General features: G+C 45.2%; 2 protein-coding genes, 2 long non-coding RNA genes and 1 pseudogene across 11 annotated transcripts; 4 read left to right on the top strand and 1 right to left on the bottom strand.

Moving 5' to 3' along the window:
* The first annotated feature begins 41,597 nt into the window (after positions 1-41,597).
* LOC109442808 (ferritin light chain-like) lies at positions 41,598-42,860 on the top strand (annotated as a pseudogene).
* An 8,719-nt stretch (positions 42,861-51,579) lies between these two features.
* BDH1 (3-hydroxybutyrate dehydrogenase 1) lies at positions 51,580-86,970 on the bottom strand. 5 transcript variants are annotated; one of them, XM_019723504.3, is made up of 7 exons: positions 86,747-86,970; positions 71,635-71,761; positions 68,563-68,635; positions 67,749-67,859; positions 61,808-61,949; positions 55,089-55,241; positions 51,580-53,736 (listed from the first exon to the last, which is right to left on the bottom strand). In XM_019723504.3, exons 2-7 carry the CDS (start codon positions 71,715-71,717, stop codon positions 53,267-53,269), a joined length of 1,032 nt encoding a protein of 343 aa, XP_019579063.2. In that variant the 5' UTR covers positions 71,718-71,761; positions 86,747-86,970; the 3' UTR covers positions 51,580-53,266. The 5 variants fall into 5 exon arrangements, with proteins under 5 accessions (XP_019579063.2, XP_074185892.1, XP_019579055.2 ...); XM_074329791.2 differs by lacking the exon at positions 86,747-86,970 and adding an exon at positions 82,839-82,923; XM_019723496.3 differs by lacking the exon at positions 86,747-86,970 and adding an exon at positions 82,470-82,695.
* A 222-nt stretch (positions 86,971-87,192) lies between these two features.
* On the top strand, positions 87,193-125,980 carry LOC141571048 (uncharacterized). 2 transcript variants are annotated; one of them, XR_012495542.2, is made up of 3 exons: positions 87,193-87,375; positions 118,050-118,140; positions 125,008-125,980. It is a non-coding gene; the product is annotated as an uncharacterized LOC141571048 (long non-coding RNA). The 2 variants fall into 2 exon arrangements; XR_012495541.2 differs by lacking the exon at positions 87,193-87,375 and adding an exon at positions 104,031-104,271.
* A 1,359-nt stretch (positions 125,981-127,339) lies between these two features.
* APOD (apolipoprotein D) lies at positions 127,340-142,630 on the top strand. 3 transcript variants are annotated; one of them, XM_019723470.3, is made up of 6 exons: positions 127,340-127,494; positions 129,573-129,615; positions 130,738-130,887; positions 135,846-135,967; positions 139,199-139,287; positions 142,140-142,630. In XM_019723470.3, the coding sequence occupies exons 3-6, from the start codon at positions 130,765-130,767 to the stop codon at positions 142,373-142,375; spliced, it is 570 nt and encodes a 189-aa protein (XP_019579029.2). In that variant the 5' UTR covers positions 127,340-127,494; positions 129,573-129,615; positions 130,738-130,764; the 3' UTR covers positions 142,376-142,630. The 3 variants fall into 3 exon arrangements, with proteins under 3 accessions (XP_019579029.2, XP_019579045.2, XP_019579038.2); XM_019723486.3 differs by lacking the exon at positions 129,573-129,615 and having other exon boundaries at positions 127,352-127,494; XM_019723479.3 differs by lacking the exon at positions 127,340-127,494 and having other exon boundaries at positions 129,559-129,615.
* Positions 130,896-134,985, top strand: LOC141571049 (uncharacterized). The gene is made up of 2 exons (XR_012495543.2): positions 130,896-131,091; positions 134,656-134,985. It is a non-coding gene; the product is annotated as an uncharacterized LOC141571049 (long non-coding RNA).
* Positions 142,631-144,179: the final 1,549 nt, after the last annotated feature.

The following is a 144,179-nucleotide window of genomic DNA, read 5'->3' as shown; positions in this document are numbered from 1 at the left end:
GAAGGGGAGAGCTTCTTTTATCAGTGGAATGGAGGAGGGGCAATTCACAAGCCCATTCGAGACTCAGAGAAATCAAGTAACTGCCCAAAGCCACAGTGCCTGATAGTGGCAGAGCTGAGACATAAACTCAAAATGTTTGCCTCAAAGCCTATTCTTTTTTATTTTTCCTAGGTTTTGGGGATTTTTAGGGGTGGGGGGGTGGGAGGAAAGGGGAGATAATTCACATACCTTAAAATTCACCATTTTAAAAGCATACAATTCACCATTTTAAAAATGAAAAGCCTATTTTAATCATCAGACCAGGTGTTCTCAACTTTGGTGTGATCAGGTCTCAGTTGCGAAGTATTGGTTAGCAATTTGTTGCTATTAATGGTTGGATTACCAAAACTATTAAACAATTTACTTTAAAAAAAATAGAAATCAGAATCAATTAACGGTTGCTCCTCTAATAATGGTATCTTCATTTCCTTGTCTGCTAATGTACGCTTAGTTGTAGCCATCAAAACTCCTCCTGAAGAGGGTGTTGTCACCTGTTTTGAGTGTTTCCAAGGACGAAATGGTGGAATCCTGCTACAGCTTGTCATAAATAAAGTTTTCTGCCTTGTAAGACACTCCAAGAAAGACATGGAGTATTCTAAGAATATTACTAGAAATAACAAATCTGTTTAGCAACATGGCAGATCATAAGATTAAAATTTAATCAGTATCATTTCTAGATTCCAGTGATGAAGCCTAGAAAGAAATATAATAAAAAGAGAGAGACAGAGAGAGAGAGAGACAGAGAGAGAGAGCGAGCGCGCTCATGCCCTAAAGAAGCTAAAACATTTAGAATCTTGGAATTAACCTAAAAGGATATGCAAAATCTATTCAAAGAAACTTTCAAACCTCTAATAGGAAAAAAATTATTTATTGAATAAATAGATCTGGCTGGGAAGGTTTTACGTGGTAAATGGTACAAAAGCCTATGCAATCTTGGGCTACATTAATACTCTGCTTTGGAAAGAAGACGATGATAATCCTGCTCTCCCCTGAGCTGCTCAGACCACACTCTTAGGGAAATCGAAACAAACTAGAACATGTCATGGCGAGGGGACAGGGGAAGCTGTTTGTATGTGGCCAGGCTGGCAACAGGTCTGGAAACCATGTCACACAAGGAACTAACTGAACAGATAAATCTGGATGTTAGAGAACTGGGGGCATTTCTGCTGGGTAAGAGAAGATTTAGGGGTGGGTTGAAAGGTTGTGGCACAGAAGTATTAGACTTGCTCTATGAGGCAACAGTGAGTGTAAATTATAGGAAGAGAGATGTTGGCTTAGACAAAGCAGCAGCTTTTGAAAGTTAGAACTGTCATTGATCTAAATTAACCTTGTGAAGAAGGCAGAGTGATTAATTCTATCATCCCTAACAAAGAGATAAGAAAAAGGTCCAAAAAGCAAAAAGACTGGCCCGTAATTACCGAGAAGGGGCGCATGAGACTGTGGGGCTCCCCAGTGCTATGCCCACTGCCCCAGGCTGCTTCTGAACCCAGCATTGGGCTTGAAGAGATGCACCAAACAGGTGTGAACAGCCAGTGGTAAGGAAGTCACAGGAAAGCTACCAACGTCAAAGCAGGACAAACAACTCTGAGCGTCCTGTGGAGAGAAGGATCAGGCCAGGAGCAGGGATTTCCCAGAGGAAAGTAACGACTTCTGACAAGAAACAGGGATCTGTCAGGAGAGCACTAATTTCTGACAGGAGACCAGAGATTTTTGACAGGAGAACAATGGTTTATGACAGGAAAACAGGGATTTCTGGCAGAAAATGTTGACTTCTGACACGATATTAGTGGATTTCTGACAAGAGGACAAGGATTTCTGAAAAGTGTGGTGATGTCTCCCAGGACAGTGACGTTTTTAAAGAAGAGTGGTAATTTCTGGCACAATAGTGATTTCTGACAGAACAGTGACTGCTGATCAGAACACATAGGAGAGTAGTGATTTCTGACAGGACATTAGTGCCCATTACATAGGAGAGGAGTGATTTCTGACAGGAGGTCTTTGACAGGAATGAAGGTTTCTATCTGGAAGGACAAAAAGCAGCATCACAGAAGAAAGTGGAAAACAACAGACAGAATCAGACTCCCTCCGGAAATAGCTGTTGGTTCTGGGTATGGAGGGACGTTATCAGTAATAAGAACAAGGTGGGAAAGGGAGGCTCCACTGGGCAAGATCTTGAGTTCAGTATCTCATTTGGCAGAGGAGGGTTGAGTGGGTTAGAAGGAGAATATCTAGGAGATTTACATCATAGATGTGAGCATAAATGACTAGGAAATGCATAGGCATCAAGAGACTTCGAGGAAGTAGAAGAAAGGGAAATCTGGTGCTTTTTCAATCCCCCAAACTCAGATATAATAAAGGCTTGCCTTTGATTTAGGAGCTTCTAATGAAAGCTTTTGCCTTTGTAATTAATTACATATTTTTGGCAAGGGGCAGGATAGGAAAGACATGCTCTCTCTAAAGCTATATCCCTAAAGTTACCTAGGAACCAAATCCTAGCATGCGTGGAGAGAAATCAGCATTTGGAAGAGAGGAAAATGAATTAAAGGAGGAGGAGGCATCAATAAAAAGCTTCTGACAGAAGCGGTAGGCTGGCAAAATCCTGATCAGAAGGAAAAGTGATGCCCTTTGTCCCAGAAACTTAACCTGAGTTAGTTGCAGGATCCTTTTCCTGAAGGCAGTTAACGTTTACTGTGAGCAAAGCCCAGCAGTGTGCAACTGAAGCAGGATATGTCTCAGAGGGAAGGAACGCTTTTTCTTTCAGACTGAGCTCTCATTGACCCCAGCTCCAGGCACCACGTCTACCACGTGACTGGATTCCTGTGGGCACTGAGCGCTAGGAGAATTCTAATTGTGCAGATCCCCAGAACAGCTGCAGCAGCCCCAGCCAGGAGCTCCAGACTTGTACTTCCGACTGCATGTGGGGCTCTGCACAGTTCTTCACACTCAGCCCTGCAGGCCTGAGGCAGAGCTGAACGCACAAGTCTTCCTGCAGTTAACTGCCCTGTCTCCCCACAGACCCACTTTTTACTCTCTCTGGGGGTCCCCATCGCTTTCTTCCTATAGGCCCAGGGAGCATGGTCTTTTCTTTCCAGCTGCCACTACCTCTCCTCCCTCCTGGAGTTGTTTCAACCCCAGACTGGATTCAGAGGAGGACACGGAATTCCCCAGCTTCTCCCCACCCCCGTGCCTCTGACTGGCCCTCAAGCCAGTTTATTGCTGCAAATGCCAACTGGGAAACACACAAGGCAGTGATAAAATTACAGAAGAGAAAACAGATTTGTGATTTTTTTAATCTCAAAAAAATTGCATTTCTGAAGAGAATGGTGATTTTTCTCAGGAGATGCTATGTGACTGGTCCTCTCTCGCTTTTATAACCACTGTAACAGATCTCTTCAGGGAATGCCCTTTCCTCCTCCTTCACTCTGGCCTGAAGAGGCCAGTGAAACTTCTCTGTCCTCAGCAGTGATTCTAATTCCTTCATTGCCCAGGGCGCTGCTCACCCATAACTTCTCAGGGAGTGTCAATGTGAACCGTAAGTGAACCGTTCAGATCCCCTTCTGTGAAGACTCACAAGTCTGACTTTGGGCAAGTTGCTTAACCTTAGTTACCTCACCTATAATATGGGTATAAAAATGCCTAGGCATCTGCACAATTCACACGATTCTTGAAGTGATTAAATGAGATTATTAAAGTAATGAAGCATCTGGCACCCAGTAGACTTAATCAATGTGGTCCCCTTACTTCCTCTCATTGGAGAAGAGCAGTACTCCTGAAGAAAGGGCCGCAGCAGAAAAGGCTATGCAGTTCAAGCCCTTCTAAAAGCACCCAGGTGAGCTGGGTGGAAACTGAAATACTGTGGGTGCTTCACATGCAGTGTCAGGTGCTCTGGGTGGGCTTCTGTGCACAAAGCCTCTGTCTCTCCTGCACAGTCACCATAAGTATCTGCCAGCACCCAGCCCACCCTGTTGGGGGAAAAAAGAATGGTACTTTTTGTGCAAACATTTCCATTATCTCCTTCCCCACAGTAAGACCAGGTTCCTCTCCTCTCCTTGTCCTGGGAAGCCTTGGCAAAGTGGAGAGAGTTGCCATTGTGATGAGTTCCCCTTTCTCATCAGAGGGGTCTTCTTGAGTGGGGACTAGCCTGCCTGCTTTTGGGGTCTGACAACCACTCCTCCTCCGAGCTGGCCTTCCATTGGGGTAATTTGCAGGGTCTCAAACTCAGAACCTCTACCTTTATATCCCAGGGCCCCCAAAGAGGCTCTTTTTAATACTATGGCTAAAGAGCCAAGCCGGGTATTTTTATTTTCTCTAGCAGGAAAATACTAACAGTTGACGTTCCAGGCCCCAGCCATCCTGAGATACTGTGGCCTCAGCTGTCGCTCACCCGAGAAGGGACTTCCTGTGCAGCGCTGCCTTGATTGTTACCCCTTTCTGTCTTCATTTCTGTCTCACATAATTGGTAAGACACAAGACAGGGTTATATCTCCAAGAATTAACCTGTGTATTTCCCTTTCACTCTGCTCTCTCACCCAAGGGCACCCCAGCTCACACTGACCAGAAACACATACTCACAGAAACCGCAGAGGACTTAAACACAAAGTCTCAGAGTGTGCTTGCAGAACCAGATTTTCCTCTCTCAAAGACTGGACAAAACCGGGCTTGGAGAAGCAGGGAGAGGCAGCTGGGCACAGACAAGAGGAGTAAAAGAGTATTGCATCCTTGAAGTGATGGGAAATGGGCGGAGTAAGAAGGGAGCTGAGGAGGGCACAGGTGTTAAGGCTCAGCGTGGACCCCCACCCACCACCAGTGCTAGGCGCTTGTCAGGCCTGGGATGTCAAATGGTGGCTTTGGGAACCAGGAGTCGGGATGAGGTCAAGAGGCAAAACCTCACTCCTAGACAGAACCCCGTGGAAATTTCTCTAGAAGTAGGAGGACTAGAGAACACTACACTGCTGAGGGGTTTGATTGTGGTGAAAAGACTCTCCTCAAATGAAGGAATTTCCAATAGAGAAATCATGTACAAAAAGCCTCAATCTATCAGTACAAAACTAATTGAATTTCTCAGGTAACTGGAAAATCTTTTTGTACTATTTTTAGGAAGAAGAGATAATAAGGAATCAAAAACAAATCAAGGATTTACTTTTTAAAACAACAAAATAGCAGCAGCTTCCAGGGACTCCCCTGGCCAGAGCAATCCATCTTATTGCACTTTCTACAATAGGACAATTGGTGTTCAGAAGGATGACCCTCGAATCACCAGGTCATCCAATGAAAAGTTTTGGGTTACTCAGCTGCCAGAATCCCTATTTCCTTTGCATTATAGTGAAGTAGAGCCTGACTATATTTCTAAATTAACTATAAACTCTTTGAAATTGATTTTTCAAAAGTTCTGTCATCCTTTGGGAAAAGGTGACACTGTATATAAATTGAATGCATTGTGCATTCAGGAATGAGTTGGTCTTTGAGAAGAACTTCATATAGTTATATCCTGTAGACATTTGACTGGAATGGTTCGTGCTAATGGTTCTCAGCTCGGGAAAGGAGGACACTTGCACCCCAGGGAATATTTGGCAATATCTGCAGACATTTTTGGTTGCTTAATTGAGGGTGGGGGTGGGGTGCTACTGGCATCTAGTAGGGAGAGGCCAGGGACGCTGCTCAACATACAACGGTGCACAAAATACCCTCAACGACAGAGAAGTATCAGAGCCAAAATGTCAATAGTACTGAGGCTGAGAAATCATAGCTCATGGTGATACAAAAAGAAGATATACTCCTGGTGAGGTCCAGTAGGGTGCCTGCCCCAAACTACTCACAGGCCCCAGGAACAGGCTCATAGGCCTGCCCTGTCAGCCATAACTTGGGACCGGTCTCACCTTACCCAAACTCTTAGAATGGTTATATGATCTAAAGCTAGGACATTCATCCACAATGAAATATAACAATCAGGTTGTCTGGCTGTTCTCTGCTGGCCAAAAGGTCACTCAGTTTAGCCTGGAGTTGGCTGTTCCACCGTGACCAGAGGCTGAGTCTGTAGGTCAGTGCACATCTTCCTTGGGTAGGACTGGGCGGTGCTGCCACTACTCTCCTGTGGGGCTATCGCTCTGCCTTCCATTGGCAACCGTCTTCTTGTGACCCACACCTGGTTTCTTTGGAAGTGCTATAGTCATCAGTAAAGTCTGACTTCAACCTGGGGCCAGAGTCCACTTAAGATGACTGTATTACTTGGCTGTGATCCACTCATTATGTTTACATTTTATAGTTTAACAAAGGATTTCCCTGACCTGAGAACAGAGGGAATTATCTGGAGAAGCCAGCTAATCTGTGAGTGCCTGGAGGTTGAATAACTAACATAGTTTGTTCTAGTCTAGTACCAGTAATTGTCAAAAGTATTAATATGATGTAGCAATTAATAAAATATATGCAATTTAAAGAGTGATCATAAGTCATAATAGCTTTTTGTTAACATGCATTTTCTGAATCGGCAAATACTAGAAGTATAAATATTATCATGTGGGAATGGGTCTGGGAATATTTTGATGACAAAAAGAGGGACTTATACTGGAAAAAGTTGGGAACCAATCAATCTCAGAAGGTTGATTTCCCATATTTCTTAGCTCTTGAGCAGGGAGGCACAGACCCTAGGTTGCCCTCCACCCCCACCCCACCACCCCACCCCATAGAATCTGCTTGCTTACTCTGTCTATAGGGACAGACTGGGGAACAGTCTTAACCCCTTGCATTTGCATGCTTTACAATTTTTCAAACATTTTCACATCCATTATCTCACTGGCTCTTCCAACTGCCAGTGAGGAAGATAGAACAGTGGCTATCACGTCTATTTTATGGATGAAGGCAGGGTGTGAGGACCTGATTTGTCTCAGGATCTACAGCCGGCAGAGAGAGCTGGGCCTGCGCCCCATCCCCAGAGCTCCTTCCACTCACCTTGCATTGGTAACTGACCCCTCTGGGGGGCTCCAACTCACCAAATACCAAACTCACTCCATAGTGACTAGTGGAGGAAGAGATCCAACAAGTATTTAAGAGCTTTGAAGAACTAGTCATTTGACATACATCTGAATCCCAGTTAGTTTATGAGAATTGCACAAAGGTAAAGAAAACAGAAAGTAATGAAAGAACCCAGGTTCAGTTGCCATGGAAACCCATGCTTACCTTAGGGTTCATATTTGGTACAGTTTCCTGAAATGCCCTTTGAGGGTTCCAGGTGATTTTGTGGAATCTCTGAACCTCACTTTCTAAATCTGAAAAGCGAAAAAATATTGAGCCAGATTAGATATTTCTGGGTTATTTTATCTTTGACAATCTATTAGTCTAAATCTGTGATTCTATCGGTAAAATCAAAGAACTCTCTAAGATAAGTGAATGTTTTGTTACTTTTATTTGAGACATTCGTCTATTCATTCATCCATTTATTTAGTTATTCAACATTAATCAAGTGTAAGGCACTGGGCTCTGTACAGAGCACATACTTGAAAACAGAAAAAAAAATTGAATACAAACTTGTGCAGCTAACCTCTGTAAGGAAATCAAGAACAAGTACAAAAAAAGTCATTATAATTGGCTTACAATTGTTGCTTTAAACCACTTTTGATGAAAAGTTAAGAGCTCTTCTATTGGAATGTAAAATATTCAGACTAAAAAAAATTCCTGCAAGTGACTCAGAAATTCTCTGAATTCTAACAAGGCACTCAAATGGCTATAGTGTTTAGAGAAAACCAGTAATGGAACTCTTTACCTTCAGTTCTTTGTGATGAGAATCTAAAATCTCATCATAAAAACTTCAAAACAGGTCCCAGGGCAACTATCTCAAGGGCACGAAAAAAATATTTGCTAGAGTCTCATATTGACTGCTGACTGCTGACCCACTAAGGGACTTTCTTCCTGTCACCCAAACATTTTTATGCATTAAAATTCCATCATTCATACAACATCTTTTTATTTGATCAAAAAGTAACTACGTTTTATTTGTAAGGGGGAGATGGGATTGATTTGGCAAATGGAAAGAAACCATGGAGCTATTTCTTGATGGATATTTTCACTTTCACTGTTACGTGGAAGATGACAAAATGGGGCAGGAAATTACAAAAGTCTATGACACAAAGAAGGAAATTACTTGTGTGGTATCTGTGTAGAAAGGACACACTGAGGAGGTGCTGTAGACAGATTGAGTGAGGGATACGGCAAGCTTTTTAGGTTTCTTTCTGAGCATCACTGCCCATGCCAATACCAGGTGCCACGCCCCAAGCAGGGGTATTAAGATAGGTAACATGCCTTCAAGATGCATGTAGTCCATTCAAGGGCGACTCAGCGAAATAAACAACTGGACGGTTCCAGCCCAGTGTTATCGGGACTATCATGGGCCAGTACTGGGATTGCAGATGTACACTCAGCGCTCTCACATCCAGGCTGGGGGTCTGTAGGTGCTGCCTGGACAGAGGTCTCTTTAATGTGCTTTCCAGAACTGACGTTTCACATATGGCTCTGAAGAGAAAAACAAGCACGGAATCACAAGGTGTGATAGGAAATCCTTCAGAGGAAAACACAGGATATGAAAATCCTGTCAAACCCTCTAATACCTTTATTCAAAGGCACTTAAAAAGAGGAGACAGGCAGACACGGACGCTCTGGGGTTGGCAGCACCTTCCTCCCAGGTTCGCTCGGGTTGTTAAGGAATCTCCAGGGACATCCACTCTTCCCATTAGTAGTGAACTGGGCCAGAGGATGCACCACAGCTGCACTAATATCTGCTATATTGGATTACAAAGCTGAGTAATTGCCATTTGAGTTTCAAGTAATGGTGAGGGCATTCGTCTGTGTTTTCGTTCATTTGTGCAGCAATTAATTTGTACCTAAATTAACAATAAAAATGGTTATGTGATCCAATAATGTAGTAATGATAGCAGGAAAAAAACCACCTCATCTGTTTCACCATACTAGCAAGACCAAATCATTCTTTTTCCCTCCCACTGTTGTTTGTCTCTCTGGAGAAGGTTATTTTCTGGCAGGCAGAGTGGGAACCGGGAGTGCATACTGGCGCCTATCAGGGGTCCTGCCTCAAAGGCCCTGGACAGGAAAATGGGATTTGTGTGATGCAAAGTGTTGTTGACTTGAAATGGTACAGGGAGGTCACTACTGCAGCCTGCTCCCCAGTAAGGCCAGGAAACAGGCCCTCTGGCCAAAGACTGACACACACGAACTCAAAGACGTTAGCACGCAATAGCAAACGGGCTCATGGGCAGCATATGGCTAGCAGACACATTTTGTTTGGCAAGAAAAGGTTTGTAAGTCTTTAGATTTGTTTCCAAAGTTTAAAAATTAGGTTATTTAACATGAACATTCAGATCTCCAATTCTCGTGAAAAGTCGGAAAATTGTGTGCACTACATCTACATTTTTGCCTGGAGCAAAGTGGCCACTGTCCCCTTGAGTCAGGCAGTGCTTTCCACCCCTGTTCTCCTATACTGGGCCTGCCTCTCTCGTTATTAACTCACCCGGCTCTGGTAGGATTTAAGTGTGACCCCTGTTTTAGCATTTGCTTCATCGCTTATGGAAGTAAACGGCTTTGGTTGGTCTCTATGTCAGCTTCACCTTTGTAACTCTCTGGAGCATTTTAGTTTTTCAGAGTTTGAATGTCTTGGGCATGGCGAGTGTTCCCTGACCAAAGGTCCTTTGGTTTTAGCACTGAACCTATTGCCATAGAACCATAGTCCTATCCAAAGGGAAGTTGCTTTGGAGAGCAGCTTATCTACCTGCCTCACTTAGGAACTGAGGCTCATAGAGGCGCGCCGGGTGTGTTAAAAAATCACACAGCAACTTAAGATAGAGCCAAGACTAGAACGAGTTCTAGTACTTTTCCTACTACATTTCAGCCCCTCCTAGGTGCTCATTTATGATACTGCATGTCCCAAAGCAAGAATATAATTTCCCACGTCAGTATATAGTATTTCTACCTTGGAAAAGTTTGGCAGTATAGGAGGCCTGGTGGGCAGGGTGATCTGTTCTCTAAGATGGCCCATGGTGATGAGATGCAGTATTTAAATCTTAGTTTCTGATTCAGTCTGTTGACTTCTGAGAGCCCTGAACCGGGAGTGAGGCCAAGTGAGATCAAGTCCCAGCTCTCCCTCTTACCAGCTGTGTGACCTTGGGCAAATTTCCTCACCTCTCTGAGTCAGAATTTTCCAAGCGTAAGACAGGAACACCTGCCTCACAGGATGTTGTGATGACCATGGGATATAACACATACGAAAGTTCTCAGAAAAATGTAAAAAGTTAGATAAGTGACTATTACAGGCTGTTGAGCTTTGATATCAAAGAATCTCAGAATTCCTTCATGTTATAGGGGAGGCAATAGAAGCTCAGAGAACAGGATCATCCAGCCAGCTACAGCACTATTCAGATTAGCAAGTAGGTCTCATGTCCTCCCTGCCACTGCCACAGTGGGCCTCGTGGATCTCAGTTAAAGCCGTGTAGGCCCAAACATGTGGACAGCAAAGGAAGTATCAGCTGCCCATGGGGTGAAATGGAAATGCTTTAACCTCCCCTGAATAGGGTTTGTGAAAGCAGCGTCCTAACCTCAGAAACAGGATCATTAAAGGACTCTCATTCCAAGAGCAGAGGCAGAGAAGGAGGAAGAAGACGTTGGTACCCTCCCTTTTTAGCGTCCCCAGGCTGGGACTCTGGGTAGCACCCACTGTCAAAGTAAGAGACTCTGTGACCCTGGAGAGAAGAGCCCCACTCTCGCTGGTGGCTGAGTCCCTGTCCGTGAGCATGGACCTGGGAACCATTATACTGTGCAAATGACACTGTTTTTGCAAATTTGTGGGAACTGCCAGCTCTCTCAGTTTAACTAGATCTCTGCAGTGACACCCAGGCATGTTCTGCATTAAATTAGAGCTGGTAATTTCAGAGGGAAACAGCTCTGAAATGGCATGAAAGACAAAAATCTGTTCTTTGAAAAATGACACCATATGTGCCTGCATTGCTGCAGTTAGAGTAAAAGTCTTTTCCTCCCTTTGTTACTCATCAAGCCACAAATGTTAATGTCAGATTTGCAGCAGAACCATATACTAATGGAACCCAAATTAGCTCTAAAATTAGCTCTTAACAAGAAACTGGAGGCTAACTCAAGGCAACCAGATTTCTCCGTGAGAGATGGGAAGCATTTTAGCAAAAGCGGCCACATATTGATATTCTCAAGCCTCAAACAAGATCACTCTGCGCTCTGAGTGAATTGCCAAGGAAGAATTGTGTGCAGCCTGCTGTCTGCCTATGTGTCAGGAACTAGCAGCTCAACCTTCAGTTTTTAAGAAAAGCTTCCCCAAAACAAAGAAGCTATTGAGTCTGGAGTGTGGGTGAAGAGAGAGGAGTTCAGGAGGTCAGATCTGGGTTGGGGACAGATCCTGGGAGTGGCAGTGTCATGGATTTTAGAGCCTGCTCCATTAGCACTGTTTATCTAACACCTTCAGAGAACCCAGAGACTACAGAAAAACCAGTGTTGGAAAATACTCATATGGATGAACAATATTTAGCAGCTGAAATTGATAATTTTGAGTTATCTTCCACCATCCTGAAAAACTATGGACTGAAAATTTTTCTGAAGAACATCCTATCAGAAGTAACATTTCTGAGATATTAATAGAGTGATCAACTTCATTAACAGGCCCCAGTTCGGCCAAGTTTTTGCTGCCTCTGGCTCCTCAATGGCCCCAGGTTGGAATTTGAAAGTCAATGGGCCTGCATTTTGAAAGCCATATTGATTTTGGAGTATACTCTAGGTTTGTGGACCAGGGCTGGGGGCAGAAGAGGGTGCAGGGGGTAGAATAGGTGGTTAGAATCACTGAAACGTACCCAAGAAAAAACCAAAAGAACTAAGAAACCAAAATAAAGATACAGGGCAGCAGGAAGATGGTATTAGTTTAGGGGTGGGGTGGTTTGAATTAGGCACCCTCCCATCAGGAAAAATGAATCCAATTCTATGAATGAGGCACCTACGTTTCCATCCACTCCCAGAAGTAATGAACTTCGGTTTGGCCAAGGAGCACCTCTGAACCTGACATCTGGCGCATGAGAATTCAATTCAGCTTCACATCCTAGTAATGCATCCAGCACTGTTGGTTGAGTATTGGGGTGGTTGGGCTAAGTCCTCCTTTCAGCCTCACAGATTTCAGTCTATTGGAATGATAAGATGGGTACACAGATAGCCAAAATATAAGTGAGAGCTCTGAGGAAGGGCCCAAGCTTGGGGCTGCAGATGAAGAAGCAATTAGTTCTGTGTCGTATCTGGGGGAGGGGGCATTCTGCATAGAAGTAGCATCTAAACCGGGCTTAGAAGAATGGGTAGATATTATTCACAGGACTTTTAGACCATCAGAGGCCAAAAATCTAAGTCTGTTTGTGAAGAGAAAAGATGGCTTGGCTTGGGTTCTAATCCTAGCTCAGCATTAAAAATTGCTGTGTATCTTTGACTAATTCGTTTAACTTCTCTGCATTTAACTTCACTGGCAGTTAAACCAGATGGTGTATATGAATGTGCTTTGTAAAAGATAAAATACTGCACAAATGCTAGTTATTAGAAATGATACATGTGCTGCCTTACAGGGTTGTTACGAGACTTCTTTGAAAATGCTATTCAAAAGAAAGTTATTACATAAAGTTCTAGAATCTTCTGGCTCCAGAAAGAACTGCTGATATAATAAAGGTTTATTGAATTATTAACAACTGAAGGAAAAATTGAAGCCCAGAACACACTATATTATGTTAACTAGAATTATAACTGGCAGAAACATATTTCTTACTAAATAAAAAGAGAGCCTTTTCAGTGAGACAAATATCAAGTTCTCTAATGATGCTTATAAATCAGTTTTTAAGATAAAGAACTTGCTATCACAACTGCTCATTTGTCCTGGCTCTGCTTGGCAGGACAAATCTCATAAACTCACAACCTTTTGTGTTGGTACAAATAGATCCATCTTCTCCAATTATCTCTATAGTTTAGAATCTGTAGAGCAAATGTACCAACACTGGTGAGCATGGGCTTGCATTTTGTCCTTTTCTAAATCTGCCAAGAACTTCATGAGGTGGTTTCTGATAAACTTCACTCACCAATAAAACAAGCTCCCCATTTGAATATATCTCTCAAACTAAAAAAAGAGAGATTCCCAATTAAAAACGACAGATCACAAAACTTGACTACATAAATAGGAAGTATTTTAATTAGCTAGGGCTGCCTAACAAAGTGCCACAGACTGGAGGGCTTAAAGAACAGAAATGTATCTTCTCATAGTTCTGGAGGCTAGAAGTCCAAGGTCAAAGTGTTGACAAGTTTGATTTAATTCTGAGGCCTCTCTCCTTGGCTTGTAGATGGCCATCTTCTCCCTGGGTCTTCACATGGTCCTTCTGTGTCCAAATTTCCTCTTCTAATAAGGACACCAGTCATATTGGATTAGGGCCCATCCATATGACCTCATTTTACCTTAATTATCTCTTTAAAGGTCTTATCTACAAATACAGTCACATTCTGAGGTACTAGGGGTTAGGACTTCAACATATGGATTTGGGGGTAGGGGGACATGATTCATCCTCTAAGAGGAAGGCACTCAGTACCTCATGCAACCTCTGAAAAAACAAAAAGCCCAGCGATAACCTCCACGAGACCAGTGGAAGACACCTTCTCCTGCACAAATCGCACATATCTGTGATACATGTTTTGCCCACCATAGGGCTGTGTGTGGCCCATGCAAGGGTATAAATGGCACAATGCAGTACCTCTCAGTTACAACAGCTCCAGGGGAATGCGTTGTGGAGATGAGGTGGGGCTTGTCTGTCACCGTCAAGGTCAGCTGTACTGGCATCTGAACAGCAGCTGCAGAAGCAATGGGAATGGAAAGAGGAGGAGGGGAGCCATGCAGCTTTTCCAAGAACCATGTTGGTTCTCCTTCCTCTGACAATTTTTTTTTCCTTAAGGAATTTCTCTTAGCCAGTTAGGAAATCAGGGAGCAGTCCTGCGTCCCTGAGGATTGGATCCCTTTTCCCCACCCCCAAGCCGAATAGACAGTCACCTCCAGGTGATGGGGCAGACTAAATGGAAAACACTGTCTCATTAGCAACAGGTTCTGCCCTTACAGATTTCCAAAAAATTCTGCAAAGAAAAACAAGTGTGTGCAAACACTACTCCACCCCACCCTGCAGATGGGGGGCCTGGGCCCTGCAGTCCGGAAGCTTCCTGATTTTCCTGTGGGAACAGTGGGTGTACTTTAAGGCACGCTCCAGAATGCCTGTAATTTTCCACCTGTGGACCTCCCTGACAGATACAAGCCTAAACAGGAGTGACAAAGGGAATCAGCACAGCTCCCAGTCTAATGAAATGGGATTACCTAGAGACACTTGGAACTAAACCAGTCCCAACAATGACCAGAATGATTGAATGCCTCTTGTGTGCCAGGCATTTACACGGGTGATATCATTTAATCCCCTCACTCTGAGGGTAGAAATCATTACCTTCATTTTACGGAGGAGGAGGACCGAGTTCAGCGAGGTTAAACAATTAATTTACTTCCCCAAGATCAATAATTGTAAATGACAGTGCTAGGGTTTGAACCAAAGCAGGGGCAGCTGTTCACAGTACCACGCTCTCTCCCGCTGTGCCCTGGTCGCTGGTAACAGAATGCCACGGGCCCTGTGTGCTGCCCAGACCTCAGGGCCATGGTCCATGGAGTCAGCACAAAATGGTCCTCCTTTTCACCTCCACCAAGTGTAGCCTCACATGGCCATTCGGGGCCCTGCTCAGGAAAGCACACAGAAGGCCCTCTACGAAGGGGTACTGGACTCAAGTATCTTTAAGTCATAAGAGAAGCCACACTAGGTCACTGGGGCGAATGCCAGCACTCTGATTCTGGACAAAGTTACTGGAAGGCCCAGGAGAGCCCTCGCTGGGTTAGTGGAGTGCTGGCCCGTCAGCTACAGATAAGTGCTCAGCTCTAGTCCTGCAGGGTGAGGGATAAAGGGAACAGAAGTAGATTTCCAAACCCTGAAGCAATGGCCCTCTGTGATCTATGCTGCCCCTCTTCTTCCCCATTTACAATGTGGGAGCTTAATCCAGAGCTTTACAATGATTTCTAGCCTGAAATAGCACTTTAATCGAGAAGACAGAAAGTGGAGAATGGTTACGCCTAACACTGTCACTGTGTTTTCTTGGACAAATCGTTCCCCGATCACATGCTTTGTTTCTCTGGCTGCCAAACTGGGCCAATAATGCTGACCACCTCTTTTCCTGAGGGGAAAGAAGAAAGTGTTTACATTGAGCAAAGTTTGGAGCTCCTGGAGAAAAGTTTTAGATAAACACTGTACCCTTCAAATGGAATCTGGGCTTGTTTTTACTTTCACTGCCAAACGTAAAGTACGTAGCATTTCAAATGTGTCCTATGGAACTTTAAAAGCCTTTTTTGATTTCTTGAGTGCTTTGAGAAAGGAGGTACTAATGTGTTTTAGAAACCTATGTATTTTCTCTTTTGAAATTTGGAATCTCTGCATAGGTAAGGGAAAATCAGGTAAGAAATCAACCTAGTCGTTCATTTTTAGTAACACACACAGACCCTCCTTCTTGGCAGGTGTCCATCAAAAGTTTGTAGAAACGCTGTCAATCTAGGGGAAATCCTGCCTCAGTCTCTCATCCTCATGGAGAGCAAGTATCTATTTTTCCTTTTTCTTAATTGAAACTAGTTTCTTCCCCAAAGTCCTTTCTAAATAGCTATTGATTTTCCCTGGCTGGAATAGGCCATTAATAATGCTGGGTCCTCAGGAGCCCCTTTAATGCCCGTCTTTGTTTGGGGTTATATTTGCTTGCTGAGGTCAGAGGTGAGCAGCCCAAAAGGGGATTTCAGGATAATTCACAACACAGCCACAATCCAACTTGGGTCAGAGGTTGGGGGCGTGAGCTTGCCTGAGGCCCACCCTGGCCCCAGCACCTCCACCTACAGCCAGGTCCAACCCGTGTCCAGTGCCTACTCTCAGTTCTTTGCCAGCAGTCAGGCACTGGCCACAGAGCTAACTGGTAACTGAGGTGAGACCTGCTAATGAGATGAAGGACTCTCCCTGAACCAGATACCTCTTAGACATCTCCAGAAACTCTACTGGCCATTTGTTTCAACCCCAGTCTTCACTGCACTGACCAATTGTGTGGGCTCCAACAACCTTCATGGGGGCCTGACCCCGCAGTACCTCACCGCCAGGCCACGGCGTTCACCTTCAGCCCCGGAGCTCCCCTCTCGATCCTGACACATAAATTGCCTCATGGCCTGCCTGGTGTTCTTGCAAGTGCAACGTGGAGGAGTGGAAGTATTCACACTCCGTGGGCCAATCTCCGGTAGGAGATGGGAGCCCACTGGTACATTCTTCTCTCTTCCTCCTATTGAATGTGGTTGTTATATGGCCTCTCAGAAGATGGTCTCATGAAATGAGCATTTGTAGTTTACACAAGTTGTGGCCAGCTTTAAAACAAGCCCTTCTCTTGGCTTGCCTTCAGCCACACTCCCCTCTTCCCTTGCTCCTGGCTCCTTAAGATTGCACTTCTAATAAAGCAGATATATTTAAGCATTTACCTCAGGCTCTGCTTTCTGAGGAAGCCAGGGTAGATAGTTCTTCATGGGGACGTGAGCATTTTAAAGGGGGCATCTTGAAGGAGGAGCTAGTAAGACTCAAAGCAAAGCATTCTAATGATGGAATCATGGACAGTATGGTTGAGCGAGGATACATGTCGATCCAGATTTCAAAAAGAGAGAGAGTGCGTATTAGGGTGGGAAGGTGAAAAGGTTTCCCGGACTCAGTTCCAATGTGTATATGGAAGCTTCCCCTCACCCATAAGTAATTCTCGGACAACAGGAAAGTATCAGAAAATTCAACTCAATTCTGACACTGTCAACACAGAGATAGCACTAGATTTCACAGGTTGAGGGTTTAATCCTACAAGATTGCCACCCCCTCACACCACCAACATCAGATGCCAGTGTCAAGCCCATGTTTTCACCTATGCTTCTGACCAACAGGCTACAAATCAGAGGTTCCAACAACCCCTCCAACTCAGAATACCAATCACAAGTCCAGGTTTTTGTTACCTGTACTTCTGACCAACTGGCTATAAATCAGAGGTTCCCACGACCCCCGCCTTGGGTTTGATTAATTTGCTAGAATGGCTCACAGAACTCAGGAAACCTGTTTATTCACTAGATAACTGATTTATTACAAAGGATATTGAAGGATACAAATCAATAGCCAGATGAAGGGATACATAGGGCAAAGTCCTACACAAATGTGCTTGGAGCTTAGGGAAGCATTCTGGTTCCCCAATGTGGACGATCTCCAGAAAAAAAAGAACATCTCCAGGTTCCCCTGGGTTTTTATCGAGGCTTCATTACATAGTCATGACTGACTAGGTCATTGGCCATTGACTAAATCTCCAGCCCCTCTTCCCTCCCTGGAGATCAGGGGGTAGGACTGAAAGTTCCAAATTTCTTATTTCAAGTTGGTTCTCCTAGTAACCAGTCCTCACCCTTGGGGGTGGGACAAAATTTACCTCATTAACATATCAAGGAAACCTTGATCACTCTCAATTTAGGAAATTCCAAGGATTTGGGGAGCTCTGTGCCAGAAACAGGGACTAAGACCAAATATATATTTCTTATTATAAATCACAATATCACAGAGGGGAATAACGCTCTCTTTTGCTGCCGTATCACCTCATGCCAACTAGTCTCCTCTATCTTCTGCCCTTGCCTTGACCCAAGCTTCCCTCTGCCTGGCTGTGCTGTGACATGCTTTTTTCCCCCACTCATATATTCTGCTTCCCAAGGTGTTTCATCCCAGAGAAAACACCTGCTTCCTCTGAAGGAGGTTGCCTGAATTATAAATGAGCAGCCTCCAACAGAGAAACATGTGCTCAAGAGAGAGGAAAGAGAGAAACAGGTAAACAAGTGGGTCAGAATGTTTCTCTGAGCATCTCAGGATGATACAAACTTCTCTTTCCCTTGTGCCCCTGATTTGAACCCTGAAACCCTCCGCATTGTCTGCAATCATCTTGAGCACCACTTTTTTCATGTGCTCTGGGCTTCTCTACCTCTGTTCCTTGCCTCACCCTCTTTCCTCTACTCTTATGTGCCCTCTTTCTCCCTTATATCTACATGTTCAAATTTTATGTGTTCTTCAGTACTCAGAACAAAATGCTAGCTCCTCCAGGAAGCCTTATGGATTCCCCAGTTGGACTTGATCTCTCAGTTCTCAATTCTTTCCCTTCTTAACTTTCTTACCTGATTCTAAGCATCCTATTTGTGGGCTCTGGCTGATTCTCCTCTGTAAGTTGGTTAGGAAATAATGAGGAAAGGCAGGAAGGAAGGAGACTCTGTGGACCCAGACGGGTGTCTCCTGAGTCTGGGATACACAGGGTCAGTGGCCAATTTTCTTGGCTTTCTCTGTTGTGTACATTTCTGGTGCTGCTAATGACAAGTGGCCGCAGAGAATCTCAAATTTGCTGCTCTCAGGTGAGGCGTTGCCCGAGGTAATTCTCTCTTGCTGTCTGCCTTCACCGTTCTGAAAAGCCTGTGTGTATTCAAAGCCCGTTACTGACCCCAGCTTGTGGACTTTGTGGAGAAGCGTTGCATAAGGACATGACAGAGGTTATGACTAGATCCCAAGCTCCCAGTCAGTGGGGAGAGAGGCTGTGCTGGGGGGTGGGAAGACCCCAACCTTGCTTCCTTCTTGGTCCTCCTCCCCAACTAACTCCCCTAACCTTTTACCTTGTTGTCCCCTTTGAGTCTGGTCTACTCTCCTTTCCTTAACACTCTCTGAGGTTTAAGTCCATGGGGACTAGGTCCATTGTCTTGCACATTTAGATAATGCTCTTTTGCACATAGGGAGCCCTCAAACATATATACTGGGTTAGTAAAGATGAACGATTTTCTTAATCCAAATTGCTTGAAGAGTAAGGAGACATGGGTGAAGCGTAATGGGGATCCAAGTGGCCTTTTAGACCTGCTGAATCCTCTGCTTGATGTGGCCCAGGCACTCTGTTGCCAGATAAAATATAAGATACTCCCCCCACTCCCAAGCATAGGACAGGAAGATGAACAATCACTCTCTGTTTCATAGCTGGGGAACCTGAGGTCCAGGGGGTTCAGTGACTTGCTGACAGTCCTGGGAACAGAGCTGGGGGAGCCCAAACAAGCCCAAGGTCTTAGGCTCCGGGTGCAATGCTCCTCCTCCCTGTGCAGCCGCCTTTTTCTAAGGCCTCTGGGCTCCAAGTTAATTAGGCAGCAAAGAAGTCTTTGGAGGAAGCTGAAAGTGAGAGGAAGTACCCTGGAGGGAGTGTGGGGAGAGCAAATCAGAATGGCATGTTTTAATTGATCTTTGATTGTCCCAACAACTGCCAGCTCCCAGGGCAAGCATCTGCTATTTCTGAGTCAGCAGCCTTGGGTGAGACTCGGCCTGCCCTGTGTGTAGGCATTACTGGCTTTTTACATTTTCCCCCAAGCTCTCTGTGCAGGAAGTGGGTCTGGGCAAAGCAAAAGGTTTCTTCTGTTTTTCTTAATTAGCCAAGGAACTTGGAGCCTGGAGCCCTGGGAATACTGTCCAGGGTCACCTACTGCTTCCCCCCACCCTTCCACTCAGTTTATCTTAGAAGCCCTAAGAGACCCAAGTCTGAAGCTAGACGCAGCTCCAAAGATGCTGCAAGAAGCTTTTGAAACACAAAATACTTTGTGAAGAAGTTTGAAAACTTCTGTGTTACTTAGCAAGTTTCTTAGTATTCGCAGTTACTCAGGGCCACCCAGGGTGCATAGCCTCAGCTGTAACCCTGGAGAAAAAGAAGGCTGCCAGTGGGAAGACAAAAACTTCTCCAACCCCACTGGGGGCCTTGGGACAGGGAGAAGGACTCTGGATTTGGGGGCCCTCTTGTCACTGAACTCACATAGCCAATGGTTTGCTTGCATTTCTACAAAGATGTTTTAACATTTGACAGGCATCTCAAACTTAACAGAACTTTCTGTTCTCTCCCTTTTACCCTCAATATGTGCCTCCCTTAATCTTCCCCATTTCAATAACTAACTTCACCGTCTACCCCAAAATAAATGGTCTTAGCTTAAACCAAAAGTCTAGATTCATCCTACATGCCTCAATTTCTCACCTCTCCACAGCAAGATCTCTTGGTTCCATCATCACAAGATAACTTGAATCTGTCCATTTCAGCTCCACTGCCACCATTCTTTTCCAAGCCACCAACATCCATTCGAACAGCTCATTTAGGTCTGTCTACAGCCACTCTGGCTGCATGACAATCCCTTTCCCCAGACATTATCCCAAGGCCCTACGTGGTCAGGTGGGTTCTAGCCTACCTCCCCCACATGGGATTCTCCTCTTTTAAGCAAAAACTAAAATGTCACATGACCTGGTTTAACCCCTTCACTACCTGAATCTGCCATTTTCATATTTATTCATCCATGTTTATTGTCATGGCTTCTTCATAAATATGTAAGTGCTATGAGGGCATACTCCTTGTCTTAGTCTCTGCTAAATCCCCAGTACACCAATGTATTAGTTTCCCAGTGCTGCCATAATAAAGTACCACAAAATAAGTGGTTCAAAACAACAGAAATTTATTCTCTCACTGTTCTGGAGGCTGGACATCCAAACCCAAGATCTCGGCAGGGCCATGCTTCCTCCAAATCCTCTAGGAGAGGATCCTTCCTTGCCTATTCCAGCTTCCGGTAGCCCTAGGCCTTCCTTGGCTGTGACAGCATAACTCCAACCTCTGTCTCCATTTTCACGTGGTGGTCTTCCTTTTGTGTCTGTGCCTGTTTCCTCTTCTCATAAGGACATAAATCATATGGGAGGAGGGCAAAGCTACTCAACTATGGAGTGTGGTAAGACCCACCCTACTCCAATACGACCTCATCTTAACTTGATTATATTTGCAAAGACCCTATTTCCAAATAAGGTCACATTCACAGATACCAGGGGTTAGGACTTTGGCATATCTTTTTTTTTTTTTGGTGTGGGGGGGGGACATAGTTCAACTTATAACATGCTGGCATAGTAGATTCTCAAAAAATATTTTGGAAATGAATGAATATTTTCAACTGGAGTCAGTAGACTACAGTGAACTAACTGGCAGAGCAGCAAATCCAAGGGCCTCAGGGCCCCTGCAAGTCAATGGAAGCCGGCACCTGGATCAAGGCAAAGCAATGCACTGAAAAGAGAACATTCAGATCAACCAGTTACTTGGTATCACACAAGTTTTAAAATTCTTAAAACTGAATTTTAATTTTTTCTCACTGATTTCAGTAAGCTGGCCAAGAAGGCAGCCTGCAGTTTATAAATGCCTCACATATATCCTGTCTTTGGCTCCTCTCAGAGGAGTGGGCGAGGTAATGGCTGAAAGGGCAGAAGCTCTGAAGGAAGATGTGACTTGCCCAGGAATTGGCAGGGCAGGGATGCAGGCCCAGGACAGTGGGACTCCTTGGCCCGTAGCCCTGAAGGCAGCCACTGTGTTGCTTTCAGAGGCCCTGGTCAAGGCCCATCAGACCCAGTGTTTGTGCGGAGCTACGTGATAAACACTTGAGAATAAGGCTGGGGACAAGATGAGAGGAACTTTGTTTGGCTTTAAAAGAAAGGACTTGGGTATTCAGATATGAGACAGATTCTGTATATCAATCCCATAAAAAAAAAAAAAAGGACTACTTTTGAGTAATATCGTTTGAGATCATAGCTTCATAGTATTTTAGAGCTGGAAGCACTGTGTTAGGTCTGGCAAGAGCCCTTGTCCTCAAGAAGGATGCAATCTCAGAAGTGGGGATTAAGCCCCAAATGTCTCTTAGAATATCTTAATAATGTCACCAAAGTTTCCAGAATTGAGATTGTGAGTCTCTCAAGCTATGACCCTTAAGGAAAGTTTTATGGGGGAGGAGAGATCCTTTTGACCTCGGTCTAGAAGGAAAAAAATGTGAGTTTCACAGGCAGAAATGCATTCTGAGAAGAGGGAAGAACTTGAGCAAAGGAAACTACAAAGGACAGGGTGCGTTAGTAACATGGGAAACAGTGGTGAACATGGTGAAAAGTGAGTTGGGACAAATCTCTCATTCTTCACGAGGACACGTCAGTGGGAATACCACTGGCTTGGGATTCCAGCCCCAGCTCAGGTATCCATATCAATTCCCTGAAGGACCTATCCCTGGACCTCTGGGCCTGTTTCTTCATTTATAAATAGGGTTTTCCAAAGATGCTGAGTGAAGCTTCAAGTCTACAGAGATGCTGCTTTGATAGGCTTTCATGTTGAGCTGCCTGGTGAGACTTTATTTAAAGAATGACTTTTGTGCTTTAAAAGTGTTTAAGAGCCACTGGTCTCAGTAAATGAGTTCCCTCGAACTGTATAATTCTATTTCTTTCTGCTGCAGGCTTGAGAGCTCCTCTGGTTTGTTATTCAAATGAGGCATGACTCATTTAGGATTTACCGCGTCCCTCTGAATTGTCTATGACTATATTAAATCATTTGACCTGTTTCTAGTGGAAAATCCATTTTTATTTATTTCCTTAGGAGAAAGAGCCTGGTACGGCTAAAAGAGTCTTAGGAAGCAAGTCAGCAGATCTGGCTGGCTCCATGCTATAATAACAAATATCATTCATAAATATGTATAAATAAAAAAATGAATATTTGTTGAATAAAGGCAACTGGCGGCACCATTTTAAGCAAGTTCCTTGACTCTCTGATGCTTGTTTTTGCCATCTTCAAAATGCCTGCCTGGCCCGCCTCAGAGCACTTTTATAAAGATCAGATAAGAGAACACGCTTGAAAGGTTTTTACAAACTGTGAAGTGCTCCACAGTATAATGTTCCAGGGGGACCTGGGGGAGTCAGGGCTTGAGACAGCGGCTCTCCTGGGTGACGGTGGAGGGGTGGTTTGACTCTGAGACCTCAGGAAGTGACTGTTTTTCCCTGACAAGCCTTTCTCAGCTTGGTTGTATGAAAGAACAAGCAAAAATAAATTAAAAATTAAAAAATAAAATACATGTGCTTCTCATTTTAGATGTTTCGCCTCACTCCAAGTCCCAGCTATGCTTCTCAGCCAAAAGGTAACTGAAACTAATACTTGTGATGAAAACCAGGAGAGGCCTCGAGGACGGAGGCTTGACCAAGACAAACCGCGGGGAAGACAGAGGCAAAATGTCTTGTCTGGCTTCCAAAGGTATTTATCAGTCCTTTGCATTATTTGTGAGCTCAAGATGGGGCTTTTGAAGTTATTTTTGAGTCCCTAATTAAAGCTACATCGTTAGGCAATTGAATGAGCACAATTTCTGTGCCAGTTTAAGGCAGCGCTGATTCTGCCACTGAATGTATGTACTGACAATTCATCTATTTACCAACATCTCACCAATGACGTTGCCTCAGTTTAGCCCAAACCACCATCCCCACAAGTTTCTTTGGCCCCACTTTCCTGGAGCTACTTCTCAGATGATTCAAATATGCTTGTCTTCTCAATCAAGGGGTTGAAACATCAAGAGATTGCAGTCTTGCCTGGGCTGTCAAAATGGAAGGCCAGAAAGAATGCCTTCACCCAGACACACTCCGTGGCTCCCCATCCTGTGGGACCTACATTTCTTGGCCTGGCCGAAGGTGTCTCCAGTCTGGCCCCATTCTGGATGCAGTAAAGTCTACTGGCAAAAGTCCTGAGCTGGAGAGAAGAGACAGACTTCAATTCTTGTCTGTCTCTGCTCCTGACAGCAAATGTGCTTTAGCATGTCACTTCTGCTCTCTGTGCCTCAGTTTCCCCACTGGTCCAAGAAGGAGGTTGAACTAGCCCAGCTGTGAAGCTCCATTAATTCTCAGGAGGGGGGAACTAATACTGGGGTAAGAGGGAAGCTGAGAAGACAGAGGAGTTCTGCTTTTAGCAGGTTGACACATTCTGAGTAATGTTTCCTGAGAAGGATTCTGCTACTAAAAAAAAAAATGCTGGAAAAAGACTGGCCTTTACTCCATGACTCTCAGTCTGTCCCAACAACTTTCCTTCTCTCCACTCCTGCAAGAAGGCCTATGTATTTTTGCTGCAGTGACTATTCAAAACCCCCATCCCAATGTGTAATACATGGGCTCCAATTCTAGTCTTAACTTCTCCAAGAAGCCAACTTGCCTGCAAGGCTCTCTGTTTCTTCTGAACAACCTGCTGGGTGTACGTGAGTCATGCCTGCCTTGGAGTGTCCCACGCTGGGTGTCTCAATGTGCCTCACTTCCACAACAAGATCTTAAGACTCCTGGGGACAGGGACCAAGCTCTGGGTCCAGCTCCAATCCTGGGACACAAGGGATACCCAGCAAGTGTCTGGATGTTGCAGAAGGTGACATCACTGATAAGGCCCTGAGGTTGGAGGCTGCTTAGAAGAGTCATTCCTGACTCTGGGCTCCCCCCCACCCCTAAAGTGGGGGCAGTGAAAGGACACAGATGATGTGGATTCCCAGGACTGGCAGAAATTGGAGCAAGTCTGAGACAATGCAGAGCCAGCCAGCCCGGCTCACTCCCTTAATACCTTCCCACTCCCCACCCCCACCATGCTTTGGGTGAGGCTGCTGCCTGCCACCCTATAAACAGACTCTGCAGCTGCACTACATTTCCTCAGGGACTTGCTCCAGGTCCCTCTCCCCCTCTCCGTTCTGAGCCTACCTCTCTCCTGTAATGACACCAAACCTGCCTCTAATCCTATAGAGCCCAACACTGCCGGTAATCTATGTCTGCTCCTGACTGTGGGTGAGCTTGAGCAAGTCGCTTCTGCTTTCTGGACTTCAGTTTCCTAGGTCTTGCCTCACTGATTTTCCAGAATCCTGCCACCCCTTTGTACAGATGCTACGCTCCATCCTGCTTCTACCTGGGGGCCTCAGCTCCAGCCCTGGGCCCTGCCCGGCCGCAGACATCAGCCTAAGTTGATACCCAAGGCTCAGCCTCTCCAGCAGGGGAGTTGGGGTAAAGATACTCTTGACTCTTCTCTAGTTGTTCACATCACAGACGAGGGAACACCCCCACCAGGTCTCTGCTGTGGGACAGCAGATGCCTTGGGGTCTGTAGGTAGCAGTACCACCTTCTGGGCAAAAGCAATAGCCAGCCTGACCTGGTGAGAGCATTGCCTGGAGCTGGCAATACTGAGAGGCTGATGGGCAGCGTCCAGGTGGTCCAGCTCTGCCACTGCTACCTGTGTAACCTTGGGCACGTCCCTCTCCCTCCTTCCTTCCCTTTCTCCCTTTCAGAAACATTTATTGAGCATCTTCTATGGACCAAGCCTTCTGATAGGCTTTGAGGTTTCAAAAACATAGTCCTGACTGTAGAGAACCTTGTAATTTAATTGTGGAAGCAGAAATGTGAACCAATAGCTATAATATTTTCCTCCCTGGCCTCAGTTTCTTTATCTGTAAAATGAAGCCATTCCAGCCCAGAAACTCTGTGATCCTCTCAATTCAAATGCAGCTCTGTGATGAGCTCATCACATTAGACCATCTGTTCCCACCAGTTTCATGAAGTGGTAGGCTCTGGTCAGCAGGCAATCCACAGGAAGAGTGAGTAATAAATGGTGACTTGCATTGCACTGAGGGCAGTCTGCAGTGTAGCTTGCTGTAGCCAACAGATTTCTGTGGTCTGGTTCTTGCTCTCCAATTTCCATTCTCTCAGCTACTTCAGCCAGCAAACTACCCTAAAACTGCCAAAGATTATTTCCAGCATGTCCAGGGGATCCAAGAGAGAGCCTATGAAAGACAGATTATACTGTGGGGGTGTCTGAGCCAGCACCAGTGTTAAGCTCCCTCTGACTGTGGGTCCAGGCTCACTGCAAGCCCACCTGGTCCACATCCTTCCCTTCCTTGGCTAGGGACCGAGGAATACGAAATACATGTCTGGATGAGTAAGAGGCTGTCAGATTGAAACTGTTCCACAGGATTTCTGCATTAGTTGGCCCAGGGTAGCGCTTAACTAATGTTCTTGTGGCTGGTGGAAGAGCTCAGATGTTAGTTGGAGAATTCCTTGCTTTTATATCCACATCTTTCTCTTACACACCCACCCCATACAAACCATCCTCCCTCCTCTCTGACTCTCAAATTGAAACCCAATGAAGGGTGAAGAAGATACCCAGGTTATTGGATACACCCGAAATGTCTTCATAATCCAACAGGTGGCCTTCAGCCCAGGTGAGCACCAGTAGAATAACGAGCTCCTCTTGGGAACCAGTGTCATTCTATGAATTCTATATTTATGCATCAGTCTTGGTCACTTTTGTCTTCTATTTCTCCACTTATCTCATCTGATATCTTCTAAAATTTGGTTTTTAAGGTCGTTGCCTTACATGTGCAATCTCTGCAGAGAAAGTGTTCCTAGCCAGTCCCAGCTCCCATAAGCTGGTAGTTCTAGTTCCCTGGCCAAAGAGGGCACACCTTTCAGGTACACAGAAATGCAGGGGGTGCCAGAGCACTTCACACTGTATTGTTTGGCTGGAGTATCTGGCTAGAGACAGGGACACGACCAGGTAAACTTCAAGGGTAGTTATGGAGCTATTGAAAGTCTTTTGATGACAAATGGATCTAGAGAATTCCATCACTAAATGTGCAGTGTGGCTGCTGCCCATTCTGTCCAAGAGGAAACCATACTAGCTTCTTCCCTGGGAGCTTCCAGAGATGAGAGGGTACGTGGAAGCTGGTGGGACAGAGTTACCTTCACCCTGCATACCAGCTGAATATCAGCCCTGGTTACAAGGAGTCGACAAAGTCTCCAGAAGAAGCTTCCAGAGTGTTCACTGCTGCACCTGACAATATCAAAGCATCCAGCTTGACCAATGGAATATCTCAGGATGGGATTTGTTTGGCTCTACTTTTAGCTCTGGAAACGACTCTTGTCTTCACCTGCACTGTTGTTTTGCAGGACAGCTTTTGATTAGGCATAGAACAATATATTGCCATTTCTTCCTGAAATTGCTGGATGGACACGGAGGCTGATAATGAAGCACTGTGCCAAGACACTCTGAGGTGCTGCAGGGGTCACAGCTGCTGCAAGAGTCACTCGTAGAGGAAGCCCAGGCCTGCCTGGGAAGCAGGAAGGGTAGCATTTAGGGCCCAGGACTGATGGGTCCTGGGCCATGGCAGACAGAAGCAGATGGGATGAGGTCCACCGGATGGTGTGTCATTCTGGGGGTGAGCTGGACAGCGCCACAGGCACACAAAACTGCCAGGAAGAGCACTGTTCTCTCATCTGGTGGGTTTACAAATCCTTTTCTTTTGCCATTTTTTAAGAGAAACCTCTTCTGAATTCTACCTATGGTTTTAGTTCAATTGTATCCATGCTTTCTTTTCAAAATAGGGCACATTACATAGTTATTGAATTGTCAAGCTTTTGTCAACATCATCATTATCAAAATAGGATCCAGGTGTTCAGCTGAGCAGATCCCTGCACAAAGCAATTTAAAGGAATAAACATTTCCTTCTCATCTTTGGGAACTTAGCTGAGAAGCGAAAAACAAAACTGGTGTGAAAATGTAAAATGTAAATGTAAAAAGACATGCAGACATGTACCAGGTACACAAAATCTGAGCACACAACGCCAGTCAGGGAGAAAAGGGAGGGGGCCCAACCCTCAGTCAGACCTGTGTTTATCTGACGGCCATCAGTTTGGGCTGGTGGAGAGAGAAGAGTGTGTTTGAAAGGTCATTTCAAACTCTTGAGTCAAAATGACCCAGACTCGGAGCCCTTGAGGACAAACACCCTGCCTCATTTATGTTTGAATTCTCACCAACCAACACAGGGCCCAACGCTTCGCCTGCGGTTGGACTATAAGAACTGTCCTTTCATTGTTATCTTCTCTGTTGTGAAGAGCCCTGTATCACCTACTAACTATCCCTCCAGGTGAGGCTGTCACAACGAGGGATGGTGCTCACAGGCACCTTCAACTTGCTAATTTTATGGGAAGAACCCCATATCACAGTTCTGGAAGCTCTTCTCCCCAGAATTCTATCAGCTGGAACAACTATTTATGAACTCCATTATTAAAAGATAACAATTGCCAGTACAATGAAATAGAGGCCATGGAAAATGGAAATTTAGTACTCTGATTAAATCATTAAATATATTATAGGGCAGAACGGGTTTTTATATCCCTCTAACCCTGACTTTGTCTATTTGGGCTGCTATAACAAAAAATCACAGACTGGGTAGCTTCTAAAGTACAGAAAGCTATTGCTCACAGTTCTGGAGGCTGAAAGTCCAAGACCGGGATACCGGCATGGTCTGGTGACCCACACATGGCAGAAGGAGCTAGGGAGCTCTGTGGCATCTTTCTTATACGAGCACTAATCCCATTCATAAGGACTCCAGCCTCATGATCTAATCACCTCCCAAAGGCCCCACCTACCAATGTATAACCTTTGGGGGTTAGGATTTCAACATATGAATTTAGGGGGCACACAAACATGCAGACCATAACAGGCCCCCACCCGACGCCTCCGCCTTTTCCTGGGGCCTGACAAACTGAAGCTAGGCCAACTCGAGGGGGAAGGAGAGCAGAGATGCCCTATGCACATCAATACTCAGGGGATAGGTCAAAGAGGCCAGCTTGGCCAGGAGCAAGCTCAGCTCTCCTTACAGAACCCAATGACTGTTTCTCCCACCAGCCCCTACCCCAGTCCCAGCCCAGGCAGAGCAGAACCCCAGGTGGCCAAATGCCTACCCTGTCTTGGAGGCTGAGGATGCAAGGCAGGATTTGAGAGTGGGAGTGTGGAATGAGAAAATCTGAAGGGGCAGGATTTGGGGGGGGGAGAGGGTGCTGAAAGAGGAGAAGGCCAAATTCCAGAGGACCTCCCGCCTAGCTTGAAGGACCTAAGGCCCAGGGATTCCCCAACTGAAGGACAAGAGCCACTTCCGACCCCCGACCTCACAGCTTCTGACTGCTTTGGAAGATACAACTCGCACTTGAAGGGCTGTTTTGTACACTCTTGTGGACTCCATGGTACATGGATAGGCTAAGAATAAAGTTGTATCAGAAACTGAAGACTGATTTTCTCTTTCACTCCTTAGGGAGAAGCTCTGGATTTGTTTCATATGTATTTTTTCCCCCTTTCTCCCCTAAAATAAAGGGAATGAAGTTGCCATCAGTTTTCTAAAGTTGGCCTCCAACTCTCTCCACTGTTCCTGTGTCTGATGAGTTCCCGATGGTCTCAGGGACCTCACCACCCAAGCAGGGTGGAGCTTCCTAAATGGACCTTTGTGAATGGATCTGCGTGCAGGCTGGGTCAGAGACATGTACAGCACGCCAGGCATCAGCCTGGGAATTTACTCCCATCCTTCCTCTGCCCGCAGCACAACACCCACAGACCTCGACCTTTCCCACTTGGAGCTGAAGGTGCCCCAAGACCACTAGTGCAGATTTACTCTGTTGGCCCATGTGGAGAGAGGGGAAGAGGCTCGGGTCAGAGGGAATGCCTAAGGAGTCATCACGCAGAACAAAAAAGCGGAATTTGAGCAGTTGCCTCTGATGGTCAGGTTCAGAGAAAAAGTGTTCCTGGACTCATGAGTTAGGTGGACAGGCAAGCAAGAGGAGAGCCCATGGCCAGTGGAGATCACAGTCCTGGAAATTCTGCTTCCTGCACCCTGGGGCAGGCGCCAGGCTAGCTGGAGGGGCCTGGGCTGGAAAAAATATACCTGAGAAACAGTCCAACAAATTCCAAGGAGAGGTGAGATTGGAGCCAGGGGAGCTTATGAGAAGCAGTTCCTTTTGCAAATGGGGTGAGCCGCTAACCTGGACCGGGGTGGGGAGTGGGCAACTACATGATATCAATTTGGCTAGTAAATTCCACTTTACAAAGCATGGTCACAACAACAAACAAGCCAAGCATAGGACAACAGTCTTGGGAAGCCATGCCATCACACTGCACCTATTTTACAGATGAGGACACTGAGAGGCGTAGTAGCACATGCCCACAGCTATGTTCCTCAAAGGGGAGAGGACCACTAAGACGCTACAGGGTGAACGTGTGTATTTACTTCAGCAGGCATGCCTCTGTTGTTCTGAGTCTTTAAAAATATAACTAAAGCCATCAAACCTGTGGTTTCAAGGATACTGTTGCTTAGGAGGAGGCTATGCTTCAAAAGTGAGTTTATTTAAAGTTCACTTAAATAAAGCATTAAATAAATAATATTACATATGGTACTTGGTTTTGATTTTAAAAAATGTGAAGGTGTGGGACCAAATCCTGACGGTGATGAGGATGATGACAGCAACCGTTTTATAACACTTACTATGTGCCAAAGCCTTTACAATATTAAATCATTTATGCTCGTGACAGCTCCATGGGGTCCACACAAGTACCATCCTCATTTTACATAAAGGTCTGGGGAGACCATGGAAGGCGCAGGGTAGAGGACTGCATCTAGGGGTTCAAACCATGGAGCTAGGCTCCCCGTGCAGCTGTGAAAGTGCCTGGCTAGGGGCCATGGTGCAAGGGGGGGTTGAGTGAGCCTGCTGGGGTGGGGAGGGGGCGGTGCCCTTCCCACTTCTCTTGCATAATGATAAGAGACTGGATTTCACAAGTGCGTTACTTCCTGATGCAAATAAGGACAAGCCAGTGAAGCGGACAGCGAGGTGATTTCATTACCAGCTCCAGCGTGGCCTGTTTTCTGCATCAGGCGGTGGATAAGTTGCATCGTTAATGTGAGGGCCTCGGGCAGAATGCTGGCTAACTCAGTTTCAGGCTCTCCTTCCTGCTTGCCTGCTAAACAATTCCAGATGATACTGGCAGGATTTGTGAGGCTTTACTAGACAGATAATCTCTGTGTTATAGGGGAGGGATGTCTGGAAAATGCCTGAAGAGAGGAAAAAAGAGAAGCTCTGAGTTCAAAGGCTGGCAGGACCAGCATGATTGGAGAGAGGAAAGCAGAGGCTAACAGGTCACAAGAATCCCTCAGCTGGAGCATAAAAAACAGCTGTGCTTCTTAACTTTTCACATGATGGTTAAAAATCTTCCAGCACACCCTGCAGTTCAGCACAGTGTTTAAGAGCAAAAGCTTTGGAATCCCAGATTCACCTCTCATTAGCCAGGTGGCCTTGCCTCTGGTCACTTAACCTCTCTGGGCCTCAGTTTTTCCATCTGTAAAGGGAGAATATTAAAAGTGCTTCTCCCAGAGGGTACTGGCTACGGTGAAGATTAAGTAAGGCAGTGTTGCCACAATCGAGGACATGCGTGTTAAGTGCTCAGTCATGGTAGTTCTTACTGTTATCATTATCCCCCAAGATGGGTGCAGGCTCACCACCGCTCTGAGGAAACTGGCTCAGATTTAAAGTCCAGGCTGATCTACTAAAGCTAAGAAAATTTTAGAAATATTCATTTCCATGTAGTTAATGCTCCCAAGATAATACAAAAGAGGCATCTGGGCAAGTGTGCTGATTTTAGCGGAACATTGTATCCAAAGTTAAGAAATCATAATGGCCAGGAAAGAGATCCAAAGTTGAATCTCTCCTCCCAAACCTACTCTTCCTTCAGTATTCCCTATCTCAGTAAATATACCTCTAAGTGATCAGGCTGGCGGCCCGGGTCAAGAAAATGACACGCCTCTTCCTTTTCCAGGTCAGAACCACGGTTTGGGGCTGACCAAACTGGTTACGCCACCCTAAACTGCACGCGCCTCCCAGACTGCAGGCTTCTACCACAGGGGCGAACAGGCTCACTGCATCGCTAGAGAACAAACTGGATCATACCTGTCTGTGGCAGGGAGAGCTGACCAGAAAATCCAGAAGGCTCTGAGCCACACTGGCCCAGTTCCTCTTCCCTAACACACCAATCACATAAGGAGCGAGCGGGGACAGAGCTCGGGAGTGTTACTCTCGTAGGAATGTCTCCATTTGGAAACATGTGGAGTGAGGAACAAGCGTCCCTCTAATACCTTTTACCTGGTTGTACAAGTCAGGAACCTCAGCGTCAATCTGAGACACGTGGTCCCCTCGCCATGTTCCCACCCCACATCCTGCTCATCACCAAGTCCTGCCAATTTCACTTCCTAACTATGTCTTGAATCTGCCCTCTTTTCCATTCTACGGCCACTACTCAGTAGCCTAAGACTCTTATCTCTCACCTGGATCTCTCACCTCATCCGCTTTTGCTGTCTCCAATCTGTTCTCCATACTGCAGGCCCCAACTCCTTACATTTTTTTTTCTAAGTTCCTTGTTGCTCTTTGGTGAAAACTAAAATCCATAATGTGGGTCCAATGCTCTGCTGGTCTAGCCCATGCCTTGGGCAGCATGACTGTCCCCCTCACAGTAGGTCTTCCAGCCACCCTGCTTTCTTTGACTTCTCGGAAGAGATAAGCGTCACTCTGCTTCAGAATTCTTTCCTGTGCTGCTCCCTCTGCCTAGAATGCCCTTCCTTCCTTTCGATTCTTCCAGCTAACTCTTGCTCATCCTTTACATCTTAACTCAAATGCCACCTTCCCAGGGAAGCATCCCAGACCAGATCGGGTCCCCCTACTGAAGTAGTCAAGGTTTTTGTGAGCTTTTCCTTCATTTTTATTTTATGACAGTTGATAATAAGATAGTGTATGATTTTTGATTAATACCTGTTTCCCCCACTGTACTCTAAGCTCCATGAGGATAGGGGATCCTGTCCTTCAGTACCCGGCACAGTCAATGGCACATAACAGATGCCCAGTCAATATTTGTTGATTGGTTGGATGAGGGAGAAAATTGACTGGAGAAAAGGGCATGATCCCAGTGAATGGTTTTGGAGACCAAATTCCCTTCTGGGAAAGCAGAGCAGCCTGGGGAGACATGGGGTAGGGTGTTTGTGTATGAGTGGAGGTGAGGGGCACAAGCATTGGTGTAGAATCAGAGGCAAGAAGCTAGCAGCTCCACTGGCTGTATGTGGAAAACATGACTATAGCAGCACAGGGATACAGCAACGGAGAGGATTCCTGGTAGCATCCTTCTCAGATGAAATGCACACAGGATTTGAAAGTTGGCTAGAAGAACAGAAAATGCAGTTATTGGCAACAACCAAAGCAAAAACCACCAACAATATTATTCTGGGGTATAGACTCGTTTAGGTTGCTGCATCTACAGGTGAGTGGAGAATTTGTCGTTTTGTGAAATGCATAGCATCTAAATCCCCTCTTTAGTTTTGGGGAATCCCCAGGGCGAGAGTCCTTCTGGGAGGCAGCCGGATTTATTTCTGTTTCCCAAACCTGGTGTTCTAGCCTTCCTGGCGAGTCTCAATATTTCCCAACACCCTTGAATAAATTCCTTTCCTGCTTACATCAGCCATAATTAATTTCTGTTGTTTTCAGCCAAGAACCATAACTGGTAGAGTCTGGGGACAGGATGGCAGTGGCATCTGGCTTTTCTGTGCAGCCAAGGATGCGAGTGCCAAGCATGCAGACACTCCAGGAGTGGTGGCACGGCTTTGGCACCTGGAAGTTAGGGGCTTCTCGGGAACAGGGAGGAAAGGTGGCCATTTTGAAACAGATAGTCTTTGGATAGAGTCAGAATTCCTACAAATCTGTGAGTAGAGGCCACATCAGAGAAATCATCCGACTGCTGGGATACGTCCATGGTGTAGGTCACCTAATACACCCAGATTGGCGGCCTGGGAAAAACCTCGATAGGTGGAGGCCCAGAGAACCCACGGTTGGCTCATGGCCTGGAGGAAATGTAAAAGCCTGCCTCTCCTGGGCCTTCTTATACGTGTACTTTTCCTGAAGAGAACGCACTCTGGTAATCTGTTCAAGATATTTTCTACTTCTAGGACCCTGGGTGTACTATAAAGAATAAAACATGGGGGGACATAAGCAGCGAGTCAGAGTGCACTTGCCACGCTTCCTGCTGCCTTGAAGAATAGGCTGTCAGAGCAGGAAAGGGCCTGGGGACCATCCAGTCTCTGCACTCGGGCATCAGTGGGCCTCGGAGTCACCCAGGGAACTAGTCAACAATGTGGGTTCCCACAAGGTTCCCACCCCCACGGCTGATTCTCTAGGCCTAGGTTAAGCCCCAAGATCAAACTTTTGTCCACATTTTCCCAGGCATCCTAACATGAAATGCTTGAGAACACTGATTCTAGTCCTTTATCCCATCTTACAGAAGAAGAACTGAGACTCAAAAAGAAACGTTCTCCTGACCAAGTCCCCCAGAGAATCAGTGGTTGAGTGGGACACCACGCCCCAGCCTCCTGCCGCGCATTCTCCGAGGCTGCCGGGGGCGAGGAGAGGGCACAGAAAATATTTATTTCACAAGTCAATTGCGTGATTTTTGTCCCCTAACAGGGCCCTCCCTTACTGATGGTAAGAACGGCAGCTTGTCACGGGGAAATGCCAGAAATAAGGATGGATACCCTACTCTTATCTTTGTTAGAGAAACTTCTGTAGCCTTAGCTGATTAGGAAGCATTAAAGGAAAGCCAGGATTGACACAGCAAGGCCCTCAGCCTGACACAGTAGCAGCCAGTTCCAGTTCTGGGCCTTTCAATGCCATGTGTGACTTTAGACAAGTTACTCCCCTTCCCTGAGTCTCCGTTTTAACCAGGTTATACAATGGGGGTAAATCTGCTATCCACCCTGCCTACCTCCCAGGCCTCTAGTGTAAATATGCTTTGTAAACCCCAAGTGCTGCCCAAGTAGGAGGGATTACAGACACCAGCGATGAGACTAGAATACTGATTTCCACCAAGGGTCCCTTGAGGATGTGCTGGGCCTGTCTTAGATACAGTAGAGGAAGCAAAGAAGCTGCCAGCACTGCTCAGGGGAGATTCTCAGAGCCTTATGGACCGGCTGGCAGGGAGAGCCCTTCTGCTCACACAGCGCTACTAAGTCAGGGAACTTGTCATGAATGACGACCTCTCTCCTTGCCAGGTGCATATGTGTTGGGGATTCCAGGAGTCACAGGATCAGGGTCCTTCTGCCTCTGACCTGGTCCTGCCAGGACCCTCTGTCCACCTCCTAAAGTGTCCTAGCTCAGGAGCCCTAAGAAGTGTTCAGAAGGCCCCAGGGGACCAAGAGAAGTCATACCCCATGCTTTCCTGCCTCGGCCTGCTTTGACTGTTAGAGCAGGTTCGAGGGGTTGGCTTAGCTCAGCCAGAGTGTACCTTCCCTTCTTACCACATCATACCTCTCAGAACCATTTCCCCAGCTGGCAGGAGTCCAGTTCACCTGAAGTTATCAGGATGCCAGGATTCTTACACCATTCTGCCCAAAACTTGCTTTGTCACCTTGCTTGATCCCTTCATCTCTTTGAGCCTGTTTTCTCTTTTGTGAAGTGGGGGAAATAATTCTCTCCTCCCTCCATTATAGGTTTGATGTGTCCAATGAGAGCCCACCAAGGGAGGGCTTTGCTATTATCATTGTCTTGTAAGTGAAGAAGACAGAAGATGCCTGGACGAGGAGGGAGAAAGGTGGGCATAGAAAGACTTGCAACCCCAGGAGGCAGGAGCGCTCAGAAGAATCATTTAATTCCTGTCCCTACTTGGTGCTGTCCCAAGACAGCACCTTGTGATGCCAAGAGAAGACATGCCAGACTCAGGGAACCTGTGCTAATTAAGCTGAAAGAAAAGTTTTCAGTTAGAGCCCTAAACAGACGATTCCAGGACACAGGTGAAAGGTCATCTAGGCCAGTGATTTTCAAACTTTTTTTTAGCAGAACCCTTTCTTTAAGATAAAGCAAACCCCTCTTCAGCTACTTCTGAAGAATCACTGAGACTCCAGGAAGCACTACTCACTTATTGCGCAGATGGGAAAAATGAAGCTTAAAGGGGGGATGGAATGTTGCCAATGCCACAATAAACCAGTGGTTAAAACAAACAAATTTAAAAAAACAAACAAACAAAAAAAAAAAACCCACCCTTCAATGGAGGTCTCTAACCCTCAGCATAGGAGTCTCCAGCTCAGTGCAGCATCAAAGAAAAATGCAATTTCCTTCATTTCCAGGCTATTTACACATCCTGAGGAAGGAGGCTCAGAAAGGGGGTATCAGGTAGTAAATGGGGGCCATGTATTGACCCAGTTGTAATAAATAAATCTTACAGGGGAGCAGGGTCTCTTATCTCCTTTGAAAACAAGAATGTTTGGCAGGATGGTTCTGAGGGCTGAGCTCCTTGCTGAAATAAAGCAGAAGCCACTGGACAAAAGGAAATTCCATTCAGCTGCCATGGTTCTGGCTTCTCCATTGCTCCTCAGAGAGCTAGCTGCCAGCCTTTGCCCATGGCCAACTGAAGATCAACCCAACCACGTAAGGGCCCCGGGTGTCTCCCACCGATGGCCATGGGGTACTTGCCTGAGCCATGAGCTAGAGAGTGACTTTTGGTGGTCCTCCTGGGTTGGCTTCCTGCCATGGGAAGCTGACAGCCCAGGGTGGGGAGTAGGCAGAGTCTTATCCACAGTTACTCCACCATGTTGATATGGGTGAGATGCTTGAATGGAGAGGACGGACAGGACTGAAGGCCCCGTGCTAAGAGAGTTAGAGACTTAAGCCAGGTTCCACTGTCGCTTGTACCGAGCTGGGGGAGGGGGTCACCCTCTTATTTGTCTATCCCAGCAGTCCAGCAGAGGAGGGAGGAACGCACTCCAGATGCTCAGCTGGGAAGCAGGGAAGGTGGGGGGATTGGGAAGTGTCAGGAGGAGATGCTTGGAGCTGGCGGGGCTCCCCAGGCAACCAGGAAGTGCTGCTTCCTGCACCAGGCAAGTCGCCACTGCCGCCCACTCTGGAGCAGCTGAGAGGTCCAGCCAGATGGAGGACAGGGCTGAGGACAGGCACTCCCCAGGGACGGAAGGGATCCAGGGAGGCCACCGGGAGTCCTTTGTCCGTGCACACCACCCGCCCAGGAAAGACAAGTGGCTGATGTGGGTCTGCCTGAAGGACATCACTGCCTCCAGTTCTCTGTTCTAGGGATGACTATTGCCACTAGGGTGAAGCAGAATTGCTTTCTGAAAGCAGTGAGGTCCAGCAAAAGGCCCCTGGGCCCCAGCTCTCTAGGTGAATATTTGCTCACCTAGAAAACAGATGCGCCATTTTGGAGGATTGATCATCACGCAGGAGAACTCGCAGACGTGTTCTGATCAAACCCGCATTCCAACGTCGGAGGGCACATCCTTTCTGTTCAGGGCCTCCCCAGCCCCAGCCACTCCTTGCCATGAGAGACTCTCAAAATGTTCCAAATGGAGGGCCCTTTAGAGACCAGAGAGTTTTGTGGCTTTCACACTGTTCTACAGCTAAAGAGAGGCCTCCATCGTACTGCAAGGGAGGCCCCGGGGTGAGAGCTTAGACTCCACCCTCATTCCGCCCAAGGCCCCCACTTTCATCTTTACTGCATTGAAACCTCATTCAAACAAGAGACTGTGATACTAAACACAAACTTGAGGTCCTCTTTCAAGTCTATTGTTCTCCTTTCCGCTTTGTTGTGCATTACCCTGAGCAACTTAAAAACCTGTGTCCCACATATCAGTGAAATCTTATAGATGATGTAATACAGAATTGTACACCTGAAATCTATGTAATTTTACTAACAATTGTCACCCCAATAAATTTAATAAAATAAAATAAAATAAAAACACACAAAAAACCTGCGTCCCAGGTTCCTCATCTATAACCAGAAGAGTAATAGTACCGTCTCCATAGGGTTGTTGTATGAAGTGAATTAGTGTATGGAATGCACTTAGCACATGTTGTGCCTGAGTCACAATAAAAAATGTATGTCAGGGATGGTTGTTATTATTATCATTATTATTATTTTAAGATGATAAGGGTGAGCCCCAGAGAGTAGAAGGGACTTCCCCAAGTGACGAGGGAACTTGGTAGCAGAGAGGCAGGTAGCATCAATGTTTCCTGACTGTTTAGTGGAGTCCTTTATGTCTTAAACATTTTAAGGTTGTCTCTGTGGAAATCTTTGAAGATAAAATCCCATTTGGGGGAGGGCACACAATATAAGGAGCCTCTGGCACAACCTCTGTGATCCTCAGAAGAGGAGGAGGGGGAGTGAGGGTGTAAGAGGAAGAAGAGGGGAGAAGGAGGAGAGAGAGGACAGAGGAGAGTGGAGGAGGACGAGGTGGAAGGAAAACAGTCTTAAGCCCTCTTAGCCACTAAACAGGAGATGGTGTCTTAGCTCAGGCTGTTATAACAAGATACCACAACCTGGGTGGCTTATAAACAACAGAAACTTATTTCTCACAGTTCTGGAGGCTGGAAGTCCAAGATCAAGGCACCAGCGTGCTGAGGGCCCTCTTCCTGGTTCGTAACTGGCACCTTTCCTCACATGCGGGAAGGGACTAGGGAGCCCCCCTGGAGCCTCTTCTCTAAGGGCACCATTCCTGAGGACTACACCTTCATTACTTAAGCACCTCCCAAAGACCCCACCTCCTAATCCCATCATGGTTAGGGGGTAGGATTTCAACATATGGATTTGCGGGGGACACAAATATTCAGACCATAGCATACGAGAATGATCTCACTGGGGATGTTCTTGAGGGGACATCTTAAGTAGGTAGAGGAAATAGACCTCAAAAATATTTGAAGGGGCCGGCCCGGTGGCTCAGGCGGTTAGAGCTCCGTGCTCCTAACTCCGAAGGCTGCCAGTTCGATTCCCACATGGGCCAGTGGGCTCTCAACCACAAGGTTGTCAGTTCAAGCCCTCGAGTCCCGCAAGGGATGGTGGGCAGCGCCCTCTGCAACTAAGATTGAACACGGCACCTGGAGCTGAGCTGCCTCCCGGATGGCTCAGTTGTTTGGAGCGCGTCCTCTCAACCACAAGGTTGCCGTTTTGGACTCCCACAAGGGATGGTGGGCTGCGCCCCCTGCAACTAGCAACGGCAACTGGACCTGGAGCTGAGCTGTGCCTTCCACAACTAAGATTGAAAGGACAACAACTTGACTTGGGAAAAGTCCTGGAAGTACACACTGTTCCCCAATAAAGTCCTGTTCCCCTTCCCCAATAAAATCTTTAAAAAAGAAAAAAAATATTTGAAGTCTAAGAATTTTGTTTGGGGGATAAGGAATATAGTTTGGGTTGCGCAGGGTCTCAACCTGATTTACAATCAATTTCAGTGCAGTGACAGCCGCGTGAATCTCTCCTATCAATCTAAGCTGAGCCATGGTCCGCAGTGGCCCAGGTGAGGTCAGGAAGGCTGCAACCAGCTTGGGAAGATCCCTCCTCATTGTCTGAGGAACAGTCACTGCTTGTGCTCAGCTGTTAAAGAGAGTGAATCCTGTCACTTTCTGACTGACTGGGCAAGGTATTTAAACCAAAGGTTTAGTTTAATCATCTATAAAATTGGGATTGCAGATCTTGCCTCATAGTATTACTGGGAGGGTCAAATGGGATAATACACATACTAGCATGTAGAAAGTGCTCAATAAATGTTTGTGACTGTTAGTATTAAATGTAGCTTCTTTCCCCCATGTGTGTGCAATGGCTTCCCCATCTTCTGTCCAGCTGGGGCCTACATTCGTTAGGATTTGGTTTGCCTATAAAGAAATAATCCCCAAATAGTGGTAATATAGAAAAGACAGAAGTTTATTTCTTCTCACATAAAATCTGGATGGGTGGTCAAGGGTAGAAAGTAGTTCTCCAGTGTTTGGGATCCAGACACTATCTTATAATGTCATACGTGGCTTTGACCTCATGATACAAGATGGCAGCATTCAAGTTCTAGGCAGTGAATGAAAGGATGAAGGAACCAAAGGGTGCTTATAAGCTATCTCTTAAGAAAGGTTCCTGAAAGCTGTTGTACTACATTGTCGGCTTATATGCTATTGGCCAGAACATTGTCACATGATCACCTCTAGCTGCAAGAGGAGCTGGGAAATGTAGTCTTTATTATGGACAGCCATGTATCCAGCTAAACATTGGTGGATATATTCCTACAGAAGGGCAGAATGGATATCAGAGACCCATAGCAATCTTTGCCCAAAGCCTCTGGCTTGTCCAGGCCAGCTAGGTAGGTGGGGACCAGATACCTGAGCACTGAAAAACAGGGACGGGAGCGTGCTGCTTCTCCTCATACTCCCATGGGCTCAGTGTGGATCTGAGAATGTGGAACTAGAACTAGAACTCAGGCCTCCTGCCATGGATCAAAGAAAGTCCTGTCCTGCTTCCCCGGACCCTCCCCAGCCTCAACTCTAAAGGCAAGAAGGATACGAGAGAGTCAGCTGACTGCCCCCTTGTGGCCAAAGACAGGACAATGAGCAAAGCAGAAGTTCGAGGGGCAGAGTGGCACAGTGAGCAGGGGCTTGGCACAGCATGATGGCACTGCCCACAGCAGGATGCACACTTGAAAAATCATGGGGAGGCTGGGCCACTAACCAGTGCCACAATCCAAATGTCAAACTGGACAGACAAATCTGCACTGGGAGCTTCCACCCTTCTTTCCCAATAATAACAACACTCCAGCAGGCTACCTGGCTTCTGCCAGGGACTCAGGAACACCTGCCCCCAACTACTAGGGAAGGAAAAGTTCACTAGTAACTCTCTATCCGGGTGCTTCTGAAACAAGCGATCAGACCCCTTCTGCTTCAGGAGTTTCCCTGCTGATAGCTACAAAGGAACAGGCAAGTCCACTGTCACAGATGCACCAGCTCTCCCCTCATGTGCGTGCAGTGGAAGAGCATAGACTAGGGGTAGGACACCAGCTTCTAGCCCAAAATCTGTCACCGATTCAGCTGAGGCATCCCTTCTTCTTTCACTGTCCCTTTCCTGGCTCTGCCTTAGTCACCTCTTCACACACTCACATAAGGTTCTTGAACCTACTCCAGACTCACTGGTTCTATTTTTTAAGCAGTTCCCCCAGGAGATTCATGTGCAGTTAGTTTGGGGACCAAGAAGCTGAATGGCTTTTGAGGTCCAGCTTGGAGTGATCTGTTTCTGAGGGTCGGGTCTGTCTGAACAGTACCGTCTGAGATCTCACCCCATCCCCTCCTACCATCCTTATCCCAGGGGCCAGAGGTCTTCAAGTCTCTCAAAAATATTGCACTTTCCCTTCAAGAATTCTGTCCTTGTTGGGTGCTGGCCCTGTCGCATGTTGTTTCCTTCAGTGTGAAATGCCCTGCCAAGTGCCCTGCCTCCTGTTTCTACCTGTCAAAATGCTCTTCACTTGTCAAGGCTCCACTGAAACACGACCTCTTTCAGGAGGCATCTGGAATCTGCCTCATGAGAAATCCCTCCTTCCTTCCCTGGGCTTCCACAAATAGTTGTACATCCACTGTAGCACAGGCTGTCCCCAAGAGATGGTTAGCTTCCATAGATTGGTGCACAACCCACCTGCCCTGCATGGCTGGCAACCCCTCAAAGCTGGGAATCAAATCTTCCTGCAGCCTGATTATAGACAGCACTTAATCCTCAATCCTTGGAAGCCGAAGGAGAAACGTCAGGAAGGAAGGCGGGCCTGGCAAAGACACAACTGAGAGGTAATGAGAAGAGCCCAAACACAGACAGCAGGGCGGGAGGAAATGGCCCACCCTGTCCCCTAAGTGGAATGAGTAGTCTTATCTCCTGGACAGTTTCAAGGGATTGTGCTTCAGAAAAATACCCACTTCTCTGCCTGGGATGCACTTCTTGTCTGGCCTTTCAGGCTTAAGCTCTTCTGGCCAATAATTCCTTAATTCACCTTGCGTCCTCTTCAGGCAAAGAGGTGATGGAAGGCTGTAGAGTTTGCTCTGCATTTATCAGTCAGAAAGGGGCACCGGGAAGAAGAAATTACCTCCTCTGTCACAGAGCCCTGTAAGGAGCAGGGCAAGCGGAGGCAGGCTCTGGATGCTGTGGTTCAATCTCAAGTGTTTCTCAATTTCTGTTTCTGCCTCTGGAACACCCTTGGACTAAAGTATTTCAGAAAGGTCAGGTGGGGTGGGAATGGGAGAGTTATTTAGGCCCTGTTATGCTGACTGGCCAGGTTGCCTCCTGAGTCCCTTTCTTTGCGCGAGGTACTGAGGTACTAGGCTAGGAACTTACACACTCACCTAATCTACATTATACGTGTGATTATCTTCGTTTCAGACGAAGGACCTTGGCAGTCCCCTGGACCCGTCTCTTGCTTCAACAGTGTTTGGGTGGAACAGACCCAGGGACGCCCCTTCTTCCAGCCTCTGACCACCTTCCAGACTCTTCCAGTTGCAACCTTCAGAACCTTCTCAGCCAGCCTCGGCCTCTGAGACCAGCCAACACTGTTTTTTGAGCTTGACTCTTCATTGCCAAGCAACCATGTGCTCCCAAGTTTGTCAGAATTATTCCACCAAAGTGGAGGCCACTGTCAACCACCTGGTCAACCTGCCCTGTGGGCCTCCTCCACCTACCTCTCTCTAGGATTCTGTTTCAACCTCAGTGAGGTGGCTCTGGAGGGCATGGGCCACTTCTTCCATGAATAGGCTGAGGAGAAGTGCGAGGGCACCAAGATGCAAAACCAGTGTGGCAGCTGCACCCTCTTCCAGGACCTGCAGAAGCCTTCCCAAGATGAGTGGGGTAAAACTCAGGAAGCCACAGAAGCTGCCACAGTCACGGAGAAGAACCTGAACCAGGCCCTTTGGGATCTGTATGCCCTGGGTTCTGTCTGCACAGATCCCCACCTCAGTGACTTCTTGAAGAGCCACTTCCTAGGTAAGGAGGTGAAACTCAACAAGAAGACGGGCGACCACCTGACTAACCTCTGCAGGCTGGTCGGCCCCAGGCTGGGCTGGGCAAGTATCTCTTTGAAAGTCTCCCCCTCAAGCATGATTAGGAGCCTTTGGAGCCCAGAGGCCTTTGAGGGGCCCCCCTGGTGTTGGGCTTCTGCCCGAGCCTCTCCCTGCAACCACTAGGCAGCCTTCTAACCATCCTGGAGCCGTCTCCCATGCCATGGACTAAATTGAAACAATAAAGCGTTTTGCAGGGGGGAAAAAGGGGGGTGGGGGACTGAGGCTGAAAGAGACTAGATTACTTGACAGCATTATACAATCAGATTCAAAGTCAGGTCTATACGGCTCCAAAACTTGTGTTCTTTCTACCCAACCCAGAACGAAATTTCCAGCAAGCCCTGTGTCTTTCCCATTCCTCCAACGTCTCTGAGGTCCTTCCATCTCTAACAGGGCCTCCTCAGTGGGCTCCCTCCCCCAGGGACTGACCATTCAGGGGCCTCTAGGTTTGCCCCTTCTTTCGCTGCTGCAGGAAAATAAGAGATCCAAAGGCATCTTTTGTGTCCTATCATATTCTTTTTTGTACACCTAACCTCACAGAAAATAAACCCCAAAGCTGAAAACTCTAATTTGTGACATTCCTCGTGGTGGCATCCACTCTCCCATGACAGCACTCAGCCTGAGAATCTGGTCAGGTTCTACCTTCAGCCTCCAGACCACATTCCCCGCCCCATGTGTCACAGAAGCCCTCACCCGGTCATTCTGTAAGTAAGCTTGGCCACCTCGTGTTGTTGGCATCTGGGCAAGGCCCAGCAGTGCTTTTCCAGGGACACTCACTTTTTACTTTTCCTTTGACAAATTCAGGGGAGTCCCCAAGTAGGGAAAGCCCCTCCCCATTCATAACCCCTCACATCTGCTTCAACCTGGGGCTCCAAGGCTGGGCAAGGATGAAGATAAAGTAGGTGTATAGATTGTAAATAGCTGTACTTTTATCCGTCTGGTAGAATAAAGCATTTCACTTTCTCCCACAAATTATCACACCTGTCACCCTGAGTTAAAGTTTCTGGCTTCCTGGCCTAGACAGTGAGCTCTGGGAGGGCAGTGGGCTGCCTGTCATTGGACACCCCACGTCCAGTATAGTCTCTAAAAAAGAGACTCAAATAATAAAAGGGATAGAAGGAGAGGGAGCAGATGGTACTAAATATGGCTGCACATCTGAATAGGGGACCCTAAGGGCACTTGGATTATTATCAGCAGTGGCCCCTCCACTCCCATTGAAGCCTCCTGAGACCACACCGTGCCTTCTGCCACTTTCTTCCATTGGAACAAGTCTGTTGATCCTGCCAACCTGCAGGGAAGTTCACGGTGCCCTTCATAATGTCACAGAACGTTCACCAGTCCCTAGTGGCCTGCTGCTCTTTACCCTGTTTCCTTGAAAGTGTCCTTGAGTCTCCATAAAGTGTGTGTTTTCTCATCTAGCACCATGTTCTTTGCTTCTTATGGCAAGTCCCACACCACTTTATACACCTTTGGCCAGCACACAACATAAGTAGGAGAGAGAGAGGCCCCAGCAGAGTAAACAACTCAGTAATAGAACACACAGCCGATGGCCCAGCAGACGCTCACTGGCTAAGAGTGGCCCAGACAGGCGGTGGCCAGTAGAGGAGAGTGCCCAGTGCAGTCCTCCAAGTTCACTCTCGTTGTCTGCGAGCAGAGTTTAGCATCACTGACACCCTGGGAACGAAGGGCAATTCATCCTGCAACAGAGGGCAGGGAGGTGCGCTGCCGCTGCCGCTGAGAAGGGCACTGCTGTTTCTGAAGGAGCCCAGTGTGGTTATTCAGGGAGCTGTAATTAAGCTCATCTATAATTTGATAAGTGGAAGCAGCCTCACATTTTATAGAGTAATTAAGTCTCACCGAGAGAGCAGCACAGTGTTTCTGGGCCCCAGCATCCCCTGAGGTTGGTCACATTTACACTCTCTCCTCTAACACATGTCCCATCCATGCTGAGGCCAGGACAGTCCTCGGTCACAGGCCTGGAATACTTCCTAGCCCTGCTCTCTCTACCCCAGGCCCTCCATTAGTGCCCAGGCCATCGGTAAATCCCACAGACACAACAGACACACCTGTAGTGAAACACAGGAAAGCCTCAACCTCCCATCAGTGCTGCTCTCTGCAAAACTGTCGCCTAGGAGAAAGTTGAGTTTAGTGTTTCCCACCCATCACTCCTTCACAGACTACATGGCCAGCCTCTGACTGAGCAGAATCCAGCCCAGCTCAAGGTCCCTGATCAGGAGACGGTGGTCGCCTGGGGGTAAAGGAAGAAGCCCCAGGGTTGAAAGCCAGACATGGGTTTCTATCTTGGCTGTCCCACTTTCTGGCTCTGTGATCTCAGGCAAATTGCTTCACCTTCCTGAGGCTCAGGTGCCTTATCTGTAAAATGGGAATATGGGCCTGCCTAACTCATAAGCTGTTTATGAGGATCAGATGAAAGGCAGGTGTGAACACACTTATTTGTGAAGGGGCATATGTATGTGAGAAGTGGTGAGCATCTCCCCAAATGTATTAAAGCCTGTCTCAAAGTTCTTGGCTGCTTGAGGGGACACAGGTGGCCATTCAACCTGGTGTGTGTCATCAATAATGAGGGTTGGGACAACCACAGCTGAAACTTTCTGTTCAGACAGTATGGAGTATGGAAACCTTGTCAAAAGAGGGACCTGGACTCTTGAACTTGACTCAGCCATTTCCAAATATCCAATGGGTTAGTTGACTAAATTTAAATTGTTCTGTGTGGGAGGAGATCCAAGATGGTGGAGTAAACACTGTGCCTGGTTCCTTTCATGAACACATTAAAATTACAACTAAGTTATAGAACAATCAACCTGGAGACCATCTGAAGTCTAGCTGAACAGAAGTTTTATAACTAAGGATGTAAAGAAGTCACGCCTAGTCTGATATGAGGGGCAGAGATGTAGAATGGGCCCCAAACCTGCATGTGGTGGGTGAGAATCAGGAGGGATATCTCGACCACAGAGGTTCCCCACAGAGGAACTAGGGACCCCAGCCCCACACTGACTTCCCCAGCCCAGAGTATTGGTGCCGAGAAGAGGAGCCCCCACAAAATTTGGCTGTGAAAAACAGTGGGAATTTCAACAGTCCAGGTGAGACAGAAAGGCTGCAGGAAACCCAGGCATCCTCTTAAATGGCCCACACACAGACTCATTTGCTTGCAGGCACTCACCTGGGACTCCAACGGAGGGACGGTGACTCGGGGATGTTGGAGACATATGCAGGGCAGACTGAGGTGTGTGGCTTCAGAGTAAGAGCTGGAGGACCATTGCCATTTTCCCTGTGTGGGGTCCTGCTCCCGTGTAGCTGGCTGTGGGTGTCATCTTTCCTGCGTTGAGCCCGCCCCCTACACTTATGGCCAAATCTGAATCTGATTGGCCTGGTGAGCTCCACTGCTCCACTCTGCTCACTCACTGAGACCACACCCCACCCAACTTCCTCAACACCAGAGGCACTTTCTCATGAGCAGCCAGCCCCACCCGCATTGCATTCTTCTTGGAAAACTGTCAGAATCTGTGGGCCCCAGGTGAGCGGCAACTGACCTCAGTGTGAGACTTTTGCTGAGTAGCTCCAGGCTCAGCACTGGCACCAAATCAGAATTTACATTAAACTGGTGACCACAGTTCTTCCCACTGTAGTGACTACCTGAGATTCTGCCTCACCCAACTTGCATACCAAACAAGGTTTTATCAGCAGCAGGACCTTACGTGAGCCAGCAGGTGCAGCCAGCCTCAGGGTGTCCTGGCTTTTTACACCGCTACCCCAGGCCCAGTACTGGTGATAGACATCCTCAGTTCGCAGCATGGCGTCTCCCACACACCTCTAGGTTTAGAACAGGCAGAGAACAGCTGTGGATCTTTTTGTAGCTCCTACCAGGTAGTCCCCAGCCAATCACAGGCAGTGAGTGACCTGGGCCTACACTGGAGTCCCTCACAAGAGGTGTGAGAATCAACATACTTGGAAGTTGGCTTCAGACCACAGCAGAGCACGGTCCAATTAGCCCCACAAGTGGCACACACAAAGGGTGGTCTCAACAGGCACCAGAGACTGCTGGGGCGAATGCCACTCAGTGGGGAAAGTTCCCACACAGCAGCCCATAAGCTGTGGATATGGCCAAATGCCACAGCGAGTCAGCCTAGGGTCAATACCACCCACTGATGTGCCAGTAACAATCAAGGCTTAACTATAACAGGGGGGCACACGAGGGACACTCCTGAAGAACCCAGAGCCGTGGATCAGGGAGACTGTGCCAGGACCCCACAGGTCATCTACTACTTAGGCCGCCTGGCAAGACTGGGAGATATAACAAACCTACCTAATACATGGAAACAAACACAGAGAGGCAGCCAAAATGGGAAACCAAGAAATACATCCCAAATGAAAGAAAAGGAGAAAACTCCAGGAAAAAAAACTAAATGAAATGGAAGCAGGCAACCTATCAGATACAGAGTTCAAAACAATGGTTATAAGGATGCTCAAGGAACTTAGTGAGAACTTCAACAAAGAGATAGCAAGCATAAAAAAGGGACACAGAAACCATGAAAAGAATCAGTCAGAAGCGAAGGATACAATAACTGAAATGAAGAATGCACTAGAAGGAATCACCAGCAAACTAGATGAAGCAGAGGATCGAATGAATACTTTGAAAGAAAAGGTGGCAGAAAACACTGAACTGGAACAGCGAAAAGAAAAAAGAATTTAAAAAAAAATGAGGATAGTTTAATGGACCTCGGGGACAACATCAAGCGTAACAACATTCTCATCATAGAGGCACCAAAAGGAGAAGAGAGAGCAAGGGATTGAGAACCTATTTGAAGCAATAATGACTGAAAGCTTTCCTAACCTAGTGAAGGAAATAGACATACAAGTCCAGGAAAGCACAAAGAGTCCCAAACAAGATGAACCCAAACAGGCCCACACCAAGACACATTATAATTAAAATGACAAAGGTTAAAGACAAAGAGAGAATCCTAAAAGCAGCAAGAGAAAGGCAACTAGTAACTTATAAGAGAGCTCCCATAAGGTTGTCAGATGATTTCTCAACAGGAAATTTGCAGGCCAGAAGGAACACATACAAAATATTCAACGTGATGAAAAGAACGACCTACAACCAAGGTTACTCTACCCAGCAAGGCTATCATTTAAAATTGAAGGACAGATAAAGAGCTTCCCAGACAAGGAAAAGCTAAGAGTTCATCACCACCAAACCAGTATTACAAAGATTGTTAGAGGGACTTCAAGATGAAAAAAAAAGAAAGAAAAAAGATCAAAATTATGAATAATAAAATGGCAATAGCTACATATCTATCAACAATTACCTTCAATGTAAATGGATTAAATGGTCCAATCAAAAGACATAAGAGGGCTGAATGGACAAGAAAACAAAACGCTTGCATATGCTTCCTACAAGAGACTCATTTCAGATTGAAAGACATACACAGATGAAAAGTAAAGGAATGGAAAAAGATATTTCATGAAAATGGAAAAAAAAAATCTGTGGTAGCAATACATATACCAGATAAAATAGACTTTAAAACAAAGGCTATAACAAGAGACAAAAAAGGACCCAGTAATCCCACTTCTGAGTAGTTATCCAAAGAAACCCAAAGTGCTACTTCGAGGGGACATACTCATCCATATATTCATTGCAGCATTGTTTACAATAGTCAAGATGTGGAGGCAGCCTGAATGTCCGTCGAAAGAAGAATTAATAAAGAGGAGGCAGTACATATATACAGTGGAATATTGCTCGGCCAGAGAAGGGAATAGGTTCTTGCCATCTGCAGCGCCATGGATAGACCTGGAGGGTATTGTGCTGAGGGGAGTATGTCAGACAGAGAAAGACAGATGCAATGTGATTTCGCTTATATGTGAAACTAAAGAACAAAACAAACAAACAAAACAAAAACAGACTCATAGATACAGAGAACATTTTGATGGTTGCCAAATGGGAAGGGAGTTGGGGGTGTGGGTGAAAAAAGGGGAGGGGATTAAGAAATACAAATTGGTTGTTATGCAGTAGTTATGGGGATGTAGGGCATAGCACAAGGAATATAGTCAATAATATTGTAATAACTATATATGGTGTCAGATGGGTACTAGATTTATTGGGGTGATAGATGGGAGTGGTTTGGGGGTAGGATGAAAAAGGTGAAGTATTAAGGAGTACAAACTAGTAGTTACAAAATAGTCATGGGGATGTAAAGTAAAGCATAGGGAATATCGTCAATAATATGGTAATAACTATGTATAGTGCCAGGTGGGTACTAGACTAGTCAGGGGGGGTCACTTCTTAAATTATATAAATGTCTAACCACTGTGCTATACACCTGAAATTAATATAAAATAATATTGAAAAATATAAATAACAGAAAAAAAATAAATTGTTCTGTGTGGTTCTGGGTCACAGCCAAGCGCCAAAAGAGTTAAGTTAGAAGTGGTAGATTTCAGCTCAGTCTTTGGATAAATTTTCCCTCACTAAGGAAATGCCCTCTTGGGAAGTAATGAGTTCTCTGTCACTGCAGGGCTTCAAGGCCTGGTCAGCTCCCAGGAAGCTGAGTGTCAGGCTTGATGTTGGCATGAGTTCCCTTTCCTTCTCTGAGGTTCTGGGGGTCCTGGCATCCTCTCCCAGCCCTAATCCCCAGCCCCGGTCACTGGTCCCTGGCCCAGCTGATGCTCAGCCCGTACCTCTGAAGTCACCTCTTGGACAGCTCCTTCTTCAGTGCCTACACACACCGGGAAGGCCTTATGATGCTCTGGGTTTGTTTGGCCTGCACCGGAGCACAGAGCCTCACAGCCCTCCTTGTTCCGTCTTCTCACTGAGGGATTCTCGAGCTCACACATATATAATCCTCAAGCCCTTCGAGGCCAGCTCTCTCTGTTCAAGGTTTGGGTTTCGGTGTTCCTAGAGCATGCCCTCAGAAATGCCCCTGATGGGGGTGGTGTTAGCCCAGTCAAGGCAGATTTCCTACTGGAGGGCCACTGGTGGGTGCCCCAGCACACTCTCTAGTGGCACCCAGAGCCGAAACGGGGAGGGAAGCAGGAGCTGGCTCACGTGCAGCACTCTCTGGTCGCCACTGTGCACACGCTCACAGACTTTTCTCACTGTTACATAACTGAGGCATTTTTCCCTCCTCATTTTATATCCTGGTGCCATCTGCCCTGCTTTTCATGCATCACTAACTCCGGCCTGGAGGTTAGATCTGGCTTGGCTGCCCGGCTGTATCCCTCACTGACAAGTCTTGGGGTAGTCTATTTCCTTACGTGTAAAATGAAGTACTAACCCCACCCTGCCTACTTGCCAGGACCGCTTTGAGAATCAGGGGAGAGGAAGGGGTGAACTGACTGTGTAATGTGCCCAGAGTATACAGATGTGCCTGGTTGTTGCCTGGCAGCCTGAGCCTGGTGCCACCGGAGCCAGGGAGCCTGGGCTAGCTCATAGCTGCACCTGTACCAGAAGACATTTGCACAGCTTTGCAGAGCCGGGCCCTGTCTGAAATACAGGAACTGAACAGGCCTCACAAACAGGGAGTCTTTGGTAGACCCCCTGCTATGGGCAGCAGAGGCACAGCCCCAGCAGTTTGCGGCAGGCAGGGCCAGGCTGGCCTGTCACCTGCTCACAGGCCTCTTGGCCCCAAGTGGCATGTTAAGCGCTGCATGTGCTCTATAACAAGGCACTGCCAGGAGCATCTTGCAAAAGAGCCCTCACCCAGCCTCCAGCCATCACAGGAGGGTTGGTGCCAGCTAAAGGCAGTAGACCATAGGTCCCACACGCAGAAGTACTACCTGGCTAAGTCCCAGGTGCAAGCTGAGCCTCGCCTGACCCCCTCCCAGCCCTAGGCTTTGCCAGCACGCTGCCCCTCCTCCTGCCTGAGGCACTGAGGGCCTGGACCTCAAGCCGCCTGCTGAAGGTCACATCACAGGGTGGTAGAGCGGCACTGGCAGCAGGTGCTGGACTCTCTCCCTACCTCACAGGCCCTGGAGAAGATCAAATGAGATCAGGAATGCTTGGTTCCTGGCCCTGGGCCCTACTGATGAGTCCCTGCTGCTTGGGAGATAGGAACATGCATCAGGGGGCCAGGCTGGCACTGCAGGAAGCATCCTGAAGCCTCACTGACCAGCAAATCATTCCCAGGGACGGATATTGGAGACAGTGCTCCTACCCATGGCAGGGCCCGTGGATGCCATTTGTTCCCAGCAGGACTAGATAGTGAGAGCCGGGTGGCAGCCTCTGGGAGGCCTCCCCTCCCCTAACCCCCAGAAGAAGGAGCAGCTCTCTGTGGACAGAGAAGCAGTGAGGGTCTATGTGCCTGGTGACCCTGACTCACCTAGTTCCCAGGGCTGTTGGGGCCACAGGGTGAGGTGATGGTGAACAGCAGCACTCAGGAGACTTCCACACTGGCACTGGGTCTGCCCAGACCTACTGTGATGCTAGACGAGTCACTTCCCCTCTTGGGTCTCAGTTATGTCATCTATAAAATGGGAAAAACAACCTCTGTTCTGCCCACCTCAGCTGGCTCTTGTAAGGACCAAAACTAGACTCTGTACCCTGGGCGGCTCTCAGCTGCCAGAAAGTGAATGGTAAATGTGAGGTTTTAATTAGCGTTGACACTGTCTGGAGGGGAGATACTCTGGGCTTTTCAATTATGGGGATAAAAATGAAAAAATCAGGGCAGCCTGTAGGACAGCCTAGCAACCCTGTCTTACATCTGGAGACCGCAGCAGACTTGGGTGCAGCTTCTCCGGTGTTTAATTTACTACTGGTTCTGGTCCAGAGTGTGTGGCCATCTCCCCTTCTTGCGTGTTCCCAGCTATCCATGCACACATGTAACAATTGTTGCATTCATTTTCATTTAATAAAATTAAGCACGACAACAAAATCTCCCAAGATGTAAAAATGTGATTCTGAAAGGCAAGCTCTGTGATACAAAAGGATCTTATTGTTATGTAAACACGATGGCCATCAAATGTCCTTCTCTGGCCCCTGGGGGGCGGGGCGTTTCAGCCCTGCCTGCGAAGGGAGCTGGTACAGTGCACCCCTTACTGAAGAGAGGAAACAAAGGCCAAAAAGATAGGATAAATTTACTCTTTGTGAGATCCCCGCCCCCTTTTCCTTGGCACTGCCTGAGCCCCGTGGCCAGTTCCAGCGGCCCAGTTTCCTACTGTATGCCTTCTAGCACCAGGCTCCATGTTTAAGCCAGGCAGCTACTAGAGCAGCAGAAACGCTGTTTCTAAAGGGCCTTGTGTCTTAGTGCCCAGACGGTTTCCAAGGTGGGGAATCACGAACCCTTTGAGAGACCTCAGGCTTGGGCGGAAGCTCGCAGTCAGCTCCGGCTGCGGCGGCAGGGCGCCCTCTAGCGGCAGCCTGGCCCTTCCAGGGAGGGACAGAAGTGCTACATAGTTGGATCTGTGGGGCTGGCACTCAGGACCCTGTCCTCGGCCTGCAGCCACCTGGAGGAGAGATTTTGGTCCTGGGCAATTTCAAGGACGGCAGCCTTCAAATCCAAACCCAAGAAGTGGTGATACAGACTCTGCCTATCAGTGACCTGGCTTCTTAATTAAAAATAAGGCCACAGCAGGAATGCAAGCCACCAATGAAGGTGAGCCATCAACGAGGGCTATCATGAGCCCGACAGAACAGAAGGGGTGGGGTTGGGGGTGTGGGGGTGTGCCTTTGCACCACAGCTCTTGCCAAGGATGCCCCATTAACAAGCGTCCCGCCTCAGGCAAAACTAAGCAGACACAAATCACCCTTTTAGCCAAAGGGCACCTCCACAAATCTGTCCTAAGTCTTAAGAGAGGTTGGAGAAATCTCAAATGGAAATATGCAGAATGCCCCACCCCCATCCACAGGTCAGTTCTGAATTGCCGGCTGAGGTCACACACACCAGCACCATGGATATGCAAAGAGTTGCTCAGGGTACAGAAGGCTCAGGCAATGTCACAGAGCTCTGAGGGGTCTCCAGAGCAGCCCTGGAATACAAAACATAAAGTGTTTCTACAGCAGTGGCAGGCACACACGACTTGGACCATTTATAAGCAATAAAAGGATTATTCACGTATCCTCTTTGGGCTGCAAATTCTTTGTGCACAAGAGAAAAAAAAAATCTTTACTCATGAAGCTGGATTAAGGATCAAAGGAGATAAATTTTTTGAATTGATGTTTTGGCTTAAAATGTAAAGGATTTGGATTCTATTTTATAATAAATCTGTTTTTAATATAGAGATGTTTCCTCAAAATCTTTGTATGAAATCAATTCCAGAAAGACAGCTGCACCATGTTTGCCCTGAGGTGTCGGGGCCCTGTGCACCACCCCGCACCCCGAATGAGGAGGCCAGAGCCACTCACTGTGCACACAGGTTGGGCTGGGCTGCTCCCTCTGCTTAACGCTAAAACTGGTAGTGGGTCTCCCCTGGGATGGTAGATAATCCACAAGTGGGTTATCAAGAGGTGACCTCCTTCCTCCCTCACCCCTCTTCCCGCCCACCAGGGCTCCCCACAGAGGCCAGCTGGAAACTCTTCACTGTATGTAGAGCCTGTCGGAGATTGCTCCGGGCAGATGAGTCATGACCTGCATTCGCAGCCACCAGTAGTAATCCATGGGGTGGTAGCGGGTATAGGGGGTGGCGGCCATCAGGGCGTGGGTGACAGCATTGATGACAGGGGACGTGTCCGTGGAGCCACTGTTGCAGTAGGTCTCCATGGTGGCGATCTTCTCATCAAAGTACTTCCTGCCATAGTCCTTGCGCACCACCTCAGGCAGCTCGTCCCACATCTTGTTGGCGATGGCCTGGATGCGCTCGGGGGTGTAGAGGCTGGTGGCAGCGATGAAGTTGCCAGGTTCCACCACACTGACCTTCACGCCCAGAGGGTGCATCTCGTAGCGCAGGCAATCAGAGAAAGCCTCCACCCCAAACTTGGTGATGCAGTACGGGGAGCGGGCTGGGTTGGCCATGCGGCCCAGCATGCTGCTGATGTTAACAACGCGGCCTATGGAGGAAGAGAGCAAGGTCCTGCTCAGGAGGCTCTGTCTGGTGGGGCACAGGGCCTGGGGCCTCAGAAGCCTGGCTAGAACCTGGCCTCCTCGCCCCGGACCTGTTTTACTTCCTGCCAGACTGGGGCCCAGCCTTCTGAACAACCCAGGGTCAACAAGCCTTCTCATTGGTAGTCAAGGCCAGCTCGGGCCCACCCATCAGCATCAGCGTCCCCAGTATTTCCTGGGTAAGCAGTTGTGCCAGGCAGGACAGGGGAGGAAGAAGGAGTGAGAAGCAGGCCTGCACACCAGGAGGACACGGTTTAATGCACAGCACACAACTAAGCTGTGTCTCGTCTACATTCTCCCACTGCATTTTCACCCCAAACTGTAGTCATCTGGCAGTGCCCTGTCTGCAAGCGGGCAGGGGTAGGGCAGAGTTCTGAACTTGACTTCAGGGCTAGAACATGTGGGCAGGGTCTGGGGCACTGGGAGAGAGTGGTGACTACAGAGGCTCTCCCACAGGCCCAGCCTGGGCGTGCTAGGAGCTACCATAGCTTCTCCCAGCCCTGGGGGTGGTGGGTAGATGGGAAGCCCATCCAGACAGCCAGGCAGACCAGAGACCTGCTCGCCCTGGTTGTGCACCCAGAAAGTGAAGGCACAGCCACATCCTGGGCACTGTGGGCACCTTTCAGAAACCTCTAAGTTGCTGAAGGGTTGAGGTTTTCTTCTCAAGTCCTGCAATGTTCTCTGGGTTCATCGTGTCATTTCTGGGACCTTGGGAGAGATCATATGAATCTTCCCCTTTTTGCCATAATTGTTTGCTGTTTTAGGGAGAAAAGTGTGCGTCAGTGACTACTTAGGTGGTTTGCATGTATTTGGCTACCTAACATGGTTTGGGTCTTTGTCTGTTTTCCAAATTTCTGATCTTGATTATTCCTGTTTCTTTTCAATGTACTGCCACAATGATCTCATTTTTTAGCTATGCAGAGTAACCCATAGAACGGATATCGCAAAATTGACTTAACCACACCCCTACAGATACCATGATGTGTACACAGAGCTCTGTGCACAAGGGTGGTTATTTCTGTAGATTCAATTCCCAGAGTAGGAACCTTTGCTGCACAGATGGCTGACCTCTTACCTGCTTTACTTTCTGCAAACCATACGTCCGTTTCCGCCCCGTGGGCCACCGCACCCCCACTCACCAGCACCCACAGGCCCCGCATGGCCCCGGGAAGTCATGTGCTCAGCCTCCCTGAACTGTGGCCATGGATGTTGGCTCTACTGAGACTTATTTCCATTCTGAGCAAAAACAAAAAGGTGGGGCAGGTGGAGGGGGCAGGAGGAAGGCCCCTTTCCAACTCACCTTTGGCCCTTCGGATGAGGGGGAGAAAGGATTTTGTTGTCCGCACTGTGCCCCAGAGGTTCACTTCTGCCACCTCCTTGTAGGTCTCCATGCTGGTGAACTCCACCTCCCCAAATGTTGAGATGCCCGCGTTGTTAACCAAGCCCCACATGCCTGGACAGGAGGGGACAGAATGGAAGTCACCATGTGGGCTCTATCACCCATCAGCCTGCAGGCCGCTCCCCTCCCTACTTTCACCCCTTTTCCCCAGGACTTGCCAGCTTCTTACCCAAGGAGTTGCCAAGAATAATAGGTGACTGAGAGGCCTAAAGTGCTGGCTGTGACCTTCCCTTAAGTCTAGACTGTCCAGTCCTTATCTTCATTCTGCCTTAATCGAGTGTCTGGGTCCATCATGACCCAGCCCTGCCAGTGCCCCCGCCTGGAGTTCCCCCTCACCTTACTCACTTCCACTCTATTCCAGCCAGTCTCACAGCACCCAGGCACCTGTGTATTCATCCCTGCCTCTGACCCTTCACTTGCTTTCTCCTTCTTACCAGAAGCCAAGAGAATCTCAGGAGTTTTTCAGGCCAAGACCTCTCTGGAGGACCAGAGAGGGGACCCAGTGCCCAAAGGCACACAGCAAGTTAGAGGCTCAGCCAAGCCTCAATCTCAGGTTGGACCCCCGTGCCTGTCCTGCTCCACCCTGAGACCCACCTAACAATACTCTTCTCTGAACCATGCATTGCTGCGTGATAAGCCCCTGTGACCCTGTTCATCAATATCCCATGTGTGTGTGGAGATATACATATATATACCTGGTCTTTGCAAATAGAGAACACCTCTCAGCCTTGTATGGTCCCCCGGGGCTGAGTACGGGATTGGAGCAAATGTACACTCTCCAAGTGCACTTGGGTTGACTGTTTCCAGCAAGACCAGCAAAGGGACAGCTGGCTTTATAGACACAGAATGTTGGTGCTGGAAGGCTCCTTAGAGTCCACTTAGTCTGAGAACTAATCTCACAACTAGGGATACGGAGGCCCTTAGGGGAAAGGACCGGCTTCATTGTGCCCAGGAAGTCAGAGGCAGAGCTAAAAGGGGAAATGACAATGAAGAGGCAGCCATGTTTCGCAGAGCCCTTTTTGAGTTGTTTTTTGGGGTGCAAGGACTGGATGGGCTGGAGCCTCAGAACAGAGTTGGGCCCTGCCTCTTCCCTCAGGGTTTAGTCTCCTGTGGCCTTGAAAGCCCTGTGCTCCTTCCCAAATCGCAGCCTCAGGGCAGGGCTGCCCTCCTGGGGGCTGTCCCCCTGCCTGTGGGAACTCTGGTCCTGCTTGCTTTCTGAGTTAATCATGGAGTTTGTGTAAATGACACAGTACCGTGTTTCCCCGAAAATAAGACCTAGCCGGACCATTGGCTCTAATGTGTCTTTTGGAGCAAAAATTAATATAAGACCCGGTCTTATTTTAGTATAAGACCGGGTCTTATAATATAATGTAATATAATATAATATAATATAATATAATATAATATAATATAATATAATATATAATATACTGGGTATAATATAATATAATACTGGTCTAATATAATATAATATAATACCAGGTCTTATATTAATTTTTGCTCCAAAAGACGCATTAGAGCTGATGGTCTGGCTAGGTCTTATTTTCGGGGAAACACGATAATTGGTTTCTAGCTGCTTCCCTTCCATGATACCCACATTAAAGCTTTGTCAACTGACCTCTGGTGCCTTCTCCTTCAATTATGGAAAATTAGGATATTTATTAGGGAAAGGTAATAGCTGGTTAACAAAGTGCTCGTGAAGCTCTCCCACTCCCCAAGCTGAAGCCTCAGCTCTCAGCTCACTGGTGACCTTGCACTGATGCAGACACTACAACCCGCCACAGCTGCCGCCCCCTCCCCTTCCCCACTGCTGCAGACTTCCCGCAGCCATGCCCCTCTCTTCTTCCCAGACGGCCTCTCGCCACTTGCCAAGGCTGACACTTCACCCTCCCCCTTCCAGATGGTAAGCCATCGATCCTCTCTCTTATGCAACTTCAACTCTTTCATTGCCCCGTCTCCTTCCCTTCGACGTTATGCACATGAGGTGCTTAATAAAGACTTGCTGGGTGAATACAAACACCATGTGTCCATATCCTAAAGAATCTTCTCTTAACCATGCTCCCCACCCATGCTACTGTGTGCTCCCCTTCCCTGTGCAGCCAGGCTTCTGAGAACACAAGCTCCGCTTTCCAGTTTCCCATTTCCCTGTCACTCTGGGTCCCAGCCCTAGCGGGGCTCCAGGGTATCTAGAGAGCCACGTGCTAAGGACACCGCCCGTCTTCTCTCTCCTCAACTTCCCCAAATCTGAGCACCACTCTTGTCTCCTGCCACTCACTCCTCCCCTGGCATTATTAATACCCAAGCATTTCCTCCACTCTCCCTGCCACCTTTTTTCTACCTGCCCCACTAGATACAGGTGTCCCCCAATGTCCACCTTCTTTCAAATCACACTCAGTGCTTAGGCAGCCTCATTTTCCTTATGTTCATGGGACTTTCCAGGTGTTTTGTGCTTGATTCATATGGGACAGTATCACACAACTTAAAATACATGCTTTTTCCATTTACAAATTAATTACATCTGACACTGACATCCACAAACGTTTAATTGAACTTGGCCTATGAAAACACACTGCCCCTGGATGATAGCTTGGCGGATTTGGTAAGTAGTAAATGGGTGACAGTTGTGTTCCTGCAGCAGCCCCACCTGTGTGAGGGTTTCCATGTACCCCTCGCAGTCATGACTCTCTCCTAACCCCAGTCTCCTCCTGAAGGTCACTTTTACCTGCAGGTCCCACAGTTCCCCAACGCCCCCTAACCACACCAACACACCAACACATCAAGTTCCCAGCTGCCCAACCCTGCCCTCCTCTGTGTTAACAGTTTTGCTTTCAGTGTTGACTCCCCAGCTCCTTCCCTTCTCTCCCTTCTAATGAGTTCTGTTGACGTTACTGATAAAGATCAAAAGGACACCGCCAGGCCCTGAACCAAAGATTTTGCATCTATTAATTCACCTGATCCTCACAACCAACCTATAAAGTAGATATTAAATTGTCCCATATCTGGATGAGGCTCAGAGAGGTTAAGTGCCTTGCTCAATGTCACCCAGCTAACAAGCAGACAGGATGGAATTTGGACCCAGGTCTGTGTGAGGACAAAGGCCTCATGCTAACCCTGTGCTGCTGTTGTCTTTCTTTGCGATATCTCTAGAATTGGTGTTTTCTTTCCTGTTTCCACAGCATTAGTTTGGGTCCTCGTTACCTCCCTCCTGTATTGCTAGACATACTCTCCCGGGTCTCCCTGCCTCAGGCTGTCTCCTCCGCCTCCATCCTTAGCCAGAGTCTCCTCAGTCAGTTACGTGCTGCCCAACGGTTCCCTTCCTTAGAGGGGTATGTGAAGCCACCTTTTCCAGGTTTCTCACCCACTCCTGCTCAGGTACTCTGCCTTCTGGAAGCCTGGACAGCCTGCCACTCCTCTAACATGGCAGCCCCTCTTGCCTCTGCATTTTTGGTCTCTGCTCACGCCCCCACCCCTCCTCCTGAGAGCAGCCTTTTGTTGAAATACTACCCATGCTCCTTCAGCAGTTAGATCCAGGGGAGCATTGCACGGCTGTCAAAGCACCTTTCCCACTTCACAGATGGGCAAGCTGAGGCCCACATAATCCAAAGGTCACGATTCTAGTAAAAGGTGAAGCTCAAAGGGAATCCAGTCTTCTCATTCCCAGCCTGAGGGTGTCCCAGATACGTAGTAGGGTCTTCCCTGCTCATGGCATAATGTCCCCAGTGCTATAATGGCTCCTCACAGGTCCTGCCATAAAGCCACCAACTTCCATTTGGTCGTGTCCAACTGCAAATTCCTCCTCTGGTGCTCAGTACACTACCAACTACACAGCAAGTACTCAGTAAATGTTTACTGACTGTGAGGGAAGTGGTTCCAAGCTCAGACCAAGGCCCACAGTCTGTCAGTTGGCCACTCACTCGGCCTTTCCTTGGGGTAGAAGTGGGGAGAGCTGGTTACAGACCCCAGGTGTACAGTCCACTGGGGAGAAAAGGGCTGGTGGCAGATGGCTCACCTGCTCTAATCAGACAATCCTCTTCATCTCACACCCTGTGGCTGGTTCCCCTGGCTTTGGCAGCAACTGCTCCACAGAACCAGGGTGAAACGGCACCAAACTTGTGATAAAAATGTACCCTGCAATTCTCTCCTGGGAGCTTCCTGCCTGGGAATTGAGTGAGAAGCGGCCATCCACTTAGAAATGGTCGGAAAGCTCTGGGAGGGCGCCAGCTGGAGTTCAAAGACAGCATAGGCAGAGAAGGGCAGAATTCCAGCTGCTTTACCAGGCAAAGACAGCCCAGGGAAGGGGCAGGACCTCAGGGAGGAAGGCAGGGGGAAGGCAGGGGGAGACCTGCACAACCACATATCAAACAGATTTATTTTCTTTTGCAGACCTAAAAACCTTCAGATATTTTTCCCCAAAATGAAGTATTGGTTAACTAAGGTCATGGGGAGCGGTTTATCAACCCTCGCCAGAATACATCATGAGAAAAAAGCATCAGGAAAAGGTTAACGTATCAAGGGTGGTACTGGGCTGGGGTTTGAGCACCGTCCAAGGGCAGGGGCGTTGAGTACCTTCCCCTAGTGCCTCGGGGTTCACTCCGCCTTGCCAGTTAGGCTAACAGGTCAGACCAGTCCAGGGAACGGAGCGGTTCTGCCCTGGTGGCAGAGTACAAGAACCAGGGAGCCAAGCAGCCCCAGCCCTGTTGCAGCCCCATTCTGTGCTCAGAACTACAATGATGATTCCTTTCCACTGGCATTTTAAATCCCCCCAAACCCACAGGCTGTAATGAAGTGGCTTTATGGTGCTGACTGCAGCTGTTTTCCTGCCTAGTAGTTTATGAAGGCAGCATCCCAGCTGCCAGGGCAGGCCCCGGGGTGGAGGGGGATTTAGCACCAGGAAGGGGGTGAAGCAGGCTGGTAATCATCCCAGTGGGACCCATCCTGACTTTTCTTCATGGAACAAGAGCCCTGGTCTGCCTGTTAATTACTAAACAGATGTTCCGGAATTCACAGGCCTGGGAATGGCCTGCTGTGGGGGAGGGGGTGGCAGTGGGCTGAGAAGGTGACTCCTTAGTGACAGGCTGGCAGCCAGGGCAACAGCTTCTCTGATAGCTGCACAGCATAGAAGCTTCTATGGTGGCCGCTGAGGATGACAGCATCTCTACCTGATACACGCTCAGCAGAGGGCCCAGCACAGTCCCCGGCCACCCCACCCACTTCCCTCCTGCCTACCAGCCACTGAAGTCGCCACTCAGGAAAGCTGCCCGCACCCCATTCTGTGGGACAGCAGAGCTGCATGAGGCACACACACCCTTTCTGCCTGGGCTGGCAGGAAGCTCAAAGGTAAATGCCAGAGATGCAGTGGGTGGACTGGACTGGCTTCCCGGGCCAGGCAGCACCATCACACTGTGTTCTGCTTGAATGGCATCCCCGCCCCTCTGTTGTACAACAGAGGCCCTCCCACCAAGGACACTGGAGTCCTTACATCATGGGGAATTCTGTAGCATGTGACCCTGTTGGCTACCGTCCCCCAAACTTTCTGTCCCTTTAGCTTCTGGGGCAGTGCACCTAACTTCCTGACAGTTATCTCTTCCCCTTCTCTGGGCCCTAATTGCTCATGTTTCCCAGGAGTCCCTTCTTGCATCTCCCCCACTCCTAGTCTCACCTCCAACCCTGGACACCTGATCTCCAGTCCAGACACCCCCGCCCCCGGACATCCCATGGGCACTTCAGCATCACCGCATCCCTCAGCCTGCTCCTCCGGGGAGGGGTACCAGATGTCCAGGATACAGACCTCTTGCCTCTCCCTCATTTCCATGTGCATCAGTCACCAAATCCAGCCAGCTACGTCTCCTTAATACTCCATGATTCTGATCCTCCTCTCACTGGAGGACTCAGGACTCTCATACCTATGTCCCCCTTTAAATCCACTCTATACTGCCACCATGGCCCCCAGAGCAAGCTGTCACAAGTCTAACCAGGTCATTTCCCTCGAAAAATGCCTTTCTGTGGCTCCCACTGCCCTTAAAAGAGAGGTCACCTCCCTTGCCTGGCACCCCAGGCCCTGATCAAGCTCCCTCCCCACCTCATTTGCTGCTACCATCTCCACCAGACTTGACCCCTGGCTTGCCATCCCTACACACCGTGTGTGCGTCCCACCATTATGTGCGCTCTCCTCTCTTCCTGGAATGGCCTTCTGCACGTTCTGCCACAATCTGCCCTAAATGACCCATTCCCTGCTCACCCCAAGACTAGGCTAGTCCCTCTGTGCTGTGCCCCTCCCTGAGAGGGGATGTGGAAATCATGGGGCCAGCCCCCCATGAGGTCCTTTCTTGGCCATCTTTGTATCCCCAACACTTGGCCCAGCACCTGGGATGAGAGTGGACATTCAATAGGCATTGGCTGACCTGACCTGACCTGAACCAGAGCACATTCACTCATCATTGTAGATTCTGAAATTACCTCTGGCTTTCTTTCACGTTTCCTTATTGCATGGGTGTGTTTCATGTAACCCACTTCCTCCTACTGTGCTGGAGGAAGAGTGAACAATAATGGAGGGTAGCATTTACGAAGGGCACCCCTGGAATAGCCCGTGCACTACCCAGCTGCCCCAAGGTGCTCCCTACCTTTGTCAGGGTCCTGCAGGCTGGAGCGGACGATCTCCACCGCTTTCTCCACCTCCTCACTTTTGCAGACGTTGAGCTGGATGGTTCTCAGTCGATCACTCTTCAAGCTGTCCAGCTCTTTGACCCCCTCATTCCCTTGGTCCTGAGGAGGAGAGAGGAGCTGCTTCACCTGCCTCCTTCCCATCCTGCTTCCAGGATGAAGACCAAGGCCACAGCAGGGAGCTGGCCCCGAGTCCCTGCATAAGCCTGGGGCTTCTAACAACCGCAGGCGGTGGTCTCTGGAGGCCCCCCTGGACCTGCTCCATCAGCAGCAGGTTCTATTCAACCCCTGATGACGTACCAAGCATCAAACTAAGTGCCACAGACACAACCGTGAGCCCAAGGCCTCATTGGCAGGATCCTTTCTCTAAGCAGAGGTTGCAAACTCGTACCTAGCAGGGCCAGGCATGTGGGTATCACAAGGTGAGGGGGGAGACCACTCAGGGGTGAAGCACATGCCTGGCCTCTCAACCCCTGCCAGCTGTTGCCCACAGGTGTATATAAGCCCAGGGTTGCAGGTGCTTGAATTTTTAAGCTTGTAATTGGGATTCTGTGTGAAATATCCTAAGTTTTTAAGTGCTGGCAATATAGTTAAACTACAAAAAACAAAAAAGTGAAAAAAGACGCGTGGGCCAAAGCATATCCACAGGCCACATGTGACCAGCAGGCTGCAGTTTGCCACCTATATTCTAAGCCAAGGGCCTGTCACCCCCAAATTTGTAAGAGGCCAGTGCCAGCCTCTACTTCCAGTTTGGTCACTAACCAGGCTCTGTACACTCAGCCGCGTCCCTTAACAGGTGCCCAGTTTTTCCAGCTACTGTTGGACATAAGGACATTGCCACCTGTCCTGACCTGCTCAGGTTAATGGAAAACAGGAAATCATTTTTAAAAAACATGTTCAATGATAAACGAATTCAGGAACTATTACACATGAGAAAAGTGTTACTCCGTCAGCAACATTTTGGAGGCCTCTATCATGTTCCAGCACCGATCTGGAGACACAAAACTAAATAACTCAGCCCCTGTTCTCAAAGATCCACATTTTAGGGAAGGATGCAGCTGAGTAAGCAAACAATCCGGGAAGTACTAGCCACAGGAGACCTTGTGGGGGTTGGGGGGATGCACAGAAGGTGCGGCAGGCAGGGAAGACTTTCCAAAAGCAGTGACAACTGAGGACCTGGACCCACAGGGCCTCTGGGGAAGGGGCACTTCAGGCAAAAGTAAGAGGACATGGCCGTAAGCCAGTGCCGGCAGAGCAGAGGCCTGAGGAAGTAGTGGGACAGGAGGCTGGGAGGTGGGCAGCGGCCTGTCTGGGGGCAGTAGTGAGCAGCTGGGGATTTGAATCAAGTAGATGTCGCTTATTGTTTACTGTGCTTCAGACTGCTGAGTACTTGACATGCATTGTCTCATTAGTGCTCACATCATGAGGCAGGTTGTACTATCACATTTCATCTATTCTATGACACAGTTTTTCACAATAGGGATGAGCTACAATCAATGTGAAAATTAAACACTGTCAGTCAAAATTTAATTGGCAGTGACTTTCTCAGTGCTGCGTGGAACAGTGATGCATCTTACAAGAGGACAGGAGTAGCTGCCAAAGGATGAAATCATAGAGAAATGCCTACTCTTAGCCCAGGGCTTGCCCAGGGCACCTACAACTGGTACTGAAGCAAGGGCTACAGGAGGAAGCACAAGGTTGGTCAGCATACGTCAGCAGTGAAAAGTTCTCTACGGGTTAGGCTGAGTCTCGCGTAAGTGGTTTGAACCACCCCACATAAAAGCAATTTACTTATTTATCTTATTCCTTGCTTATCTCCCACCCCACCCCCATGTAGGCTCCACAAGGGCAATAACTTTTCACTGAATTGTCGTATGCTCTACCTTCATAGAATTTCATCAGTTCATAGCAGGCGTTCAATAAATATTTGTTGAATAGATGAACAAATAAACAGAGTGGTAGGGTCAAAAACCCGATCTAGGTGGGTTGGAAAGAAAATAGGTAGTACAAACAACCTTCTGGGGGTGCTTTTCTACAAAGATAAGCAGAGAAATGGGGTAGTAGTACACATAGCATGTGGGGTTATGTTGGTGTGTGTGTGTGTGTGTGTGTGTGTGTGTGTGTGTGTGTGTGTGATCCAGTAGAGAGTGAAGAGTGAATGATCTAAGAGAGTGGAAACATCTGAGCAGAGACAGCAAGTTGTCCCAAATACCTATTCTTTCCTTCCTCTTTAGTAGTAAAACCCGTGACTTTAAGCAGGCTACATATTGGCTCAGAATACCGACTACATTTCCCAGCTTCCCTAGCAGCCAGGTAAGGCCATGGCACATGACTAAGTTCTGGCCAATAGAGGGAGAGCATGGGTAGTAAATGTGCAACTTCTGGGTCATACCTTTAAAGAACAGGGTTATGCACTCACAGTAAGAGAAACACAAATTAAAACTACACTGAGATCCATTTTTTATCGATCAGATTGGCAAAAATCAAAAGCTTGATGCACACTCTGTTGGTGAAGTTGTGTGAAAACAGGTATGTCCATACATTACTTGTAGGAATGTCAAATTACACAGCTCCTGTGATAGGAACTTGGGAATATCTTCGTAATATATATTTTTAACACTTTAACCTAAGAGGAACCTCGCTCCTAGGAATTTACCCTAAAGAGAAAACCCTCAACAATACAAAAATACATATGCACAAGGTTATTCATTGTGCCATTATTTATAATCGCAAAATATTAAAAAACAATCTAAAAGTGCTCATATGTAAGAGATGGATGGTGTAAACTATGGTCCACCCACACAGTGGAGTACCATGATGCTGTTAAAAAATAGTACAGATCTCTATGAACTCATATGGAGTATTTTCCAAGATATATTGTTAATTTTTTTAATTATAAAAAGGTATATGCCGTATACAAACATTTGTATAGGAGGGATAAATTAAAGAATGGAGTGGAAATAGTGGGAGAGTAGCACTACTTTGAGTGTACCTTTTAAAATGATTTTGACTTTAGAGCCTTGTTATTGTTTTATATATTCTCAAATCAAATTAAATCAATAAGAATAAAGGGAACAAAACACAAACATATGAATCAAATTGTATTTCAAGTAACTAATGTAATGATAAAGACAAAAAATAATCCAAGTAACTATTAAACACACTACTTTGTATACCTTCAGTCAATAGATTAAAAAAAACACTTAAAAACAACTTAAAGTTCTACTGTGGTGACCACAGTACCCCTCCTTTCAGGACAACCTGCTGTGGGAGCAGCTGACAGAAGGTCTCCAGCTGCCACACTTTCAGATCCACTGTGGCTGAATGCCACGGTCACAGCCACACTTGCCTGGGCTGCTCTTAGCCGATGGCAGAGCACGCCAGGTACACTGGGCCATTCCTGCCCAAGCAGGTCTCCTCTAATAGTTCTCCTCCAACCTTGACTTGGAGACTCCCCATCATCCCAGCCAAGACTCTCAGACTGCACTGCAGTCAGAAGCTCTACCTACCTAATCCTCCTTCCTTCCAACTTCTTTTCACAGACCTGCATTGCAATCTAAAAGATTTCTTTGTCTTTACCTGCCCCATTCCCCTCTAGCTATTATAGGCATTTCCCAAATCAATCTCTTGCACAGCTAATCCTATTTTGGCATCTGCTTCTTGCCGGATCCAAACTAAGATAACTACTTAGTAGGTTTGCTGTTTGTAATGGTATGAATGTAGCAATTCTGAAGCTATTGTGTGTATACTGTACGATCAGCCAAATGAGTAAATATATTGACATAGTTGGGAATCAGGGTTCTAACTGCAAGAGAAGAAAGAAACAAAAACGGAATGAGGGAAGCAAGAAAGAATGCTGGTGTGTTGAACTGGAATAGGAGGTTAGTATAACCTCATGAATTGTGTGTGTGTGTGTGTGTGTGTATGTGTGTGTGTGTGTGTGTGATTTTTATAGGAAATGTAGATAGGAGATATATAGATACAGTGTGTGCATATGTATATATGTATGTGTGTATAAATAATCACACACACACAACACACACACACACGTCCACTGAGAGGGACAAAGAGCCGCAATGCTCCATTAGCAATGAGCACGCTTAATGCCCAGTTGTTGGTTGCTAAATTCCAATAATAGGAACCAGGTAAAAACATGTCTACATGAAGAAATGTATGTGAACGCTCATAGCAGCATTGTTCATCATGGCCCAAAATCCCAACATTTTTATCCAAATATCCATTAAAAAGTAAATGACTTTTTTAAAAGTAATATATTCATACAACAGAATACTATCCAGCAATAAAAAGGAATGAACTATTCTTACATTCTACAACATGGAAGAATCTCAAAAATATTATGCTAAGTGAAAGAAGCCTGGCACAAAAGCCTGTGTATTGTATGATTCCATTCATATGAATAGTCCAGAAAAGACAAATCTGAAGAAACAGAAACAAGTGGCTATCCAGGACTAGAAGTAGGTGTGGCAGGTGTACAAATGGTCAAGAGGGAAATTTTTGAGAAATGGAAATGCTCTAAAAGTGAACTGTGGTGATAGTTGCATAATTCTCTAATTGGGGAAACTGTCCCCTAATTACTTCTGCAGCTTCACGTCCCAGTGCTTCCCTTCATGCACCCTAAATTCCACTGGATGAGTCCCAAAGGAACACAGAAAAAAAAACAACTCACATATATAGTCAAATGATTTTTGACAAAGGTGCCAGGACCATTCAATGGTGCAAAGGACAGTCTTTTCAGAAAATGGTGTTGGGAAAATTGGATATCCACACAGAAAAGAATGATGTTGGACACTTACCTAATACCATATACAGAAATTAACTCACAAGGATCAAGGACCTAAAACAATAAAACTCTTAGAAGAAAACATGGAACAAAAGCTTCACGATATTGGATTTCATAATGATTTCTTGGATATGACCCCAAAAGCACAGGTAACAAAAGAAAAATAAGCAAAATTAAAAATTTTGTGCATCAAAAGATACTACACACAGAGTAAAAAGACAACCCCCAGAAGGGGAGAAAATATTTGCAAATCATATATCTGATAACAGATTAATATCCAGAATATATAGAGAACTCCTAAAGCTCAATAACAACAAAAAACCAACCCAATTCAAAAATGGGTAAAGGACTTGAATAAACGTTTCTCCAAAGAAGATACATGAATGACCAATGACCAATGACATGAAAAGATGCTCAACATCTCTAATCATTAGGGAAATGCAAATCAAAACTACAATGAGATACCATCGCATACCGATTAGGATGGCTACTATCAAAAAAGAGAAAACAAGTATTGGCAACGGTGCAGAGAAATTGGAACCCTTGTGAACTGTTGGTGGGAATGGAAAATAGTGCAGCTGTTATGGAAAACAGTTTGATGATTACTCAAAAAATTAAAAATAGAATTACCATATGATCCAGCAATTCTACTTCCAGGTGTATACCCAAAAGAATTGAAAGCAGGGTCTCGAGGAGATATTTATATACCCCTGTTCATAGCAGGATTATTCACTGTAGCTAAAACATGGAAGCAACACAAGTGTCCATCTCCAGATGAATGGATAAGTAAAATATAATGTATACATAAACACAATGTTATTCAGCCTTCAAAGAGAAATCCTGTAATATGCTACAACATGGACAAACATTGATGACATTATGTTAAGTGAAATAAGCCAGTCACAAAGACAAATACTGTATCATTCTACTTATAAGTGGTACTTAATGTGAATATATTTAATACCAGTGAACAATACACTTAAAAATGGTTAAGATGGTAAATTTTATGTTACGTGTATTTGACTGCAATAAAAAAAATACCCTACAAAACAATGACTACGTGTGAAGGACAGTGGTGAGAAAGATGACCCATCTCTTACCTTCATCAAGCAGCCAGCAAACACAAGGAAGCCTTTTGAATGCAGATGCTGGGCCAAGGAGAACCCAAATCCAGAGTCACAGCCTGTGACCAGGACAGCTTTGCTGCCCACCTGTTTTAGAAGGTTAGACCCCATGTTAGGAACCAGGATCCTGAGGACAGTGACCAGGCCCCCTCTGGGCAGGAACTAGTACTACCTCAGTGGGCCAGCCCTGGCGCTCCCCTCTTGGCTGTCTGTCTGGAGAAGCACCATAGTATAGTGGAAAAAGCTTAGACTTAGAACAGGAGACTGAGTTCTACCTGAGACTCTGCCACCAACTAATAAGGTTGCTTGGGAACTTACTTCCCCTTTCTGGACCTCAGTTTCCTCATCTGTAATCACCATTATCCCGATCGCCATCACCACCATCATCTTCATCGTAATTTACCATGTACAAGGCACTGTGCATGCCTTACTCTCATTTAACTCTCACAATAACTCCATATAATAATTATGCTTATTATACCATGTTACAAGTGAGGAAACAGATATTTTTTAAATGCCCAACATACTTAGTGATAGAATTGGAATTGAAACCAGGCCTGAGAGATTCCAGAGTCTAAACTCTTAACCCCTTACTCATCTGAGGGGAGATTTGGAGTGTGTGCTGGGGGGATGGGGCGGGGTGGGGGGTCGGTAAGCAAGTGAGAAAGTGCTCCGAGTGTTCTGAAAGCTCTAAAGCCCTGCTCTGAGGGTGGCTCGGGGTCTGGGGGCCCAGAGGGAAGCGCTCTAACCACCTGGCTGGTTGGTCCCAGGTAGCTAGGCTGCCACTCACCGGGTTCACCGCATCAGCATACGTACGACGGCCCATAGGGACAAAGGAGGCAGAGTAAAATAGCCATGTGCGCCTGCAAGAGAAAAGGAAGCCATGAGCACAGGCTGTGGTCACACCTAGACCTTGTTCCTGGGGCAGAAGCAACTCAGTACCCTCAGCCACCAGTGAGCAGCTCTGACGGTCTCCCCAGCCCAAGCCCCTGGGGACAACATGCTGGTTCTACTGAGGAAGAGGTCCTCTTTCCTCTAGGGTTGCTAGGCTGGAAGAAAGGGGGCCAGCTGCTGCAGTGACTGTTTGTGTCACTGTTTAGGAAGACCTTACAAGAGATACTGCTTTGTCAACAAAGCCTTCTGCAAATTCCATGTCTTAACCCTTAGGTTTTATGCTGCTTCCTGATAGATTTTTAATTAAACTTTTTATTTTGAAATAATTGTAGATTCACATGCAGTTAAGAAATAACACAGAGAGATGTCCTGTACCTTTTACCCAATTTCCCCTGTTACCTTGCAAAACTGTAGTACGATATCATACCCAGGACACTGGCATCAACACAGCGAAAACACAGAGCATTTCCACCACAAGATCCCTCACATGTTACCCTTTCAGAGCCACATCCACTTCCCGCCCTCCCCACATCCTCTTTAACTACTAATCTGTCCTCCGTCTCTATAATTTTGTCATTTCAAGAAGGTTATATAAATGGAATGTGGGGATGACTTTCTTCACTCAACATCATTTTCTGGAAATTCATCCAGGTTGTTCCATGTATCAATAATTTGTTCCTTTATGTTGCTAAGTTGTATCCAAACTTAAAGGGCTGTGCAGAGTCAGTAAGCAGAGCAGGTTGTCAGGTGTCAGGGCAGGGACCACATCCAGCCACTCCTGGGGAGGTTCTCACTGGGACAGATGCTGTGTACTGACTGCTACTCTGAGGCAGGCACACATGGGGGGTGTTCTGTCTGGGGTGTCACATCGCAAGAAGGAGCACAGACCAAATGGACATCATGCAGGTGGGAGTCCTGGATGCTGAGTGGGGAGACCAGGGAGATGAGCAATGCAAAAGCAAGCAGATGGAATGAGAAGTCAGGGGAGGGGTGCTGGGGTGGCACGGTGTCCCTAAGGATAAGCCATTAACTTCTTCAGTATGAATACAGCGGGCAGACCCAGGAACAAGGGGCAGCATTTAGAGAAGAAAAGATTTCTGCTTGACATGAAGATTTTATAACAGCACCATCCAAAGACAAGAGGCCTGTTGTGAGAGGTACTGACCACCCCATCGCTGGAGATACTCAGATAAAAGCTGTAAGGTCACTTGTAAGGATGCTACCACAGGATCCACCCACGGTGGGAAAAGAAGTATGAGGCCCTTTCCAACTGAGATTCATGCAAAATGATCAGGCCAGAGTTTTTCCCCACCCAAAGACCTCCTGTCTGACCCACGCACAGTGATTATCCCCTTCCATCTCCTCATACACCTGGGTCTCCCTCCCAGACCTCGGCTGGTGCCTTTGCCCTGAGGACAGCTAATGCACTCTGACCCATCTCTGCCCCTCACCACGCTGGCCCCAGCCTCCTCAGCCTAACCAGCTTTTTTCCACAATCCTGTCACAAGACTCAGAATCTCCCCATGACAGCCTTTTTTTTCCCCTTCCAATGAGCCAGAGGCTTGACTAATGCTTCACTTCCCTTTAATTTGAGGATAAAACCTTTGTAAAAGTATTTAACTTCCTTTGGGATATTTCTCTATAAAAAAATAATCTCCAGAAATTTCTAAAAGCCATATTTAAGACAGATTTTTACCATTTCTGTGACTTACTCACTGAAATAAAAATTGCAGTAAATCACCTTCAAAAGCCTTTCAATAGAGCCAGACTCCATTCCCTCTTCGATGAGATGTCCCCTCTGCTGGAAGGGCCATTTTAATGCTTCTTATATGGTGTTCTTTGGTAGTTGAAGCCCCATCTCCAATCAAGCTGCTGTAGCCCGCAGAAATGCTTTTAAGCAAATGCTGCTAAAAGCCTAAATGTATGTTCTTCTAAAAATCTTTACCTGGATAGAAAATACCCATCAATTTTCTAGCCACTGGGACTTTGAATTTTACCTAACACTTAATTTCACTCCTCTCTAATATAAAAGAAAAAGGCATTATTTTTTCCTTGCTCTGCCTGCAACAGAGGAAAATGAGGAAGCAGAACACACGAATCTCCTTTGGAAAAGGCAATCCTGGAAGCTCTCAATGAAGAAGAGCTGCTTGTTTAATTTGTACTTACTTAATGCTTTCTCTAAATCACACAAGCAGGTCACTGAAGTCTCAGGGTATTTTAGTTAACTGGTTTCATGGGGAAGGTTTGAAAAGGGCATAATCCAGGTGATCAAAGTAATGAGATACATCAACATCTTATCCTGTGCCTCCTGAGGGGATGCACTGACAGGGCACCACCTCTCTTGGCTGGCCTTCTTGCAAACGTGCATACCTGAATCTAAACACGGGGACCTCACACAAACCCATACTGAAGAACATTCTTCCCAAGTGTCAGGGTCAAGAACGACAAAGACTCAGGAACTGTCCTCAATAGGAAGAGAGTAAGGAGACATGACAACTAAATGTACTGTGGGCCCGTGGTTTGTATCCTGGACCAGGAAAAGGTCGATTAGTGGGCCACTTGGCAAAATTTGAATCAGGTGTTTAGGTTAGTTAATATTATATCAGTGGCAATTTCCTGGTTTTCATGATTGCACTAAGGTTTTGCAAGATGCTAACATTCGAGGAAGTTAGATAAAGAGGATACAGGAACCCTTGTACTATTTTTGCAACTTTTGTATAAAGTATAGTTATTTCAAAATAAAAAGTTAAAAAGATGTATCTGATGAAAGATATTCTGCTGTGCCCTGTGTGCTCTGGGAGGTCTCAGTCTTCTGAGGACATCTCTGCGTTTTCTTCACTGGTAGACGTGGGTACTGAGACGTCTCTGAGAGTCAGGCCTGTTACCACATGCGTCATCGACTTGTGAAGGAGACGTTTTTCCCAGACATAGTGACCCTCAAGGCCACCTCCACCCTTCAGTTTCTTACCTCACCCCATTTTCTCTATCAGAGAAACTCAGAGTTTTCCCCGGGAGCTGTGACAGAGGTCTGAAGAGGCGGGCGGTCAGCATTGTGGCCACAGGAGATAAAACCGTAGGCTTCTATCTGGCAGGTCCTGAAACACAAAATGCACTCTCAGCATTGCCTTGTTGCCTTCAGGGGTTTAGGCAGGAATGGTCATTTTGCTTCCAGGCTGTGAAAGTCAAACTGGGCTCAGTCTGATTGGCCCACGTCCTGTCATTGCACCAGGCAGGCCCCTCTAGCACCTTCCGCTCAAGCTGCAGCCTCAGGTGATGGAAATAGTCATAAAGCTGAGACGTCTAGAAATCTGGGTTCCGGTCTGGCTATTCCACCAACTCATTAGGCAACACTAGACGAATCATCACCCATTTGCAGCATGAGGAGGTTGGACCAGACCAGTAATCCTCAAACCAGGTTGTGTAGCAACTACTGGGGGACTCGGGGACCTACCCTCTCAGGGATGCCAATTCCATGAGCCTCATCCTCTGGTTTATGTTCCCCATGCCCAGCAAATCATCAATCTGCAGGGACTCAGGACATCAACCTTCATTCCCAATTTGCAACAGGCCTCTGCAGGCAGCTTTTCCAACCCCATGCCCGGCACCATCTGACTCAGCTCTACACCTTTCTCTCCAAGCCCACCAAACACAAGGTCTGGCTCTGAGGCTGAACTCCGCAGTAATTCACTACAGCATGGAGACGTGAGCTATACAATGAGACACACTGGGATCAATCTAAACACACACAGCCTCTCCCACCCCCCTCCCACTCCCTTTTAAGGTTGTGTCAACCTGATGACAAGGCCATGTGTCACTTGGTTTCACCTAAAGGCAACTCAGCACCATGAGTACTTGGATAATGAACCCTCGGATAACGCACTGTTTACAAGGCAGTCTCTTATGCGGAATGGTAGAATTGTACGTCTCTTTATCTTCTTCTTTTTAGAGTTTCTTAAACATGATGCTATTTCCACTCCAAACACAATGCTCCATAGGCAGTGGGGTTCCCACACACTCTTCAGGGTTGTTCACCATCTTTAATGCCTTGTGCTGGGCTTTGGTCTCTGTAAATATTAAGTTCTCAAACTTGAAAGGCCACTCACTTGCCTTTTGGTTTAGAAACAAATGGTTGTGGGTGGTGGGTGCTGAAGGAGAAAGGCAGAGCACCTGTGGCGGTGGGGGACCGTCTCCCTAGCCGTGAACTCAGTTAGCCGACAGGGGGCTTAATTCCCAGTGACCAAATTTATAAGATACTGTTGCAAAATCAAGATGCTCACATATCAATCTATCATCTGGGAGAAACTTTTCTAAAAGTGAAAACACTTGGGTCTGCTCTCAAGGGCACCTCCTTTCCATTTTCAAACCCAAACGTGACCTGTAGAAAGCACCTCGTCTCCAAAGGAACAGTGCGTGCATCCCCGTCGTGATCCTGGGCTCCCTTAATGCATCCTGACAGGACTGTCTTACAGCGCATAGAGCTGGTTGCATTCCTGTGGGACAGGGTCTGCAAGAGGCAGACGTTCCTCTGAAAAGGTAGGGCATCAGCAAGAAATAGGAACACAGAGTCGGCCATAGGCAGGAAAGAAAAGTCACATGTTTCTGGACATGAATCTGGATGGGCCCTGGCACTACCATGTGGGAGGGAAGGCCCTGTCCCACTGGGGAAGACAAGCTGGGTTTCAGTAGGGAACCATCCTATGTAGGGACCCCAGACACTGAGGAGCTTAAGACCAGCAAGCTGTGTGAGACTCCAAGGTCTCACCACTGGCAGGCTGTATTCTACTTGGCTATTTTGTTTGGCCAGCCTAGTGTTTTAAAAGGCAATGTAATGAGGCAGCTAAATGCTTGAACTCAATACAAACAGTTTACACTTACGATCTCACGCCTACCCAGATCACCTTACTTAACTGCCTGGACACTACAGGCATTTGAGCTTGAGATCCCTCACCAGATAGATGTATATATCCTTTGGCTATTTCCCTTCTGATTGCTTAGTATAATCTTGCCTAAAAGTTCCAGCTCAGCTCAGCTATACATGCTAACTGCACAGTTAATGGGGGTTTCCTTGAGGCCATGCAAAAGGGCAACCTAACAAGTTTTAAAGCCCTCGTTCAAAAAACGTGCTTGTAGGAGGGTGGGAGATGAGGGTAAGGGGATCAAATATATGGTGATGGAAGGAGAACTGACTCAGTGGTGAACACACAATGGGATTTATAGATGATGTATTACAGAATTGTACACCTGAAATCTATGTAACTTTACTAACAATTGTCACCCCAACAAATTTAAAAAAAAGAAAAAAGAAAAAAAAGATGCTTGTCATTCCTTAGAGAAATAACTATTCTGGAACAAAAGTCTAAACGCATTATATAGGAACACCAAATGATATAATAGACAATGTTCTCACCACCATTGGATCCTAAGAGTAGGGGTGACGCTCATATATCTGTGTTTAACAGACACCTTCAATAAAAGCCAAGGATATAACTTTGTAGCCCAGCTCAGTGAAGGCAAACCTAACGCAGACAGTTGGATTAGCCTGAGAAACAATCCAGTCATCCGATTAGACTTGGTTGGTGGCCACTTCTCCTCAGGGAACAAACACGTCACACTCTCAGCAGTGGTCACCTTTTGGGTGTCTGTCCTGCTCACCTGATTCCTGTCTTATTGGACCTGCTTCTCACCCACACAATTTGGCACCTGCAGCTGAAGTTGGACAGTGAGACCACCTACCACCACCACCATAGAGGACTGGGTCAGGGAGAGACACATGACCGAAAATAAACCCATCACTCTGTCCCCTGGCGTTGAGAAAGAATGCAACTCAGCTTCTGTGGGGCAGGGACATGTGATCTGGCTGCTGGAGTGGGAAGCAGGCAGCTATGCTACATTGGGCCTGAAGCCAGAGAGATGGAGAAAGCCAGTCTGCAGAGAAAAGAGTCAGGCACGCCTGCAGAAAGGAGCAGAGGTGGAGGTAGAGAGAGAAAAAAAACCACAGAGCCTCCTCAGGCAGATCTGCTATTGAGGCCCCTCTGCCCTCCTGCTCTCCAGCTCTATACAGCACGCAATGTATTTACTCTCCATGCAATTTAAGCAAGCTTAAAGTTTCTATTACTTGCAGCCAAAACAATATTAGCTAAAACACCCTGAAAGCAGGTTCTTTCTGCAGATCATTATTAATTCTTAAGCTTCCCCCTTATTCTGAGAACATCATGTTGTAGGTCTTGTAATGACAACAGAAAGATGGGCCTCCCCCTCTCTGCTTCTCATCTCTCCCTCCCTAAGAGAAAGTGTCACCAGAGCTGCCAAAATAGCCATAATTACAAGTGGCAGATTAAGCAGGCATTCCATCCCTGGGTGAACAGGGCTTGCCTACTAAATTCAGGTCAAACCACTAAACAATGGAGTCTCAGGGCTCCGTTCTTGGTCTCTTCTCACCACCATGATGAGCTCTCCTAGCTTTAAATATGATTAACGTGCTGCCAACTCCCAAATGTTTATCTCCAACCATCCTTCTCTTCTGAACTCCAAACTTATGTATCCAACTGCCCATCCAACATCTCCCCTTGAATGCTGAATAGGTATCTCAAATGTAACCTGTCCAAAACTAAGCTTGTGCTATGGCCCTGAGTATCTGCTCCTCTAAATACTCCCCATTCTTGACTCTTGTCTTTCTCGAAAACTCAACAGCCAAGTTGTCAGCAAATTCTGGCTCCACCTTCACAATGTATCTAGGATCCTCTGCTATCGTCTGTGTCTGAGCCTTCATCAGTTCTTGCCTGGATTATTGCAATAGCCCCCAACGAGGCTCCCTCTTCCACGCCCCTCTTCAGACACTACTCAGCACTGCCTGTGTGAGCCTCTGAAATATAAATTGGATTATGTCTCTCCTGCACCGATTCTTGCTCAGAGTAAAAGCCAAAATCACTGTAGATTCCCTACAAGGCCCTCCATGATCTGAGCCCCATGGCCTGTCTGACCTCATCCCCGCCTTGTCCATGGCACCTCGGTGACAGCAGCCTTCCTGCTGTCCTTGGAATATGACAGGCAAGTTCCTGCTTCCGGCTTTGCCCTTACTTTCCCCTCTACCTGGAACGTTCTTCCCTTCATTATCCACAGGGCTCATCCTCTCACTTCAGTCTTTTACTCACATGTTTACTCAGTAAGACATTCTGTGGCCACCCCTGATGTTTTCTATCCCCCTTCCCTACTTCCATCTTTCCCCCTCCTTGGAAACTTACATCATAATATTATGCATATTGTACTTATTTATCTTATTTGCTGTCTTTCAGTCCCATTAGAATGTAAGCTCTGACAGTGGAGGTTTTGTTTTGTTCACCATTGTATCCCCAATACGTAACAGTGCCCTGTACACAGTAGGCACTTAATATTTGAATGAATCAAAAATGCTTTTATCTGAAGTCAGACATATATTTTAATACAATAACTCTCTGTGGGTTAAGAATAGACGGAGGATGGACAAGGGCAGAAGCAGGGAAACCATTTAGAAGCTACGGCAGTAATCCAGGGGCACCGTATACGGCTATGTTTTGAAGGTAGAGCCCACAATAATTTATAGACAAATTAAATGTAGGATGTGAATGAAAGAAGGAAGCATCAAAGATATTTTTAAGATTTTGGTGCAGATATAAAAAATGACATTAGCCTAACTAACCGATTAAGGAGCCATTCTATTCATAAGTGTTTACCACGTTTCAAATCAAAGCATACAAGCTAAGCGTCCTCACCTGGTCCCTCCAAATCCTATCTCCAATGATAATTTTCACTTCTACTCATTATAACATTTGCTACACCAATGCTCAACAAGCCCTGTACTTACCAATTTCTGCACCTTACTAGTCCTATACCAAATCTGACATCATCATCTGACCAAGTCCTAACTGATTCAAATAACACCTCTTCCAAAATACATTTCCTGATCCCCTAAATCAAATCTCTGTCCCAGAGAAGAAAAAGAGAAAGGAGTTCATCACCACCAAACCAGTATTACAAGAAATGTTGAAGGGACTTCTTTAAGAAGAAGAAGCGGGGGGGTGGGGAAAAATAAATATGAATAATAAAATGGCAATAACTATGTACCTATCTATAAGCATTTTAAATGTAAATAGATTAAATGATCCAATCAAAAGACATAGGGTAGCAGGATGGATAGGAAAACAAGACCCACACATATGCTGCCTACAAGAGACTCATTTCAGATCAAAAGACACACACACAGACTAAAAATAAAGGGATGAAAAAAGAGATTTCATGCAAATGGAAACAACAAAAAGTTAGGTAGCAATACTTATATCAGAAAAAATAGACATTTAAACAAAGCCTATAATAAAAGACAGAGAAGAATATTTTCAAGAGGATATAACCCTTGTAAACATTTATGCACCCAACATAGGAGCACATAAATATATAAAGCAAATATTGACCCACATAAAGGGAAAGATCGATAGTACTACAATTACAGTAGAAGGGAACTTTAACACCCCATTGACATCAATGAATAGAACTTCCAGACAGAAAATCAACAAGGAAACAGCGGCCTTAAATGACACAATAGACCAGATGGATTTAGTTGGTATTTTGAAAGGATTTCACCCCAAAGCACCATAATATATGTTCTTTTCAAGTGCACATGAAACATTTTCCAATATAGAACACGTTAGGCCACAAAATAAGTCTCAATAAATTTAAGAAGATTCAAATCATATCAAGTGTCTTCTCTGACCATAATAGTATGAAATTAGAATTCAATTACAAGAAAAAAAAACACTGAAAACACACAAACACATGGAGGCTAAAGAACATGCTACTAAACAATGAATGGGTTAACAATGAGTCCAGGAAGAAACCAAGGTACCTTGGGACAAATGAAAATAACAATACAACGACCTCAAAGCTATGTGACACAGCGAAAGCAGTCCTAAGAGGGAAATTCAGCAACACAGGCCTACCTCAAAAAAAATCTCAAACAATCTAACCTTATACCTAAAGGAACTAGAAAAAGCACATAAAACAAAGCCCAGAGTGAGTAGAAGGAAGGAAATAAATATCAGAGTGGAAATAAATGAAACAGAGTCTAAATAAATAAATAAATAAATGAAACCAAGAGCTGGTTCTTTGAAGAGATAAACAAAGTTGATAAACCTTTAACCAGACTCAAAAAGGAAAAAAGAGGACTCAAATAAATATAATCAAAAGTGAAAAAGGAGAAGTGACAACTGACATCACAGAAATACAAAGGATTATAAGAAAATACTATGAACAATTACATGCCAACAAATTGGATAATCTGGAAGAAATGGATAAATTCCTAGAAACATACGATCTTCCAAGACAGAATCAAGAAGAAACAGAAAATCTGAACAGACCAATTACAACTGATGAAATAGAATCAGTAATAAAAAACACTCCCAACAAACAGAAGTCCTCGACCAGATGGCTTCACAGGTGAATTTTACCAAACATTCAAAGAAGAATTAATACCTATCCTTTTCAAACTATTCCAAAAAATTCAAGAGTAGGGAAGGCTCCCAAGCTCATTCAATGAGGCAAGCATTACCCTGATTCCAAAACCAGACAGATATTAAAAAACAAGGTAATTATAGGCTGATATCTCTGATGAACATAGATGCAAAAATCCTCAACAAAATATTAGCAAACTGAATTCTGCAATATATTAAAAATATCATACACAATGATCAAGTGGGATCTATTCCTGGGATGCAAAGTTGGTTCAATAGCCACAAATCAGTAATGTGATAGATCACATAAACAAAATGAAAAATAAAAATCATATGATCATATCAATAGATGGAGAAAAAGCATTTGACAAAAATCCAGCATCCAAATCATTTATGATAAAAACTCTTAGCAAAGTGGGAATAGAGGGAACATAACTCAACATAATACAGGCCATATATGACAAACCCACAGCTAACAACATATTCAAAAAAGCTAAAAGCATTCTCCTTAAGATCAGGAACAAGACAAGGATGTCCACTTTTATTCAACATAGTGCTGGAAGTCCTAGCCACAGGAAACAGAGAAGAAAAAGAAATAAAAGGCATCTAAACTGGAAAGGAAGAAGTAAAACTGTCATTATTTGCAGATGACATGACACTGTATACGGAGAATCCTAAAAATTCCACCAAAAAACTATTAGAACTGATAAATGAATTCAGTAAAGTAGCAGGATACAAAATGAATATTCAGAAGTCAGTTGCATTTTTATACACCAATAACAACTATCAGAAAGAGAAATTAAGAAAACAATTCCGTTTACAATTGCATCAAAAAACCGAAATACCTGGGAATAAATATAACCAAGAAAATAGAAGACCTGCACTCAGAAAAGTATAAGACATTGAAGAAAGAAATTAAAGAAGATACAAATAAATAGAAGTATATACCATGCTCATGGATAGGAAGAATTAACACCATTAAAAAAATGTCCATACTACTCAAAGTGATCTATAGATTCAATACAATCCCTATCAAAATATCAATGGCATTTTTCACAGAATTAGAACAAATAATCCTAAAATTTATATGGAACCTCGAAAGACACAGAATAGCCATGGCAATCTTGAGAAAGAAGAACAAAACTGGAGACATCACACTATCTGATATCAAACTATACTAGAGGCTATAATAATCAAAACCTCATGGTACTAACATAAAGACAGACACATGGATCGATGGAACAGAATAGAGGGCCCAGAAATAAACCCACATCTATGTGGTCATTTATTCTATGACAAAGGAGACAAGAACATACAATGGGGTAAAGACAGTCTTTAATAAATGGTGCTGACAAAACTGGACAGATACAGGCAAAAAAATGAAACTGGACCACCTTTTACACCATATATAAGAATAAGTTCAAAATGGATTAAAGACTTAAATGTAAAACCCAAAACCATAAAACTCCTAGCGGAAAACACAGTCAGTAAACTCTCTGACATTGTTCTTAGTGCTATTTTTTTCTGATCTATCTTCTAGGGTAAGGGAAACAAAAGAAAAAGTAAACAAATGGGACTACATCAAACTAAAAAGTTTTTGCACAAAAAAGGAAACTATCAACAAAATGAAAAGACACCCTACTGAATGGGAGAGGATATTCGCCAATGATACATCTGATAAGGGGTTAATATCCAACATTTATAAAGAACTCAAACAACTCAACACCAAAAAAACAAACAATCCAACTAAAAAATGGGCAGAGAACCTGAATATTTCTCCAGAGAGATCATACAGATAGCCAATAGACCAATGAAAAGATACTCAACATCACTAATCATCAGAGAAATGCAAATCAAAACCACATGAGATAAATATCACTTCACACCTATCAGAATGGCTATCATCAATAAATCAACAAACAAGTGGTGAGGATGTGGAGAAAAGGGAACCCTCCTGCACTGTTGTTGGGATTGCAAATTGGTGCAGCCACTATGGAAAAGAGTATGGAGGTTCCTCAAAAAATTAAAATTAGAACTACTTTATGACCCAATAATTCCACTCCTGGGTATTTATCCAAAGAAATCCAAAACAATAAAACACTAATTCGAACAGATATATGCACCCGTGTTCACTTCAGCTTTATTTACAATAGCCAAGATATGGAAGCAACTTAAGTGCCCATCAATAGACAAATGGATAAAGAAGTGGTACATTTATACAATGGACTATTACTCAGTCATTAAAAAAAAAGAATGAAATCTTACCGTTCGCAACAGGGATCGAGCTAGAGAGTATTTTGCTAAGTGAAATAAGTCAGACAGAGAAAGTGATCTCACTTATATGTGGAATCTGAATAACAGAGTGAATGAACAAACAAAACAGAAACAGACTCATAGATACAGAGAACAAACTGGTTGGTTAGGGGACTGGGTGAAAAAGGGGAAGGGATTAGGAAGTACAGATTGGTAGTTACAAAATAGTCACAGGGATATAAAGTACAGCATAGGTAACATAGGCAATAATAATGTAAATGTAATAATTATGTGTAGCGCTAGGTGGGTGCTAGACAAATCCCAGGGATCACTTTGTAAATTAAATGTCTAACCACTCTGCTGTACACCTGAAACTAATATAATATTGAATGTCAACTGTAATTGACAAAAATAAATAAAATTAATTTAAAAAATCAATCCCTGCATTCCCATTTCATGCTTTCCTTCTGTGCCTCTATAATAGCACTTACCTAGGGAGGGGAGTATTAGAGGTATTTCTGTTTACAGCCATTCACAGCCCTCACCTAACCACCAATCCCCACCTGGACTGTGAAGCCCCCAAAGCTAGGACCCACATGTTGCATCACTGACTTATAAATCCTCCAAAATATCTACTCTGGTGCCTGACAGGAAGAAGGCGCTCTAAAAACGTGTATTGAAGGAGCGTATGAAAACCACAAACTTTCAAAAGGTCGGCTTCCTCGCCTGCCAGGGGTATATGCCCAGGGCAGGGCCCGGCTCCAAATGTCCTAGAAAGTAGGACATTTGCTGCGTCATAAAGGATCCCGGCAGCAGGAGGCTTGCAGGCGGCCCTCCACAAGGAAATATGTGCTCTGCAACCGCTCACACGGATAGACTGTGACTCTGCAGCAGCTATTTTCAGATTTTGGCTAACTGGATGGAAAAAAACGCGCCGAGCTCAACGACGCGGCGCAGAGACAAACCCTCCCCCACCAGGGCGCGGCCCCGAGGCGACCGCCCGGGGGAAGCGCAACCAAGACGCGCAGACAGACGGGACTATACAGTCTCAGGCCCTCTTCATCTAACGCTCAAGAAAGAGCCGAACGCCCAAGACGCGCAGGCGCCGCCGCGGGACGTCGTGCGGCGCAGCCAATCTCAAGGCCGTCTTCCCTTCCCGCCAGCAGGAGGCTGGGAGCCGCGGGGGCTCGGCCCGAGCCGCGTTCCCATTGGCTGGGGCGGCACCGCCCAGACAAAGCCCCACAGTCCTAGCGCTGGTGCGCCCCCTTTGCTCCCGGCCCTGGCCGACCCGGGCCCAGCACCACCAACCCAGCATACCCAGCCCACCCCCGCGGCGCCTATCAACTTGCTTGGTCCTCCTCCTCCCCCGGTCCTGAGGCCGGTGCTCAAGGCAGCTGGACCGGCGGCCTGACCGCTGTCCAGCATCTTTCCTGAAGCCGCAGCAGGTGGGGGAGCGAGTACTCCCCAAATCCGCGAGAATAGAGCCTCCTGGAGGACATGGGAGGATGAGGACGGGTACCGGGCAGAAGAAAGGAGATACGGTGGAGAAGGGAGCAATGCCCAAGAGCCCGGGGATGGAAGGCGGGACTGCTGGCTTCGGTCCAGGCTGGGCCCCTGACTTTGGCCTGTTCCTATCCTCTTGTGACTTTGGGCCTGTTCCTATCCTCTTGGGGACAGGGTCTCCTTCTGTAAAATGTCGCAGCAGGGAAGTATGAGTCCGGAAGTTTGTACGTGGGAATCTCGGGGCCGCGTGTTCAACCTGGGCCTCCTCCTGCAGAGCACCTTACTCCGAATAATAAACGCTAGGCCGGGCTCCCACAGCGCGGATACAAGGCCAGGGAGGGCGGCGGGTGAGGCCCATCTACCGCTGAGATAGGTCTGGGCGGGATCGATCCATCTTCCTACCTTTACTCCACGGCGGCCGCAGGGCCCGTCCTGCCAGACTCTGTGCCCCTTTTCCCACCCGCATCCGGGCGACTCAGCTAAAGGGCCGCGCAAGGCCGACCCAAACTGAGCAAAGGGCGCCGACGCATCCCACCCCAGCTGTAGAGATGAGCACCCCTCCTCTTACCCCAAACCAAATGGTCAGGGGGCCCGGGCTGCAGAGGGCTCAGCTGGCACGCTCGCCTTAATCCGGCGCTTTACAGGTACCCGAGCTCCTGGACTGGCCGACCGAGTGGGGGCGCTGCCGCCCTTTTCTCCACGAAACCCCTCCTGCGGCCTCGGCTACCGGACGCGCCTAGACACCTTGCCTGCCAGTGTTAGGGCTGGACCGGACGGGCGGGGCCCGACGGCTGGCGTCGCCGGGGCGGGGAGTGCTCCCGCGCCACCTCCTTGGCGCTGGGGCATCTGGCCTGGCCCTGCTCCAGCAGAGCGTGCCCCTCAATCGTTAGGCACCCAGCTGCCTGTTCGCGCTAGGCTCCCCCTGCTGCCTGCCCACCTCGGCCCTAAATCCGGCGCAGATCTCACCGCCATCTCCCTCCAGGACCCCGCGGGGAAAGAAGGTGCTGCTTCAGGAAGTGAGGAAACCCTGGTGAGGACGAGGTTCCTTCCAGCTCCTATGCATATTTGCTGTCTTTGGAACTCACCAGGGTTGATCAGTTAGTTTTTAAGTGTCTTTTGAGCAGACGAAATATATTTAACAATTTGCTCCTAGGCGTCTTTAAAAATAATTGGATAGCACAGCTTCCCAGAGTTTCAACAATAGAACATCAGAGGAGAGTGGCACAGATCAGGCTGATCAGGCTGCCACCACCGTTTCTAGAATAATAAACAGACTAAGAAGAGAAGGAAACTGTCCCTGCAAATTAGTTTAGGTCGAATACAGAGAAAAGACTGATTGGAAAGGGACCGAGCAAATGAAAATGGGAGAGAGGTACTAGCCTGGTGGGGCTTTAAAAAAACCTGCCAGCTCCATTCCGTGAACTTACTGAGTCTGAGACTGTGTCTTCCTTATCCCCAGCTCCTGGCACATAGAGCCTTGAAGAGTGAAATAATCATGAAGGGATGATGCACTTGGTTTTCTGTACCCGTTTAACAGACAGACTCAAGCCAGAGTACTTGCTTCAGTGCTGTGTTTCAGAGGAGTGTCTACATACATCATGCCACAACCATAACAATGAATCGCTACATTGGGTCACCACGTCACACTTTGAGGGTTATGCATTCCCAGAAAAGCAGTTAATTAAAAGAATATTTCCACCTAGGAAAACAATAGATCTTAACTTTAGACTGAGAATTCAATGGAAACATAGTTCTCTTTATGGCAGACAGGAAAACAACGTCTGACCTCTCTGAGGTTGTATCAGACTCCGCCTGTGGCTGACCTCACATCTTCCCAGACCTTCTTTTTATACCAGCTATGCGGTCGCAACCAGCTGCATACGGCAGAACCCAAGAGCATCTTGCTTCAGCTGCACCTGGTATCTTGCTGCCTCAGGGCTTATCTGCCACTGCAGTCTGGGACCCCTGCGGAAACCCCCTGCCATTCTGACAGGTGCATAAACCTGGACGTGTAAAGGAAGTAACACCTCATGGGACAACCTTTAACGAAGGCAGACAGGAGCTGGTGGAGAAATGCTCTGCTCTCCATTCTTCCGGTGGGCAATTCCAAGGTACATTCTGTACAGCTCCTAAGATAATAGAGCCCTGGGTGCCCATAGTAGTGCCAACTTGGTCCACTCAGTATTGCACTCTTGAATTGCCTCTCTTTCCTCCTTGCTTGTTTGACTCTTCCCAGTCCTCCACTCCTGTTCCTTGGGATTCATTCACAAATAAACTACCTGTACACAAGTCCTTGCTCAGACTCCATTTTCATTGTTTTTGTTGGGGGGGACAGCATGAGGGAGGGACAAGACTAAGCCAATAGTTGCCCCAAAAGAGGCATCTTGGCTCACCTTCCAGGCCTTATTATCACCAGACCTTTCCCAAGACTGCTGAGGAATTGATTTGTTCAATTTGAGGTTTTGCTCCTTTTATTTCCCAGTTGCCCTGCCCTCCAGGGGCTCACTAATAAGCTCTCAGAGACAGGCAGGATGTACCAGAGACTCCCAGGAGGTAGGGCCAGCTGAAGGGCTGGACTAGGAGAGAGTCCAACAAAGCCATTCTCAGCCCCACTTTAAACCTCTGCCCTCTTTCCAAGGTCCTGGCTGCTGACTTTCACACTGGGAAGATTCATCTCTGGGGTTGAACATGGAAGCAGAACCCGTGTGGGACCCAAGTCGCTCCCAACATAGCTTGTACCAAGATTCTATCTCCTTCCTACTCTTCTCCTCACCCCCCATAAAAGCAATTCCTCTGCGGTACTTAGCACATTTCATCTCATTAATTACCAAACTATGTAGGTGCTGGAGGGAATGAGCCCTTATTCCGGATTCCTTCAAGGAGGAAAATGAGATATGTGCAGAAACTAAATGAACCATCAGAAGTCCTGTAAGTCTTCTGAAAAAGGGATATGTCAAAGTAGTGGGAGTTCTGGTGGCGGTTCAGGACAGGATTTGTAAGAGGTCGCCTCCTGAATGACACAGTTGGGATGAAACACCCTCAGAAGATCCCCCTGCCCAGAGAGCCACGGTATTTGCTCCTGTCCCTGTGTCAGCTCCTAATTGCCTTCCGGCTCACTCCTGTCTTGAGTGCCAGCTCAAGCTAGTAATTGCCTCATCTTCCCTGCCCTATCTCTGAATGCCCCTGGTCTTCTCTGCCCTCAGTGTTAAGCGCTGATGCCAGATGGTGCAGGTGAAATCCTGCACTGAGCCAGCCACCTTGAAGCCCTCCAGGAGCCCACCCACATGTGCAGTGCTCTGTGCTCAGTTCTGCTGGGGTTAGAGAATAATAACACCATCTACTATCCAAAGCCACAGGTGCTTCTCTTTGTCTTGATGTAATTGAATTTTCTTAAAAAAAAAAAATATTATGTGGAAAACTTAACCTTAGCCTGCAGAATTTTAGAAATATTAAATGGCTTTTTCTGTAATTGACAATGAAGGAAAGAAAAAGCCCAATGTATTCTAAAACAAAGCTTTGGTGCTCAGAATCTAGCGTGTTGAAAAGAGCTCTTGTTCGTAACATGACTGTAATACTGAATTCTGCAAATGAGAACTGGAGACCCAACGTTTTCCCTGCAGTGAATGAGCAAGCAAAACAAGTGCTGGGACCTTAAGGGAAAAAGAGGGACAGTATCAGCACCCACAGCCCCACACCCCTTTCTGTCTCTTGACTCTAACAGATTTAATTAAAATGACGAAGCCACAGAGTTGGAAATTATACGCTGGAAATTTAAGCAAAGTTCTTTTGAGGTAATTGGGATCTTTGAAAAGCGTATGAGGAGATGAAAAAAACAACTGTGTCCCCACCTCTGTCCATCCCACCCCAAGCTACAGAAACCCATAAAACTTCCCTCCTTCCTTCAGTTTACAGGGATTGAGCCCTTATTACATCCCAGGCACTGTGCTTTGTTCTTGGAATGCAATGCAGGGAACTAGTGCAGGTCCCTGTCTTCAGAAATACAACTTGGCAGTTGGTAAGTGACTGATCGCTATGTACCAGACTATGTCAAGTGCCTTGTGTGCGTTATTTCAGTTAGTCTCTGCAACAGTGCTAAAAGTAACCCAAGATTATCCACATTTTGCAGCTGAGGAAGTTGAGGCTTAGAGAGGACAAATAACTTGCCCACAGCAACACAGGTAGGAAGTGGCAGAGACAGATCCCTGCCCTATTACAAAGGCTGTTTAAACCAACTGTCCTAAGGTTCTTGCCTTGGGAAAAAAAGGATAAAAGTCCCCACTGATAAGGCTATGTGGAGTACAAAATATTTTTATAACCGGTCGGGCATTGTTTTTGTAAGTAACCTAACAGAAGCTGGAATTACTTTGTGACATGGAAACTTCTTTCACTGAGGACAACTACAGATGCCCAGATCTGATGCCTTCAATTAGGAAAAGTAATTCTAGGTTCTAATTCATATAAACTTTAAAAGACAAAAATATGAGACAAGATGATCAACCCTTTGGTCTGATTGAATTTTCTGAACTTCAAATTCCACTATTTCCACAAATATTTATATATTACAATAAACAGTTTTAAAAACCAGGATACAAAACCATATGCTTATTTAGATGAAAATTTCATCAGTTTTTTTCCCAATGAATGTGTATTATTTATATTTTCTGCTTACTGCTCCCAGGGACAGAGCCTACTATTTCAAAGGGGAAATTGAATTGCAAAGCTGCTGCAGGTTCCAAGGACCTATTTGCTTCTCCCTAACCCACCCCCCCTTCACACCAGGCACTTCCTAAGACTAGAAGGTTTTCCTTCTGCTGACAGTAGTTCTCACAGTCAGCATTCTCTCACCTTAGCCGGTCTCCTGTCTGCGGTCTGTGTGACAAGTCTCCCTTAGTACTATCCGCACACAGGATCCTCTCCAAGCAAGTTACAAGCCAGATACACCTGGAATTCTCTTGATTCTCAGTTGATAGGGTATAAGAGACACCCCTGGAGACCTCTTCCCGGCTTTTATTTCAATGCTTGCCTTTAGCTGGGAAGGGATAGTCTCATACTCATATGATAAGCAAAGCTAACTCATGATAGAATACAATATTTGGAGATCTGGATGGTTGTGTGTTTGTCATCGAGGCAAAGTTCAGCTTTGTAACTGTTTGTTTTAAGCTTAAAATGTCTGTGAGTTTGGTCCTCTGACAAGCAGAGGATCAAGGGTAGGTGCCGCTGCTTGGGGACACATGAGAAAAAATGATGCCAAAGGTTAGCTTCACCCAACTTCATCTTGAGTCTCCCTGCCAGGTATGTGTGGGCATAAATGAGCACAGTAACTGACCTAAACAGAATGAGAAATATGCAGAGAGGGCCCTAAGTACGACGCAGAATGAGGACCTGAGAAACATTTTAAATGGCCAAGTGGCTTTGGACAGGCTCAGCTGCAAGAAGATGGTGCCAAAATATACTCCTTGAACGTCACAGTGGAGGTAAGGAGGAGCAGATCTGGAATGCAGGAGTTCCCTTAGGTTGTCTCTTAGTATTACCGTGCTCTGTAATTCAAGTCAATGGAAAATTACAACCACCAAAGTCAGGTAGAACTATTAATGGCCTAGACCCTTCATTGAATGAAGGTTAGGGTCACCCCACCAGGTAAAGAACCATGACCAGCTGAGGGCAAAGGGAACATGGAATGGGCGGTGGGAAAAGGTAATTATAAATACCAGAGACAATCGTGTAATCAGTTACAGAAACAAGAATTGTAATTGTCATCAGTATGTCTTCCTTATTTTGGGGGTGTGTGTGTGTATTGTCTTCATTTTCTTTCCTTTTGTATCCCCTTATCATGTAACATAAGATGTTTTGACTTTATATCATATATATTGTAGTATTGTTAACTTTACATCATATTATTGAAGTTATGGGATACCAAGAAGAGTAAACATCACAGGGACTTTGCCTCCTCTTTGGGGGAAACGGTTAGAGCATTTTCAGTTGTACACAGCGTTGTGGATGATGTTAGGTGGAACCATGACCTTATTATTGCCTTTATTTGGAGATTAAGTGTGGTTAAGAGAGGTGTATGGGTGTCAGGTTGACAGGGAGCGGACTACAATAGTTAATTTTATAAGTCAACTTGGTTAGGCCACAGTGCACAGATATTTAGTCAAACATTATTCTGAATGTCTCTGTGAGGGTGTTTTGAATGTGATTAACATTTAAATCGGTGGACTTGGAGTAAAGCAGAATAGCTCCCTGATGCGGGTGGGCCTCATCCAACCAATTGAAGGCCTTAGTAGAAAAAGACTGACCTCCCCAGAAGGAGAGGGAATTCTGCCAGCAGACCACCTTTGGACTTGAACTGCAGCTCTTCCCTGAGTCTCTACCTTGACCACCTAGACTGCAGATTTTGGATTTGCAAAGCTGCTACAATCCTGTAAACCATTCTTTAAAATAGATCTCTCTCTCTCTCTCTCTTTCTCTCTCTCTCTCTCTCTCTCTCTCTCTCTCTCTCTCTCTCTCTCTCTCTTTCCATCCATGCACATCCTGTTGGTTCTGTTCCTCAGTAGAACCCGAACAAATACACCCACCAGAATAGTCTGCTACCCTGATTGGACCCTGAAGCTACACTGAAATAGATTTTTCTGCTTTGGAATTGGTGTCTTTCTGCCTGGGAGGGCATGACCCAACAGGAATAGGAAGGGCCCTTAATCAGGGGCCTGGAGCACAGGTCAGAGGGAGGAGGGTTGGTCCCAGGCCAAGCTGGGACATAGCAGGGCTTGCTTTTCACCCTCTCCATCACCTGATGTCTCTATGGCCACTGCCTCCCAGGTATTCACAGCCCAGGGAGAGGGACAGACACAACTGCAGTTTATTCCACTCCAGGGCAGCTGGGTCCAGATGATGTAACAGGCAAAACTATAGGGTCTGGGAGGATGGGAGAGGGAGATATTCCTTCAGGTTGAGGCCAAAAAACAGGAGGAGGTGACTGCCTTTGATCTCAGAGTCAATAATAGATGAGATATTTTTCCTCCAAACTTTTATTTTGAAGCAGTTTAAATTTACAGAAAAGATGAAGGAAGAGTATAAAGAACCCCCATAAAGCCATAATCTAGATTCATGAATTGTTAACTGTTTGTCACATTTGCTTTTTCTCTATATATATACACATACGCATACACACTTTGCTGAGTCATTTGAAACTTTGTTGCAGATATCATGACACATCACTCCCAAATATTTCAGCAAGTATCTCAAAAGAACAGGGCAATTTTCCTACACAACCATTATACAATTGAACACCTTCAAGAAATTTAACATTGGTAACAATAATATGATCTAAGTAATCTACACTCAAATTCCTTCAATTGTCCAAATTATGTCCTTTATAGTTTAATAGTTTTATTTCCCTAAATCAAGATGTCAACCAAGAATCATGATTTCTATTTAGTTATCAGGTGTCTATAGTTTCCTTTCATGTAGAACAGGACCGTGTCCTTTTGGGGGGGTGGGTTTCTTTCATGACATTGACAGTTTCATGAGTCCAGGCTAGTTGTTTTGTAAAATATCCAAAAATCTGGGTTTGTCTGATTATTTCCTCATGATTGGATCCAGGTTAAACATTTTTGGTAGGAATACTACATAGGTGATATTTAAGTAGAATTCGGCCAGGCAGAGATGAGGAAGGGAACACCACATACAGGTAACAGCAAAAATTATGTCCCTTAGGTGTGCAAAAGCTCAGCAAGCTGGGGATAGCTGTGGTCCCCAGAGAGCTGCACTATGGCCTGGAGCCTGTGAACAGGGATGAGGGTCAGGGGGAGAGGGAGGGGCAGGAGAAGAGTAAGTGGGCAGAGCGGTGAATGGCCAGGAAAGTTTGGTGCATGTTCACTGGCCTTTGTTCAGAGGTCACCGGGGCTCTGGAGGCATATTAGCTTTTCATAAAAGAGCCCCAAAGACCAAAAAGGCTTCAAGACCCAAAAATGGAGTCTCAACTGATAGATTCTCAGGCCCCTGGAAGAGGTATTTTGAACAATGGGGCCTTCCTTCCCAAGCATCTCCAGTAAACAACATACTATTAATTGAAAAAAAGAGAAAATCTCAATTAAATAAAAAGGAGCATAATCACTTTTAGTATCATTCCTCTTTCTTTTACTATTGGCTATCAGCTCCGTCATTAGCCATTTTCCTCAGGGATGTTTCCTTCAGCCCCTCCCATCCTTTTCCCCCTCCCTTCTCTCTCCTTCCCAGTCACCCAAGTCAAAAACCTGCGATTCCTCCAGAAGCCCTCCCCTCCACCTCCTCACATCTTGGCCCAGCCCTCTGTGCCAGTGCTGCAGAGGAGGGGGTGTCAGGGAGGCGAGCAAGGACCAGGCCCCCAGGTACTGGCTGTCAGGACTGCCCTCTAGGGCAGCTCCAACTGGGGGCTCAGGACATGCAAAGGCAGGTCATCTCAAAAGGCCCTGACTCAGGATGGGGATGCAGGCTCTGAACAGGAAGCAAGCTGTGGCCCAAGACAGCGGCTGAAGGAGAAGGAAGAGCTGGTAGAAATGAAAAGACTCTGAAAAGATAAGACCCAGGAATGGCTGGGGTTGGGGGCAGGAGGCTACAAAGCTTATCTCTAGAATCTCAAGAAAGGGGCATCTCAGAACACCTTCCAGGCCTTGTTCTCACCAGACCTTTCCCAAGACTGCTAATGAGGAATTGGTTTGTTCAATTTGAGGTTTTGCTTCTTTTATTTCCCAGTTGCCCTGCCCTCCAGGGGCTCACTAATAAGCTCTCAGAGACAGGCAGGATGCACCAGAGAGTCCCAGGAGGTAGGGCCAGCTGAACTAGGTGAGAGTCCAGCAAAGCCATTCTCAGCTCCACCTTAAACCTCTCCCCTCCTTCCAAGGTCCTGGCTGCTGACTTTGAAATTAGAGAAATGCTCAGCTTAAAGTTCTCTGAGGGACAGGATCTTAAAGGGCTGCCTGCATCAAAAATGACAAAGATGTGAAGTACTTCTACTCCAGAGTCTAATTAGAAATGAGCGATTCAGCAGATCTGAACACTTCTGAGTCAAAAAACAGGCATCCAGGGCTGGCCCAGTGGCTCAGGCAGTTAGAGCTCCATGCTCCTAACTCCGAAGCCTGCCGGTTCGATTCCCACATGGGCCAGTGGGCTCTCAACCACAAGGTTGCCGGTTCAATTCCTCAAGTCCCACAAGGGATGGTGGGCTCTGCCCCCTGCAACTAAGATTGAACATGGCACCTTGAGTTGAGCTGCCGCTGAGCTCCCAGATGGCTCAGTTGGTTGGAGCACGTCCTCTCAACCACAAGGTTGCCTGTTCAACTCCTGCAAGAGATGGTGGGCTGCACCCCCTGCAACTAGCAACAGCAACTGGACCTGGAGCTGAGCTGCGCTCTCCACAACTAAGACTGAAAGGACAACTTGAAACTGAACGGCACCCTCCACAACTAAGATTGAAAGGACAACAACTTGACTTTGGAAAAAGTCCTGGAAGTACACACTGTTCTCCAATAAAGTCCTGTTCCCCTTCCCCAATTAAAACAGGCATCCAATCTCTGCCACTATCTTGCTGTGTGCCCTTAAAACCTCTCCTCCCCAGCCTCCAACTGCGAGCATAGACTGATAAGGCGGGCACGGGTAATGTTGAGGATTGCCTAGAGTTCTGATGTTCCATCATTTTTATCCAATGTGATGCCCTCCTGACTTCTCCATGTGCCGCACTGCCCTTTCAAGTTTCAAAGAGCTGTGATCAGGACAGAAAAGCAGGAGGCAAGGTGGAGGGCCACAAAAGTGCCCTGCACCCCTTCCCAACAGTGGTACCAGCACTTGTGAGATACCTGCCGCAATGAACCAAAGTGGCTGGAGGTAGAGCTCTCCATTTAACTGAGAAAGAACTAAGTCATATGTTGAGTTAATAGTCTAATTAAATATTATCATCTAACAGTGTATCACTGAACATTTTAGGTAAATAATACTCCTTAAAATATCAATAGTCTCTGCCAGTAATGAGTTACTCACCATGTGTACACCCATAATTGCCTTGCTTCTCTTCTAGGAGAAATTAATTTGAGTGTGACAACTTAGTTTGGGCCAGAAACAATAGAAAATTGAATGCAATGGGCTCTAATTAAAATAAGACTCTGGAAAATACTTCTAAAATCTAGAGCTGAGCAAATTTGTGTAGCATGCAGTTGTAGATATTTATTCCCTTAATAAAATGCATAATTTTGCTCCCAATGCTCCATGGCATTTAAAGCTGTAGCAACGTCAATCCAATCCTTAGAGGGTGTTTAGAACCTTGCCTTCCTGACAACTGCTCTAAATCTCAAGTCCTTTGGATACCCCAAGTTTAGTTTTAAAGGTCTTTGAGACCCAGGCCAAGTAACTTGGTGACCTTCTTAAAGATCCAGGTCAGCTGATGATGGATCCTTGGTGGCAGGGACAGCTGGCAGGGGACAGGTTTTGGCAGCTCCTTCTGCAATGTATACCTGTGCTCCCTGCCACCACCAAGCCACCTGGCCCCTGAACCACATGGTCTATACCACTTACTGCTTGGAGTTCACTGAGCTTCTTGGGTCTGTGAGTTTACCGTTTTTATCAAATTTGGAAAAATTTTGGCCATCATTTCTTCAATTTTTGTTGTTGTTGTTGTTCTGCCATTCTTCTCCTCTCTCTGACACTGTTCTTTGACTGGCTCAGGAGGTAATGTATGTCCAAGATGTGCTGGGGGAAAAAAGCATAAATATTTTTTTGTTTTAAAGGAATCTTAGAGTAAGATAGGTTGTAGAAGAACATATAAATAGCATGTAAACAATAGCCGTTGAGAGAGAGAGAGACAGAAAAGAAAATAGGGAAAAGAAAAAAATGATGAATAAATTTGAAAGCATAAAATGTTTAAACAGTTACATGGCAAAAAAATATATATCCTCAATAAAATCAAAACATAAATGACAAAAAAAGGGGAGGAGAACACATGTGCCACACATATGACAAACAGCTAATTAGCTTAGTACACACAAAAAAATTTATAAATAAATAAGATAAAGATTTAAAAAGAAAGAAAAAAAGGATATGAAAAGGCAGTGCACAGGAAAAAAGTAAATAGCTAAGAGACATACATAATACGCTCAACTTTACTAATTTCAAAGACATGTCCACCACAGTTGCATATATCATTTTTTTACCAATAGATTGGCCGAGATTAAAAACTTGGAAATGACAAACCCTTAACATTTGCAAAGTAAAGCTAACAATACAAATGTATACCCACATATTATATAATTCAATACTTCAAGGTCACAAATCAAGAAAACTGTTAAATAAAATGTTCTTTTCTCTTACCTTAAATATATCTCAATCTGAAAGGCCAGGTTCAAGTTTAGAAATCTCACAATCCTCAGACTCCAATACCAGATCCAGCTCCCAGACCCTACTCCATAGCCTGCCCCATCTTTCTCTACCCTAGTTCTGTCCTCCACTTGTGAGGTGCCTTGTGCTCGCGTGTGTGTGTGTGTGTGTGTGTGTGTGTGTGTGTGTGCACCCCGGCCCACACATCCAAGCCCTGTATACACCCCATATATGGTTACCCCGTGGCCACCTTAGGGCTTAGGGATCAGAGTACCAGCCATACATAATTTAGAAGATGGATCCAAGAAGAGGCCTATGCAGATACTAGAGGTCAGCTTAGGGTTCTCTGGGGAGGAAATTCTGGGGTCCCAGATACCCAGAGCACAGTCAAGAAGGCGAATGATGCAGGCTCTAGGTGGACACATCCCGTTGACACCCAGGCCCTGCGGGAAGGGTACACCCAGAGGAGAGCCAGAATAGAGCTTTCTACAGCTTGGGACCCCATGGCAGGGGCCCCTCTGGCTCTGGTCCCAGGGAGGTACTAGGTATAGAGAAATATGCAGGTACATACACTAGTTATATCAAATAAATTTGGGGGGAGAGCAATTGGCAATATCTTTCAAAAGTCAGCCTGGCAGTTCCACTTCTAGTAATATCATCTAGATTTACTTGTAGAAGTCCCCAATGATGTATGCATAATTATGTTTACTATAACACTATAAGATCAAAAAGCTGCAAACAATATAAATACCCAACAAATGATGAATGGATAACTAAACTATGGTACACTTGTGCAATGAAATACATTTTGCAGCCATTAAATAGGATAGGCTGGTGCGAAAGAGCTTCAATATATATTTTTAAGTGAGAAAAGCAAATCAAGGATCTGATGTGTAGTATGACCAGCTGTGTGTGTGTGTGTGTGTGTGTGTGTGTGTGCGCGCATGTGTGTGTGATGCTTACATTTGCTAGGAAATTTTCTAAAAGGAAAATTATAAGAAGCAATTAAGAGTCATTACTTCTGGTTAGTAAGAGCAGAGGTTGATGAGGGGTAGTTTTTACTTTACATCTGTGCCTGTCTAAATTTGTGGTCAGAGCCTTTAGTACTTTCCTAATTACAATAATAACAAAAAAGGCACTGAGTAAAATTTGTTAGATGCAGCCAATAACAATCCAGCCTCGATCAACGACAGCAACTGAGACCCTGTCACGCGAAGGCAGCATGAGAAGCACTGGGGAGAAACAACCACGAGTCCGAGAATCTCCTTTCCAGTCCAGTGGAATTGTGTTCAGCCATTTGCTTCCGGGTCTTTCTCCTCTTCATTTCCAAGGTGGCCAAAACCCTACAGAGACTTCGGAGAAAATATGTCACACAACTGCAGCGTGTTTTCTTCATGGATTTCCCTAGAAGGCTGTCAGCCTGGGCAGTAGGCGGCAGCCCCTCTAACTGCTACACAGGGCCTCAGGGAGGAGCTCTGGCCCTGACCTCGCCTAGTCTCAGGGGTGTGGGCCGTGATCAGAGGATTTTTCTTTACTAGGAAAGCAACTCAAAGTCAGCCCGTCTCAGCAGTAATATCAACTCAGGCCCAAAGAGATGCTCTCTAGCCAGGCATGAAGTCCTCCAGGGCCAGCTCTTGATTACTAGTCTGGGAGCTCCTGGACGGCATGGACCAGATCGGATTAATATCTGTACCATCAATGCCTGGTACTGTGCCTGATACACAGGCAATACTGCACAAATGTTTGCTGAACTGACACTGGGGCCTGTCCCCTACCCCGCCACACCACACCTCATCTGCAAAGAGCTGACTGTTTCTGCCCCTCACATCTTAGGGCTTGAAGCACTCAATCTCCCTGAAGGTGGTCCATCCTCTTGTACAATCTGCACTCTGCCTCCAGGAAAACTCAGCACATAAGGGAGGAACTCTCAGTGACTTGCTTGCTTTACTATTTAATACTGAGAGCTTATTCTGGAAATTTTAGAAAATAAAGATGACTTGTCAGATAAGATTAAAAATCCCCTCACCTTCCTGAGCTAACGTCATCCCCCCACCCAACCCCACAGAATGTACTCCCCTGGTCGGTCTTCTGGCCTCACATTCTCTATCCGTTCCAGCAAGCCCACTTTCCTCAGCCTTTTTATTCCTTCACTTGCATCTGCCAGTGCAATGCGGGCATTTCCACTTCAGCTCTCAGCATTGTCTATCACTTTTCAGGGCTCCTAGGAGCCACCCTAGAACCTCATCCCCTGGCGTCCTTGTCACAGAGTTAAATCTGTCATCCGGAGAAAGTGCCCCCAAGTCAGATCTTGCTTAGCTTGCCTCATACCCCAGCCCCCTGCATCAACACCCATTCCCTGAGCGACCAGCTGTGTTTGCTTAAGAAGCTATGGCCTGTGTGGTAATAAGCGACCTTGGATTTGCTTTGCTTCCTCACTTCCTTTTTTCCTCACTTACACTTTTTTGGAACTCAACCCCTCTCAGCAGTAAAGGTTTAGCATGCAAGCTTTGCCTCAGCCTCCATTTTCTGGGGAATTGGGCTAAGGCAAAAATCTTAATGATTTCTCCTGTTCTGAGACAGGGAGAGTCTCCGGGCCCTCAGACTGGAGAGTATCCAGAGTAAGTCCATCCTCCCTAGGAATGAAAACGGCAAACTCAACTTTTATGGAAAGATAAAATAGGTTCGGAAGAGTAACACAAAGGCGAAATAGACATTTAACAGTTTCAAAATAGAGTCAGAGTTTTGGAAACATGGAGGAAAAACAGAGGGTTGCTAGAGGGGCGGGGGGGTGGGGATAAAGGGAAGGTGAGAGGTTTTGGGAACATACGGGGGGATGGTGGATGGGGGGTGGGGAGTTCACACAGTGTGAGGGATGTAAATGATAAACGTCTAAGTTTTGCTCAAAAAAAAAAAAAAAAATAGAGTCAGCCCTGTATCTGTGTGTTTCACATCTGTGGAAAATATTCTCTAAAACAAATCCTGGAAATTTCCCACCAACAAAACTTGACTTTGCCACACACTGAGCACTACACTGACTCCACGTGAATGAAGTGGTGTGTAGGCACACCCTGCTGTAGCCTATTTGCAAATACAGGTTATATGCAAGTACGATGCCATTTTATATAATGGACTTGAGCATCCTTGGAGTTTGGTATCTCCTGGGGGAGTCCTGAAACCAATCCCCCTTTGACACATACCCGGGGGCCAGTGTATAGTCCCTCTCTGAAATGACACAGCATTTTTTTTTCTTTCATTGAAAACAGGTTGGGGAGGATGCTTAGTGGAGGCATCCCAGGCAGCAGAGGGGAGTAAAGGAGAGGGAGGAGCTTACTTGTGTCCCACAGCTTACTTGGTCCACAACCTAGAGTGTATTTCCACTTTTTCTGCTGGTCTGTCATGCTCTTGTTCCTGCCAAGAGTATGATGAATTAATGTATGTGAGGGGGACGGGATTTGAGGGTGGGAGTAGGGGCACCTGTTTCAGAATTTTTAAAAGGCTTTTAATGTTTAGAAGAAGAGTCGCATTGCAACAAAGAAAGAGGAGAGTGTTCATTAGGCAAAAGTTGGTGACTACCACACCCAAGTGCCTGAAGACTCCAAAATCACAGGCTGTCTTTTACATACAAGTTCAACCCAAGACCCCTTCTAAGAATGGCTTTGTCGTCAGAAAAGGAGGGGCCTTATAAAAAAAAAAAAAAAAGACCTCACTATGCCCAGCGAGGGAGAGCAAGGTAGATCTTCTGGTTGGTTATAAGTTAGCAAACTTTAAAATGGCTGTTTGGAAGAGGCCCTGGTGATAAACATTTGAAAGGGGACACCATATTTGTACAATAAAACATTAAGAGTCTATCCTATTGTTGAGACTCTGCGTTTCTTTAACTACTCTCATGAAGCACTGTCTTACCAAAGAAAGGGTCATTTGTTGATCATACTCAACCAGAAGTGACCAAGAAGTTCAAAGTCAAATGATAGGCCTGTCTTTATATTTTATTATTAAATAATAAAACCAATGGTTTCTTCTGGGACTCCAACTCAGAGTTTGATAAAGACACAAGATCCAAAGGGAAATAAGGGTTCCTGAACAAAAGAAGTCCAGACTAAAATTTTCCCTTAGCATAAGATGACCCTGATTCTACATCATGGCTCTCAACGCCAGAAGAATGAAGAAAATATGAGGTGACACAAATCCAAAGGGGCTCATGCCCTCATGCAGGGTTCTCCTGAGAGGAGGCAGGAGAAGCAGCAGTTGCTGGAGGGAGTGAATGCTGAAAAGATAGTTCTCATCCCTGGCTGACATTGGAACTACCCGGTGAGCTTTAAAAAAATGCTGATGCCTGGGTACCACTCCCAGAGATTCTGATTTAATTGGTCCAGAGTATGGCCTGGTTGTCAGAAATTTAAAAGCTTCCCACAGGAGTCTAATGTGCAGCTCAAGGCTGAGAACCAGTGTCCTAGAGGAAAGACACTTCTGTTCTTGATTCTCTTTGTCTCCGTCTGTTACTCTACCCCATTCTTGAGGGTGTTTTTCCCCTCAATATTAGCCAAGGTAGCTTATGCCAGAGCTCAGATGGGTAGTGCTCACTGGTGATGTCAGGAAGTGGAATTCAGCTCTCCAGGGTGTGCCCTCCTGCCCAGCATCCCAGGAACTGGGCCCCACCCTCCAAGGCTTCAGCCTCTCTCCTGGTAGCATGTTGCATACAAAATAAAGCTTGGGGAAGAATGCCTTGAGTGGTCCAGAAAGCTCAACAGGGAAAAAAGACACAGAACAAGGCAATTTGAGGTCCACAGAGCCAGAATTATTTTCATTTCCTTTTATAGTTTATATCTAGTCAAGAAAAGCCCTCCGCTAGAAGGGTTGAGGGTTCTTTCCCCATTTGGCAAATCTGTATTCACAACACTGGTCTCTGCAATAGCAGGGTGTGCAAGAAAAACTGTTAGGCTCAGTATGCCTTGAAAAGTGAATCAATATTCTTTCAGGCTCAGATGAACTATTTCTGCTGAGACCTATTTGGAAATGTGAAAAGCCCTTTGTAGGAGGAAATAGCAGTTTCTACAGAATTTTACGTTCTGGACTGTTATAGCTGTCACTTCCTGGAGACATAATTACCCTTAAAAAAATAAATGGGATCCTTTTTAGTTTATTCCAATTGGAAATCAGCCATACATATCAGAAGCTGAAGAGATAAGTACTTTTTCTTTAAAACAAAACTAAACTGGGCCATCAGATGAAGTCCTTGGTAAAGGTAGCATAGGCTAGGCAAACCATCAAACAAAGGCCAAGCCACTACATTTTGGGGCAAGTCCAGGTGCAATAGCCACACCTAAAAAGCAATGGTTATTAGGAGGTTGGAAAGGACAACCTGCCTGGCGGGTGGGGGAGAGCAGCAAAGGGAGAATTGCCATGAGTTTGCTTCTCTCCTCTCTTTGAAGCCAGACAGAGGCCTAATAACAGCCTGGAGCAGTGGTTCTCAAGTCACAGTGTGCCAAAAGAATCACCCCCATTTCTGATTCGGTGGATCTGGGGTAAGGCCTGAGAATTTGCATATTTAACAAGTTTCTGGGTGACGTTGATGCTGCTGATCAGCGACCACACTTTGAGACCCACTGGCCTGGAGAAGAAGTTGAAAAGAAGGTCGTGCTATAATCCTGGAAACCCCACTGCTGGAACTAGCCCCGAGGGGCTGTATCCCTGGGAACAGCCTTTTTCTTAACTTGCAAAAAACAGATGCCTTGTTTTGTTTTTTTTTAACCCAGAGTGACTCAAACACCATGAGAAAAATTTTACTTTGCTAAAAGAAAATTATGTTAATAACATCTTTTTATGAGATGACTTAAAACACCATTTCTAGTCTCTGCATCTGGGCTGCCACCCCCATTGAAGGTCTCTGAATTCCTTTCTGTATCACCTTCCCACTCCCCCAGCCCCAGCCCCCACCGGTGGCCTGACAGAATTTCAAAATGGCTTGGTGAGGTGTTCTTAGCATTTAGAGTTAAACAGGAGTCTTAACCCTTTTTTTGCCACTATCTAGCCATGTCTTTCTCTTTCTCTCTCTGCCGTCCCATCAAGAAAAGGAGAAATTTTTTTTTAAAGATTTTATTGGGGAAGGGGAACAGTGTGTACTTCCAGGACATTTTTCCAAGTCAAGTTGTTGTCCTTTCAATCTTAGTTGTGGAGGGTGACATTCAGCTTCAAGTTGTTCTTTCGGTCTTAGTTGTGGAGGGCGCAGCTCAGCTCCAGGTCCAGTTGCCATTGCTAGTTGCAGGGGGCACAGCCCACCATCCCTTGTGGGAGTCGAACCGGCAACCTTGTGGTTGAGAGAACGTGCTCCAACCAACTGAGCCATCTGGGAGCTCAGCGGCAGCTCAACTCAAGGTGCCATGTTCAATTAAAAAAAGGAGAATTTTGAATAATATAATAAGAATGAAAATTACAATGTTTTGATAGTTATAATTCACTTGACACTTTGTACACATATTATCTCAATTAATCCCTCCCTCCCCATTTTTCACAGAGAAAGAGAAAATTTGAAAACCATAATCATTTTTGAGGATCAATATAAAAAATGGCCACATAGAAAATTCTGCAAAAACTACCACCGAAGACAGTCCCTTATGTTACTCAGTGTCCCTCATATAACAATTTATGTGAAAAATTCCTCCTAAAATTTAGTGCCTGGTAAATATGCCCCTCAAGATAATGGAATATGCATCATTTTACAAGACAGAATCAACTTCCTAACCCTTCATGTTTTTCTTTTGTTCCAGCTGCCAGGAAGCTGAGAGCTACTTATGCCAACATTATAATAACCATTTAAAGCTCAAATTCTTGGTAACATTACCTTTCACATCCTCTGCATCCTAATGCTTAAATGTTTTTTTATATAGATTATCTGTGATTAGCGTGACTGTAATTTACTATCTAAATGGGACCCTTTTCAGAACGAAAGGGAACACCATTAATAATTATTCCAGGGTGACAAATGTAAACCAGGAGCGTTCCAGGCAAACCCAAATGGGTGGTCATCCTACCTATGACTGGAAAGAGACTTGGCAAAATTATATACAAATAATATTCAGTTTGACCTCGTAGGTACAGCAGTTTAGGGTCTGATTAAACTCAAAAAGTCACCTAGAGCTGAAGATAGTTTATAATTCACAAGAAAAAACAGCAACGAAAAAGATTCTGAGTGCATTTGTGAGGCTGGGAAGGGAGAGGGTGTAGTACTGACGGTGTCCTCCACCACTTCATTTCCCAAAGCCTCTGCCTTCTAAGAACCACAGGCATGTCCTCTGGCTGCTGGCAGCTAAGGAGGGGGCTTACGCAAGCTAATCTGTTTAGAAGGAAAAGGAGGGGAGGCTTTAATCTGAATTGTGCTGTACTTTACTGAGGATTGGAAAAAAAGTGGGTTGCCCCTCTCAAAGAATCGGGTGGTGGGGCCCTGGAAAGTCCATCACCAGGCAGTCCTGGTACCATCCTCACAGGGCACGCCACCCAACATTTGCCTGCTCACACCTTGCTAAGCTCCCCCAACCCCCTGCAGCAGACACTACTGATCTACTGGTCATTGCAGCACCACGGAGGCTCAGACGGAGGCCACCCCAGGGTTGGTGCTTTCAACCAACAACCGGGTGCCCTCGTTTATACCCAGACGCACTGCTTGATGCCTTTCTCACCTTTCCCTTCTTCAGTCACAGAGGCAGGTGAGCTTGTTGTGGCCAGGTGACTTAGAGCTGAGTTTTGGGCGTTACAAGAGAAGGGTTAAGGAACAGGTGCGTTTGGTCCATGAACAGGCCTGAAAGGCCAAGTACGCACCGCCGGGCTTTCTGGCTGAAGAGTCGGGTCTGTCCGCCCTCCCCACCTCTCTGCCATACCCAGTTAAGCACCGCCCCTCTCATCCCAGCTGGGCCCCTTCCCTGGGGCCTCACCTAGGCTGGAAGAAGCCGCTGAGTCTCTTCCAAGAACTAACACTAGAGGGCGCTCTTCTCCAACCTCAGGCATGGAGCCGCGGAAGGGAAAATAGTTTCTGCTTACATGGCACTGTGAAGGGCAGGCCAAGTGTCCCTTTTCAGAGGTGGCAGCCCCTGGCCAACCCTTTTGAAGGCGCTTCTCGAGACAGACGAGGAGTCGGAGCCCAGCAGGCACCGAAGGACGCCCAAGGTGGCGGAGGAGATACAGCGCTGGGCTGGAAGTTGAGAGATACGAACGGAGGAGGGGAGGGTCTCATCTTCGTAGTCCTGTGTCTGATCCCAGCCACACCCTTGTGGAGAGCTTGTTGTGCTCTGTGCTGAACCAAGTGCCTTAGGATCTGAGGAGCTGCCCGGCGGCAGGGCTGGGAAAGACCTAATCCGGGTAGAAATACTTTCCACAAGAGATGCAACTTCTGCAAGCGATAGAATGCTTGAAGGTGGATTGTGTCCATCCTCTGACTTTGTTCTTTTTCAATATTGTGTTGGCTATTCTGAGTATGGGTAAGATTTTAACAGATAGAAATGGAGGTGAGAGCACTCAGGAGAAGAAACTAAGCAAAGATTCAATAGAGGAAATGGGACGATGCATTTGAGGACCATTGAGTAGTGCCAGCTGTCTGTACCCTAGTTTTATAAATGTAGCTATGACTGTGTTTTCTAGAAAGTAAATGCTTCCAACTACAGGTAGAATTGTTCTTTCCCTTGGGGATTGTGAGTACCTAGGCCAGGAGAGGAAGAGAGGAGGGAGACCCTAGAAGTACTTGTGACCTGGTTGTCAAGGGCATTTTGCCAGCCATGGAGGTCAGGAGTCCAGATATAATATCGTGAACTTTTGTTAATAATGTGTCCACCTTTCAGCCTGATGTAAGGACAGATAGAGAGACATCTCCTTCCCCCCTCCCCCCAGGGTTTTCCAGCTATGGGGACTCAGTAATATTTAGTGGACGGCACTGATTTGGAGTTAGGAGACCTGAGTTCAGGCTTGGGCTCTGCCTTTCTAGCCTCAGGATTTACTTCCCCTCTGTACCTCAGCTCCTTCTTCTCTACAGTGGGATGATGATAGGTGCCCTCTCAGCCTCCCAGGGGAGATATTATAAGAAGCAATAGATAATGTGTGTGCAAGCACTTTGTAAACAATGAAGCGCTACGCAAGTGTCAGGGGTTATGAAACTGAAGGTGATCCTTGAAGGAAAGGTGCTGTCAGGCCTGCAGCGCACTGTCGTCACATTTCACTACTTTCCCAAGTAGCAAGGCATGCATCTCCTCAGTGGGTTTTCGTGGATCATTAGGAGCATCAGTGAGGATGCTCCCTCTACAGACTCAGCCCTGCCCTGATTTACCTTCATTTATTTGTAAATTCCTCGAAGGCAAAGGACCTACCATTTTTCTGTATACCACATGCCTAGCGCAGTGTCTTGTTTATAGGAGACATTCAGGGAGTACAATGTTGGCTTTTTAAAAATAGAACATATCAGGGGAGACCTCACTTGATAGGTATTTATATCATGAAATCAGCTGACCACAAGCTCAGTGTGAATCAGATGGTAAAAAAAGTAAATGTGCAATGTCAAGGAGAAGCACACAGTCAATGACTCAGCCATTCCGGCCACGGCTACTTTCCTTAGAGAAACTCCCACACACGTGCTCAAGGAGTTATGATTAAGAGTATTCACTGCAGGGCGGCCGGATGGCTCAGTTGGTTAGAGCATGAGCTCTGAACAACAGGGTTGCCGGTTTGATTCCCACATGGGCCAGTGAACTGCTCCCTCCACAACTAGATTGAAGATAAGGAGCTGCTGCTGAGCTGCAGGAGGGGCGGCCAGATGGCTCAGCTGGTTAGAGCACGAGCTCTCAACAACAAGGTTGCCAGTTCATTCCCACATAGGATGGTGGGCTGCGCCCCCTGCAACTAAGATTGAAAGCGGTGACTGGACTTGGAACTGAGCTGCACCCTCCACAACTAGATTGAAGGATGACTGATGGGTCCTGGAAAAACACACTGTCCCCCAACATTTCCCAATAAAAATTAAAAAAAAGAAAAAGAATATTGACTGCAGCATTGTTAGGGAAAATTGGAAACAACCTAAATGCCCATCGAGAGGAATATGAATAAATGCATTGTAGAAAATTCAATGGATTGCTAAGTATAGCAGTTAAATGAATCAATATAGATAAATCTCAAAAACTTAAGTTATAGAAAAATATATACAGCGTGTCACAATTTACATGAAGTTTAAAACATGCAAAATGATGCTATCTGTTCTTTTCTAATTCATACATTTAACCATCATAAAAATATTCATGGGAAAGATGAACACCAAGTTCATGATAATGGTTTCTCCAGGGAAGAAAGGGGAGGTGATGGGAAAGGGGTGCCTGGGGGCTTCAATTGTAGCTGTAATGTCTAAGTCAAATGTGGCTTAAAATGTGACTTTAAAAGTCTGAAGCAGATGTGACATCATATTAGATTGTCAAAGCAGAAAGGTGGGTTCTTAGGTGATTCTTTTAGTCAGTACTGTTTATATACCTGATATATTTCACAAATTGAAATGACCTTTGTCAACAAGGGCAGAGAGGAAGGTTTAAATGAAGCTTAGGCTACCTTAATAAAGACAGTGTGCCCCAGACAAGAAAAGTGATCACTCAATTCTGCCAGGTGATGGCACCATACTCCCCAGGGGACCCTGACGAACTGGAGCCCACGGGGGTGGGGAGGGGCAGGTGCTGAAGGGCCCGGGATCCATCTCCAGTGAGGAAAGTTGAAGGAACAGGAAATACTTAACTTGGAAGAGAGGGACTCCAAGGGGCATATGACCACAGCTTTCAAATACCTCAAGTGGGGCAGGAAGCACATGCGATCCTTTTGAACCCGAGTAAGGAAGTGGGATAGAAGCTGAGAGGGAGAGGAGGCTGATTCAATTCACCCTCAGTCACAGCTGTTGGACTCTGGACCCCAGCAGCTAGATGAAGTCTGAGCACCCTCCACCGGCAGCGATGAGGAAGAAGAGCTGATCTTGCAAGCTCTGGGGATGCTGTAAAGAGGATTCCTGCCCTGTGTCAGAGGTTGCCTAGATCACCTATAAGATCCTTTCTAATGCTGAGGTCCTTACAAATAAATTCAAATTTGTATGAAATTTTAAAAAATTTTGTATGCACTTATAGTTTAAAACTATAACCCAGCATTTATTTTTTAGTGTTGATATCCCCAAAGATAATAGCAAATATTATTCTTTCATCATTTATCATATTTTCCAGAGATATTCTTTTTTCCTTTCTTTCCCCCTATTTTCCTCTGAGCATGTCTCTGTTGCTGGTGGTTTTGCCCCTATGTTTGTAGACCTCTGTCTGCATCTCTTGTGTTTTTGTCTTTCCTTTCTGGTTCACTCCACTCTGTTTCTCACTCATTTCCTCTCTGCCTCCCTCACCTCACCCACCTTCATCTCCTTCTACTAAATCTCTTTTTTTCAAGAAGCATCATTCCATGTATATATATTTTAATATTTATTGCTTTATTGAGGTATAATTTCCATATAATAAAATTAACTCATTTTAAGTGTACAATTCAATAAGTTTTGACAGAGATATTCACTCAGGAAGCCACCACCACACCAAGACACCATTTGTCACCCATTTCTATTAGCACATTCCCGGGGCCCTTTGCAGCCAGCCAATCCCCTCCCCTATCCTCTGGCACCTGGGAACACTGTTTTGCTTTCTGTCACTATTGTTTTGCCATTTCTAGAATGTTATATAAATGGAATGATATCATATTTAGTCTTTTGTGTTTGGCTTCTTTCACTTAGCATAATGCTTTTGAGATTCATCTGTTCTTGTATGTATCTGAGTACTATTCAATTGTGGATTTATCACAGTTTGTGACATTCACCACACAGATATTCATCTGTTCACCAGTTGATGGATATTAGGGTTGTGTCCAGCGTGGGTCAATGAGAAAAAAGCTGCTATGAACATTCGTGTAGTAGGTCTCTACGTGGACATAGGTTTTTATTTCTCTTGGGTAAATACCTAGGAGGGAATTGCTGGGTCATGTGGTATGTGTATTTAACTTCACAATTGTCAAACTGCTTTCCAAAGTGGCTGTACTAATTTGAATTCCCACCAGCAATGCCTAAGAGATCCTGTTGTTCCACATCCTCCCTAACACTTGGCATGTCAATCTTTTACTTTTCTTTTTTTTTAATCTTTTTTCATTTTAACCATTCTAGCAAGTATGAAGTCATACCTCGTCGTGGTTTTAATTTGTATTTTTTCGTGTGTTTCTTAGCCACTCATGTATCTTCTTTGATGAAGTATCTGTTCAAACCTTTTCCCCATTTCTTTAATTGACTTGTCTTCTTATTACTAAATTGTGAGAGTTCTTTATATATTTAGAATATGACTTCCGTCAGATATGTTCCCAGGTATTTACCTCCCAGGCTGGGCTTCCCTGTTCATTTTCTTAACAATGTCTTTTGAAGAGGAAACATTTTTTAACTTGATGAAGTCCAATTGGTAATTTCTCTTTTAGGGTTTGTGCTTTTTGTGTCTGATTTTTGCCTAACCCCAGTTCACAAAGATTTTGGCCTAGGTTTTCTCCTAGAATTTTTAGAGTTTTAATTCTTTTGTTTAGGTCTATGACTCATTTCAAGTTATTTTTTATACATGATGTGAGGTATGAGTGGAAGTTCATTTTTCTAAATGAATATCCAATTGTGTTAGCACTATTTGCTAAAAAGACTATTTTTCCCCCATTGAATGACCTCAGTACCTTAGTCAAAAGTCAATCAACCATGCATGCGTGGATTTATTTCAGGTTTCCATTCTTTCTTCAATCTATATATCTGACCTTGATGCTACTCCCACACTGTCTTGATTATTGTAACATTATAGTAAAACAGGAAAAAAACAACAAAGAACAGAATGGATAAGAAGAAAACAAACAGTAAGTTTGGTAGATTTAAATCTATATCTTTTTTTCTAAATATCAATATCATCACTATGCAAATAATTTTTGGTTGACAGATATTTTTTATTATAGTACTTTAAAAATACCACTTCATTGTTTCTGGCTTGCATGCTTCCTGATAAAAAGAAGTCATTGTCACTTTTTATCTTTGCTCTTTGGTACTCATTGTTTTTTCTAGTTTCCTTTAACATTTTCTCTATATCTTTAATTTTTCAACAGGTTGATCATTACATGCCTGGTGTGCTTTTCTTTGTGTTTAATCTTTTTTCGGGTTTTCTCAGCTGTTGACTCCGTAGTAGGTCCTTTGTTTGTTTGTTTTTCTTTCATTAACTTTGGAAAATTCTCAGCTATTATCTTTTCAAATGTCTCTTGTACCCAATAGTTTCTCTTTTATCATTTTTGGGGACTCCAGTGACATGTATGTTAGACCATTTGATATTGTCCCAGGGCTCTTAGAGGTATGTTTTTCATTTTTACCCTTTTTTCTCTTTGTGTTTCAGTTTGCCTAATTTCTCATCTATCTTTAAGCCCACTGATTCTTTCTTCTCCTGTGTCTGTTCTGCTCATAAGAATGTCAAAGTAATTCTTTGTTTTTGATACTGTGTTTTTCATCTGACATTTACATTTGACTAGTTTAAATAGCTTTCATCTCATTGCTGAAATTTCCCACTTGTTTATGTATGTTGTCATTCTTTCTACTAGTTCCTTTAATATATTAATTATATTTATTGTATGAGTTTCCTGTTGGTGTTGTAACAAAATACCACAAACGTAATGGCTGAAAATAACATAAATTTATTATCTCACAGTTCCAGATGTCAATAGTCAGAGATAGGCCTTCAAGGGCTACAATCAAAGTGTCAGCAGTGCTGCATTTCTTTCTGGATTTTCTAGGAGAGACCTTGTTCCTTGCCTTTTTCAGTTCATAAAATATTGTCACCACAAATACATACAAGTTCCCCTTCTTATTTTATCTCTATATTCCCTTTTATCCCAGTTCCAGCTCTCATTGCTTTCTCTGTCCCCTATGTATGTAAACATCCTAATGTATTTAATGTGGATCTTTTTGTTTTTGTTCTTACAAAATATATTCTGTTGTTTGATACACATGTGTCTGAAATTATATCAATGTTCATATGGTTTATATCTTATTTGGTTTCATACTTTTTAAATGCAACAGTGTATTTTTAAGATCCATCCATATCATTAACATACCACTAATCTTTTGCTTTTAAGTGCTGCTTAGCACTTGGTGGTGTGTACACACCATGATTTATTCTGTTATTCCAGTGATAAACCCACAAATAACATTGCAAGAAATATTCTCTTACAGGACCCCTCATGGACTTGTATGAGATTTTCTTTGACACAAACGAGGAGAGGAATTGCTGGGTGATAGGATATATATGATTTGGCTAAATCCTTATTCTCTCCAGAATGGCTGCCCCAGTACCCCTTCCACCAGTTGTTCAAGAGGTTTCCTATAACCCACAGCCCCACAACCCTTGGCATTATTTACACTTGGCATATATTGACAGAGCTTTCTAACCTCTGTCAATCTAGTAGGTATAAAGTGATGCCTCTTTGTTATTTTAATTAGTCCTGCTCTGATGACTCATTTAAGTCAGTTTCCCTTTGATCTATGTGACTCTCAGTTGGTGTTTTTTCTCTTGTGTATCCTCAATTGAAAATGGTTCCCAGGCCCTTTTTAGAGCTTCCCACAAGTATTATTTGGTCTTTCTACCGTGTTTATTGTCATCATTGATGATAATCAGATGTAATCAGAGGCAAACTAATTCTTTCCTCCAATCACTGGCTTACATGATAAGTGGGATGATGGATGTGCAGGTGCCTGAATTTCAGACTGAGGCTTCCATCAACAAGACTTTTCCTACAATAGTGTTAGTTTTATTTGTTATTGCCATAAGTAATTAAATAGCAATACTTTTTAATCATCATATTTGGGGCTCTGTACTCAAGAAGAGAAACCATTTCTTTCTCAAGGTGTTTGCTAATGATATTGAAATTCGTTATTTAAAAGTCATTATTCTCTCTTTTACTTCTCTGGGAAAGACATATGCACCTGCATGAATTACCTGTTTGAGAATCCAAGGTTGTGTCTTGAATGTGTGTGCAATTCTGCAAGGGAGGTCAGGCCTGTGGAAGAAGTTGGCTTAAAAGTGGAATTTAGAAAACAGATGATACTCTGTCCAAATGCTCTCTCAGTAACAAACCAAATTAAAAAATGACATAAACATCCTCTAAGTACTTTTTATATTTCTAAAGAACATTTTAGGTATCATACTAAAATGCCACTGCTTTTAGCATTATTGACTAAACACAAGTTAAGCAAGATCAGGATCAAACTACATAAATCCTCCAGAGATGGAGTCTTCTAAGGTCAGCTGTGTAGTCAAATTTCCCTTTGTGAGTCCCTGGGATTGCTATCATACAAAATCCAGAAACTGGTTTGTAAGGGTGGGTCATCAATTTCTCTACTCATCTGTCATTTCCATCCTGGATGTTTTCTGAGTTCTACCTAGATTTTCACAGTACCTATATAGTCTCCTCTTTCTAGTATAGTCTGATCTTCTGCATAGGTGGGCAAATATTGCAACTAGATGAACTACATTTGGCAAGGACAGTCTGATGCTTTAAGAAGCAAAAAATGTGCCTCTCTACATCTCACCGCCACTCATGCACATCACCTCAGTTATAGTTATGTTAGTGAAGAGTAGGGCTACCATAATTTTAGAAGACCAACTTGCTGGCAGCCAGCCCATTGTTTAGTAGCAGGAGGGAAAGCTGTGTCCAGGGTCATAGTATGCCATTGTACAGTTTATGTCACTGTACCTAAAGGCCTAGTAAGGCTGGCAAATGGTTCTGACTTAGAGATGGGTCTTCCCAGAAGGGACAACATAGATGTGCCCTGTAAGCTACCAGAGGCCTCACAAGGTCAGCACTGGACATACAAGGGCCAGACCCAGGGCTTAGGGAAGGCTGACAACAGGCTCAGGTTGCTGTGCTATCCTGAGCCAACACTGTATTCTCAGTTGTACCCTGTAGAAATTATATGCTTAGCAGGCTACCTGAAAAATTGCAGATGAATGCCTTCAGATCCTGTGAGAAAAGGGCTGCATCAGTGGTTCTCAGTGGGGAAGGGAGGAGTCTGCCCTCATGGGACGTTTGCCAATGTTTAGAGATGTTTTTGATTGTCACCACTGGGGGCTACTACTGGTGGTTAGAGGCCAGAGATGCTGCTAAACATCCTACAGTGCACAGGACATTCTCCCACAATAGAATTACCTGATCCAAAATATCAATAGGGACACTATTGAGATACCCTGGGTTACATGAATGAAAGAGGAATGAGTTTCCTCCACAGGGGACGTGTGGGTAATAATGTGGTTATTTTAATCTAATATGTAAGAGAAGCCAGCTGTGTATTTAACATTTCCCTTAACGTGAAGGTTCTTCCTCTATCCCAATCCTACCTCATCCCACCCTCATTTTCTTCCTACCTGTCCTCGCGTTGCCCTAAGACAAGATGCTCAAAACAAACTTCTGAATATGATTGTGTGAGTGTCTGTGTGCATATATCTGCACATGTGTAAGAGAGAGAAGCAGAGACCCGCTGAGTAACAGAGAAAGTAAGTAAGCATAGTAAGTGCTCAATAAACACTTGCTGAATGAATGAACATGGAGGTTAGAGGCATTCCCCTAGCTGTCAGTCCCTTGCCAGAAATTTACACTCTGATGGCTGCTCCTCAGGAGATGTAATCATTTTTTAGTGTTGCATAACAAATTACTACAAATTTAGGGGTTTAAAACAACACAGATGCATTATCTGACAGTTTCTGTGGGTAAGGAGTCCAGGTACAGCTTAGTTGGGTCCTCTCTGTAGGGTCTCACATGGCTTTAATCAAAGTGTCAGCTGTGGCTGGGTCTCAGCCGAGGCTCTACTGGGGAAAGGGCCGCTTCCAAGCACCTCAGATTGTTGGCAGAGTTCAGCTCCTGTGGCTGTGTAATGCAGGGCTTCAGTTTCTTACTAGCTGTTGGCTGCCCTCAGCTCCTATAGCCCATCTACAGCCCCCTGCTATGCGAGGCTCCCCAACGTGGCCACTTGCCAGGAAGAGAGACAGAGACTCCAGCAAGATGGTCACTACAACTTAGTGTAATATACTAATGCACTCACATGTACATAATCCCCCACATCCTGTCACTTTTGCCATATTCTATTGATTAGAAGCGAGTCACAGATCCCACCCACTCAACAGGCGGGGATCACACAAGGGCATGAACACCAGGATTTGGGATCATAGGGGCCACTTTAAGAGAAAGTCCATCACAGGAGCTGATTGCTGGTGGTAATGCTCCTCCTTTGAAGACCATCAATCCCTTGGTCTTATGTACACCTCAACCTCTGCACATGTGTTTGCCTCCCCCACAAGATCAGGGGCAGAGACTGTTCTTGTTTATCTTTAGAGTCAGTTTCTAGTGCAGAGCTTGGCACATAGTAAAACATCAGTTTTGGATGAATGGGTGGATGGATGGATGAACGAGTGGATGGGTGAATGGATGGATGGATAGATGGCTAGTGAATTGATTTATAGATAGGTAGATGGAAGGAAGGCAGAAAAGAAGGGAAAATGTGGTAACAAAACACCTGGACAGAAGGAGTACAGCCCTCACCTGACAGTGGCGCCACTCACGGTGAAGTACATAGGTGCAAACAATAAGTTATACATCTGCTCACAGTCCCAGCCATGCTCCTGAGACTGCCACGTGGAGTCTTTCGATCAGGGTGGCCAAGAGACCAGAGGGAGGCAGTCCCTCTTTGCCAGATCTTCTTTTTTCTCCTCAGGAAATAGGAGTGGAAAACATCATGAGGGACATCCAAATGTTCCATGTGTGAGGGCCCCAATGAAATCCTTCAGCTCTTTGTGACTTTGGCTGGTCTGGAAGTAATGTCCAAAGAAATAAACTGGAGGAAGAAAGCAAAAAGAGGATTCCTTTGTAATGCTCTCCAAGGCTCTAGGCAAAGTCTTTGATAACAAAGGATTTTAAAAGTGCTTCATGCAGTAAAAATCGAGTTTTGAGCTGAACCTCCTTGAACAACTACCTGCTACAGGGTGGGATGGTGAGTCAAGGCTGTTTCAGGCTTTGGCCTCTGAGGCCAAGATGGCAGCCAGATCCCGGGCACATGCTAGCGCTGCAGGCAGGGTCTCAGGCTATCATTTCTCTGTTGGAACTGGGGGAAGGCTACACTTTGGCAGACTCTATTAATGTTGCTTAACGTGTTTTTCACTCAGTAATGCCTCATGGGAGGAGAGATTGTGACATATTTTCTGGCTGAGAGCTTTAGACTGGGTGACCTTAGGTTAAACCTTTACATATGCATACATGTTTCCCCTTTGCTTGAATTTTAATGATTTCTTTTTCTCACCTGATCCATGACAGGTAATTTGCCATGGAAAGGCGATTTATAGCCAAGGTGAGTGAGTTGTAACAAGGTCCCAGTAGAGGCTGTGATATTTATGTCTTTGCTAATCAGGACCAGACTGTGAAGGCTGAGGAACACCTTTGTTTTTAAAGGTGACAACACCCTTTTGCATGCGTCCATGTTTGTAAAAGCCTTTCTAAGAGAAATCTGGGAAATGTTTGGTGCTTAGTCTCCCTAGGAGTAGATGAACCCCAGAAACAGAGATATCCTGATCCACAAAGACAATGCCGGATTCCAAAGTAAGCTGCTAACTGTCAGATATAAATTTCAGCCTAGATTCCCCTTCCTGTGTTTTCTGTATAATTTGTCAGCGTGCACCTGGCTAAAGGAGTTCAAAGCAGACTGGAGAAGCCATTGAATGACAGTGGAATAGTGCATTGCTTTGAGAGCAAACCTTAAGGAGAACTTGGAATTTCCAAAACAATGTTCATCTTGTTTTGAAGGCAGTATCGTCATTTGAGAAGAAAGGGGCTTTAATCTGTTCCTCATCCCATTGGCTTCTCTCCTAGCTTTTAGTTTGCCTTCTTCCTCTAATCTACAGAATTCCAAACATGAGGAGCATAGTTCCTCTGGATCCAAAGCCCGTAACTAGATCTGTAACCATCAAGAGAAACATTAGAAGACCCACTAGTTCCCTGCTGGGGTCTCTATGTCCTAAGCCCACACTTCACGCCCCGACCTTTAAAAGCTTTAAAAGCTGACTTTGCATGGATGGAAAGCTTCTACCGTGTTATGTTATGTTATGTTATGTTATGTTATGTTATGTTATGTTATGTTATGTTATGTTATGTTATGTTATGTTATGTTATGTTATGTTATGTTATAGACCCAGTCTTAGAGTAAATTAAGACTGGGTCTTATATTAATTTTTGCTCCAAAAGACACATTAGAGCTGATTGTCCGGCTAGGTCTTACTTTTGGGGAAACACGGTATATAAAGTAACCAATAGGCACCAATTCTCCTGCTGTGTGCACAGCAATTTGCTTGGCATTATGAGAAGAATCAAAGGGAATAAGGTCATGGTCCTCACACTCTGGTGACAGATGTGAATTATTCCAGAGTCACCAGGAACCCCTAGCCAGGGAACTGACTGTAACTGGGGAACAGCTCCAAAGTAGGTGATACTGGGTGCTCACAGCCTGAGTGGATTCATCCCACATTTCAGGGCAGCATTAGAGAAAATGCAGGGCCATCACCTTACTGTGTAGGAGAGAGTGTATGCGTACACACACACACACACTCACGCACACACACGTACGCACCAGTTATTCCTCCCAAGCATGTTCTCTCAGGGGCCACCCTGTATCCCATCCCTTCACCTGACTCCTATCTTAATTGACAGGATTTTGATGGCATAGCCTGGGCTCACTTTCAATAAATAATCCTGCATAAATAGGTAAAATGCATGACTGGCTTTCAATTTATTCCTCCTTTCAACATCAGAACAAAAGGAAAGAAAAAGATAAGACTCAACATCCTAATCTCCCAATGAATCTGATCATCTCCTCCTGAACGTGGGTCTCTTTGACTGCTAGTTTTCCATTTCTCCTCATATTTCTTCTCAATAAATGTAACCTCTCTGAAATATTTTTCAGATGGATGAAAACCTACAACAAAAACTGCTTTCTTAATAGGTCTACATCCTCTCAACTTTCTAATATTTAAAAAGGCATTTGGATACAAAGGCCTTTCCGTCTATCTTAGGTCCTGGCCCACTCTTCTCTATTTACAGAGCCCCTCTCATTTAAAAGCCAGTTGTGTTTGTTTACTTGATATTTTGGTCTACCCTCTGCTGTTGGACTGTAAGCTCCATGAGGGCAGACCACGTCTGTTCTGTTCCCCATCGTACCCCCAGTATTTAGCAGAACATCTGCCATATAGGAAAATCTTGTTAAAATATTTATTGACTATATACATAAATAAAGTAGAATGTTCATAATAAGTGATATATCATGGTTTCCTTAACCAATTAAAAGTGAAAGGCAGGGCACAGCAAGAGTGGAGGCTAAGCAATGCCAGCTATGTCAGAATTGGGTTTTGGGAAATTGGAGTAGAGTGCAAAGAAGCTAACAAAGCTGACAAGTCAAATGAAGGTGCCTGTAATCATGGCAGTAAATGCCCACAACTAGCTCAGGAGTCATTGAAGTGGAGGGCGAGTCCAGAGGAGGGTGGGGCAGTTGTAAGCCTGGTCACTGCTTCATACCAACGCAGTGAGCCAGCAGATAAAGACAATGTGTGTGAGCTGCAAAATGGCGGCTGCTTCGCTTCCACCCTCCAACTATTACATGACAATCCCTCTTGTGGCCCACTCTAACCAAAAGCATACAGAAAAGGAAATTGTAGAAAATATGTTTCAGCCTAGACAAGTTGACACATGACAAAGGTATTACGGTAGGCACTCACTGTTTGTTGAAACAATGCTTGAATGAATGAATGAACAAATGAACTGGCATGGCATCGAGAGGTACTCGTCAATCTAGTCCCATGGGAACGAGAGCTCCGTGAGGGATGGCATTTTTGTCTGTTTCATTCATGGCTATATCCCCAACACAGAATGGTGGTGCCTGGCTCACGCTTAATAAAATGTTTTGGAATGAATATTGAATGGACCTGTGTGGAGTCATTAGAAGACACAACTGAATGAAAACTTTCCTTTGATATAGGGTGTGAGAAATGCATGAGGAGCCATTTTATACACTTAGTATAAACGGAACAAAGGAAAAACCTTATCTCCTTCTCTCACAACATATCTCAGGGGAGCAACGTATAAAACTGTTGTAGTGACAGTGGAGCAAATAACAAAAATAAAGCCAACTCAAGAGAAGCTTGGCTACTGAGAGCCAAGAATCCTTGTTAAAGGGAAAAAGAGGGGAGATAAAAAGTTAGAAGAGCTTTATTCACGACCTTCCTCAAAGTCTACGTGTGGAGCTACAAAGCAGAGTAAATCCTTGATGGGCATTGACCTGCTGTGCAACCTGGACAGGCCACAGATCCCGAGGCCCAGAACCAGTGACGCACAAGCAGCCTGCATCCTGAGGTAGTTCAGCGATCAGACTCCTAGAACTTGGTGCTGGGAGGTCTCAAGGTTTAACTAGCTCCGATTTTCCACTTCTCAGTCAGAGGTCTTGCACGAGCTCTGATGCAATTGCAGCATCTCTGTCACCTTTTTGTCTCCCTGCCCCTCCATAAGGTCTCATTTTTGTTTTAAAAGATACGCACCTCTCTACCTCAGTGACTCTATCTCTATTTATCAGAAATACCAAATGCTAACCATGGTAGTCACTGACTGGTTGGATTACTGGCTCCTTTGTGCTTTACTTCTTTGTGCTTTCCTGTGTTTTCTACATTTTTGTTCATCGAACATGAATTACGTCTATTATCCCAGACACAAAACTGTTACAAAGTGTTTTTATGCACTGTAACTAGGGTGGGTGGAGCAATGGCAAACGATTTTTGTATGTTTTTAAAATAAATACTGCCAGCAGCATCTTCCATCTCAGCATGAGCCAATTAAAGTATAGACGCTACTTCTAAGCTACAATGTCATTGGCAACTAAGATACCTGTGGTACCTCAGCAATAAAGTACTTGTACTTGATACTAGAATCTCTTTTAGACATAGAACCCTGGGGAAGTTTATCATCTGCCAAATGTTATTGGTTTTCAACTTGAATTAGACTTTCTTTGATCTGTATACCTTATATCAACTAAAAGACTATATACGTTAGTTGTCCACAAAAATACAAAAAGTAGACAAAAGGAGATAACTTTCATTTATTATGTATAGTATCTGCAGAATTACATGGCTAAAGGTTAAAGAAAAGATGTTGAAAATGGTGTCACTGGACATGAAAAATGCAATTATCACTGTGTCATGGATCTAATAAGGAGCAAAAAGTAAAAAAAAAAAAAAAAATGAAAATTGAACTAAATATTTGGCTTTAAATTAAAACCAGGGCATATTTCATTTGTGGCAGTATGGATGGACCTGGAGAGTATTGGGCTGAGTGGAGAATGTCAGACAGGGAAAGACAGATGCAATGTGATTTTGCTTATATGTGGAATCTAAAGAACAAAATAAACCAAACAGAAAAACTCACAGGTACAGAGAACATTTGGATGATTGCCAGATAGGAAAGGTTGGGGAGTGGGTAAAAGAGGGGAAGGGATTAAGAAGTACAAATTGGTAGTTACAAAATAGTCATGGGGATGTGATGTAAAATAAAACATAAGGAATATAGTCAATAATATGGTAATAACTATGTGTAGTGCCAGGTGGGTACTAGACTAGTCAGCGGGATCACTTCTTAAATTATATAAATGTCTAACCACTATGCTATAAACCTAAAATTAATATAAAATAATATTGACTGTCAACTGTAATTTAAAATTTTTTAAAAGGAGGAAAAGCTAAAGAGGAATAAGAGGTTCAAATTTACAGGTATAAAACAAATAACTCGTGGGGATGTAATGTACAGCATGGGGAATATACTCAATAATATTGTGATAGCGTGGTACAGTGTCAGATGGTTGCTGGACTTATCATGGTGATCACTTCTTTAGGTATATAAATGTTGAATAACTATAGTGTACACCTGAAACTAATATAATATTATATATTATCTATATTTTAATAAAAATCTTTTCAAAAAATCAGGGCATAAGCATATCTGAGGACCAAACTTTGTAATTCATCCCTATTTTCATGGCTGGTTAAAATCTACTGCCAGTACAAAGGATCACCCATATCTCTCTAAACAAAGCACTAGAGGTGACCTAAGTAAAGTGGATATGGAACGTTAAGATCGTGCTAGACTTTGGAGAGCTAAACCTTATTGTGTAAGTTTCCTCCTGCCCTGATTCTTGGTAGAGGTGAGTCAACAAGTGGCAAGCACACTTCTGTCCCCAAGTCACAGCCTTGGTCTTCCTCTGCTTGTCTTCTTTCCTAAGGCTTCTTCCTTGTTTTATCCCAAAGTTTGGCAGTTCAGCCAAGCAGGGCCCAGGGCCCTCCTGAGGGGTGAAGGATCGGTGTGAGGACAAGCTCATTGGCCTCTTCCTTCATTTATATCCAGGTAAAAGTGTTGGAAAATGAGTATCAAGGGCAGCCTTGGGAAGGGGTGTGAAGGATAGAAACAGAGGAAGAGTCAGGAAAAAGACTCTCACTGCCTGAGCAGCGTGTGGAAGGGAAAGGACCAGCCCTCTTGTGAGGGGAGAATGTGGGGAACACTGAGTTCCTGGTTCGATTTGCAGTACATGACAGCATGACCTTTTTTCCCTGCAAAACACCTGTCAAAAATCAGCCAGGTACTTCTTTCTCCCCTCTTCAGGTTGGCTCAGGACTCTCACTAAAACCCCAAGGCTGATTCTGATCCTACCTCTCGAGGCTTATCATTAAAAGTCTGTCGTTCTCCTGGAGTCCAGGGCGTCAGCTCTCAGCCACACTTAATTATAGTGTATTGATAATCAACCCTCCCTCTCAAATAATCAGTTCTGCAATTTGGTGGAAGAACCAACCAGACCACTCGGGTCCTGCAAATACACTAACCCATGGGATCATGGGATGTTCCCCTTCTTGGCCAGTTATGTGCTAGAGAGCCAGACATTTACATTCACCAAGCACCCCCTAGACCCAGTGCTAAACAAGCTGAGACCCTGAGAACCACACACAGATGAAATTCTCCTGGTGTCAAAACAAAGTCAATGAGGACAAGATGTGCTTGGAGTTTGACTCCATCTCTTCTGCCTTGTGGTGAGTTACTACAGTTCATCCAGAAAATAGTTTGGAATTTGCATCATCTCCAAATCCTGCCCTGGGGAATCTGTGACTCTTGGCTTCCTTACCGCTCTTTTGTGAACATAAGATAGGTTTACTAATCACACTCCGGGTTGCACCACTATTATTATTCCCACCAGAGTAATCCAGCGCAGAAAAATAGAACCTGTGTTTGGCATTTCCTATTGCAAGGTCAACAGTTTCACCTGGTAGTAGACGCTGTTTACCCAGGACCATGGTCCTCTCCTGGCTGAACCTGGAGGGCCTGTAGCAAACAGTCTCAAAATAGAAGCATCTTCCCCAGTTGCACTCTCCATGTGCCCTTTTTCCTTACCCTGTGGCTGTCTCTCTGGCTCCCCTCCACCATGCTGAGTGCACACATAGAAAAGAAATGGGGACCCAGTGAGTCTTGGTGCTTCTGAGAAGGCCCACAGGCCTGGTGATAGCGGATGGTTTGTGCAGCCAGTGGACTTCATCTAAAGATAGGTACAGAGTTTTGTAGGGATCCAAGGGTTTTAAAGCTATTAATATGTCCCTCCCCTAACTTCCTTTTTGGACTCCCCTGACCTGCCTGGGGTCCTGTCTTCTTTCCCTTTTAGGTACCAAGTCACAGTCATAGCATGTTCAAGTGGCCAAGGAAGAAGATGAAACTTTGATCTGGGTGGAGGAAGTGCCTTGCCACCATCAGCCGTAAGTCGATGACAAACCCTCCTGCCTTGATTCACAGACCTGTGCTCTTTCTAGAAGCCCTAATGTGAAGAAGATTCTTTTACTGAGCTGTTATGGAGATTCTTACAGATTCAATCCCTGGGTGCAGATACTAATGGCCTGTCCAGATATTAAAATCAAAACAAGACAAAATAGGATAAGCCATAGTTGGCTACAACATCATTAAGAGGAGACTGCAAACTCCCTCATCCCCAAGAGTCTCAGGGGATCTAAGGAGGGACTAGCAACACAGTGGACATGTTCAGTCACATGAATTTTTCCTTCCCTCTCCTATCCACCCAGCGACCACTCACAGCATGCTTCATACCTAACACTGTGTTGCTCTCGGTCTCTGTAAAATCATAGACACTCAGGATAGGAAGGGGTCTTAAAGAGAATGCAGAACAACCAACTGGCTGGGTCCATATAAGATCACATATGTTAGAAGCAGCTGCAGGTCTGAAGGCAGCCTCAACTTTAAACCCACACCTGGGTTCACAGATCCTGGTGAGGCCTGAAGATGCAGCAGTTACCTGGTTGGTTAGTCTGAATAGGAAGCAGTTAAGCTGTAAATTTTAAGCTGGAATGTTCACTCTGCCGCTTGAATTAGTCTATTTGGCAGCCTAAACTGCAGGACTCATATAGTAGAACTGGAAAGTGTCCTCCACTTGTAGGACTTTCAATTCTAAAGTCCAGAGAATATCCCCCTGCTCTGCCACATGTCCTAATGTAACCCTTCATCCCCTGGCCCATTTCCTCAGCCCATGCTGTCCCCGGACCAGAGATTGGGTTGATTCCTCCCAACCCAACACAGATTCAGTGGGAGGCCGGTATAGTGACCAGGGCTGGGCTGACCCCACACTCATCTGCTCACGGGGACAATGCTTCCTTTGTACCATTGTTAATTTTTGTTGTTTTTTGGTTTGTTCTGTTTTTTTACTTTTCTTTCTCTCCAGCTTCAAATCCAGTTGCTCAGGGCCTTAGCTGAAGTCAGCTCTGCCCAAGCACACCTCCACACCAGAACTTACAATTCCCTAAGCAGGTCATCTTTCAAATGACCCTCCTGAAGTGTGAGGGTCCTGGGAAATCCAGTCACTTCCCCTGAAATGGAGACACTGGCCTCTGAAAAATTCTACAATCCGAGTCCCTGGTTAATGGAAGAAAAGCGGGTAGGGGTGAAGTAGGTTGGTGACTAAATCTTTAGGTCATCAATTGGGTTCTTTTGAGTGAGTTACGGCAAATCTCCAAGAAGTAAAATTCTCAACCTGCAATAGTTACTGTGACAACATGAAGATCATCTCAGGCCAAACTTTAGAGAAAAAAGGCAAATATGTGTTCATCCCTTAGGATTGAGAGGTGGGAACATCCTTCAGGCCCAGAAGTCTTTCTTCAGATGAGCCCTTCCTTGGCCTTTATGATAAAATCACAGACTTCCTATGCATAATTGAAATTTTCTTATTTGAAGCAGATTTGATGAGCCAAATATTTCTTTCACATCTTTTTCTTTTAAAAGGTGAGCTTGTTTTCCTAAATTTTTGTTATTGTAACTCCATCAAAGTAGCCCAGTTCAAAGAAACAGAACGCACCAGGAAAGTAAACATTTGATCATTAAAAGCAAAATGTATATAAGTTATGTTTACTTGAGAGTTCGTGGCACCAAAGATAAAAGGATTCCTGACCTACCTCTGGTCAATAGGCTTTTTTCCCTGGAGACCAGGATCCCCCTGTGGTCCCAAGGTACCCAGAGTGGTAATTGGGGCTGAGATGGGCACCTGAGATTCTGAGGGTCCCTAACTTTGTCTCTTCTTGAGTGGAGGTGGCTTGGGGAAGGGGAAAGAGACCACTTGCAGCCCCTGGATGCGCGGAACGGAGTTGCTTCAGGGCCTCCTGACAAGGTGCAGAGTTCCTGGCCTTTTGGTAGTTTGGTTATTGTCCAGCCTCAGCTGTAAGGGCTGCTCTCCAGGTGAAAGAAGCTGAAGGCAAGGGACCAGAGCAACTACTCAGAGTGGTAAATCTAGCATAGCAAACTCCACAAGGGCAAGGATTTTATCTTGTACATTGCATCTTCCTCGTGCCTAGCAAAATGCCTGGTCCTTAGAAAGTGCCCAGTGAACATTTATTAAATTAATAAATGAGTGATTTATGAGATCAGGTCAAAGATTTAGGCCTGGGGGTGGGCAAGACAGAAGGAAGTCTAAGGGGATTAGTCAGAAACGACAAGAGAATCTTAGTAAGTCTCAGAATTATTGGCTCAACAGAGAAAGTTCCTTTAATCCAAATGCGGTTCCCACTAAGGTTGTGACATATGGTGTGAACTTAGTGACACTTGAATCTTCTCATGTCAAATTAGATGGTGGCCTGAGCTAAGGCATTGCCACTGGGGAAGGAGAGAGGGGATAAAATAGAAATTTAGAGGGCGGGAGAGACAAATTTGAAGATGGAAAGTATGCAGGTGTTGAAGAAAAGTGACTCAAAGGTGAAAATAATATAGACGATACTTCATAGAATTGCTGTAAGGAGTAGATGAATTAACACAGAGAGTCCCTAGAATGGTATTTGAGTATTGGGTAGGTTCTGAATAGAAGCAGCTTTCCGCCACCTCCTCCTCCTCCATTTTCATTAAAGGTAGTACTGTCCCACTTGGAAACCTCAGAATGCCCACCCCAAGAAGGCTCTGCCACTGGTGTTTATCTGAACCTCACAATTAAAGTTCATGGACACACCCTTACTGGTCCCCACTGAACCAACAGAAATAAAACTGTCTTCTCTCCAGGGCTGCATCAGCAAACCCTGAAAGTCACTCTCTCCTACTCAGAATGTTTTCTTTGTTCCTCTGAGACAGAATCAACATCTCTGAGGGACAAAGGGGCAGCCTGACTCAAAGCCAGCAGATGCTATGGGCTCGGGGATGGCTGCACAGTTGTAGCTGGGGCTGCAGTCCCTGAGATTTCAATACTTGTGCTATACATTATGATGACATGTGGGAGACTTTTTTAAAAACTAAACACATGTATTTCTAAATGTCAGGTTCACATTCAGCCTCAGACCTCTCAAAACACACTCATGCTGAGCTCTCCTGGGACGTCTTCAGGCCCTTTGGGGAAATGGGAAGGACCAGACACGAGTCTGGCCACATTTCTGATTTTTTCCCCCACAAATATTTCCATCTTCTCATTTATTCAACAAATATTTACCAAGCTCCTACCTTGTGCAGCAGATGTCTCAGTTTGACGGATAATAGTGATTTTGGACTAAATAGTTGGATTCTTCTCCTCTGCTTTCAGGTGGCCTTTTTCAAGGAAGGGATGAGTGAGCCATCGGTATCTTTTTCTGCAGAGAAGGAGGTATTTAACCTGAGGGCATTAACCCCTGGCACTCTGCTAGCTGAATCCTTTCACCCCTTTCTATGCTGGGGGGATAGGACATAATGGTTAAAAGTATGGGTTTGGCGTCACACCTCAGGGCTTAGATTATCACTTCATCACTTTAAAAAGTTGCTTGACCAGCTGTCCCACCTCAGGTTTTTCATCTCTCTAATGGGAATAGTACTAATGCCTGCCTTTCATGGTGTGGTGACAATTAGAACTAATATGTGGAAAACAGCTATACAGGACCTGATGTGTAGTGTGCAATAGGAGCTATTGTTATAATTAGTTCTAGATTGAACTCTGCACCTTCCCCTCTATGTCACTTATTGAATAAAGCAGATGTTAGGGCAGGTGTAATTAGAGGAGTGACTGTGTTCAAAGAGGCCACCATGATCAAAGCAGACCTGTTCCCTCTCTCCAACATATCTCAGCAAGATGAATGACTGGACCACAGTCACACAAAGAGAAAATCCTGCATCCTCACCAGCACTTGTATATCTCTCTGCATCTGGTGACCTACCCTCTGCCTTCCCTCTTGTTTCTTGTTTCTATGGACATACAACACTCGCTCCTCTCAAAAGTCATCCTCTCCACCTGAGCTCTGGATCCCGTCCCTCTCTCCTACTCGGGGTTGCTCTTGTGGTCTGCACCCCCTATCCTATATAGTTCACATTTCTCCTCGACTGCTTCATTCTCATGTGCATGCCCTTGGTATCTCCCTTAACCTCCATGTCTCCTTAACTCATTTTTCTACTTTCTTTCAACTTCAAACAGAGTTGCTGTCTCCACTCCCCCACCCCCACAACCCACTCGAATTGGGCTCCTATCCTTACTATTCCACAGAGACTGCTGTTGTCAAGGTCACCAATGTCTTCCATGTTGTTAAATCCAGGGGTCACCTCTTTATTCTTATCTTCTTTGACCTCTAAGGTAAAAAGTTGATGATGTCCTCTTTCTTGAAACATTTTCTTCCTTTGGCTCTGTGATAGCTCATTGTCCTCTTTTTCTTCTGTCTCCTTTATTGGCTCCTTCTCCTCTACTCAATCTTTAGAGGTGAGAGGGTACCAGGGATCTGTCCTGAGCATCGTACCAGCTTTCCTTTGGTAACCCCTGTCATGCAGGGTGTCATGGTCCCACTCCCCATACAAGAACACAGGATATGGTGAGGCCAAAAAGGAACACCCACGGAGCCATAGGTAGGGGAGTCATACCACTATAGTCTCGCTGGCGGCTGGGTTGGAGACACAGGAAGCAGGAGCCACACTATCCACAACCTGCCTCCTGCTTCTCTGCCAACCAACCTCACTTGCTAACTGCAATCTGCTCTTGCTAGCTCAGCCACCATCTTCTTGCCAGCCCCCCATTTGCTGCTAACGTAGCCACGGCAGTTATATTAGTGGCCAATGGCTCACTGGTTACAGCTGACGGCCAACTAGCCACAGCTGATGGCCATCCAATCACAGTTGATGGCCATTTACTACCTGAGTGAGCACCTTTCCAAGTGAGAGTTAGAGCCTGGAAAATGCACTCCTGGCTCTGTCCCCACACCCCACTCCGTCCGTGGCTTTGTAGACCATCTGTGTGCTATGATCCCACATCTCTACCTCCATCCCTGACTTTTCCCTAAAACTTGATTTGAATATCCAACTGCCTTCTTAATATTTCCACTTGGATATCTAATAGGCAACTCAGACATAATTTATCCTCGAGAAGTCAAGTTTTCCTCCCAAACTTGCTCCTTCTCAGTCTTCCCAGCGTTAGTCAAGGGCATGTGCATCCACCCTGTTGCTCGACCGATACATCTAGGAGTCAGTCTTAATCCTCCTCTTTCCTCATCTTCCATATTCAATCCATGAGCAAGTCTTGTCCACTTTAGTCTTGTCCACTTTATCTCCAAAGCACATTCCAAGTTCATCCACTTCTTTCCATTTTCATTACAATCACTCAAGTCCAAACCATCATTACCTGAATGACTGCAGTAGCTTCTCAGCTGATCCCTCAGTAACCATTCTACTATCCATTCTTGACAGGGCAGCCTGAATGATCTTCTCATGCTCTTGGTTAACGCCCTCCCATGGCTTCTTATTGTACCTGAAATAAAATCCAAGTTCCTCAAAGCAAGATACAATACGGCTTCTACCTACCTCCAAACTCATTGTGAATCTCTTTCCTCCTCACCCTCTCCACGCCAGCCACGTGGGTCTTTCTTTTCCCTGAAAGCACAAAGTCTGCTCCCATCTTAGAAGAACCCTACCAAGGGTTAATAATAACATTTTTCAATTTCCCAGGAAAGGGTTCTAAGAATTTCTTTGGTAGGTTTCTAGTAAGTGTTTCTCTCCCTCAGAGAGGTTCCCAGGAAAACAATTCAAATAACACTCTTAGAACTGGTGGTTCTTCCTGTAATGCTCTTCCCCTGATCCTTGAATGACTGTTTTCTTTTTATTATTCACATCTCAGCCTAAATGTCAGTACTCAGAGAGGCCTTTCCTGGCCACCCAACTGAAGTAGCCACCCAGTTACTCCCTAGCGGTCACCTTATTCTCTTGTATTTATTTTCCTGTCTGTGTATCTGACTATCCTCTAGAAGGTAAGCCCCATAAGAGCTAGGACATTGTTTTTCTTTTTCACCACTAAACCTGCAGGACTTAGAACAATGCCTGAACATGGCAGCGCTTGATATAATGTTGTTGAAAGAGGGAATGAATAGATGAATGAATTAGCAGGAGAGCTAGGACTAGAACCCTGGCCCCCGCCTTGCAGTTCAGTATTCTTTGCCCTGTGCCCTGTCAAGTTGCAGTTTTCATCAGTTTGATTGCTTTCTTGCTGTTCACCATATGCTTGGCGCCATTGAACTCTCTCAGCTGGGTCCAGGTCCTAGTGATAAAGGAAATGGCCACAAGGGGGCAAGCAGGAGAGGGAAGAAGACATCTGAATAACTCATGAAGTATATAATAAAGCCCTGCAAGTGATGAGAATTAAACGTTGTATTATTCATTTAATCATCCAATAACATGTAGTAAGCACTTACCATGTGCCAGGCATTATGTAATTTACCAGAAATAAAAAAGAAAACTCTGCTCTGAAAGACCTGACACCGTCCAGGAGACAGGCCCTGTGACGCTGCCTAGCACAGAATGATGGGCCTGAGAACAAAGTAACACGTGCTGTGGAAACACAAAGCAGAAAGTGAGGAACGTCGCACGGAGTGAGCAAGAATTAAAGAAGATATTCCAGGAATGGAACTTTGAGCTGAGTCTGAAAGAGTGAATTCATATTATTGAAAACTCTTAGTCTGGGTTTTCACACGAAAAGTACAATTGTGTTTCCCCTTTATTTTAACTGACGAAAAGGAAAATCACTTTAGAACGATATACAGGATGATTCTGGTAGTTGAAAGAACCACTTATTAATACATAGAGACGTTATCATTAGGGACACTTTTTTTTTTAAAGATCGGATAGTTCTCTATTTCTTGTTACAGGGCCCACCAAAATCATTCCGTCTTCCCTGAGAGTCTCATAGTGAACCCCCTGAGGAAATCACCTATGTATATGATGAAAGGTCACCCAACCAAAGAACTGCTTTCCTGTAAAACCACAAGCCATCTCCTTGAAGAAATGAGCTGTCAGGTAAAAGCAAGGTTTTGCAGCAGGTGAAATGAGATTGATCTATGTGTATTGATATGGAGAGATACATTATTACATGAAAACAAGCAAGCTTCAGAAGCCTGGATATTATTGCTCTTATTGTTACTATGCTAGGATCTGTATAGGAATACCTAGAAGATAAATGCACACATAACAATGGTTACCTCTGTGGTGTGGGATTATAAGGCTCTATACTTTGAGTCCTACATTTTAATTGTTTAATTGGCACTATTTTAATTGTTTAATTGGTACTATTTTAGTTGTTTACAACAAATGTGTATTATTTTGGAATTAAAAAAATAAAGACTTGTTTAGAACATAGGTCTGAATTGTTTTGTGATGACTAAGAACTTGTGCTTGGCTCTATATCCCAGAAACATGTGAAGAGAGGATTTCCCTGTTGTATCATTTGCCAACATTTACAGAAAAAAATAAATGAAGACCCAGGAAGATAATATGATTTTTCTCATGCTGTGACTCCTTGACTAGTACCTTTGGCTCCACAGTTAATAATTCAAAGCTGAGGAATAAAATATACATGTATCGATCTCCAGCTTAACACATGTGGCAACGTTAGCAACATCGCTTCGTGGGAAACTGCCACTATTTGGAGTAGAAGGAAATACTCTTTTCATAACATTGATGAGAGGCTATTGTGTATTTCTTCAGTGACAGGCAATTCTTGGTGACAAATGTGATGCAGGTAAAGAAGATGCAGAAACTTACAGGCGAGTTCTCCCCCAGGAAAACAATTCAAATAGAAGTCTCTTGAATCGTACCTTTAGTTCCTTTTGCATATCTTAGACTGCTCAGTAAATTCTTTAAATAAAAATAAATAAATAAATAGGTGGAAAAAAAAATCTTTAAATAGATGAGTCCCTTCCGTTTACATTACAAGTGTTTATTGGGCATTATGTGCTCTAGCACTGGGGTACATCAGTAAGTCAATAGGACATTCTCTGTATTCATGGAGCTTATATCCTAGTGGAAAAAACACAATAAGCAAGAAAATACATAAATAAAAGATAATTTCAGGAAAATGTAATAAGAATATAATGAAGCAGGTAAAATGACAAGTGTTCTATTTTTGAAAGGTCAGGAAGGTCTTTTTAAAAAAAGTGAGATTTGGGCAAGGACATGGGAGAAGGGAGGGAGCCGTGGAGAGTCCTGAGGGGAAAGCATTACAGGAGAGCAACAGTCAGTGTCCTGAACAGGAATAAGAATCCCCTTCTTGTCCTGAAAAGGTAAAGAACATCCTAAAGAAAGAGGTCTCGGAGTTTGGTATGGTAAGGATTCACTCTTGTTGTTGTTTTAATGTTTATAAGGCCTAGTGCCATAAATTTCTCTCTATTGCTTACAAATTTGAGAATTTTATTTAGGTTTTAAGTCTGCTACAAACATACTGTCTTATCTATATCTAAATAAAAATACTTCCCACCTACCACAAAGGCATAGAATCCATTCATTAGAGTCAAAGCTGTTCATTCTACAAAGACAGGGCCCCACTAGAAGTGCCCCTGGACTTAAATCTGCAACCCACCCCCAACCCCACCCCAAGCAGTAACAGGCTGCCTAGAATATGTAGCTGGGAGGGTCATCAGGGGTACAGAGAGGAGCTGCAGAAGACACCTTTGGCCTTCTCAGCTTTTAGCCTCAACTGTGATAGAGCTGCTAGTGGAGACAGAAATGACAGTTTCTACTTCACAGTGGGGAGACTGAGGCTCAGAGAAGTGGGTGGCTTGCCCAGGATCACATAGAAAGCCTATTCCAATTCTTAACCTTCATTCTGTTGTGGAGCCACATTCCAGGCCAAGGACCACATGCGGGAATTCATGCTCCATTTCAGGAAGTGGGGTTGTTGACTTTTCATTTACACAAAAATGAAAAATAAATAGCAGATGTTTGAAAGCATGTTGCAACTCATCTTACTGGGACTTAAAAGTGCAATGTGACTGAGAACATTAAGTTAGAAAATCCACATGGCCAAAAAAGATGTTTTGAATGAAATGCACGTTGTCTTTTTCTCTCTCACACACACACCAACAATACCTCATTGTTTCTTCTTCAGGGAGCAGCTGTGAAGGAAATAGGGGGAGGGAGATGGACAGAACATTCCATCTTTGTGTTTTATACAGAGCTAAGCTTTTAGGCCAGCCTTCCTGAACTGTAGGGGTGCGGCATGCATTAAAATTCAACATCAGTAACCTGATGAAGCTTATAAAATAACTTGGGAGAAGCCAGTTATCAAGACAAGGCATCTCAAATTGGATGATTTTGCGTTTGGAAACTACCTTCATCTTGATAAAATAAAAATAAAAAAGGTATGTACGATAGATTTAATTCTCCTTTATGATAAATAACAGAAGCAGTATTGACTTGCAATTGCCTCTTTTCAGCTAAAAATAATGACTAACACAATTGAGAGCTTGTGCCAGTAGCTTCACAGGGTTGGTCTCAGTTTTCCTCAAACAACCTTACAAGGCAGATGTTATTAGTGCCATTTTTCAGACGACGAAACGGAGGTTCAGATATTCTAAGTAAGGCCAAAGCTAAGACCACCAACAAATGCCAGAGCTGGGTGCCAACTCAGTGTTGACTCACCTCAAAGTGTTCTGCTTGCGCTATACACACCCCTCTATCCTATGAGAGACAATGAGAAGAATTTCCATACTGTGCTAGATGAATTCTCAAGGAATTGTTATCCAACTGTGCATTACAGTAAAATTAACTGAAACGTGAACTGGAATTCATTGCATGAATAGAAGATGCACTTAAAAATATAGCACAAGAATATTTTCTTCAGAAGATACGTTTTCTTGTTAGGTTCAATAGCTACATGGATTTTTCAAGACCCACTTGTGGAAATGTATTGTATTTTATCATGTGAAATCTAAAAATTTAGTCCTTAATGTTTTGCAGCTCCTTGAGAACAGGAACTAAGTCCAAGCTAACACACAGGCGTTGAGTTCAGACTCTTAGGAGATCTGGTATAAGTTCTGGCTTCAGAGCTTATCAAGAAGCAACCTGGGTAAAGTAACCTCATTGAGCACAGAGAATGTCAGCACAGGACCCTTCCAGATAGGATGCTGTGGAGATTCAGGGCATGGCTCATGTAAAATACTAAGGCCCAGGCTTCTTGGTGGGGAAGCTCGAAGAGCGTGAGCAGTGCTCAGCGTCAGTGCTGGACCAGGATGGTTGCTCGGTAACCTTAGCAGAATTTCTTTTAAATTATTTAATATTCAGTTCAAATAATATGTAAATTGTATTTATTTTTAAAAGTATTTAAACTCTCCTCATTAAGACAATCTTCCCATTGGTATAAGAAGATGCAAAACTACATGTCATGTATATCCAACTTCATAGGTACATATTAATAACGTGATCTGCCCTTGGAAGGTACTCAGTAACTATTGGATGAATTACAATGGAAAGGGCACTGGAAAAAATTATGGATGCTATCAACCTTTTCTCTCATAAAACATTTTAATGACAGGAATAAAATTACTGCAATAAAGAGGCATCTTTAGAAAAGATGCAATCAAGGGGAATTAACCCTGCTCTGAAATCCTCCTACAGACCTAAAAAAACATGTTTCAGCCCACAGTAGAACATTGTGTAACAAGACGTTGTCAGAGTAAGATGTGGAACTGACTTTTGGTGTAACTGTCACATGCTAAAGTGAGACTCATCAGGTTACAGAGGTAGGTGTTTATTGAAGGCCACCAAAGGTGGTGCGCAGAAGGAAGCATGGCTCAGGGGTGCTGCCAAACGGAGAGCTGGAGGGAGGTGGGGCCTGAGTCCCAGCTCTCTGCCCTTCTGGGCCTCAGTTTCCCCACCGGTTCACCTGGTGGGGGGATAAATGACCTCTAAGGTCCTTTCCAGTTTGGGGGGCACTGTAGAATGTGCATAATGTGTGGCCATCCCTTGAGGTTAGGCAATGAGCGTGGTGCCTACTGGGGGCCCAGAGTAGAGCTCCAGTGGTTCTAAGAACCTCTTGGAAATGGATGCAAATTTTTGCGGGTGGAGGCTGGGTTTCTAAATATCCATCATCCCTCAAAATAAAAGACAGGTGTTGTTTATACGGTGGAAGGGACTGATGGGAAATGGAGCTTCAGAAGCTAAGGAAGGTGGTCCCACTGCAGACTTGCTCATGAGGGTGGGGCTCAGTGACCACCCCTCTCCCGCCATCCCCTGCTGGCAGCTTTTACTCATTATATAATTTTTCTTTTGAAAACCAGCAAGGAAACTTCCAGAAGAAAAGTTATTGATTATTCAAGGTTATTTGAAGGTTTAGAAAGTCATAATAAAGTAGTTATAATTATTCCTGTTATGACACATCCTTTTAAATGCTCAGATCTGAGAACATTTTGCTTGCATTGATTCAGACCTCTCATCACAGGGAGAAAAGCAAACAGCTGGAAATAGCTCTTGTGCAGCTACAGGTAAGGAGTCACAAGGAAGAGAACAGACTGAAAATGAAGTCAGAGAAAGAAGCGGGGAGCAACGGATGCTCATACCCTGCCCGCCGCCCTGCAGCCTCTCCCACCCCTGCCTGCTGCTCCTCCTCACAGCAGCGTCCACTGCCGGAGGGTGCTTTGGGCCAAAACATAACTTGTTACACAGCTGCTGCATGCCAGCTACTAGTTCTTCTCTAGTTAAATGCACATCTATGGAAAATATCCCCAACAGAATGTAAAAGAAAGTAAAAGAAATTCAAGAAATGATCATTTGTTTCTGCTTTTTATAGTAACAGAAACTAGCATTTATTGAGCATTTTCTCTGTGTCAGATGCTGCTCCAAATGCTCTCTCTCTATTATCTCATTTAATTCTCAAAAAACTTCATAAGGGGGGGTATGATTGTTATTCTCACTTAATAGACCAGGAAACTAAAGCACATATTGGACACCGTTATACTTAGTATGTGGCAACGCCAATATTGAAACCCATTCAGGGTGACCCTGGAGTCCCCAGCATGCTGCTCCCTGTTCCAGTTTGCAGGCCTACTCCTGGGCTGGTAAACAGCCCAGCAAGATGGAGGCAGGGGCTGGGGGGTGACGGGGAGGAGGTCAGGAAGGCATTTTTCTTACGAATCGAATAAGACACTAAATGTTGTGCATGGTTTGTTTTCCTTTTTCCACACTCTAATGGCTCATTTGACTGCTTCAGTACCCCCCCTTTGCCTGTCCCCTGCCACCACATTGTTTCCATTCATTCTAGTATCTACTGTGCCTGGCACTTCCAGGTTCTGTGGTTGAGTCCCAGGAGAATCAGACAGTGTCCACCCTTGAAAAATGTCTAAGTAGGTGAGGGGGCCGGGGAGATTACACAATAGATCTAACAAACTCCAATACCAGGCAGCGTGTGCTCTGATAGAGGTACAAAGGTCCTGGAGAGAGGTTCCCAGGGGCGGAAGGCCTCCCAGCGGTGCTGACATTCAGGTGGCCCTGGAGGAGGAGGGGCTGCAATGGGCTGAGTGGGAGGAATGCCTCCAGAGGGACCGCCGCCCAGAGATCTTTCTCCAGTGATTGCTCAGAAGACTCCAGCTGCTTTGTTTCAATTCCAGGTTCCATCCCAGCCACTCAGCCTCAAGATGGTGACTGCATTGCTGCTGCTCTCGGCACTGGCTGGCCTCCTAGGTGGGGCAGAGGGACAAGCATTCCATCTTGGGAAGTGCCCAGCTCCTCCTGTGCAGGAGAATTTTGACATAAATAAGGTGTGGTAAAAGGCTAACCTCCCACTTGTGTTCCTGTCCCTTGTTTGAATAAGCACCCTGAAAGGCTCGGCTTGATTATTCTGCCCTGATGGCCACAGCAGGCCTGGGAGTAGGTACTTACCTTATATGCGGTTCTCTCACAGCAGACTCTGAGGCGAGAACTGGGAGTAGGGAATTTTTGGAAGATGATCTCAGGAAGCACAGGTGAGCATGTGGGGAAAGTGAGACAGAGAAGGCAGGAAGCAGTAAAAGGTGCATTCAGGAGCTGGTTACTCTGTGAACAACAATGGGTTCAGTCTTGCTGGGGATCCTTTGAGGAAATGCATGGAATGCGCCCCAGATTGTCCCACAGACGGATGCAAGTGGGCCGTGGGAGCTCCCATGGCAAAGCTGTCTGGCCAAGGAGACACAGGTGCAGTCTGTATGGGAATTGTCTGCTGTGGCTGAGGCAAACCCAGAGGTGGGCGGAGAGGACATGGGCTCAGGCATCAGTAGCAGCTGCTGCAGTCATCTTATCCCCATTCATCCGCAGATGAAGAAGCTGAATGTCAGACAGTTTATAAATCACCGAGTCACATAGCTACTAAATGCATCCTGGGATTCCAAGCTAGGCCTCCTACTACTGCCGGACACCCAAGGATTACCCAAACGGCCCAGGAGACAACAGAATTCCCCAAAGGGCTTTCTCATCTATGGCTTTTCTTCCTCAGAGTAGGCCCAGCCTTACTGGATATTTGTGTGGCCAGGGGGCTGGAGCAGCAGAAAGAGGCAGCTATTGGATAACAGGACTTAAAGCTCCCATTGCTGCTAACTCATGCTTAGAATCTCCCTGTTAAGACATCTTCCCCTTAGTAGAAGATTTGGATCTCTTTTAAGAAGCAACGCACTTGTTATGAGTGACATTGAACTTGTTATCAGTCACTCACACCTCAGTGTGAATGAGTGTTGTGCTCTCTTAGGGGGTGGGTTAGGTAGAGGAGTGAGGGAGGAGAGCTCAAAGCCTGAGGGGGTGGAGAGAGAGCATTATCAATAGAGACCTCAAACAGGGGAGATGGGAAGGGGAGACATAGTAAACTGCAGTTTACATTGACTAACTCCATTAATTATGAAGGGCTGATCCTTTCGTTTACATAACCCTGCTGGTCCACAGGTGGCTTTATAGAAAAATCAAGGGAATTTGAGTAACATTTCAGTTTGGGGGTAAAAATCCCAAGACACTTTGAAAATTATAATTGATTTGTATTTACAAAAGTCCTTTGAGGAATAAAGCAGGATATTTAAAATAACAGTTTTATTGAGATATAATCCATATACTATATACTTTACCTATTTAAAGTGGTTTTCACTTTCAGTGGTTTTTAGTATATTCGCAGCTATAGAACCATCACCACAATCAATTTTAGAACATTTTTATCATCCCAAAAAGAAACCCCCATACCCATTAAAAGTCATTCCCCATTTCCCCCAACCCTCTCTGCTCCAGGCAACGGGTAATCTACTTTCTGTCTCTATGAATTTACCTATTCTGGACATTTCATAAAAATGGAATCATGAAATAATATGTGGTCTTTTGTGACTGACTCCTTTTACTCAACATGTTTTCAAGGTTCATACATGTTGTAGCATGTGTGAATTCTTCATTCCTTTTCATTGCCAAAGTATACTCTACTATATGGATCATGCCATATTTTATTTATCTATTCATCATTTGAGTAGTTTATACTTTTTGACTATTAGAAATAATGCTGCTATGAACACTCATATCCAAGGTTCTTTTTGTTTGCTGGTTTGTTTTTGTGGGCACATATATTCTTAGTTTTCCTGGGTATATACCTAGGAATAGAATTACTAGGTCACATGGTAACTCCATGTTTAATCTTTTGATAAACTGCCAAACTGTTTTCCAAAAGGCCTGCACCATTTTACATTCCCACCAGTAGTGTATAATTCCAGTTTCTCCATATCTTTGTCCATACTTGTTATTGTCATTTCTCTGATTATAACCATTTTTAGTGGATATGAAGTGGTATTTCACTGCAGTTTTGTTGTTGTTTTTTAAGATTTTATTGGGGAAGGGGGACAGGACTTTATTGGGGAACAGTGTGTACTTCCAGGCCTTTTTTCCAAGTCAAGTTGTTGTCCTTTCCGTCTTAGTTGTGGAGGACGCAGCTCAGCTCCAGGTCCAGTTGCTGTTTCTGCTTGCCAGAGGCGCAGTCCACCATCCCTTGCAGGACTCAAGGAATTGAACCAGCAACCTTGTGGTTGAGAGCCCGCGCTCCAACCAACTGAGCTATCCAGGAGGCAGCTCAGCTCAAGGTGCCATGTTCAGTCTCAGTTGCAGGGGGCAGAGCCAACCATCCCTTGCGGGACTCGAGGAATTGAACTGGCAACCTTGTGGTTGAGAGCCCACTGGCCCATGTGGGAATCGAATCGGCAGCCTTCGGAGTTAGGAGCGTGGAGCTCTAACCGCCTGAGCCACCGGGCCGGCCCTCACTGTAGTTTTGATATGCATTTCCCAAACGGCTAATAATGTTGAGCATCTTTTCATGAACTTATTGGCCATTTGTATTTCTTCTTCATAGAAATGTCTATTCAAGTATTTTGCCCATTTTTTAATTGGGTGATCTACCTTTTAATTGTTGCTATATAAGAGTTCTTTATATATTTTAGATACGAGTCCCTGTCAGATAATAATTTCCAAATATTTCCTCCCATTCCATGGATTGTCTTTTCACTTTATTGATGTGTTCTTTTCACTCTCTCGATGTGTCCTGCGTCTTTTGAAGCACAGAAGTTTTCAGTATGAATTAAGTCCAATTTATCTATTTTTTCTTTCATTGCTTTTGCTTTTGGTGTTATATTTAAAAACCATTGCCTAATCCAAGGTTAGGAAGATTTACTCCTATATTTTCTTCTAAAACTTTTATAGAAGAAAGACTTTACATTTTAAGTTAGATTTTGTATGTCATGTGATATAGGGGTCCAACTTATTCTTTTGCATGCGGATATTTGGTTGTCCCAGAACTATTTGTTGAGAAAACTATTCTTTCCCCATTAAATAGTCTTGGCATCCTTGTAGAAAATCAATTAACCATATATGTATGAGTTTATTTTTGGACTTTCAATTCTATTCTCCTGGTCTATATGTTTATCCCTTTGCTAGTACCATACAGTCTTGACTACTATAGCTTTGTAGTTAAGTTTTGAAATCAGAGTGTATGAGTCTTCCAACTTTGTTCTTCCGGCTATTTTGAGTCCTCTGCATTCCATATGAATTTTAGGATCAATTTGTCAATTTCTACAAAGAAGCCAGTTGGGAGTTTTAATGGAGATTGCATTGAAACTGTAGACCAGCTGCCATCTTAACAATTTTAAGTCTTCCAACTCGTGAACTTAAGATATCTTTCCGTTATACTTAACGTCTTCTTTAATTTCTTTCAGCAATGTGGTTTTCAGAGTACAAATTTTATATCTCATTGGTTAAATTTATTCCTAAGTATTTTATTCTTTTGAGGTTATTGTAAATGGAATGTTCTCCATTTCACTTGCAGATTATTCATTGTAAGTGTAGAAATATGTTTGATTTCTATATATTGATCTTGTATTCTTTAACCTTGGTGAATTCATTTATTAGTTCTAATAGTTTTTGTGTGTGTGTATAGATGCCTTAGGATTTTCTGTGTAAAAAATCATGTCATCTGCAAATAGAGATAGTTATACTTCATCTTTCCCAGGATTCTTTTTAAACATTGCATTCTTCTTATACAGATAGAGAAACTGAGACTCTAGAACCTGGAAAAAGCAAGACAAAGATTCTCCTCTAGAGCCTCTGGAAAGGACTATAACCCTGCCAACATCTTGATTTTAGCCTAGTGAGACCTGTGTCAGACTTCTGACCTGTGGAACTATAACAGAGTAAATGTGTGTTGTCTTAAGCTTGTGGTAATTTGTTATAGCATCAATACAAATTGTATTTTCTCTAATTTTTATATGAAAAGTAGCTTAATATGTACATTATTTGCACCTGACTTTTTTCATTAAAGATATCTTGGAAATAATTCCACATTGCTCTTTTAAAAGAGGATGTATAACATTCTACTGCATGGATGTGCCATCGTTTATTTACCAAGGCCCCTACTAATGCTCCCTTAGACTCTTTCCTGTCCTTTATTATTATAAATAGTACTGCAACAGATAACCTTATACACATATTATTTCTTATTATCTGAAGGATACATTCCCAGAAGTGAAATTGCTGGGCCAAAGAGTGTATGTATTTTTAGTTTGGCTAGGTATTGCCAGATTGCCCACCACGAAGGTTGTAAACAGGTGCGGTCTCTATGCCAGGTAATGTATGGAAGCTGGAGATGCCATCCTCGCCCACACAGCTGCACACTTCTTTTAAAATTGACTCTGTGCACCGCAGTTGTGAACTGAGAGCCAGCTGCCATTGGAAGAGTGACACAGGTCTTCTAAATCCTCATCATGTACCAGAAACCTTTGTGCCCAGCTCCCTCCCTACATGGGGTCATGTGAGGAGAATTTAACCAACTCTGGAGTCCCAGCTCCCCAAAGTGAACATATCTGGCTTTGTACATGATTCAAAAATGCCCTGTAGAATCATAAAATGTTTGAGATGGCACCTTACATCACCTAGACTAATCCCTTCCTTTAACAGAGTTTAGAATTTCTCATAGATTTTGGCTGAAGGGGACACTGAGAACATATCTAAATAAAGAGCACTTTAGGAATAGAATGTGGCATTCAACCGGTGCCCACACATCCGATTCACTTATTCTCATTTGAATCAATATCTTGCTCAGTTGCTGCTGGGAACAATGCAGCCCATTTTGCCTGGTTTCCCCAGGAAAGGGCTCTGCTCTGAAAGACAACAATGGAGAAGAGTTTGCAGGTCCCCAGAGAGCCACAGGGTTTTGCTCTGCTTGTTGTCTCTGCAGTATCTTGGAAGATGGTATGAAATCGAGAAGATCCCCGTGAGCTTTGAGAAGGGAAGCTGCATCCAAGCCAACTACTCGCTAATGGAAAACGGAAACATCAAAGTGATAAACCAGGAGCTGAGGTGAGTGGCTGTGGTTTCAAAAGCTTCACACATCCTGGAGCCAGCTCGGCAGAGAGCTGTCCTAGTGTGACTGGGTGTCCTTGCAGTCTAGGTCAGGGAGGACACGGTCATTGCTGGGTCTGGACGGCCTGCTCATAACAGGTCCTTAGATGAAAGCTTTTGTCAGGCAGGACAGTGGGGACTAGAGGTCACTCACTCATTTCCATAACCACTTGCAGACCACCTACTGTGTATTGGACCCTGTGAGAGCCACTAGGGTAATGCAAACTGCTGGCTTCCTTCTCTCACTGCAAAGTAGATACTCTGGTAGCAAAGGACAGCAGGAACCATGTTGTCTGACCTGCAAACCAAGGGAGAAACCCTTCTCTATCATCTACTGACAGAGAGCATCCAGCACTCCTTGAAACTTCCAGCAACTGGGAGCTCATCGCCTTCCATGACAGTTCATTTCATCTCCAGACAGCTTTAACTATTAGAAAATTCCTTTTCTGATTAAGTAAGGTTCAAATACACATGTAGTCACACTCCAGGTTATGTGAACAGGATGTTCCACAGAAGTGTACTTTTCTATTACTGAAGGCTTCTCACAGATTGATATTTGATCCCAAAATTCACACTTTGAAAAGCAAACACAAACTTTAAAAAGCCTCAGGAAAACTACCCACCCTCCATCAACAAAGATAAGAGCAACAATAAACAACAGTAACAGTTATTAAGCATTTCCTATGGGCAAAGCACTATTCTGCATGTATGTGCATATATACATATGTATGTACATATATATATGGGTATGTGTGTATATATATTCATTTAATCTCATAACAACCCTGAAGTAGTACTATTACTAACCCCATTTTTATGGGTGAGGAAACTGAGGTATAGAGAAGTAATGTGCCCAAGGGTCGCAAAGTTCATAAGTGACGAAGTTGAGATTCCCACCCAGGGAGGAGTGAAATGGGGAAGAGAACCGAAGACAGATAAAAAGAAAGGCTGGGAGTGAAGGATTGTCCTTCCTGTTCCCTTCAGGATCTGAAAATTGTGTTCAACTCCAAGAAAACACGTAAGCCAGCCTGGAAGTTACTCAGGCTCAGAGGGGCTTTCTAAGGCCATGCTATTATCCACCAAGCTTCCTGTGAGCCAAAACACAGTGGGTTGACTCCCTGAGTCTACGTAAACCACAGAAACAAAGTAAGGATATTGAGGGACTCTATAAAGAAAAATCCAGCTCATTTCAGGTCCCAGGAAGGGCTACAGGAATTGAGATGCAGTTTTCCAGAACATCTCACAGGAATTTTGTAGGCCCCAAAGTTGCAATGACTTCATTTCAAATATTTTGTCCCATTCTAAGACCAAGAGTCAGACAATGATACAGATCCCCAAACCTATGCGATCTCCCCACCTCTTCTTCGGAGCTGGCCAGGATCCTGAGTGTTAGGTCTCTCTGCCTCTAGGGTCACACCTGGTTAAGATACAAGGGCACATGGAAAAAGGTTTGCTAGTTCAGGAAAATGGTCTAGCCTCTTCTTCCAGGAGTACTGCTGAGTGAGTGGACGACACAGCAGGGAGTCTGAGGAGAACATGCTTAGCCAGTGTCAGAGAATTAGAGGAACAAAGCAGCTAGCATGGGACCGGGAGCTGAAGGGCTCAGGCTTTGGAGTTAGGCTGCCCAGTTTCGAATCCTGGTTCTGGCTCTAACAACATGATCTTAGGTTAGTTATAATCATCCTCTCCAGCTCCTTTTCCTCCTCAGTGAAACGGCAATAATCATAGCACCTCATAGCCTTTCCCCAAAAGGCTCTGTGAGCATTAGTGAGGCAACACATGTAAAGCATTTAGACCACTTAATCATTTAATAAATATTACTATTACTATTAATCTGCTGCTACCCTTGAAACTATGCATGCATTTTTCTCATGAACAAATTGCAAGTTAATGACCAGAGACAGGTGTTTTAAAAATTGTTCTGGAGCACAACACAAATGATAATGAAAAGGGAGAAAAGCTCCTGGAAAAGAGACAGGTTTGTTGCTAAGCAACTGTATGCAGATAGAAATGGACCATTTTCCCTGGCTAACTGAGTTCCAGGTGATAGAGCAGGGCACAATCAGAGTACATGCAGGACCATCAGAATACATTTCCCACCCTCCCTTGTCTGGTGCTTATTGTATGGTTTCTAGGACAGCCATTACCACAAACCATAGCCTACTTTCTGGCACGTTCTAATTTTAGTTTGTCTGCCCCCTTGAGGACTGATGAACAGGCAGTTCCTGTCCCAGCTTCCCATAGAGAGCACCCTAATGTCTGAATACCCTCCCTGAACTGCCTCTATCCCCAGGCCTTTCCCCGCTCCCCCAGGCCCACGGGGTCATCAGGAGTTATCCAGAAGTGGAGCCAGTTCCCTTCAGAAGAGTGAAAGTATTTCATACAACCTAAGACCATCACTTTTAAGACACACCACCACATACCACAAAGAAAGAAATAACACAAGTGTAAGGTGGCATTAATTATAAGATACACACTTTATATTGAATGTCTCTGAGACCTGGATGCACCCGAGAATCACAAAATAAGGTAAATCTTTGCTCACTGCCTGCTTTTACCCGGCCTACATCAAAACCTCCCATGTTCAATCAGGAGCTTGTTGAATGGGAAGGTGTCTCAGGGTTCAGGTGTATAAACCCTTTTACGGGACAGATGATGTCACATGAGATCACTGAGGCCCAAAGAGGGAGAAAAGCTTGCAGATCTCCAGACTCCATGTTTTGCATTATTTTCAGTAATCAAGTCAGTCAGTATTTTTCCATTGGTCCCTTCTCATTTTTTAAAGTGATTCACTTTTAAAGAAGTGAATTCTTAGTGTATTGGGCTGTTTTGATTGTTTGGCATTTCCTTCTCTTTTATTCCCTCTGTCTCCAGAGCCTTGCAGGCCGTTGCTTATAGTCCAAGCAACAGTGTAGAAATGCAAGGGTCTAACATATTATCCAATTCTGGAGCATTGCAATCACGACTTCTCATCACCCCAGGGCTGTCTTCTTCTCCTTGGTCTCAGAGACAGTCACAGAAGAAAGGGGAAGGAATGGAACTAGAGGCTAGCCTGCCTTCAAGAGCCTCTCTAACCCAAAATCACAATGTTGGCCACCATGGTCGTTAGTGTCACAAGTCTTGCCTTTTATTGGTTTTTGGCTTTCAAGGTGTTCGGGTTATTTTATTTTATTTTTTAACTCATGGCAGATCTGATGGAACTGTGAATCAAATTGAAGGTGAAGCCTCCCAGGCCAACCTCACAGAGCCCGCCAAGCTGGGAGTGAAGTTTTTCTGGTGTAAGTATCCACTTCTCTTGGATTGGAGTTTCAGGGACAAGAGACAGGTAAACTGAAGGCTAGAGCCCTGGGTTGGAGCATTTGTGTCACATCTGGGTGTCATCCATAATGACTCAATGCATAATTATTTGTTGATTACCTACTACACGCCAGGCACTGGGGTAGGTGCTGGAGATGCAGTGATGAGGAAGACAGAGCTGGCCCTTGCCCCTGAGGAGCTTACATCCCAGTGCAGATTCTGACAAATACCCAGGCGATTTACTACAAAACTACAGTGAATGTTTCAATAGAGGAAGCAGAGATTGGAGCAATAGGAGACCCTATCCAGTCTTGTTACCCAGAGAAAACTGAGGCCTGAAAAATTAGTAGTTATTAGCAGAACAACAAACATATACAAAAACTTAGAGCCAAGAGGTGGCAGGAGTGAAGGTCTGTTTGAGTCCTGGCTCTGTCGGCCATTTTCCAGCCCCATCGTAGAAGTCCCTGAGAGATAGTTAATCACAAGCCTTTGCCCTGTGAGTCCTGGGCTAAGTGAGGAATGGACACAGGCAACAGCAAAGGCACCACATATTAGTTTTAGTGCTGATCTAGACACACCAAAGAATTCAGCTCAGAACTGTGAAGCTTTCTAATGCCAAAAGTGCTTGGGAGGGCCTCTCCCCACCTGTGCGGCCAACACTGAAATCACCAGCTGCAAGAGGAATCACACTACTCTCTTCCATCCCCTGACCAATCAAGGACCTAGAATGGGACAAAGAGGAAGTTCTTATTTTCTTGACCTAGATAGGAATGCTGGGATGAGGAGAAAACAGTTCCTCCCACACATATGACTATGGGCAACTAACTTCACATCTACACCCAGTCCTGTGAAGATAAACTAGATAACACATATTCTATAAGCTGGAAAAGGCTTTGTACAGGTCTCTTGTTATTTCCACAAATAAGAAAGTGGAAGTGCAGAAAAGCTAGGTGACGTAGGCAAGGTCACTGGACGAATTAGAGGCAGAGTTGGGACTAAAACCCAGGTCTCCAAACTCTCAGTGAAGATGGGGATGGGAGTGAAGGTAAAATATTATGTGCACAACCTTCTTAGGAAGCCTGCAGCAGGAGCTAAAGGAGAGGCCAGAGCTGTTGGCTGGGGAAACAGAGAAGGAAGAGATTTATTGTGGTTGTAGGGATCAGATGTTTGCACTGGATTTTGCAGAGGATATGGGAGATTATGGGAAAGGGCGTTCCAAGTGGACGGAATGGCATGAGAAAAGGTCTAGAGAAAAACCCTAGAGCAAAGGAGGGTCCATGGAGTGGAAGATAAGACACCAGAGAGTTTGAAAGTCCTTCCATAAGCAATAGGAGACTGTCAAAGTTTTCTAATAAAGAGACATGGAAGTTTTCTTTACTACGAGCAAATATCTGAGCAAATTTATGCTTGAGTGCTAGACTCTGTGGGAGGAAAGCAGAATGTGCCTGCCTGAGGGTGTGCAAGTGGGGCACAACGCTGCTGCGGGAAGAGGTGGAAGACGTATTTTCGCCAAATCACTCCGGGCTGAAGAGCTCTCAGTCCAGCTGGGCACACACAAAGCAGTTGAATTTCAACAATAGCAGATATATGATGAATATATGCTCTTATGAGTGAGCCAGGCAGGTGGCACCAACAGTGCTAGAAAAAGTAAGTCAGAAACAATACTTAGTCGAGGCCCTACAGCCTCGTCCAGGCTCCTGTCCAGATGTCCTCTACGTGTCCTTCTGTCTCATAGTTATGAACAGGTAGAAAGCCGGAAGGACCTTGGTGGGTGGTCATCTGGACTAGTCCTCCTGTGTGGTCCTGATAACCAGCTAGGTCCTTGACACTCAGCCAAGCACTAACCACTCACACACTGCCTCCTTTGTCTAGCAGCTTCACACGGTCATTCACGAGTGCTGTGCTGTGGTTTGACTTGGCAAACACTGGGATTAGTTTTGAACATGGGGTGGGGGGCGGGGGGGGCGGGGGGGGCGGGCGGGGAATGCTGAAAACCCAGGAAAACAAATCATCCAGGACTGCAAATGTGTCCGTGTCTATTGTTCTTATGGGGTCAGCATACATCTTTCTCCCATGTGGGTCCATCTTCTGCTTAACTGTGCTATGAATTTTCCTTGGCTTGGAGCTTGGCTGTGTAGATCAAATTCCTACAGGAAGTTTCTGGATCCAGAAGGAGAGGGCAAATCCTCTTAAGAACCCCTTTAATCTTGGGCTTTCAGTGCTGCACAGATATCAATCAATGACTTGTCATAGGTCATTTGTAAGGAAAAGCTCATAACCTGTTACCACATGATTTGCCATATTCTTAGAACTGGAAGGACTTTCTGAAGGGCAGGCCGGAAGGAAAACAGACAAACCAATGTTATCCCCTGCCTCCTCCCTTGGTCAATTTCTAGAGTAAGCTGGGTGGTACGGACTCAGAAAGCCTGAGGCCCCTGACCTTACATTCTTAACTCCACTTAGCTAAGTGAAGCTCCATATGCACGAGTGCTAAGGCAGCCTGTCAGTCTAGAGGATCCAGCCAAACCCCCCAGTTCCTATGGGCTTGCAGAGACCAGCCTGTCCTGTCAGGGAGGATCCAGAATGTTAGCTCTGAACTCTGGCTACACATTAGAATCACTGGGGAGCTTTTAATGGTACCAACCACCTGATACCAGGAGCGGGGGTGGAGGAGGGCTAGTATTTTTCAAAGCTCCCATACGATTCCCACGTGAAGCCAGAATTAAAAAACACTGATCTAGAAGAACCAGGACACCAGAGCCTGGCTTCTGGGCACTGGAAAATGTTTCTCTTGCACCGGTTCCTCCTAATACTGCCCTCTTCTGGTTCTCAGTGATGCCTTCGGCTCCGTACTGGGTCCTGGCCACGGATTACGAGAACTACGCCCTCGTGTACTCCTGTACCACAATCATCTGGCTGTTTCACGTAGATCATGTTTGGATCTTGGGAAGAAACCCTTATCTCCCTCCAGAAACAATGACCTACCTAAAAGATATCCTGACCTCTAATAACATTGACATTGAGCAAATGACTATCACAGATCAGGTGAACTGCCCCGAGTTTCTGTAACAAGGCTCCAAACGGAGCCTGCATTCACGCCATGTTCCTTATTTTGCTTTGCTTTTCCCCCACCTCACCCCATGCTTCATAATAACAAACCAACCCACCATGGCAAACCATTGCAAATACCAGGAGGGAAATTTAACAGCAGAAGCCAGTGGAAAGGAACTCCAGGAAAGTTGGCCCAAACACTTACCATGCACTATCCTGTTACCTTGCAAGCCTAATAATAAACTTGTTGCTGACCTGCTGTGCTCACAGTAAGTTCTGAATTGGATCAATTATTGTGGGTTTTTAATTATAAGCTTATGTTTAGAAATCCTGAATCCGTTAGGTTGAAAAAATTAAGCACTGAACAGTTTAAATTTAAAAGTAACAACCTGATGGCAAAGGCATGTTCTGAACACCTGGATCCAGGTGCCCCCTCTGCAGTAGGCATTCCTTTGGGAGGAATCATTTAGGGTTTTTGAGTCTCCTACACACACTTTCCTTGAAGCATTTACTTTCTTATCAGGAGGTCTTCAGAGTCAGGGTGAAGAATGGGACCATCTTGGGATCTGTATAAGGCAGAAGAGAATCTATCAGTGAGTAATTATGGGGATTTTTTAAAGAAAATGGTTTTTTAAAACTCTTTCGTTCAATTGTTATTTACTGAGTCCCAACTGCATTCTGGGCATTAAAAAATACAGAATCCCCGCCCTCCCACAGAAGTTCACAGACTAGTAAGGGAGACTGACAAGTAAAGATCAAATCATAATCGACGCTAAAGAATGCAAAGGTAGAGGCACGTAGAGGGAGCCATGGGGGCTCCGGGAAGGTCCCCGCAAGGTTGTACAGTCACGGCTCCGGGTGTTCCAGGTTCAGGAGTCAAGAACCACCTTGACTGAGGTTTTTATTTCTTTTACATTGTGACTTTCAAAATCAGAAAGACCTCAGAATTATCACCCTGCAATTTCACTTAGCTCACATAACATTTATAATCCACTGGAATTTGGGGAAATAATAGAAAATTAAGCCATTTGATCAGATTTTTGCTTTTTTTAACATGAATATAAAATAATTTCCTTGAGCACTTGAGACTTTTTAATGCTTTATGTTAAAGGGTATGAAAATTCCAAGGCTCTTCATATGAATAATTTTCATTTTACTAAATAAATATAACCTCAAAATGTAGCTTCCAGTTCAAAATTCCTAAAGGCTGAAACCACGGGGCAAAAAGGCGGTACAGAGGAGGTAGGTATTAAAGGAGAAGACCCTCTCTTCCCAGGTCTGCCTGCTGCTGTGCCCTGTGCTTTAGCACACTGCCCACCCCAGCAGAGGGCACTTGGCTCGCCTTCTAAAAACACAGTTCTTCCCTAGAGTGCTAAGCTGCCTATCTTTCTCTTATCTTATGTTACAAAATAAGTTGTGATTGCTTTCCTCTTAACAGCTGTCTGATGACATCTAAAACAGTGGAAGTGACTACATTTTAAACCTTATCTGGTATCTTGCTCAATACACTGGCTCAATTTTTTTTTCAGTTTTATTTTATTTTATTATCATTATTTATTATTATTTTCAGGTGTACAAAACCATGTAATACTTAGATATTTATATCCCTCACAAAGTGATAACCCCCCACCCCCACTCTACTACCCCTATGACATCATATATAGCTGTTACAGTTCCACTGACTCTATTCCTTATGCTGTATTCCACATCCCGTGACTATATATATATTAAATTATAGTTGACATTCATTATTATTCAGCTTCAGGTGTACAGTGCAGTGATCAGGACCTACCCCATCCATGACGTGGTCTCTCTAATGAGA

This window comes from Rhinolophus sinicus, chromosome 17 (genome assembly GCF_057876585.1).
Source record: "Rhinolophus sinicus isolate RSI-liver-muscle chromosome 17, RSI-T2T, whole genome shotgun sequence".
NCBI lineage: Eukaryota > Metazoa > Chordata > Mammalia > Chiroptera > Rhinolophidae > Rhinolophus > Rhinolophus sinicus.
Note: the sequence above shows the minus strand (reverse complement) of the source record. Positions and strands in the feature narration are given on the sequence as shown.

Coding starts and splice junctions, on each gene's coding strand:
- BDH1 (XM_019723504.3), bottom strand. CDS start 71,717: ATGCTGACCGCCCGCCTCTTCAGACCTCTGTCACAGCTCCCGGGGAAA. Junction 68,636..71,634: donor GATAGAGAAAATGGGGTGAG/GTAAGAAACTGA, acceptor TTTCTCTTGCAG/GCGCACATGGCTATTTTACT. Junction 53,737..55,088: donor CCTCATCCGAAGGGCCAAAG/GTGAGTTGGAAA, acceptor CTTCCTCCATAG/GCCGCGTTGTTAACATCAGC.
- APOD (XM_019723470.3), top strand. CDS start 130,765: ATGGTGACTGCATTGCTGCTGCTCTCGGCACTGGCTGGCCTCCTAGGT. Junction 130,888..135,845: donor AGAATTTTGACATAAATAAG/GTGTGGTAAAAG, acceptor TTGTCTCTGCAG/TATCTTGGAAGATGGTATGA. Junction 139,288..142,139: donor GGGAGTGAAGTTTTTCTGGT/GTAAGTATCCAC, acceptor TCTGGTTCTCAG/TGATGCCTTCGGCTCCGTAC.